Genomic DNA, 138,821 nt, shown 5'->3' on the forward strand with positions numbered 1-138,821 from the left:
TAAGGCTTACTAGAATGACATTCTTTTAAAAAATCCCCACAGTAACTTTCATGGTGACTCGAGATGCTCCTGCTTTAATAAAACACATCTTTTAAAAAGAAGCCCCTGCCACTGCACTCCAAGTTCCCACGGTGAGCCGACTCTGGCCACGCCCATTCTGGGGCCTCGCTCGCAGCTGGTCAGTGCAATAGATGACCCCACTAACCCAGCAGGGGACAGGGGCTGTGGGGGGGAGGGGCCACTGACAAGAGCACAGGTCCAGCCCAGGCTAGTCAACGGAGATCCCCTAGAGCAGGTGACAGGAAAACTGGGGAAGAAGAGGAATAAGGAGACATCCTGGACATAGCCCTGCAAAGGCTCACGTGTACAGAAGTGCTGAGGAGATAGAGCTAGTGCCCAGGTGCCACATGTGTGAGAAGCAAGCTGTGGTTTTAGAGAGGCAGAAGCTAGCTTCTTGTCTGGTGTAGGAGCTGTCTGAGGCCAGGACTGTGTGCTTTCCGGAGCTCCGTCCTGAGTGAATGTGAGTCTCTGGCTGAAAGTGACATTGCAGGACAAGTGACAGAGAATCAGCAATCTAATTGATTGCAGCACTGAAATCAGTGTCTAAAGTCAGCTTAGCACTGATGTTATGAAGCAGTCAGCTTCTAAAAGGTATCGAAAGTTCTAAAACCTAAATGCGTTTCACCTTATTGTTCCAATGGGTCACTTGCTCCCTCTTTAACTCTTTATTTTGTCACCTAGAATGATCCTTCCTGGAAAAAAAGAAGTATGCACAGAGAAGGCCATGTGCAGAGCCGTGTCAGAAACCATTCACCACGTCACGCCATTTTTAACTACTATCTCTGACAACAACCAAACTGCTGTATGCGCTTCAGTCCACTTCAAGACGACTGCTTCTCTCCTGGCCACCCCTTATTTCTTCCCGGCCCTACTGTGATAACTACTGCCCTTCTCAGGCTCTTACAGCACGTTTCTCAAAACATTCTCTCTCCACAGAAGCCACTCTTGCTAAGGGCTGCCTCTTGCCACGCTGGCCCTGGCTCCATGACCGTCCACTCCCTAGGCCCCCTGCAATGATGTCCCTCACGTCCAGTCTCCTGCTTTGCTTGTTCTCTTTCCATTCTTAACTCCCAGCCCCTGCCACATCCCTCCTGAGCAGTCGCCTCAGCACCGTTGCCCTAGGATCGCTCCCCACACCTAGGGGTTCTCATTTGTGACAATCCCCACTGTGTGGTCAATGCTTCCTTTACCTCTTGTACATGCAACCACAGCACATTTCCCAGAATCCCTTGTGGTGTGGTGTGGTCAAATAACTGAGCTCTGGCCAATGGGGTGTGAAAGGAAGAGATGTATCACGTTTGCAGCTCGAGCCGCTCAAACCCCTCCCGCCGTCCTCTCACCTCCGTTCTCTGCCAAGAAGCCCGAGGAGACCTGGGAAGGCCTAGGGGCCTCTGGCACTACTGGACAGAAGCAGCCAGGTCCCTGATGAAGAGCCCAACTCCCACCCCACCCCAGCCTGTGCCGACCTTGAACTATGGCTCAAGTGAAAAGTCATCCTTTACGGAGTCAACTCACTGAGCTCAAGGCTGTCTGGGCAGCCGCTGGCCCCTGAAGACCGAATGAACGGTCGCAGGCTGGGGTGTCTCGTGCCTCAAATTATCGACAGCAGTGCCCAAAATAAGGCACAGGACCCTCTCTCAGGCAGACGTCCATCTTTACTACGAACCTGAGTTCACGTACAAAGTTAGAGTGGCGATCGCACTTAAATTTAACTCTGTTAAAAATTAATCATTTTATAGATAAGCACCATCAGGAATTCCAGAAGGCATTTAAACAGCTAACAGATATTGCCGCTCACCCTCGGCTGACAGAGCCACAACAGCCCATGTGGCGGCGCACGTCAGGAAGGAGAGCAGGTCACGGAAGTCACGGCCAACTGTTCCTTATTAGGCTTGGGTTTGGCCTGCAAGGGAGCTACTGCCCGGGTCCTCCCCTGCCCTCAGGGCACCCCTCCAGGTACACCAAGGTCACTTTACCCATTCATCCCACAGCACCAGGGGTGGCGCCAGAAGTGAGTCTAGAACTGATCCTTAATGATGCCACATCACTTCCTGGATACCTCGTTTCTTGATCTCACAGATAATGCCAGAACAAGCGCCTCAGGACACAAAGCATCCTGGTTGCCGAGCCCCTTCCCCAGGCGTGTGATCGGCAGAGCGCCTTCTTTGCGGCCAGACTACCAGCCAATCAGAACGCACTGAATAACTGTTTGAATCCAGAATTCCAAAAGAACCCCCCCCCAAAAAGGAGAGCCCCTCCGAAGAGCAGAGGCCTGTATTATGCCAGACTCCCAGACAGAACACTCCCCAGGAACAGGAAATGGCCGAGAATGTTTTTTTCTAAGCAAGTCACAGAAATGAACTTCGGCCATCAGCAGATCGATGGGCGCCCTGTGCAGTGGCCGCGCGAGGCTCTGACGCTGCCGTGACAAGCAAGAGGGAGCCAGTCCCCGCTTTGGGGCGCTTAGGCTGAGCTGGATGGCAGCGGGGCACTCCCGCTCTCCTGGTTGCGGTGCACTCGCTGTTTCCCGCAAGCGCAAGTCCATGGCCAGGAGGCCCCCCTCTGCACCCTATGCCCTTCGCCTCTCTGCCAAGGGGCGCAACTGGGTCTAGTAGGATAACACCCCTCTCGAGAATTTTCAGCATGCTTTGCTGTGCTAAAATCGACGTAACCATATTCATTCTTTCAACCATCTGCGGATGTACAATTCGGAGGCATTAAACATATTCAGCGTTGCGTGACCATCGGGACTACCTGTTCTCAAAAACATCTTCGTCAACCCCAGAAAAAACCCCATGCCCACTGAATGATAATTTCCACCTCCCATCCCCCTCCCCACAGCCCCCGTCACCTCGGTCCTCCTCTCTGTGAGCAATACTTTCTTATCCTGGGCGCTTACCTGGAATGGACGCTGAGGTCCTCGTGCGTCAGGCCTTTTCACCGAGCATGCGAGCAGGCTGTGTCCATGTTGTGGCGCATTTCAAACCGAACTCCTCTGGACAAGTGGATCACGTTCCATGTGGGCACGGCCCGCGCTCACCCGTCGTGCACACCAGGGCTTCCATCTCCTGCCGCTGTGAGTAGAGGCCGGGAACGTGCGTGCACGACGGTCTTTTCCAGTCTGTATTTTCAGCTCTTGTGGATGCACGTCTAGGAGCGGAACTTTGGGTCCTGTGCCAGGTCTAACCTTCTCAGAAACCACCAAACTTCTCCAAAGTGTCTGCTCCATCCACATCCCAGCAGCAAAGTGCAGGATCCGCTGTCGCCATACCCGCACCAGCACGTGCCTTTATGCCCCTTCCGCTACAACTACCATCCTGAGTGTGAAGTCTAGGGATATTTTTAAGTATAAAAGTCATACGTGAGCTGCTGGGCCAGCAGGCACGGGGCAGGCTCGCATCGGGCGGGCAGATGGAGAAAGGACAGTCTGGGAGCCCCCGGTGGACTCTTGGGACCTTAGTGGTCTCGGGGAACCAGACACACGGGCGCAGCAGGCAGGGAGCCTGGCGTGCAGGGAGGCAGGCCCCGCCAGGCAGGGCTGCAGGGAGGAAGGCTGGCAATCAAGCCTCCCAGATAGACCCCCACAACTCTACCTCTTTCTCTGGGCTCTCTGGGTGGTCTCGCCTCTGGAGTCAGGCCGCTTGCCCCCCGCAGTCATCTGAGTGACGCCGCCCTTGTGTCCCCGGCTTCTGGCTCAGGTGTGCGTATGTAGGGTAAGGAAACATGTCAGGCTTTCCTGCCCTCCCGCCATCTGGATAGATGATGGATCCTTGCGGTCCTGAGCGCATGCCTGATGGCAGCACCTGGAGTAGGGTGTGGGCCTAGGGAGATGGGATTCACCTGGGCTGAGATTGGGCTTTTAAGGGCGGCGTCACGGGGACGCCAGCAGAAGCCGAAGAGAAGCCAAGAGAGAAGCAAAGAAGCAGAAGCAGAGGACGCTAGAGAGCCCAGAGAGAGTGCGGATTTGCTGGGGGCTGGGAGGCCTGCCAGCCTCCCGGCCCCCCAGCACCCCTGCCTGCCGAGTACCTGGTAATCCCAATAAAAGCCTGCAAAACCACTGAGGACTCCTCCTTTATCCGGTCTGCTGGATCAGAAAACCTGCACAGTGTCCTGTTCCTGACTCTACAGCGTACTTACACACGCCCACACCATGCTCCAGGTGTGCACCGTCAGGCCCACGTACGCCGCGCCCACGCTCCCAGGCGCCTTCTGCGGCCACACGATCAAGGCCGCAGGTGAGGGCCACAGAGGCCAGCGGCACGAAAAGCCTGATTCATTCATTCACCCTATATGAACCCAATCATGTTTTAAAAAATTCAAGGCCAGAACAGAATACAAGGAGGATGGCCTCCTCACGGCAGCCTCTAAGCGCCTTCCGCTGTGCAAGGAAAACCACTGGTAAAAGTCCGGAGCGCTCTGGACCTTGTTCTCCACACTGCTGTTCTCACACAGGTGTGGCTGTCTGCTCATAGCACACACACGCTCACACACATGTCTCACACCAGCGCCCGCCCTTCCATCCCTGCATCCCACTGACACAGCTCCGTGGTGTTCAGGAAGAGTCGACTCTGGATCGCACTGCAGCAGCAGCAGAACCTTCGTGTCCATCCCCCGCAGGGTGCAGAGGGCTGGGCTGGGCTGAGCTACTGTCGCAAATACCAACAACTCACTATATTCCTTTCTCTCTCTTAAATCACCTTCTTTTGTCTGGGAAAAAAAGTCAAAGATTTCTCCCTTTGAAGAAAACTGCCCAACAGTTGCAGCCTGAGACCTGTAGCGGTTGCTGATGGGAGGTGGCCCTCTGCTGGCTGTACTAGTCGCGAATTCTCTGGAGAGACAGACTAGACTGTGTGCGTGCGTGCGTGCGTGTGTGCATCTGAAGACTGGCAGCCTCAAGACCCAGGAAGAAGTGAGAGTCTCGGCTTCCATGTTTCACTTCCTGGAGGCTCAGCTGCTTTATCTGTGAAATGGGGTGATAATCATCCTGTGAAACGCAGTGTAATCATCTGTAGGGGCAGGAAGGGCCAGAGCAGGTTTTCTATGATCCGAGCAGACAGGGTAAGGAAAAGAGAGTCCTGGAGACCTCAGTGGCTTTTCAGGCTTTTATTGGGATTTTACTGGGTACACAGCAGGCAGGGGTGCCCGCGGGCCAGGAGGCTGGCAGGTCTCTCAGCCCCAGCAAGTCTTTACTCTTTCTGGACTCTCCGGCATTCTCTGGTGGTCTCTGCTTCTCTTTCCCTCTCCCTTTCTCTCTGCTTCTCTGCTTTCTGCTCCACTGGCATCCCTGTGACACCGCCTTTGTAAGCCCAGTCTCTGAGCACAGGTGTATCCACGTATGCATGTCCACACCCCACTCCAGGTGCCCGCCATCAGGCATGCAGCCAGGACCGCAAGAATCCATCATCAATCCTAATGGCGGGCGGGCAGAAAAGCCTGATACTTTTTACCTTACCCTACATCATCCCTGCCCAACACCAACGTCGCAAGGCTCAATCCTTTGTAAACCAAAAGCCTTTGCAGAACACAGCACCTGGCAGTTGTCAGCACCGCCCCTGGGGTGAGCTGTTTATGCTGACCAGCAAGAGAGGGAATTGGCGGGCAAGGAAGTAAGCAGAGGAAGCTCATAATCACCACAGGCATGACCTCAGAGCAGCGTCTGAAAAGGCCGACTCTGGGAGGGAAAGGGAAGAGGCAGCGTGGCACACAGCAGGCTTTGTGGTCCCAGCAAAGGAGGCTCTAAGAGGGAAGGTGACTGCTGAAAATGGGGAGTCTACAAAGGGAAAATGTGCCTCTATCGCTTCAAATTCCAGAGCAAAAGTTCACCCAGAAACTTCCCAATGTGCAATCGTGCAAACGGGATGCTGTGCTGGAGACCGTTGTTCAGCGGTCACCTTCTCTTCAGGAATCCACATGGCTGCAGATCTTGGCTTGAAAGTCATGTCCACAGAGTGGCCTTGTCTGAGCAGCCTGTCGTGCTGTTTCCCTCATGGTACGGCCTGTGTAACAGAAAGTGCTCCTAAGGGACTTGCTGCATGGATGAATGAATAAATAAATAAATGCAAAAGACAAAGGGAGAAAATCTAATGACAGATTTTTTTTTTTTTATGATGTGAATCCCAAGGGATAATGTTAGGCAGCTAAAGCTAAAAACGGAGTGACACTTTCAAAATAATGCAGACCCCAGGGTGTGTCCTTGAGGACGTGAACACCAGGTAACCGGCTCGTGCACACACATGCGCGTGCACACACACGCACACACAGCTAAGGGTTTGCATATTTTTCCGCATTCTTTTTTCCATGCCCCAAATGAGTATGTTCAACTCCAGGGCAGTGGGTCTGAATATTTTTGACGTATGGACTCTTCCAACACATCTGACGGTGACTGCGCAGATGCAGAGTGGACTGCAGGGGCCGCTGCGGGCACGTCACTGTGGGAGCGCCACGGTGGCTCCCTGAGGGGGAGATCCCACACTGTCAAACACTGGCAAGAGTGTAAAACAAAGGTACTGCAAAAACAATGTTAAAATATTCAAAAAATAAAATGGCTCACATACCTATGCCCAGAAACTGCGCGCCTCGTTTCAGATCGAAACACCCCCTCAGGATGACTGCTGGACCCCTTAGAGAGTCAATTGGCCTTGGCAGCAACCCCTGTTTTCAAAGTATACTCCCCCGTTGTACCACCAGGGTGGGCGACATTAACTCCCAAACCTTATAGTTGAGCACTTCAGCCAATTGTGAATTTACTCACTTAACAAATATTTTGAGTGCCTGCTACACGCAGGTGGTGCTGCGAGAGCTTCAGGTACATTCACTAATTTCATGGTCACAGGGCAAGCCCTGACAGCCATCCACCTCGGAGAGGGCTGGGCGGTAAGCCCTCCTGGCAGCCTGGCCCCCTCGGCAGACCCCTCTGCTGACCCCTCTGCTTCCACAGATCTCAGTGGGTTTCAAGAAGTTACTGTTTGAGCTACTTGTTCTTTGTATTCCTGTGCTTTAAAACCCCACTCTTCTGGTTTAAACTCTTGGCCCCTACCCTCCACCTAACGAAAGCAGAACCCCAGCTTTTTTCTCCTTTTCTCCCTCCTTCCTCCTCCTCGTCCTCCTCTGTCTCTCTCTCCCTCTAGCTCCCTCCAAATCTCCCTCCTTCCACCCCAACCCCCATAACCTCACTGTGTGGCCCCAGATGTGCTCTGAGCAATGAACCTCTATTTTGTCAGAGCTCCCCATGGCAATGCCAAAGGGCATCTTGCAGCGGGCAGAGCCGCTAGGATCCTCCAGCAGCTCGTAGGCACAGGCTGAGCCGGCACAAACGCCCTGCCCTCGAGGCAGACAGTTCCGGAGCGAAATCCCTGGACCCATAAGGCCCACAATGTACTGAGGCTTTGGTCACCTGCAGGGGTCATGTGGAGACCTTGCACGACACGTCACTGGTGCTGCTCCTTGTGAGGCCGGGATCTGGGGGGTCCCGAAAAGTTTCCTCTTTAAGTGTGTAGAGCAGGTTGGAGACAACGCGGAGGCTGGCACCCTGGCGACTCGCTCACCCTCCCTCCTCCCCACCCCACCCCCAGTTGCCTTTTCTGACTCAGTTTGTAACCAGCTGTTTACTTTCTGGACCTGTTTGTGCCAAGGATGGCACCCGACTTTTCCCCCACAGCACCTGTCACGGGGGCCTGTATCCCCGTGCAAATGTTGACGCCAAATCAGATCAGGCTTGCGCTGGTAATTGTGCACAGCCCCGGGGTCACGGGGTCTCTGGAGGTCACGCCAGGTGTGCGAGCTGCAGCACACCCCGCCCACAGAGCACAGGGCCGGCTTTGCCCCATGCCCCAAGGACTCCCACCCAGCACCCACGGGGCAGACAAGAGACATTACTAAGGAGAGGGCGGTGTGAGCGTCCTGAGGCTACCCGAAGCCCGGACGCCCTATGGCTTCAACAACAGACAAGTATTGTCAGTTCTGGAAGGTAGAAGTGCAAAACCAAGGGCGTGCACCAGGCCTCTCGTTGGCTCACAAGGGACGTCTCCCCTGAACTATGCACATCGTCTTCCTTCTACACACCTGTACGTCCAAATTTCCCCGTTTTATAATGAGCTGGGTCGGGTGGGTTTAGAGCCACCAGACACAGCCACGTTCCAAGGCCCTGGGCTTAGGAATTCAACATATTGCAGGGAACACAATTCAAACCCTCACAAGGGGGCATAGTCAGAAAGAGCCAGAAAATGCTTGGATTTGTCATGTGCTGGTAAACCCTGGCTCGAGGGTCAGCCAAGCCCACGAATGCATGCGTGTGACAGAAACAGAAGGCGGTGGGAGCCCAGAACACTGCAAGGAGGGCCCAAGGCCATGCCTCCAGGGGTACTCACAGTTGGGAGTGTCAACAAGGCCGGGAGGAGGCTGCCAGTTTTCCCTGCTTACACTAAGAAATGCCAGCCTGTCAATCACTGTCGTTTAACGACACGTGATCAGGCGTCCTCCACACAAGCCATCCCTGTATCGGTGTCCACACAGGGGTCTCTCCTGAGGGCTCCCCTCCAGCGTCCTCTCCCCTAAGGCATCCTCCCCTTCGTGAGCCAAGTGCCTAGAAGATTCTGCTTGAGCCACTGGGATTGGGGGCTCGGGCCTCTCTGTCCTGGGGCCCCTCCTAGTGGCAAGGGATGTGCCACTGCAGCTGGCCGGAATTCCAGCGGGAGAGCAGCCCCACAATTCCCCTCCACTCACTCAGAAACACTGAGAAACCAGTGTTCTAGAAGGAGGAAGGGGTGGTAGTTCATAAGAAGACAAAAAACATAGATTTGGGGGAGTGGGCAGCAACGGCAGCGAGCAGGAAGGGCGGTCTGCTCTCCACGAGCGCTGCCCGCGGCACGACCCTAAGCACTCCCATCTGTTAGCTCCTTCTCAGCCAGACCACCTGTTTTCTAGATGAGGAAACAGGCACTGGACCTCCAAGGCCATGGCTGCTCAGTAGGAGGGCTGGCATGGAACCAGGTAGGACTGAGCAAGACATTGCCTTGGGAAGCCAGAACTGCTAGTCCCTTGGGGACAGACAGGACAGTGAGCAGCCAGGAGGACGTCACAGCCCTCCAAATTCGGGCGGGAGTGGCAGCTTCAGAGAGGAAATAGGAGGGGCGGACCAGAATGACAGCTGGAGGGGCCTGTGGGGGCACAGCACATGTTCAGGTAAAGAGGAGGAAGGAAGTGAGCCCATCACAAGGCCTGCAGGCCTGCCCACCAGGAAGGAAGGGGGGGCATGGCTTAGACAGAAGAGCAGGCAGCAGAGGAGAGCGAGCACTCTGCGCCCATCCAGATCCGTCCAGTTCCCAGGGCAATGGCTGTGGGTTTTGGCACCGCCAGAGGAGGTTTCAGTCACTAAATGCGTTTGACATGTCACAAGGTGACAGGCTGGGGTGGCAGCCCTGCTTCACACCTGTGGTCAATGCAGACTGGTTATTTTGGCTGCAGTTGAAGATGGCCACTCTTCCAGCCCCTTCCAGAACACGGTGCCGAGCTGTGCAGCCCGAGACCAGTGTGCAGGCCGGAGTAGCTTCTGTAAGACCCAGCACAATGGCATGGAGGGCATGGAGGGCTCGGACAGGGGCTGCGCTGGGCCCTTCTGTCAAAGTTGCACTATGTGTCCTGTTGGGGTTTGCTAAATCAGACGACTGTGTCCCCCAGAAGCTGGACACCCATCCCCCCTCTAGCCTGCGGGGTGAGCACCCCACCACTGATGTTCTCCACTCCCCCTTTCTCTCCCTCGTGAGACTTCAATGCCACATGCCAGGACCTCTCTGGGGGCATCCCAGGCAGGGCCAGGAGGGGCCTGAACAAGGCCAGTCAGTCCAAGCCAGCATGGCTGCCTCCTCAGCTTGCCTGAGCACCAATGGCTGATGGGACTCTCTTTGGAACTGACACTTCACTGAAACTCTTTTCAGGGTTTCCGCTACTTAGCTGGCATGGAAATTCCACTGGTTTTATGAATCGAAGGGCTCCCCAGGCAAAACGAGGTCCCCAGCAGCAGAGGAGGGTCCTGGGGGGCCTCCACCCACAGGGCAGAAGGCGTGGGGGAGCCACTGGGCTGCCTTCAACACAGTGGTCTGGAAGAGGGCGTGGCAGACCCTGTTCAAAGTAAGAAAGACTTTATTTTTAAGACAAAACAAGTCACACAAATGCACATCCAAGTGCAAGGGAGACCGATTCACGGGGTTTTAGAAAAAGGAAGCCACACTCGGGTGTCAGGGAAAATTGGAACCATGGGAGAGACGCCCGGGGACGTGTGCTTGTCTGGGAAGTCGTTCTGTGGTCGCCCCACCTGGGCGCCGAGGGGGTCAGCAGAGGACCTCCACCATCGAACACTTTCACGAGCCTAGAACACATGGAGGTTGGTGCTAGATACGAAGCGCGGTCGGTGAGGGAACAGTGTGTGCTCCCCGAAGCCGGGTTTACACAGGGCGGGCCCGACAGGCAGGCGCGCGGCTCGCGCAGGGGGACGAGAGCGGCCCTAGTACAGGCTGGTCTTCTTCATGATGCGCAGGAACTCCTGCTCGCTCACTTCCCCGTCTCCGTCGCGGTCCGCCTCGTCGATCATCTCCTGCGCAGCAGCGAGGGCTCACGTTAGAGTAATTCGGCACCGAAGCTGAGCACGATTAAGCTGCAGTTGCCGGGGCAATGTGACCAACGCGGCCCAACCCGGGCGCGTCCACCCCTTTTCAGAGCAGCTTGGTTCCGGGAAGCTCCCTGAAAGCAAGCTGCGGGGGTACACGCGCCGCCGAGAACGGAGGGGCCCTGTCGACCGAGGGGTCCTGCCACCAGTGGCACTACGTAAAACCGCACACTTGCGCTTCTGGGCGCCGGGCCTCAGGCTGGCCGCGCGATCACAGGAAAACGTAAGCGGTCAGCTGAGGGCCAGAGCACCCCAGTTCCAGGGAAGAACCCTGCGCGTCGGTTTAAGTGCCATGCACAAGGCCTGTGCCTCAGCCCATGCCGCTCACCTGCAGCTCCTCGTCAGTGAGGTTCTCCCCCAGCTCCTTGGCCACGCGCTTCAGATTCCTGAAAGAGATCTTCCCAGTCTCATCGTCATCAAAGAGCTTGAAAGCCTTCAGGATTTCTTCTTTGGTATCTTTCTCAGACTTTTACAAGGGGAACAGAAAACACATGAGGAGGAACAGCAGTTACTCCTGCTCAGCAGCCTGCCCCCACCTAAGCCACCCGCCCTGCCCCCAGGCCACTCGTGGCCTCAAGATGGCCTTGGTGACGTGGGTCTGGGTCATAGGAGAGCAGACATCGCCCAGGGGAGAAAAAGAGGCCAAACCAAGAGACTAAGAAGGGAGCACAGAGGCTTGTGCTGGAAACATTCTTTCCCTACACACGAGAGACTAGATGTAACCTCCACATACGGGACCAGAGGGGGAATTAAAATGAAGGCAAATATGCTGCTTAAGTGGGCGGAAGTGGAGTCCCTCTGGGTGGGGAGCAGGAGGAGAGAGGTGCTTCATGTGTCAGATCACAGGGAGCCACAGAACCCCAATTTAGGGTCAGCCCTGACAGCTGGGTTTTCTACTTTGGAACACAAGTGCCAACTTCTGCTGAGTGCAGGGGCGTCCACGCCAGTGAGGGCTGCCCTCAGCAAACACGCTCTGGCCAGGCCAGATGCCCCGCCCCTGCCAAGGCCCCTTTCTTTCATGGATCTTGGTTGATTTCAATCACTGACTACTGTGCTACTTGGTTTTCCCTCTTCCTGTGCTTTGCCGTCTAGCATTTATACTTCAAATTCACCAATAAAGAGTGAACGCAGTGGACTCGTAGGCCCCCGCCCTAGACCGCAATAAAAGTCAGACCCTGGACACCTGGACACACGCTCTTTCTCTCTCCCAGCCACTGAGACTACACTGTGCATGCCCGGGAGAGCTGTGTCATTTCCAGGTGCTCTGAGCAATGAACCTCTATTTTGCCAAAGCTCCCTGGGGCCATGGCGAAGGGCATCTTGCAATCATAGTAACAGCCACAAGTCGGTGCAGCCGCAATGTTGGCTATGGACAGGCTGAGACTGGCATGAAATATGCAAGTACTCTACCAGAGGCTGAGGCTAAACTCGCCGGGAGCTCAACCCCCAAATGCTCCTGAAAGGCAGGGAAGGACAGAGAGCCCCTCCAAAGAGCAAAATGGGAACAAACTCCGGAACGTGGGCAGACTAGGTGGTCACAGAATGGCAAGCTTCTGATCTAGTCCATAAAGAACACACGGGTGACTGATCGTAAAGCAGCAGCGTGACGAGAGCAGGAATGGAGAAGTCTGCCCTGGGCCCCGGAAAACACGCCCGCCACCGGGAGTTACTGCCCTCGTGCCGCGGGAGGCAGAGGTGTCACACTGACAAGGAGCTGGGGGCCAAAGCAATGGCTCGACGGGAACCGACTGCGTTGCAAGGAAGGAATGCTGCTCAGGGGAGTGACGGGGCCTGGGGTGACACCTTATAGCCTCTCCTCGCTCCTCTGGACCCTGGAAAAGGGCACCACCTGTGTCAAGGGAATGGGTGAAATGGAAGCGCAGGAAAGCCAGCCCTGCAGCGCGGGGAGGAGCGCTGATGCACAGGGCGTGCAGCAAAGCAGAGCAAGTACAAGAGCGAAGAACTGCTAACTTCTGAGAATAAGGACTTTGTCTTGTCAAACGCGAGACCGGGGATGTCAGCACCGCCCGCAGGTTTTACTGCCAGCTTGTGGCCATCACGTTGACATATCAGCTGAAGAAAGGGCGGAGAAGTGATGGCAGTGGTGCTTTTGCCACTTTCTAGGGGGTGAAATCTCACTCCCTGCGACTTTGTGGCCATGAAGAAAGTTAAGGAGAACGTAAGGGTTCTAATTCTCAACATAAGTACCGCCTTTGTCAGCTGAAGTGGCTGGTTTTTATCTACTTTTCTTCAGTGAAGACACTTTCATGTCAAGATTCAAATTTGCCCAGCACTGTGGGTGGGAAATACACTGATCACCTTGCCGACTTACCATTTTCTGAGTCATGACAGTCAAAAAGTCACTAAAGTTCATTTTCCCTGTCCCATCCTTATCAATTTCACTTATCATTTTCTTGATTTCTTCTTTCTTGGGTTCAAAGCCCAGCGCCCTCATTGCCACCTACAAGGAAGACAGGAGGGTGTCAGTAGGCACACACAGACGGCAGGAGCAGTGCCAGCCGGCGCAGAGCAGCAGCTGACACAACATGTGTAATGATCGGGAAACTGTCACCCTGACAAAATCGACATTCGTGCCCAATTTTATTTAATAACATGAGGTAAAGAGACCCCAGGGCACCTTGTCCTGTTACTCTTTGTAGTGAGCAGAGGGCAAAAGGGATAAAGCAGGGACAGGGAAAGATGACAAAGATGAGGCAGAGGGACAGCAGGGGCGCAGGGAAGGAATGTCAGGGCTTTACCTTAAGTTCCTTAACATCTATGGTTCCTGTCCCATCAGCATCGAAGAGATCGAAAGCCTCCCGGATCTCCTGCTTCTGCTCCTCAGTCAGCTCTGGCTTAGGACTCATCCTTTTACGCTGGGCAGCTGATGCCATGTTTGCCTTCTTAAAGTTAGAGGCCTTAAGACAGTTTACAAGCACATGAGGACAACATTATATAAATATATTCCATAAGAGTTACAGACAGCCCTAGTTCTAAACTCGCATACACCAACTAAGTGCAAAGATTTCCTTGTCAGCAGGTGACACCAGAAAGAACAGGGAAGCTTCCCGTGCGCCTGCTACCCACCTTCTTCTTTGCTACTGTTTCTAGAAGCAAGGCGATCCCTTGTTCTTTGGGACAGCACTTACTGAAAATCATCCTGAAAAGACGGCTAGTGGAAGGGTTGGCTGTGGATCACTGTAGCCAGTGAGCTCTCCCTGAAACTGCGGTCTTAATTCTAGGAACTCTTGCAATGCCCACTCGCGCTATTGCTCCCCTCTAAGTATTTCGACTTTCTGGAGACTTCCAGCGTCGGCCAAATACAATAAAACTCAATTCACTGGGCACATCAGTGCGTTTTCCAAGAAGCTCAAAGCAAGTCCCGAATGCGTCTACATTTCATTTGCGGCCCGCGTCAGCAGTGGCACAGCACAAACTCGCCCCGCGCGCCTGCAAAGCGGTGGGCAGGGGCGGCGAATTACAGGCCCAGCCGCACGGCCGCGGCCGCACCCCACGTTTTCGGGAAAGCGCTCCGCGCACGGAGGGCGCGCCGGCGGCGAGAGCTGCGCGGCAGAGGCGGCGGGCCGGGCCGAGACCGCGGAAGGGTCCGGCCCGTGCGCGCGGCCCGCACCCGAGCGGCCGGAACTCACCATCGCCATCCGACCGCCCGGCCTGTCGTCACGGCAACCGCCGTATACAGCGACCCGGCGGCGTTCCCAGCGCTCCGCGCGCGCGGCCCCGCTCCCCATTGGCGTGCGCCTGCCGGGGGCGGGGTCGGCAGGGGCGGTGCTTCGGGGCCCACGCGCGCCTCATTGGGCCGCGCTGCGCCGCCTGTGCGGCCGGGCGGCCAATCCCCGCGGCGGAGGCCTCTCGGCCGATCCTCGGCTCACGCGCGGACGGGCGGGGACAAAAGGGAGGTGGCCCGAGCGCGGAGTGCGGGGTGCGGGCGCGCGGAAGCCGGCCGGGGTCGCCTGCGAACGAGTAAGGGCTGCTCCGGGTCCGGAGGCCACCCGCGCCGGGGGTTTGGTGGCCGGGGGCTGCGTGAGGGCGGGGGGCGGGCCCGGGGTGTGCTCACGGGCCCCTGGGACCCGGGCGGCGCAGGGACGTGCCGGGCATCGTCGCGGGGCGCCGGGCGGCTGGAATGGGGAAGCTGGATCTAGCTGAGGCTCTTTCTCTGAGGGTGTCCCTTGGTGAGAACCCCCGCCCGGCCTAGAAGGACAGCGGCCGAGCGCGCATGGCGCCCGCCCGGGTCCTGCAGTGCTCGCGTGGCTCATAGCACCCCCGGAAAGTAGCCCGAGCCCTGGCAACGGCCTTAGAGGGGAGTAAAATATAGGGGCGATCGAGAGAGGGGGAGATCATCAAAATATCTTCTTGGCACCCAGACGCTCAGGGGCGCTGGCGCGAATTCCAGGCTGGGACACCCTGGTGAGCACAGTCGCAGAGCAGCCTTGGAAGCACTTCTGCTTGGACAGTTACAGGCGACGCTTACCAGCGTGTGGGCTGAATCCCCGCTGCGGGTCAGGGTCTGCCCTCCAGGCGGCTGTCGGGGGCAGTGACTGGGGGAGAAGGGAGCCAGAGCAGTAATGTTTCAGACTGACAAACGCCAGAGGTTTCTTGCATCTGTTCAGTGAAACTGTTGGAACCGAACCAGGCCCAGACCTTCCCCTCTCATCCACCTCTTCTGTCCCTTCTACAGCCTCCAAGTACTCTCAGTGCTGCCCCCTAAATACCACCTTCTCCTCTGCCACTCCTCTCCCAGCAGAGGCCTTCTGCAGCACCCTTCCAAGGATTACAAGCCAGAGTCGTGCCTCAGTCATGCCAGGCCTGGTGGGACAGGTGCCCTGCAAACTCGGCCAGCTGTTCTCCTCCAGGCCTGCTCTGGCTCACTGCAGCCCCGGACACTGGCTTCCTTGCCGGGCCTCCCTTGCATACGCAGGCACCAACCTTAGGACTGTTGCTCCAGCTGTCGCTTCCCAGCCCCACACCTTGCTCTGCTTTTCCCCATAGTCCTTGTCACCTACGACCTACATATATCATAGTCAGGGTTCTCATTTGCCCCTGCACTGGGAGGTGAGCTCTGTGAGGGCCAGCATCTGTGCTTTGTTCCCTGCCAGGACACCAACCGTGCCCACAGTTGTGAGGGCCACATATTCCACATATTCAGTGCTTATTCAATCTGGGTTGAACCCCTGGTGAGTAGTTCCTGTTTCCTGCTCTCACCTCCTTAATCCACCCTGTGTCACCCCGTTCATCTTCCCAGTGGACAGTCTGGCCAGCCCATCCCCTGCATTTCAACTTTCAGAGGCTTCCCAAGAGTAGAGGGTAAAGGCTAAACTCCTTAGCCAGACATATCAGCCTCCTGTCCCGTGTAGCCCCACTAGCCTCTCTAATTTCATGTCTCTCCACACCCCACTCTCCACCCTACCTTCAGGGTGACAGCCTGGCTGAATGGAAGGAAGAAACATTAGTTCTGCCTTGGCCCTGTGCTAGCTGTGTGCCCTCAGGCAAGTCACGACCTCTCTGAGCCTCGGTTCCTCATCTCTTGAGTGAGACCGGAACTGTGTGCTCACTGCATGTTGCCTAGGTCCTTAGGAGAGGGTATGCTCATGTGTAAAGCCCTGACATTCAGCAGCTCTTCAGGTGATTTCCTGATCTGTGATGTGCTCTTGTCATCCCCGCTACCTGACATGCAGGACCCCTGGGCATGGCAGAAAGCCGGTGCCCATATTGCAGCCAGTGAGCCTGTGGTCTTAACACTCACCCCTGCTCCCAACTTGCATACCTCCCCCTGCCCACAGGGTAGGTCCTTAGCCTGACACAGAGCCCCCTGCCTGTTGTCGACTCCCTTCCTACTCACAGTGATGCAACTTGTCGCATTTGGGAGAGCACGCTGGCTCAGCACCATCACAGCCTGGCCCTCACACCTTCCCAGGCGCCCGCCCGCTCAGCTTGACTTGAAGAACTCCCTTCAGGGTTGGCTCCTCGGGCTACGCTGCCTGCCCTGGGGTCACCCTCATCTGCACTCAGGCCGTGTGCACGTCCCTGCTGGGAGGGTGGGCTGCGTGGGTGTGCGCAGTGTCTTTGCGGCTCTCAGCAGCAGCTGCGTTCAGTAACGTGGCTCTCAGGACTGGAGGATGCGTGTGTCGACTTCCTGTGGCCACTGTAGCAAACGACTACAAATCTGATGGCTTGAAGCAAGAGACATCACTTGTCTCCCCCTTCTAAGGTCAGAATCTGAATGAAGGTGCCGGCGGGGCTCTGCTCCCTGCAAGGGCTCCGGAGAAGCATCCTTCCTGGCCTCTCCACTTCCAGGCCCTGCACACCCCTTGGCTATGGCTGCATTCCTGCGCGCTGCAGCCCCCTTCACATGTCCCCCCGCCCTGTGTCTTTGAACAGTGCCTGTCCTTGGACAGCGCACACGGATGTCCCAGGACGGTCTCCGCCCTTCAAGATCTGTAACTTAATTACATCTACAAAGACCACTTTTTGCATGTCGGGTCCCTCTCACAGGTCCGCGGAACCAGCATTCAGCCCACAGCTACACACTAGGGTGCCCTACATGTCAAGGCCGAGGGCTGCCCTGTGCGCCTTCCTCGGGAAAGGTGCCAGGCCTCCCTGGAAGGGCAGCTCTATGCCCAGGGACCCTGAGGGCACTCTGCATCAGCTGCAGCGCCGCACCTGCACCTGCGCTTTCCATGTTCTCCTGAATTGAGCCTTTCCCGAGCTGAGTTAGTATTCTCTCTCGATTCTCCGCATCTACCTTTGGGGTATCCGGCTGAAGTAAATTGACCACCGCCAAGAAAAGGGGGGATGCAAGACCAAACACATCTGAACGCCAAGTTAAATGACTTTTGCTCTGTGTAAATCAGTGCCTGGAGGAGAGTGCGGTGTTACTCTTCAAGCTGCTCGTGCTGTCTGTGCTGGGGCCCTGCCAGCCTGTGCTCGCCACTCGTTGGCATGGAGGGCGTCTGGGGCCTGGGCATTTGAGTCCTTCCAGGCGTAGTGAGGGTGGCTTTGCTGTCCCCAAGGAGGACTATGTCTGCTCGACAGCTTGACACTCCCCCTTCCAACCTCGGGGGTGCGCTGAGTCCATTTCGTGGGTGGGGATGAGTTGCAGGGGAGCACGGGAGCAGCTTTCCAGCTGGTGGTGGGGCCCAGACCAGAGGCCAGGACTCCCCAGGTCTCTGCTTTTTACCACCACTCTGCTACATCCGGGTGACGAGCGCCAGGGGAGCCGAGAGTAATGGGCACACATGGTGCCTCACAAGAGGCTGTGATGCCAGAGCTGTTCTCGTAACTGAAGAGTGAGGGTCTTTAACTGGCTTCCTGTCTGGCCTCTGACCTGGGACGCCAGAGCTAACCCAGCTTTGGCCACTATGGGGGAGCAGGCAGTGTCACGGGCTGGCAGCTGGGTGTCCATCCAAGAGGCAGAGCTGCAGGTCAGCCTCGGGGAGGAGACGCGAAACCCTAACCGCCGAAAAGTGTTCTGGTTTCTGCCATCTCCATGTCTGTCTCTAAAGGTCTTTAAGGGGAATCGGGCGCCAGCGTGGCGGTGTTTGGAGCCGAAATGGAACAAGCAGTGGGAGAGCCAGCGAGAGACCAGGTCACGCGGACGCGTGTGACAGAAGCCATCCCAAAAGTGAGTACCCACCCTGAGAAGCTTAGGCCCACGGTGCGCAGGGCAGGTCCAATGCCCAGTGCCAACAAGCCCTCGGCACATATTGGCTGGTTAACACGTCTGGCACACTTAGCGTTGACGACTGAGCTTTAGATCAGAGGTGTCGGGCACTTCCTGCTGTAGACACAGTGATGCTGTGCTGCAGACAGCATGCCCTTCCTCGTGGTAGCATCTGTGCTGGCCCTCGCCTGGCCTCCCAGGGACTCACTTGCTCAGCGGGAGGCAGGGGCCCCGCAGGACTGTGTTGCAGTGAGCTATGGGTGCCCTGCTGCAGGCCAGCCCGGAAGGGTGCTCAGGCCCAGACATCGCTTGTGGAGGTGTGCACAGATGGATGCCATCGGCCGTGGATGGGCACTGACACTCTAGACGTGACCACAGCCGGAAGAAGGTGTGTTTACGTCAATGGCGAGTAAAGTTCACCTCCCAGGAGTTCCCGCGGGTGGGCAGGTTGCACAGGGTCGAGCTTGGAGTTGGGTCTTCCATGGCCTCCAGCTGAAGGTTAGCGTAGAGTCTGTTCAGACAAGCAGGCATCGCGTTGTGTGGCGACTGCTGGGCGTAAAGGATGACGTGGCCGGTGCTCAGGAGCCCAAGACATGGATGCGGCCCCCAGGGGCTATGCCCATGGTTCTCTGTCGCCACTGATTTCACAGAACACAACGCTGAACATTTAAGCCAGTCAGATGAAAGAGCACCTTCGTCTTAACTCACGCCTAAGCCTCTGTGTAACCTTCTGAGGAAAGGGCCTCACCGCTAGAGGGAATGGAATGCGCATGTCGGGAACCTCCAGGGCCTCGACTGCTGTCTTGTCTCAGGGCCTGACTGCCACAGTTGGGTTTTACGTGGAAAGTACACGCGTGGCAAAGCTGACCTGTAAATGCCACGTCTGCGCTGGGATTCGTCCCTTTCCTCGGCACTCAGGTCAATGAGGCCTGGCCCATCACGGCCCCCGTTTCAGATGGCTGTGATGGGTGTGCTGAGGCAGAAGGGGATGGGGACAGCCCCAGGCAGCGTGGGCCAGCCCCTGGGGTCAGGGTGGAAAGTGGCTGACCGCCCCAGCGAGCGGGGGCTGTGCTTGCCACTGCTTAGGCGCCCGCCATGGCGGGGTAAGAAAGTACCACAAGTGTGACACTTGCAGCTCGCCTCAAAAGCAGTTCAAAGAAGCAGGGCTGCCATCTCAGTGGCTCCGTGACAGGAGTGTCCCAGCTCTTTCCAGCCTCCCCTTCTCACCTCACCCCTTCTCCGCAGGCCAAGAGGTGCACGGTGATCGGGGGCTCTGGCTTCCTGGGCCAGCACATGGTGGAGCAGTTGCTGGCCAGAGGTTACGCCGTCAATGTGTTCGACATGCGGCAGAGCTTCGAGGATCCCCGCGTGCACTTCTTTCTGGGGGACCTCTGCAGCCCGCAGGTAACAGGCCGCCCAGCCTCACCTACTTCCCCCAGCCTCTCGTGCTGACGTGGCTGCCTCCATGCAGAGGCAGCTCCGCCACATCTGTGACTCCGTCTTGCGCTCCTGGGGCAACAGGTACCTCCCAGGCCAAGAGCTACCTGCCCAGAGAAAGCCACGTTACTCTCGGGAAAGCAAGAGCAGCTGCAGGTCACGGTGTGCCCCTCAAAGGCAATGGCGCTCCCGGGCAGATGCTTACCGCCCCCCCCCCATTGGTCCCCCAGCTCCTATGCTGCTGTTACTAGTATTTTATTTCCAGATTTTCTTGAACACCCGCACACGTGCTGTCCCCAGCTGCCTCCATCGCCTGGGCCCTGGCAGGGGAGCCTTGCTGCAGGGCTGGGCCGGGCCAGCTGCTTTGATCGGAAGAGGGTGTCAGGCAAAGACCGTGACCGTGATCAGTGCCGGGCAGGAGTCCCTGAAGACAGGGAGGATGAGGCAGGCATGGGCTTTATGGTAGACGCTGATGCGGGCACGGTCATCCTGCTGTGTGCTCGGAGGGCTTTGCCCCTCGGCGCCTCCTTCCTGTTCTTGCCGAGCCACTGCCCTTAGCACCCCACAGAACATCAAGGGCCTGGCGGCCTGACCGTGTCTTGTCTCACTCAGAAGCCCTCGTCTGCACATGACCGTTCCCTCAACACTGGCCCTCACCCGCCCCAGATGGTCAGCTCGGTTTTCCTGCCGGGCTGTTAGGGTTTGCCCTTTCATCCATCTTGGTCCAGAGGGAAGACATCCTAGTCTCGGCCAGCTTTGCCTTTAAATCCTATCCCGCGCCTTCAGAAGACCTCACAGTCTGAGGACTCTTGTCTGTCCTGATTGCAGGAAGTTCCTCACATGCTGACTCTTTCTTTCTGGAAGCCTTGCTGAATGAGCAGCAGAGCCTTTCGCTACATCCTGCGTGTCCCCAAGGCTCTCCTTCACGCGGTCGTGCTCTGGCCCGTGGCCGTTCTCCGTGTCCTTTCCTGTCTGTGCCCACCCCCCCTTCGGCTTATTTTGAAGCCGGATCTGGAGAGCGTGTCACTTTTTATCGTGTTATAACTGTTGGAGTGTGTCTAGAAGATCAGATCCTTGGGAGACACACACAGTTCCATGACTGAAAGCACGTGGAGGTGGCTTCTCAGCCAGCCCGTGCTCCGGCACCCCACGCGCCTCATAAATGTGTCTCTGTGCTTGTTCTTCCAAATAAGGAACCAACCAGGGTGGAGACATAAAAGCTGAGGGAATGTCTGAGTCTCTGTCGATATGTGACGCTTCACACGCTTCAGCTTTGCTTGTCGAACACCTGCAGTTTATTAGAAACCGTGTCTGTTGTTCTGTCGCATCTGTTCCAGCCCGCAGTGGCCAGCGGAGTCCCCGGGGACGCGGTCCCTCTGTCCTCCAGAGTCCCTATAAGTGGCAGGCCTGGCACGGCCCACTCACTGCACGTGGCCGCCAGCCCTGAAGAGGAGCCGGCCTGAATTGAAATGTGCTGGAAATGTAAAAGCCTTGCCGATTGCAAAGGCTGAGCACACAAAAAGTGATTTAAATACCTCCGCAGTTTTTTCCATTTAGATGGAAAAGGTATTTTCCGTCACATTCGTGTTGAGGTGGCGCTGGATTATGCCATCATGTGAGTCTCTGGCCCCGTGTTCTGCAGCGTGTCCGCCACGTCGTGATCGGCTCCTACAGCCCCGTGTCCGCCCCCACAGGACAGCGATCCCCTTACACATCTCACCCACCCTCAGCGCCCCCGCTCTGCTCACCACCTCTCTCGTCTGCACTAGACACTTTATTGTGTTGCTTCCAATTCTTTTTTTGTATCACTGTCTTACCTAGGGGACAGTGGTTTATACCTGTCTGTGATTCAGGGGCCCCAGACCCCGCCTCTCGGGTGTGTGTCTCCACGCTGCACCTGCCTCCGAGGCCCGTGGAGTCATCGGGACCCCCCACTTTGCACCCACCCTGCCACCCTTTCTCTCTGGCAGCCTCAGTTCTGCAGTCGTGTTTCCTGGCTTTGTTTAGATTTACTTTGTCCATTTATTTGTTCTGTGTCTCGGTCCCACATAGGAGTGAAATCATCTGATGTTTGTCTTTCTCCTCCGGACTTTCTTGACTTAGCATCACCCCGTCCGGTTCCATCCACGTTGGTGCAGATGACGAGCTGGCATCGTCTTTACACAGGGCCACCTGCTACATCTACTTTAATGTGTTCACGAACCTCCACAGCCCGCACCCCACCCACCCACCCACCCGCAGTGGACGAGGCCTCCCTTCCCCCGACATCCTCACCAACACCTGCTGTGTCTGCTGTTTCAGTCTGGGCCGTTCTCGGGGGTCTGCAGTGGGGTCTCGCTGTGGTTTGATATGAAAATTGCCCACCCACAGCATTCCCCTTTCATAGTGTAAATCGGTGTGCGCGTGCAGATTAAGTGTTGACTCTCCATTTGTTCACCAGTTTGCAGAAGGGGCTCTTACTCCTGCTGGCGATCAGATTTCCCCCCTTGGGCCAGCGGGGGCCTCTTGTGTTTGCTCCCAAATCCCGTCACGGGAGCCTGTCCCGGCTAGCCTCCTTGCTTTCTGGCGTGTCGAGGTGTTCCTGGCTCCTGTCTCTTTCCTGCTCTGCATCTGTAACCACCTGTTTTAAATTCCTTGTGGGTTGCTGGTTTCTGTCTAGTTTCGCAGGAAGGAACACTCCAGTGTGTTGGCTGTTTGCACTGCCTTTCCTAGTGTAGGGCTTTTCCATGTGGTTTATAGTTGGGATCTATGAGCTCATCTTCCCCAGGAACTTGACCCCCAGTGCCTGAGCCCTGCCCTAACCCTCCTTGTGGGGCACAGAGGCACCGAAGTTACCTCTTAATCCCACAGGATTCTCATGGCCCCGACCACCTTTCATTGGGGAGCAGTTAATGGGGGGTCAGTGACAGGGGCACCACGTTTTCCATCCCCTGTACTTGTGCACAGTTTGAGTCTTCTCAGACAGTGATTTCCATGTTCATTGTAGGGTTAGAGAGGGCCAGGGAAACCCCGCACCCCAGAGCCGCGAGGGGGAACATGAGGAAGCTGTTGATCTGCCTGGAGCAGGGGCGACACTCTGTCTGTTTGCTTCTCCAGGACCTGTGCCCGGCTGTGAAAGGGGTGAGCACGGTCTTCCACTGCGCCTCGCCACCACCGTCCAGTAATGACAGGGAGCTTTTCTACAGAGTCAATTACCTTGGCACCAAGAACATCATTGAAACTTGCAGAGAGGCTGGGGTTCAGGTAAGGGGAGGCTGAAGCACGTGCTAGCAGGGCATGTGGGAGCTGGGTTCTTACTCTCTTGCTGGGCCTAGTGCGCTGCCGTGAAGGTCCTAGGAACGAAGCCTACGTGAGCCGTCATGCTCTGTCTGCAGCAGAAGTGGCCATCTGAGGACCCTTTGGTTAAAAAGCTACAAAAGTTAGTTGTTCGTGGCACAGTGTACAATGCCCAACTACTGTCCCAGCCACTTGTCGGTGTCCCGTTGCTCTGCAGCCCTCACCACTTCCCTCTCCAGAACTTTCCTCCTCCCCAACTAAAACTCTGCCCATTCCACTCTCTCTCCCTCTCCCCCTCCGCCACCTCCGGCCCCCACTGGCCTTCTTCCTTTCTCCATGAAGTTGACAGCTCCAGGCCTGGAGGGGTGGAGCACATGGCCTTTTGCATCTGCTTTGTGTCGCCTCACAGAGCGTCTCCACGGCCCATCCATGTGGTCGCCTGTGTCAGAATTTCCTTCCCTTTCAAGGCTGAGTAAAGCCCTTTGTGTGAACAGACCACACTCTGTCTACCCACCCCCATGTCGATGGACAGTCAGTCGTTTCTGCCTTTCAGCTGTGGGGAATCCTGCGGCTGTGAGCACGCGTGTACACATATGTGGCCTGCTCTCTGCTCTCCATTCTCCTGGGTAAATACCAAAGCGGGATTCCTCGATCATGCAGTCATTCTGGGTTGGGCCTTTCATGGAGTCGCCATGCTGTCTTCCAAACCTTCTTATATTTTCACAGACAAGCCAGCTCTCTTCACCTTTAGGCTAGAAATGTGGCGTAACGGCAGCGTGCAGGATACCAACCTGCCCCCGCTGTGGCTTTGCTGCTTTGCTGCATAGCCACTGTCAGCGTCACCTTTATGGGCGCCAGTCCTTGGCCAAAACCGCTCCCTGTCCACCCGGCAGCCCAGCTCCCAGGGGCGTCTGCCCCATCACTGTGTAACAACAGGAAACACTGAGGTGACCCTGGAGCTGTGGTTGCCTTGAATGTATAGGTGATTTGAGAAAGAACTGACAGCTTCCCCATCTTGAGTCTGGCCGCCCACGAACACAGTGCTCGCCTCTCTCTCTGGTGCCTTCCAAGTGATTTCTATGCTTCCTAAAGGTTTTGCCCATCTGTTGTTGTTCTTATTTCTGTGTACCTCATTTTTGGTTTCTGAAAGAATATTTTTCTTAGCACGTTTTCAAGTGTCACTAGTCCATGTTAGCTGCTGTGCTAATGCAGAGGCGAGTTTTGCATGTTGGTTTTGTACTCAGCAGCCTGCTGTGCTCTCGCGTTCATGGCGTCCGTGTCATCACAGGTCCTGTGTAGACATTTCTAACGTCTGAGAGTGGTGATGGTTTCATTTCTTATCTTCAAGTCACTATACCTTGTGGTCTGTCTCACCTGCCGTGCTGGCTCGGGCTTCCCAGACAGTGTCGAATGCAGTGAGGTCTTTCCCCGACAGGCATCTCCCTGGAAGTCTGGGCTGCCCTTCCCTGTGGAGCGCCCCTGCTGTGGCACGATGCCGCGGGTGCTGGGAGTCCGTTGTAGCCCTCCGCCACTGTTGCTAGGACGTAATTCATGCTGGGCCTGGGATCTGCATCGCTGCAGAAGTTGTGACCTGGGAATTATCTGATCAAGGCCTGCAAAGTAAAGGCGCTGCAGCAAAATCACAGGCCGGGGCCTTGGGTGCCCGTGTGAACAGGCGCGTGTAGCTCTGTTCACCCCAGCGTGCCAAAGTGGTGAGCTTTGCTGACTTGTGTCTTTTAAGTCTCCATTTCTCCTCTGCCAGAAACTCATCTTAACCAGCAGTGCCAGCGTCGTCTTTGAGGGCAGCGATGTCAAGAACGGCAGCGAGGACCTCCCTTACGCCACACGCCCCATCGACTACTACACGGAGACCAAGATCTTGCAGGAGCAAGTAGGTGTCCCGCTTGGAAAGTAAAATGTGTGGATGAAATTCAATTTTAAAAATAATTACAGAATAGCCTAATATAGCAGATACTGGCCCCATAGGGTCAGACCCTTGCCAGAGTATAGTTGAGGACAGGTGTTAGAGAGACTCGGAACCTTCCTGAGGCCCTGCAGCTGGTGGGTGGCTAAACCCAGGCGGTTGAGCTCAAGGCCTACCAGCTTCAATCCAGGCAGGGTTCTCGGTCACCGTGGAAACCAAAAGCAGAGGTGATGGCCGATGACCCAGAGGCACAGGCAGAGCTCAGGCCTGACACGGCACCGGTGTTTTCATTCAGCCCCTCAGCCCCTCCCTTTTGTTTTCACAATGGAAGGATCTGGCTTTACTTTAAGGAAAAGGATTTCTTCCACTTGGCAGACCAGCTTTGCCAGGGCACCGAGGTGTGAGCAGCAGTCTCACTTGAGCAACAGGCACTGGGCCACAGGCTCCAGCGCTCCGGGGGCCTTGACAGCCGTTAGCTGCAACTAGGCCACAACATCAGTCCCAAGAGAGTTACCTGAGAACACCCTGAAGGCCATGGGCGCTCTTCGGCCCTGAAAATCCCTTCGGCTGTGGGCCTGAGCACCCCCATGCCAGGCATTGTGGCATAGCGCCCACGCCGGGGTTTGCCCTCACTCCCAGTGCCTCAGTGCAGAGGCAAGCTCCGAGTCGCTGTGGTGCCCCTTAGCTGCCGGAGAGCCAGGGGCTGCCCAGCTGTGCAGTTGCTCCAGCTCAGACAGTCGCAGAAAAGCTCGCCTGTGGGGAGACAAGAGAGGCCCCCGCTCTGGTGGATGGAGGCCTGTCTCCAGGCTCGGCCACCCGGTCCTCGCCCAGAGAAACTGCCCGGAACTCTAGCGCGCGCAGACTTGCCCCAAGGGGCCCGGTGCTTGCGCTGGGCCCTGTGTGCGCTCCTCCAGGGCGCCAGGCCTCCCACCCTCTGGGCATATGAGCTCTGAGTGCGATCAGTGTGTCCCTTGCTGGACTCTTGGGTGCTCAAGTGGAAATTGCTGCCAGCAGTGACACCCGCGGACCCCTCTCTCATGGTTTAGCCCCATCACTCCCAGAATGAGGTGCTCACATAGACCTCTTTGAGTTCTTTTCTCATTAGTAACGGAAACGAGCCTTGGCAGAGGGCATCGGCAGATGTGTGTGGCCACCACTCCCCTTGTGTGGGGACCGGGACAGCCTTGTCTGTAGCACGCCCATTCGCCGGCTAGTTCCATCAATAAGCAGCTTGAACTTGCAGAGACAAAGACAAGTGTGAAAACTGTGCCAGCACAGAGGAGAAATACCCTGGCCGTAACGACTGCGCTCAGCACACACCCACGGAGCCGCTGCCCAGGCATGGGGCTCTGAACTCCATCAGGCCAGGTCCCAGAGTAGGTCCCAGTTTTAGCCACAACATCATAAATCCTTCAGGAAGTTTTGTTACTTCCCAAGCAAGGCCTGTTTCTTCTTTAAACTCTACCATTTAGCCACACAGAACACAGCTTTCCCATTGTGAGTGCAGGTGGCGGGAATAATGGCAGAAGCACTTCCTGGCTACCCGGCAAGGCCGCAGGACTGACTTAGCGGGCGCAGCTCCTAACTGCCCAGACACTTCACCTCACCGAGTCCCTTCTGGGCCTGCATGTGTCCATTCAAGTCCCTTGCTAGGGTTTGTGCTCAGAACTGGCCAGAGGAGCTGAGGACTGCATACCTCGGTGGTGGCTGCCCCTTGGGGTTCCCTGCTACTTCATTGACTGGAGCCCCCAGGTCTATCCATAAGGTGCTGCCAACACTCTTCTTCCTCTGGCTCATGCATTTCAGTCTGGCCCACTGGTCATGGGTGCAGGTCTTCAGCACGGCTCTGTCCCCTGGGGGGGGGGTGCTGTCGCCCTGTGCAGCGCATCAGCAGTGGACATGCTTCTGCTCCCCCACAGGCCGTCCTGGATGCCAACGACCCTGACGGGAATTTTTTAACCACAGCCATCCGCCCTCACGGCATCTTTGGCCCAAGGGACCCCAACCTGGTCCCCGTCCTCGTCGAGGCAGCCAGGAATGGCAAGATGAAGTTCATGATTGGGTGAGTGGCCCGCACCTGCTCCTTGCCCCCAGGCTGGCTGCAGCTAGCATCAGTCGCGTCCAGAGGGCACAGGCTCGGTCCCTCTCTCCTGGGGCCCCTCTGCGGCCCCATGCCTGCTCCTACCTCTGGGGGCAGCCGCAGCAGGTGAGCACAAGCAGGGGCTAGACGTCCGCAGTGGCTTCTCCTGCTTCTGGAGGCCGGAAGTCTAAAGCCTGAGTGTGGACAGGTCTGCTTCCCTCAGAGGCTCTGGAAGACACTCTGTCCTGTTCTCTCCTAGCTTCTAGGGGCCACCAGCAAGCCGGGATGCTCCTTGGTGTGGACACACGGCTCAAACCTCTCCCCATCTGTCCCCCGTGGCCTTTCCTCAGTGTGTCTGAGTCCCCTCATCGCCCTTCTTAGCGGACAGCGCTCAGCAGATCAGGGCCTCCCTGCCCCCGGGGGCTCTCCCCTCCCCTCCATACCTGCACGGACCCTGTTTGCAAACAGGCTCACAGGCACAGGGCCCAGGGGGCCAGGAATTTGGGGAGACCCTTTCAACCCAGTACACCCTCTCACGTTGGCTGGGAAAATATTTGTGCTCATTTGCAAACTGAGGTAGCAGGCTCAGAGGGGAACAGTTGGTCAGGGCGCAAGCTCCGGTCTCCACACTTCTGGAGCATTAACATTCCTTCTGAAAGAAAGTCCTCATGGTGGGGCCTCTGTGGGCGGCAACCGTCTGGCTGCCTTCCACATGCACTGCCTCTTCCCTTCTCCCCTCTTAACCTGTACCCCACTACCTGGCCCCCGCCACCTGCTCTGTGCCATCCTGCCTTGTTGCTTCGTGCTCAGAGCCCATTGGGAGGAGACATGGAGCCCGGAGCAGACAGCAGCTGTGTTGGCCCCATGCGCGTGGGCCAGCAGACCCCTGGCTTCCACATTCACTCCCTGTTCCTGAGGGCCCTGGCACATCCCTAACTGATGTCCAGATATGCTAGCGGCTGACATTGCCCAGGCCGGCTGTGGCAGTTTCTTTTGAGCTGAGGCCCTGCCTGGGCGCTGTTCCTTCTGTGCCTGCAGAAATGGTGAGAACTTGGTGGACTTCACCTTCGTGGACAACGTGGTCCACGGGCACATCCTGGCCGCGGAGCACCTCTCCCGAGACTCGTCCCTGGGCGGGAAGGTAAGGCACCCCCGTCAGTGACTGCATCCCTGGCCCCACCATCCTGAGTCTGGCAGCACTGCAATAGGACCCTTTGGGGCTGGGGCTGAGCCCCTCCAGCAAGAGTGGGGTGACATGGCTGTGCCACCCGCTGTGGGCAACCCAAATCCAGGGCAGACGCACATTGAACGCATTCAGGACTGCGCTGGATGCCCGCCTGCATGCGTGGCCCCACCCTCGCTCCCACTTACCCTACACCCTGCAGGGGACAGATGTATCTGAGTCTCCTGGTGTTTGGCACCCAGTGGGTAGGGTGTCAGCCCCCATGCAGAGACAGCAAGACTCACTGGCCCTGTGACCCTTCCTCCTGGCCATCCTGTTTGTCACGCCCCCTCACCTCAGCTCTCTGCTATGTGACTTGCAGGATGTGGGGGGCATGAGAATGGCTTTCGGTTTAGACAAAACACAGCATGGTTGAGAAATAATATGACCTATTCATCCTATCTGAGACAGAAGATGAGTTTTACCAGGATAAACGGCGATACTAGATTGAACCACCAAGTGGCCACTCCCCGGCACGGTCTATGCGCCACTTAGCACCCTTGCCCGCAGCTAAAACGCCCGTTGCCTTCCCTCCCTGGACTCAAAAACTGCCAATCCAGCGGTGCCTCTGCCATGGCCGACCTCGGCAGAAGGACCCTGTGAAACGCTGTGATGTGCGGGGACTGATCCACTGTCCTCGCAGCTGGCCCCCGCACGAGTGGCCAGTGGTTCCCCAAATGTTAATCCCGCTGAGCTCCATGTGCCAAGGAGCAGCTTCTGACGCGCTGCTCTCTCCCCAGGCCTTCCACATCACCAATGACGACCCCATCCCCTTCTGGACCTTCCTGTCCTGCATCCTGAGGGGCCTCAATTACGAAGCCCCCAAGTACTACATCCCCTACTGGCTGGCCTACTACCTGGCCTTCCTGCTGTCCCTGCTGGTGGCGGTCCTCAGCCCTCTGATCCGGCTCCAGCCCACGTTCACACCCATGCGGGTCGCGCTGGCTGGCACGTTCCACTATTACAGCTGCGAGAGAGCCAAGCAGGCCATGGGCTACCGGCCACTGGTCACCATGGACGACGCGGTGGCAAGGACTGTGCAGAGCTTTCGCCACCTGCGGAAGGTCGAGTGAGGCGCCGCAGAAACTGGGCCCTCTCGATGGGTCGGTCCCCCACGGATAATTCTCCCCTGTGGACCAATAAACTAATCTCCTTCAAGAGTGTCCTGTCAACTTAGGGCTCCTGCCGCCCCCGTGAGAGCACCCAGCCCCGTGGCCAGGGCGGCCAAAGCAGCAGCCACAGGGGCGCGTGTGGATTTCTTGGAGCCGCTTCCTAGTCAACTGTTTGGGGGTCTGCTCCCTCCCTGTCTCCCACACCCCCACCCCTGCCCCTGCTCTCCTGGGCTCCTGACCGCTCCAGTGGCCTTGTAATAGGGGAGGGAACTTTAGGGAAGAAACAGCCCATTGGCTCCTTGGGGTTGGGGAACTGGATTTATTTCCATGCAAGCCAATAGTCGAGTTTGGGGAGAAACTCCAGGAGATGTTGCAGAAGGAGCTATTTCCCTGCAGCTCACAGTCAGAACCTCTCGGGCCAATTTCAAGAAGTTACCAGGTGAAGCTGCAGGGCGAGTGGGGGGCGGGGGGAGGAGCGCAAATAGGAGCCAGGGTCATCCCTAAGGCCCTGAGAGTAGTGGACTTCAGATGCTTGCGATGGCCCCCGCGACGCCAGATGCAGTGCCTGCTGGGAGTGACACGCACCGGCATCGAGTTGGACCTTGAAGGGAAGGAGGAGAGGCTGCCAGGAGGCATCTCGGGATAAAAAGTCAGGCCCACAGTCCATGGCTTGTCAGTTTCATTAGCAGGGAAGCGGCCGGCCCGGCTTGGGGTGGGGGCGTGGAGAAAGGGGAGGCCGCTGAGGCTGCAGGGGTGAGCAGGGCAGCGTGGCCCACGCAGGGGAGCTAAACGCGACCCTGGAGGCCCAGGACACCACTGACGCGGACACAGAAGTCACACTTGTTCCCAGCGCCTCCGGGGAGTCTGCAAGTCGGGGTAGGAGCAGGTGAAGGGGCGCGGGCCAGGCCTGGACCCTGCTTGGGCTGGGCGTTGCCACCACCAGCAAGCCTGAGGCTGGCTCCTCCGTGACAAGCACAAAGGTTCCCTTGGTGTGGTCCTCATGGTTTTGTTGGGAAAATGCTAGAAGCTGCCTTGGCAAAAGAAGTGCCTTGGAAACGAGATTGTGCCGTCCACGTCTACCACGCACTGCGTCAGGGAACCGCTCCGCTCACCCGTTTTGCTTAGCAGGTCGTCATACACGCCGGTGCCTCCCGGCCTGCGGCCTGGAAGCAACATCCTGTAGGCCGTGCGCCACGCTGCCAGCGGTTCCAGAAGGGAAGAACACTGGGGGCAGTGAGGATGCGGGGCCGCGGAGTCATAGCCGGCTGCTGTGCTGGGATCATTAAGCTGAGGGGCCGTTCACTGGGTTGGGGCTCCCCGAACAGACCTGGCGCCCCAGAGGGCAAAGACCGCCACCTTCCCTGCCGGCCACAGCTTTTGCCAAAGCGCGTTGTTCAGACCCACATTTGTGTCTCCAACCGACAGGAACCCCCAGCCCCTGCACCCACGCAAGCTGGTTAGAAGTAGACTCGGGCCCCACCCCTGGCCCACTGCACCGAGAGTCTGAGGTGCAGGCGGCACCTCGTGTTGGCAAACACTGACGTGGGCCCAGCTAGCACACTGACCACCGCGAGGCCGACCTCACCCCACCACAGGCCTCGGTCCTCCCGGCCATCCCCTCCCTTTCCTGGTGGCTGAGAACCTTGGTGGGGACAAAGTCAGGCCACGGTGGGAGTGATAGACGTCCATGCCCAGCTCCGCGTGGTCGCTGGTGACACCTCTCGGTCCCGTCCCCCTTCCCGCGCAGCTGCGCTGACCGGGATGGGCCACCAGCCTGGATCAGGACACAGGAGCCGTCCACGGGCCTCCTGCACGCTGCGTCTCCTCTGCCAGAAGCGCTGTGGCGCCTCCTGATCGCCCGAGCTTGTCCGCGGCCCTGCCTCTTCCTCGGGTCTTCACACCTGCTGCGCTCCAGCCACACGGCCCTCCCTGTCACAGTCCCTGCTCACCTGGTCCTGCCGCCTCCTCGCCCCCTCTGCCATCTGTCTCCGGCCTAGAAAGGCCAGCTCCCTTCAGGCAAAAGCCTGGTCTGCTTCTTTGTGGCTCTGGAGCTTGGCCCCATTTAGCTCAGCGTGAGCTTCCTCCCTCCACGGGCCGGGAGCTCCTTGAGGGCAGAGCCGCCTGCGTCCCCCCAGCACAGTGGGCGCTCAGGGCCCGCAGACGACGACCTGCCTGGCCCAGGCACTCAGAGGAAATGGCATAGACCCGGGTGCAGCAGGGCTGGTGGCAGCAGGGGTTCCAGACCTGGCATTCAGGTGTGGATTTGGGAGGGTCATGTGAGCCCCACAAATCGGACACTACCTTTGGGGCAGCCGTGAGTGTGTGTCTTCTGGCAGGAGAGGGCACATAGCTGTCATCAGCTTTCCAAAAAGGACTGTGGCCCGATACAAAGTTCAAGCCAGTGGGGTGGTGGCCAGTGGCTTCGGGGAAGCCCTCTTTGGGGTAACCTTTCAGGAGACGCAAGCGGAGGGGGCACAGACCAGAGTGGGGTTCCCAGGCCTCATCAGCGCCCCCACGTGTGTGTTCCTGGATCAGGGGTGCCTGTAGCCAGCTGTTCCCTCTGGGGAGTCTAAGTCCAAGGCAGGGAAGGACTGGAGCCACGCAGAGGCTGACTCGACGGGCAGCGCAGGAGTGGGGTGCGTTTCTATCCGCTGCCCACAACCTCTAGGCTTCCCCTCTCCTTGAAGATTCTTGGCTGGCTGTGTAAGACAGCTCTTGCTGCTAGAAATTTCTCCCTTCAGCCGGACTAAAATACCTTTCCCTGCAACTTCCACAACATTCCCTCCCTCCGTGCCAGCCCAGCAAGTTAGCACACAAGCTCCTGGTGAGGCCTCAGCTGCATTTTCTGTGCAGCTCACCTTGGATTATCTGGTCCTGCTGGGTCCACAGCCTCCCGTTCGTCCAAACCTCTTCTCCAGCAGCATTTCTTCCCCCATTATTGTAAAATGATGAGGACGTTTCCAGGAACAAGCCAGCAACCCCCGCGTTAACCAGCAGGGGGAGCCCCAGAGAGCCGCCAAGGCCAAGGACACTCAGGCAGTGGGCATGCCAGGGGGTGGGATCCCGGGGCAGGGTCACTCCCGTGACCCATCTAGATTCAGGCAGCCCGTGTGGGGGAGGGGGAAGGAGACACAGGCGCTGATCCGAGGTTCTCTAATGCCAAGGGCTCGAAGAGCACAGAGAGATGGGAATGGAGAGAAAGAAAAGAGGCATGTTGGGAGTGGAACCTTCTCTTACCGGTGTGCACCCTGTTTTCACCAGCTCTGCCTAAGTGTTGATCGTGGAAGACTCCCAATGATAGTGCACCCAAAGTGGAGCCTTATCTTTGTCAGGTCTGCCTGTCACCCGCTCAGCCCTGGGTAGTCTGTCCACATTAGTCTTTTATCCCAGAGAATGCCCCAAAGAACTTTCTAGAGTGACTTGTGTCTCCAAAACACTCCCACAAGTATGGGGAACACACACACACACACACACCGTCCTTGCTCTCCAAGCTCATGGTATGGCACAGACCCTGTGGCCCATAAAATACTGTCATCCCCATTGTGAAAAGTTTGCCAATTTCTGCATAAAGTTGACTTAAAAGTGACTGGGAGGCCAACAGGCACGTGAAAAGGTGCTCCACATCACTCGTCACTAAAGAAATGCATCAAAAGCATCGTGACTGACCGCCCACATGGATTAGGATGGCTACTATAAAAAAAAAGTTTTAACAGGAAAGAAGTGTTGGCGACAACATGGAGAGATTGCGCAGTACTGACGGGGATGTATTATAAAATGGAGCCGCTGCTGTGGAGAACAGTGTGGAGGGGCCTCAAGTATTCCACATAGGACTGCCATGGGATCCCGCATCTGGGCACGTACCCAAGAGGATTGCAAACAGCAGCCTGGAAAGCTACCTGCACTGCCATGTTCACACAGCATGATTCACAACATTGAAAAAGCGTGAGCAGCCCGAGACGTGTGAGTGGGTGAATGGCCGACAGAGCATGATGTACACGCACAACAGAAGGTTACCCGGCCTGAAAAATGAAGGAAGTTCTGACACGTGCTATGCCTGGATGACCCTGAGAACAGGACACCAATGAAGATGTGTTGTTCACGTAAGTACAAACAGCGTGATTCCCTCATGAGGGGCCTGAAGGAGTCAAATGGCAGACACAGAGTAGAATGGTGGGGACTAGGGCCGGGGAGTAGGGACTGAAGACTGGGTGCTGAACAGGCACAGAGCTTAGTTCTGGGACACTTGCTCAGCGGGGCTACTGGATTCCCAGGGCCTTCTGGACCTGCCCTGCAGAGTCGCCGTATTCCTCGGCGCCTCTAAGCCAGCCTCTCCCTAACCCAGCAGGACCTCCAGGGAGATGGCCCAAGGCTAAAGGATTCCTCCAGGACTGAAGTTCCATGGGCCCAAGTTGGCTGGGAACTGGCAGGTCCTGCACAGCAGCCTTCTGGAACCAACTTCCCGCACCCCCTCATTTTTCACACAAGGGGTCACCACTCAGGGATGGCCGAGATTTGTCCAATAAGAAAAACCCACTCATGAAAGAAGCGTGATCACAACAGTGAACCCCGCCTAGAGTCTTCTGATCGGTGCCTTCTAGAGGCATTGGGCCTTTTTACTCCCAGGTTTCTTTTGTGCTGAGGAAAGGAATAAGGGAGGGAAAGTCACAAGAAAGAAGCGTTTGTTGGTCACTGGAGACCAACAAATCAGCTGGGCGTGGGCGTGTGTTTCTCGTGTCCTCCCTGAAAACACTGAAGTCCTAAGTCCAGGTTGTGGTGAATGAAAGGCCAGGAAGGATCCCACCCTCGAGGCTGCCGAAGGGGCACAGCCCAGCTGATACTTGGCTTTTCTAAAAGTGTGAACAAAAAATGTTGCCAGCTGCCCAGTGTGGGGCACTTTGTTGTGGTAGCCCAGGTTGCTTGCAGACACCTTGACAAATGTCTCCCAGTCAGTCTGACGTGGCTGTGCTCCTCACCTTGTCTCTCTCAGCTTGCCACTTCCACTGAGGCCATGAAGAAACAGAGCTCCTTAGCTTCAAAGCACTTTGGACATACTAATTAACTCTGGGTTAATTGGATGAAATAATGTGAAGCTCTGGTGACATCATCTCCACTCGGTGCCCAGATTTGGCCACAAGCGGAGTCTGGTGACTACCGGGCTACGGGCCTCGTCTTGTGGTAACTTGTCGTGCCTTTCACAACCAACCCACGAAACACTGGTCAGGGAGGCCCTCTTCCCCTGCGGCTCCACGGGCCTCAGAAAAGAGCCAGCTGTGGGCACTCTTGGCCAACCAAGCTCGCGGGACACAAATGGTTTCCGTGACTGTGTGTGTAAGAACCACATACCCCTGTGCCATCCTACACCCACCAAATTGTCTTCCTTGCACTTGTAACAAAAGCCTGTGAGAACTCAGCAGTACCTTCAAATATTCCCCAGAACAGCCCCGAGGAACTCTGTGACCGTCAGGGCTGTGCGCCCCCGTCTTGCAGAACCAAGGACAGAACGCTCTGCCCTGTGTTCAGAACCCTGAGGGCCAGCGCTCCTCAGCAGGCCAAGTGGCTACTTGCAAGGCCTGCAGGCTGGAGCCTGCTCCAAACAGAGTTGTGAGAAACTGGAGCAAGGTCTATGGGCCCGGCAGGAATGGACAGGCCTGGGCTGTACCACTGCACAGGGCCCTGCTGTGCCGTGCACTCAGAGGGCCGGGATTGGCGTCCTGCCTTCTGCTCTATCATCAATGAGCCTGGACGATGACCACCACCTCCTGGTGTCCCTGGCTCCATCCAGCTCCACTTCGTCCTGTGCCAGAGGTCAGGGGCCCCACACAGCAAGAAGCCGGTCCGCGCTGGCCAGTGCCCGCTGACCCCAGGCAAGGCTGCCTGCTGCCCCCCCTTGTGTGTCCCCAGGGCTGGGCTGGACCCGGGTCGGTGGTACTGAGGCGCCTGCTGTTCAATCCCGAACAAGAGACCGCCCCTGCTCTTCCCATGTTCTCAAAAGGGGGGCAAAACTGCGTTCGGTGCTGTTGTGTTTTATTTTTTTTTTTAATTTTATTTATTTTTTATAGAGGCATGTTTTATTTATTTATTTGTTTGTTTCTTTGTTTATACATGCACTGGGTACAGTCAGAAGCCCAGGAGGGTGAGAGAATTCACTAGAGCCAGAGCGGGGAGCAGAGCAGGCAGAAGGACCGAAGTACACTGCTGAGGGGAGCAGCGGGCTGCAGGAGAGGCCTGCGTGCCATGTGGGACCCTCCTCCGGTGGCCGGGGAGCAGCCGGGGATCGAACCGGCGCCGCAGAGGTCGCCGGCAGCTTCGTAACCCAGCGCTCAACCGCTGCGCCACCGGGGAGGCCCCAATGTTTTAAACTTTGTATTGAAACGTAACAGGCAGCAAAAAGAAGTGCAGCCACGGCTTGATGACGGCTCGCAGAGAGCAGTTGTGAGAGCACCCCGCTCGCGGAGTGCACCGTGGCCGGTGCCTCGGAACTCCTGCCCTGTGCGGCCCAGCCACTTCCTCCCAGGGACAGGCAGCCGCCCTGCCGCCCACAGCAGGGGTCCGCTCTCCCCTGTTACATTCGCTGAGAATGGAGCCGCAGAGCCTGTGGCTGCTTCTCTCCCTCGACGTGATGGTTGAATGCCTCATCCGTCTGGGTGGGCAAGGTTTGTCCTCACTGCCGGGAACATTCCAGAGTAGAGAGACCAGGCTGATGTGTCATCTCCATGGGCTCTGGGCTTGCCCTTGGCCTGCAAGTCGTGCTGCTGTAGGTATTCCCTGTATGTGTCTTTTGTTGCACGTCTACGAGCGGCCACGCCGCGCCTATGCCCGTATTGCCAACACACCGTTATCGCCTCCCAGTTCTGGAGGCTGGACCTCCCGATCACGGTGTTAACAGCTGCGGCTTCCATGATACCGAAGTTTTTCCTGCCCGTCCTCACAGGCATTCCTCACCTCACTGCAGTGGGCCTGTTCCTACCGCCCCTGCTGACTCTGTCTGGCCGAACCCTGACAGGTAACCTTCCCCCCAACGAAACTCCAGGCCCAGATGATCTGGGCAGCAATTTCCACCAACCACCCCAGGAGAAGACCGTCTATCACAGCCTGCGGGCCGGGGCTGGGATGCGGTCGCCAAGCGAGTCTTGCAGGCTGACTCCGCAACGTACTGAGGACGCGCAGTGCGAGACCAGCCGCACCACCAGCGTTCAGAGGAAGTGCCTCTTAAGCCAGTGCCACACCCTGCAAGCGCCTTCACATCCTCCATGTCCCAGGACCCAAAGCTGAGAAACCAGGTGGAGGAAGGTTCCTGAGCCCATGTGCGCTTTGGCTCCACCCCTGCATCCCCCGCCTGAAACTCCCCACCCCGCCCCTACCTCCCTCGGGAGCTCTGAATCTTCGTAGCCCACGTGAGCCTCCAAGGACATTCGTCCAAAAACCGGGACTTGTCCAAGCCCATCTCTAAAGTGGGCGCTGGGGGCCCTGGGATGGAACCAGGGGCTGCATGTGTTTCAGAGGTTGTGCCGGCCGTTCCTGCCCACAAGCGGCCTGACAGAACCCTCTAGACCAGTGTTGACCTCCTGCCTGCCAGGGCAGGGGGAAGTTGTCGGATACAAAGCCCCTGAGCGCTCCGCTGCATGAGTGGGTGGTCTCCTCGTGTGCACGCTGTCCCTTCTGGGACATTCGGAGGCAGAGCTGTGTCCGGGAAGTGCCTGCAGGAGACATTTTCTCCTGCGGAGCTCTGCCGCCTCGGGCAGATGACCCCCTGGCTCCGAGCCTCAGTGTCTTCATCTGAACACAGTGTACTGCCTTAAGGCACAAAAAAAGGCCCAGCTCCCTGCCTTCTGGCAGGTGCCCAATGTGCTGACAGCAGCACCCTGGGGCCTGGAGGTGGGGGCGACGCTTCAGCCAGGGGACTCACGAGGGGCAGAGCTGCATCAGGCTGAGCTACCATCTCTCCCGGCCCTTCGGCATACGCAGATGGCCCTGGGGCTTTCCTACATGCGGACTGGGGCGCCGGAACCCTCGCTCTCCTTGCAAGGTGACCTCTACTGAGGTGTGAGCTCCCCTGAGTGGCCTCTGGGGTCTCTCCACTGCCTGGTGGGGAGAGAAGAGGGTGGAAGGGGGAGAGCTACAGCATTGTGCCCGCCATCGGTCCTGGTGGAGGTGTCTGGTCAAGACTCGGCGGCTGTCTTGCCATCCTCAGCCGAGGGCTAAAATGGTGCCTGGCTCATCGCAGGCACCCAACACCTTGTTTGTGAACGGTCCCTGTGCCAGTAGAGGAGCAAAGCCATGGGCTTCCCATCTGCCCTCCTGTTACCCTTTGCCTGCTCACTTCCTCCCTGCTCAGACTGGCTTGAGTTATCTCCCTCCCGGCAGCCCCATGCCACTGGACAGATGTGCAGGCTGATGCCTGATGTTGACCCCTTCTTTGCAGGCTCCTCCCTCACAGGGGGCCTATTTGGTGTAGCTGACCGAGGCTCATTCTACACCCACTCACCCTTCCCTTCTCGTCTGGGCAATGTCAGGGCCTCTGGCCTCCGCCCCGGCCAGTGCCTCTGAGTCCCGGCCCTGTGGCATCCTCCATTCCGTTGGTCTCACTGTCTCCTAAACCCTTAACGGATTTCATTATGTGCCCCTCAAAATGGCATCGTGAATACCGGTTCTGGCCAGATCCCTGCCCTCCACTCCATCACCCAGCGCCTCTCATTCCCCAGTAAAGATGTGTCGCTCAGGGCCTGAAAGCCTCAGGCCCTGATTCTAACACAGAACACCTGTCCTCCTCTAACCTTTCCAAACCTGGGGAGGGGGTGGGGGGAGCGGCGGGCTCCCTTGTCAAACCTGGGAGTGGAGGCCAGGGCAGAGGAGATGAAAGTGCATGCAGCCACACAGGGAGGGTCCCCTTGTGCAAAAAGCAACATCAAAGCAGTCATGAGATGAGCTCATGGGGGTCACACAGATGGGCCTCCATGCCCACCGCACCTTATGTGGAGTCCTCCCTTCGGAGGGAGGGAACCTGTCGGTGCCCACGTCCTCCTGGGACCTTCCCAGGCTCACGGGGCAGAGCTACCCCCTACCTGCCGCCCCTTTAGGGCAGGTTTGGGGCATATATTCTTATGGCTTCCTTCAAGTATTTTGAAACACATGTCAACCCTCTCTCGCTCCCCTGGTTTTCTCCGGGGAAATAAACACAACAAAGGACTAAAGACGTTCTTGTCTCAAAACAACTGCCTGAGTCCAACTTTTGCATCTAAGGAACGATCTGCAAGAACCTGACCTGCTCTTGGCTTTTACCACAGAGACTTCCTCCCTCGTTCTCTTCGCCCTCTTTTTTGCAAACATTGACAATAGCCTGTGTCCTCAGTGGGAGCCACCAGGGGTTAAGGTCTGTGACCTGAAGAAGCTCTCAGGCACCCCAGGAAGACCTAATGTGGTCGAGGCATGGGCTGCCGGGCCTACTTCCTCAGTTTGCAAATGAGCTCAAATATTTTCCCAGCCGGTGTGAGAAGGTATACTGGGTTGAAAGGGTCTCCCCAAGGTCCTGGCCTCCTGGGCCCCACACCTGTGAGCCTGTTTGCAAACAGGGTCCGTGCAGGTATGGAGGTGAGGGAGGGCCCTGGGGGCAGGGACACCCTGGTCCGCTGAGCGCTGTCTGATAAGGAGGGGAACGAGAGGACTCAGACACACTGAGCAAAGGAGCGGGGACGGGGGCGGGGGGGGGGGCGGTGCGCTGGAGCCAAGTGTCCATAGCAAGGCTTGCCGGGGACAGATGCTGAGACAGGCCAGGACAGATCCTCTCTCTCCCTGACACAATGGCCAGAACGGCCAGATGCGCTCAGCGTACAGATACAGCTAAGGGTGGTGCTGCCTGCTGTTCCGAGTGGCGGGGCTGAGGTCCCGCCACTTCCCTGGGAGGCCTCGCTTGTCCAAGGAGTTTGCCTCGGCTTGGAAGCCAACAAGCTTTCCACAATTTGGAGTGGGGTGGCGCAGGGGGAGCTGAGAGAGTGTCCCCTTCACAGGGAGGCGGGACCCTGGGAGATCGGCCAGTGGAGGCATCTCAGCAGAACCAGCCGCCTTAAGTTTTCAAGTGGGACATCTGTGCTTGCTTTCTAGGCTGGAAGCGTCCCCCATCCTGTTGCCCGGGTTCACAAGCACCAGGCCCCGAACAGCTGTGTTTTCGAGGCCCCGCCGCCTCCCCTGTCAGCGACCCTGGAGTCGCCACAAGTGTAGGCAGTCCTAGTGTCCAGCCAGCTCCGTGTGCTGTCTATCTTAGGCCAAATTAATTCTTTTTTTAAAGATTTATTTATTCATACAAGAGCTGGGGTACAGGCCAGAGATGCGGGGGGTGAGAGGATCCACCAGAGACAGAGTGGGGAACAGAACAGGCGGACTGACTGAAACACACTGCTGAGGGGAGCAGTGGGCAAGTCAGGAGAGGTCTGCCCCTCCATATGGGTTGCTCTCTGGCCGGGGATTGAACTTATGCTGCAGAGGCTGCAGATTGTTTCATAGTGCGGCGCTTCACCCCTTGTGCCACCAGGGAGGCCCCCGAATTAATTCTTGACTCAGGAGACTTCGCAGGCAGCAGGGGGAGCAGGATCCCTTCAGGGACGCCCTACCTTCCTGGTCACCGGCTCTGTCTTTGCAGCGTTCTTCTTTGCAGCGTTCTTCTTCACACAGCTTCATAAGCCACGCAGGGGGTCACCGATGGGGTTTGGATGCCTCTGGCGTTCAGTTGCCTCTTTGTTGTGCTGACCTCTCCTCCCAGCACGGGGTGGGGGCTGCAGCTGCAGGTTTCATGGGGTGATACATCACTCTTGACTTCAGGAAGCAGCCAGAATCTAGAGGAACTCTCTCCTGGCCAGCTCAAAAGAGGTCTCACATGCCTGGAGGGAGTCCCTGGTGAAGTCCTCGGGGCCTCAGTACTGCTAGGTGAGCTGGGCTGGCCAGCAGCGCAAGGGCTGTCGGGGCGGCTTGGATGTTAAGAATAGCTCTCTTCTTTTTTGTTTTTATTGGGGTGTGTGTGTATGTGTGTGTGTGTTTTAATTATGAAAGTAACACACTCTCATAAAATTTCAAAGCATACGGAAAGGAATAAAGAGCAAACTCCAGGTACTGTCCCCCAGAGTTTCCTGGGAAAACTTTCAGACACTTCCTAGCATATACAAACAGAAATAAAAGAAGGGATTCTTTGAAAATCACTTTTTAAATTGTAAATATATGCACACCGAGAAAAATCTAACATCATAGAACATACAAAATACAAAGCTAGGTAAACCCACCTCCTGGAGATAGGGTTGACATTCTCCAGGCGTTTTCCGATTGTATGGAAATGACCTCCTGCGGTACACACTATCGTGTATCTTGCTTTTATGTGCACTGCTTTTCCCCTCTGGTTCACCACACATGTTGTAGGTCACTTCTAGGTCCACAGCCGGAGACCTGTATTAGCATCTTCATCAACACATGGTATCTTGCCAGAAACGTTGGAAGTACCTAGGATGCAAGCCTAGCTTGATGCGGGTTTTTGACGTCATAAACAACGTTGCCTTGAGCACACCTGCACTCGTATTCCCCCACCGCCACCCCACTTATGGCAACCCGAGGATAAGTGCTGAACTGTGACAGTGCCGGTCGCACACCTGCAAGCACAGTGAGCTAATCCAGCCTGTATCCACCCCACAGACAACAACACATCCGACAACATCAAGTGCCGGCAAGGATGCTGGGCACCGTTATACGCTGCTGAGAGGAAGGACAATGGGTCAAACATGCCTGTGCCTGGCGACCCAGCAATTCCACTCCCAGGGATCATCTGCCCTAAGCTGTGGTCACCCCACCAGCGGCAGCTTTAGAAATGCAAGCACCAGATCAACCAGATAGGGAGCTCTGGGCTAGGTCTAGCAATGCCACTTGAACCCTCCTGGAGCTACGGATGGCCCCTGGTGGCTCACCCCAGTGGTCAGGACACATGGACAGAGTGTCCAGAGCGATGTTGTTCTGAAGAGCAGAACAGGTAGAAAGAGATGGAGAGAAGGGTTTGGAGTCAAAGGAGTTCCTGGTGGACTTGGGTGTGGAGCGTGATGTTGGGCACACAGAGAGCAGACCGAGGGTTGTGCAGGAACTGGTTTGGAAGGGCTGATTATGCGTTTGGTTTGGGACGCCTGGCACAGGACCTAATAGGTATGCCACGGAGCCGTCCAGTAGATCTCAGGATACAGGAATCTGCAATTCAGGGCAAAGGCCTGAGGTAGACGTGAGAATTGAGAGTCACCAGCTGTCAGATGGTATTTAAAGACACAAGGTAGCTAGAGATCACCACAGAAACGGCTATTGTGGTGAGGAGAAAGGACTGCGTCCTCCAACCCCCAAAGTTAAGAAGTTGAACTGTTTGGGGCATGAGAAGAGCCCCAAGGAGACAGCGAAGAAGCCAGTGAAGCAGGAGGGAAGCCAGCAGAGTGAGCTCTCCCGGTGCTTCCAGAAGGATGGTGTGAGTTCGTGTGCCAAATGCTGTAGACAAGGCCCAGTAAAACAAGAAGAAAAGACTGGCCACTGGCAGGAGCAGAGATGGTTCTGTCAAGTTACAGCGAAGAGGAAGAGGCAAAATGTGGGGTAGCTGGAGAGGAAGATGCGATCAAGGAGAAGCTTTTCTATGACGGGAAGAGCAAGAGCATGTTTGCTCAGAACAATCCAGGCAGGAGGGACTAGCAACTGGATGACCAGGCACAAGGGAGAAAGGTTAGCGGGCCGCCCTGGGTGGGTGGCGGGAGCTCACACCAAGGGCACAAGCAGAGAAAGTGGCCTCTCATCCTGAGCCAGAAGCGGCCACACGAGCAGCAGGACGAACAGAGGCGCAGCCCACGGCGCCTACCCTGGGGCTGCAGGCGCATGCCCCGCGCCAAGCGTCTAGCGGGTGGTACAGAGAGTGTTTAGAGAGCAGCAGGTTGGTCAAAGGGGGTCCTGATGGCTTGTTTTTTTTGCATGTTTCTAGATTGCCGTCCCGGAAAGTCATGAGAAGCCCTCCCAAGCCAGGTGACTGCCGGCAGGGCCCAGGACGCCAGCCCTGAGGAGGCTCGAAACCCGCGGCCCTGTCTCTTCGGGGTTGTCCCGCCCTTCCTTGCGGGCCCACTTTCCTGCTGCTCGCTTTGGAAGGAGCCCTTTCTTTATTTTAGGAAGATTCAGCCTTCCACTGTCACGTGTGGGGCACATGCCCCCCCCCCCCCGTCATTGGTCTAACAACGGTGACGGTGGGGTTTGCCATACAGAAGTTTTTAATTTCTCTGTCTTTTCTTTTATGGTTTCTGGTTTTCATGACATACTTAGAAAGACTGTCCCCACCCCAGGATTCCTTCTAGTACTTTTATGGTTTCATTTTTTTTACATTAAATTTCGGAGCCATCTGGAGTTGATTCGGCGTGCAGCATGAGGCAGCACGGCCAGCTGGCTTTTCCACAGGCCAGTACTGCAACGTCATCTAGCGAGGGAGATCTTGCCATCCAGTGATGGGAAATGCCACCTGAACGAGACGTTGCCTTTGAAGGAGCCTTCCTCTCCTCGCTGGGCAATGTTGCTCGTGTGCCCACTGAGGCACTGGTCCGGGTCCAGGGGTAAGCAGGTGAGCACGGAAGCTCAGGAGTTTCAGAAGCCAGAGGCCAGGCAGAAGGTGAGCAAGGACACTGGTTTGAGCTAGGAGGGTGACGGCAGGTTCCGGAAGTAGCTGGAAGGTAGAGCTGCAGTCAGGACTTGCCGATGGGTTCGCCATGGGAGATTGGAGAAGAAAAGAACATCAAGTCAGCCCCCCAGGCTTGGAGGCTGCGGAAGGCCTCCTGCGGAGGGCCTGCGGCCGGGAGAGGTGCTGGGGAGAGACGGGGAGGCTGGCCCCCGGGCTTGGAGGACGAGGACAGTGGAGAGAGCGTGCTGTGAACATGCTGACTGTGAGAGGGCCCTCGGGTGGCGTAGGGGAGAGAAAGGCACGCTCAAGCCTCTTACTGCCCCTGGTGGGGTCTGAAAACGACACTGACAAAGACGCATTAACAGGAAAAAGGCATTTTCAATTCTCTAATAGACAGTTCGCCGTGTCATGGGGGTCTTTATAACGAAATCAAAACACAAAGAAATGGTTCAACTTGAGTGTTTTAAAACTCAGTCTGATGAAGAGTGCAAGCTCGCGGCAAGCTGGCGGGACGGAGTCTGAGCCAATTCTGAGCCGGGGAATGAGTCAGGCCTGTTTGTTGGGATTCTTCTTGGCCTCCCCATCTTGAAAGTAAGGGTGCTCTCCCCTGTGACTAGATGGAGGACACCCCTCACGCGCCGGTCTCAGGGCCTGCTTCACAGGAGGATGGGGGGGGGTCAGAAAAGCCTTCTTTCTTCTTTTCTCAAATTCCTTCCTCAGAAAATAGTTAATAGGCCAAAGTGCTATGCTCTGAGGTGGTGAGATGGTGTATCCTGAACTCCATCAACACCCACGGATGGGGTGACTCCACTGAGTGTCCACGTCAGCACGCGGCCAGCACTGCGTGCAGCAGGCCAGAGCCGAGCCGCGCCTGGCCTGCAGCACCGCGTCGGGTGAGGAGCGCTTCAGGGAAGCCAGCAGACGCGCGTTTTCCCCGCGTGAAGGCGCCGTCAAGTGCCGGTGAGACGCTACCTGTGGGCAGAGGCGAGCACAAAGCTGGGGGCATGAGCTGGCTGGGAACATGGACAAGGAGGGTTTCCAGGGAGAGGGAGGGCTGGGATCCCAGCGGGAACAGCTTTCTGAGAGGATGGGAGCAGAAGAGGTGGAGACAGTGTGTCTAGAGGTCTCCTTAAGGGGTTGCTGTTCTGTAGCAGGGCAAAGAAATGGGACAGGGACTGGAGGTGGGTGTGGGGCCAGGGGAGATTGATGGTTTTTTTTAAAAAGATTTATTTATTTATGCACACAAGAACTGGGGTACAGGCCAGAGGTGGGGGGCAGTGAGAGGATTCCCCAGAGACAGAGTGGGGAGCAGAACAGGCGGATCCACTGAAATCCACTGCTGAGGGGAGCAGCGGGGAGACAGGAGCGGTCTGCTGTGCCCTGTGGGTAGCTCCCTGGCTGGGGATCCAACCTGTGCTGCGGTGGCTGCTGATAGCTTCACAGTGCTGATGCTTAAACCCTTGCACCACCGGGAAGGCCCAGGAGTTGTTTTTTTTAAATGTTGATGGGAACAGCGGAAATGCAATGGACATTCTTGGGGTGCAGAAGACAAGGGAACAATTCCAAAGAGGGCAGTCCCGGGGCAGGTGAGAGGGGTGAGGTCTGGGAATTTATACAGCACCTTCTGCAAGAGGTGCGACTTCTGCCAGCATCCCCGTCACCCTGGGCTGGCGTCAGGAGAGCACATGCTCACCTTCTGCAGACTGGACACTGCCGGGCGGAGGTGAAAGAGGGACAGTGCACAAGGGAGACTGATGAGAGGCTGAAGTGACAAAGCCTTAGATCCAAGCCGGATGGGGGGTGATGTGAAGAGAGGAAAGTGCTAACGGATGGGAAGACAGTAGAGCCCATATGTGGGGGGTCTCTAGACAGGAAGGGAGGGGAAAACAGGGGAGGAGAGGGGAGGGGAGGGGAGAGAGAGAAGGGATGAGGGGAGGGGAGGAGGGAGGGCTGGAGAGGGCTGCCCCGGATGGCAGATGGTGGCAAGGGCAGGTGCTGGTCACAAACTCATGGCTACCCGCCCCGTCGCCCCACTCGCCTTTTCCCGTGCGCCGCGGCCTTGGTGGAGCAGCACAAGCCTGACACGAGCACGTGCCTGGGTGGCGGTGGGCTCCTCAGGGTGTGAGCCTCCAAGGAGGAGAGGCTTGCGTCCGGGGCAGGCTGGTCTGGGCCAGGAGCAGGCAGGACGGGCTGCAGGGGCCCCTGGTTCAGAGAGGCGGAAGAGTTGAGCCCCCCGAGGAGAAGCGAGCAGTGGGAGTGACCCCCACAGCAGCCAGGGGCGCGAGCCCGCGCCCTAGAAGGTGACTGACCTCATTCTGAGGAGCCGAGTTTTTGATCTCACTGAAGAGCGATGAATTTAAATGCCACCCGCCACACGTGGCCAGTTGAGGCGCCCAGTGGCCTGTAGAGACCAGCGCTGGCTGGGGACCAGCGGTACCGAGACCGCGACGACATTCGGACGAGGAAAGGGCGGGGTGATGGCTGGACCCCAGAGAACCCAGAGCCACCTGGTCAAGTTTGGAGCCCTCAGGAGAGGTTGCTGGGGCCAAGCGTACCTGCCCCGGCCAGGTGCAGGCTGGGCTGCGCCGCCCCTTTGTCCGTGCACGCTGACAAGACTCGAGGTTGTGCTGAGCTGGAGGAGGAGGCAGCTTCTGGACCCCGCGGCCCTTGCAAAGGCTGCTCCCCTTCAAGAACTGAAGACAGCTAAGCAGTGAAAGCGACAAGAGAAGCACACAGCCCTTGAAGGGCACTGTGGCCGTGCTGACTGAAGGGACCCACAGCTTCTCCTTTCCCCAGTGGGCATTTCCCAAGCGCAAGGGTGATGCTTAACTGAAAGGAACAGACCTGCAGCTTCCACAGCTGGACAGACCCCCGGTCACTGTGGCCTCAGCCTTCCCAGCCAGTGCGTTAGCCAAGCCAGGCTCAGCTGCCCCTGAGTGGCGTGAGGCTCCCTCCCTCCATCCCTCTCCCACAGATCCCAGGAAGCTGTTCAGAAGTCGGCTTTCCCTCACAGCCTGCATCCCCCTGCCAGGTCTTGCAGCCGCAGCCCCAGTTAGGTCTGCGGACCCCACACAGACCCCAACACTGACTCTGGCTTTCCCGCTTGCTCACAAGACCCAGTGGGCAGCAGTCCTGCCAGAGGGTCCCCAAGCCTGGCCCCGCAGGGGGAGGGGCCCTGGCAGGGCCAGAGCGCCTCCTGACTCCCCAGTCTGCTGACAGGCCAGGGCCCTGGGCTCTCCCTGCCGCCAGCGGGAGTGGAGCTGGGGGATGAGGGGGCGCTGGGCAGGGAGCCCGCTGTCTTCTCCTCATGACTTCCCTTCCCCTCATCCCAGGAGCCTTCCTGCCGGCCAACTGTACTAAAACTCCGGAAAACCATGGCGGGGAGGTTTTCCAATTAGAACATTCTTTTTCCGATCTGTGGATGATTCTTAAAGCAGCACAAAGCCATTCTTCAGGGCATGTGGGGATTATCTGCCAGCAAGGCCTTGGCTCGCCTTGTGCCCTCGTGCTCTGGAGGCCTGGCCCAGGGCTGCTTCAGAGCAGACACAAAAGACAGTCTGCATTCTGGGGCATCAGGTCACACAGGCCGAGACTAATGGTAAGGTGTTTCCTTGGGTGATTCACAGCAGTGGGATCCGGCCTCCCTGGTGGCGCGAGGGGTTCAGACACTACCTATGAAGCTGTCCACCGCCTCCACAGCATGCGTTCGATCCCTGGTCAGCCAGGGAGCTACCCACATGGCGCAGCAGCCCTCTCCTGACTTGCCCGCTGCTCCCCTCAGCAGTGTACTTCAGTCAGTCTGCTTGTTCTGCTCCCCGCTCTGGCTCTCACCCCCCGCATCTCTGGCCTGTACCCCAGTTCTTGTATGCATAAATAAATATATCTTAAAAAAAAACAAAACAAAGCAGCGGGATCAAAAGGCGGTGGGGAACCCAGAACACAGGCGCAGGCCGGCACACAACCTCCTGCTCCCACGCGGCCACTGACCGCAAAGCAAAAAGCCCCTGGCACAGATTTGCCCTGTGGAGCTGGGCTGGTCTATCTTCTGCACCACACTGGGGCAGCTCCAAGCCAGGACTGGGTGGGCTGGCAGTGCCGCAGGGGAAGGAGACCCAAAGGGGCCATTTGGTGAGTGGGAGTACATGTAAGCCCAGTACAGGCTGAGGGCGTGGAGCAGGGCTGCCCAAAGGCAAGACCTGGTGGGTGGGGTCTCACCCCCTCTGTTGAGCATTCAAACCAGCTCCCAGCAACCTGGAGAGCGGGTTACAGACTCAGAGACCTAGCCCTGCAGGTGGGAACCCCGCAGCCCCAGTGGGTGCCAACACGCCTGCAGACCCCAGCCCCAGGGGATGCACCCTGCTAGGAGCCAGCGAAGTCACCCAGCAAGTGGAAACTGGTCGAAGAGCTTAGGATGAGGCGGCAGGGCGGGCCCTGGAAGGAGGGAGGGGGGAGGGGATTAGGGTGCAAATAGGAGCCCAGCCCTTCTGCGTGTGAACCTAAGCACCCCAGCTGGGTGGGGTCCTACCTCTTGGCCTCTGTCTCCCCAAGTGTACAATACGGTTCGGGTCACTGGGTGGCCTCCAATCCCCTCTGCGGTGGGGACATTCTGCCTGGGTCAGACTTGGGGCCTGAGAGCTTTCAGGGCCCAACCCATGGCCGCCTTCCTAACCTGGGAGCACTTCAGCTAAGACAGCTCGTGTTCTGCCCCCAGCCCAGAGATCAGCATGGGGCTCCCTTGGAACTTCAGAGGGACCCCCCCCGGCCCCGCCCCCTTGCTTCGGCCCGGCCTCCCAGAGAACGGGTCTCCATTGCCTGCTTGTGCTCTGCCTTCCACACCATGCACAGGCAGCACAATTCCCCACCCAGGCCCTCTTCTGGTGGAGACACAGGCCAAGCCAGGGGACTTCAGGAGGAGAGGCCCGAGCTCAGGTCCAATGGGAAGTGGTTGGAGGCACCGATGTTGGGGCCTAGAGCAAGTGGGAGGTCAGCTGGTGTTTTGGGCAGGAAATGCCACTCCAGACCAAGGGGGTCCCCCGGGAAGGGGCCTGGTGGGCGGGGTGTACTCGGGGCAGCTGAGTCCAGGTGCCTTAGGGCAAGGCGTCAGGGAGTAGACTGATGGAGTCAGCAGGGACTGTGCAGCCTGACTAAGGCGGCTGGAGCGACCTGGCAGGGGGCGGGGGGATTCTATCAGGACAGTGAACAGGTGGGCAGGGCCAGGCAGGGTAGGGCAGGGCAGTGACCATTCGAGTCAAACCCGTTTGTAGACAAGATCCGCTGCAGGGCCTGGCAGCCTGGCAGGAGGGAGGAGTCTAGGAAGGCTGGGCGCTTTGGCTGGCGCTGTCGTGGCGGATCTGGCTGGGCAGGGGCTGAATCACTTGGGACATGGGAAGAGCTCAGGCCCTGGGGCAACCCAGCCCAGGGCAGCACTCGCTGACTGGCTTCTGGTGGCTTTGGGCTCTATTCCTATTCATCTCTCCCTCTGGCCCACCCCTGCTTCGTGCTCTGCAGCGAGCAGGCCTTTCCCCACAGCCATGTTGAGAGGGAAGACATACCCCTTCCTCAGCCGTGCATCTGACCTATGATGGCATGCTCTCCCTTCAGTCTCTTTAAGCTCAGGGGTTCTGAGGTACTGGGGAGTGAGAGGGGGTATGACACTCCCTAGGGAATGTAGTGAGTATGTTTAGGAGCTAGGAAACTGGGCCAAATCGGTGGCTGTCAGCAGCTGGGGGTGTGGGCATGGAAGGCTCACCACTGGCTACCAGACTGGCAGCAGCAAAACACTTATTGGCAAGACAGAGATGGGCTGACATGATTTTATATACAGCTCCCTCAGCCCCTCCATGTCACACGGCCACACAAAGTGTCAGCTCGTCTTTCCCTGACAAGGCCCAGGAAGGAAAGGAACAGCTTCCAGAGCGTCCACCAAGCCTCAGGCCCCTCCGACCCCCCTAGGTCTCTGTGCCACAGGGTGGCTCAGCCCTGACCAGCCCGCCAGCTAGCGCAGTGCAGGTGCCATTAAGCAAGCTGGAAGTCAAGGGGGCAGTGGGAGAGGACACAGAAGGAAGGGGTCAAGGCCACAGTGGCCTGTGCCTTCAGGAGGAGTCATGACCACTGAGTAGCATCTTGAAGGATGGGTGAGAGTTCACTGGCCAAAGGAAGAGCAAAGGACATTCTGGAGAGTCAGCACCAGGAGCAAAGGTCCCAAACAGGGAGGACTTGGGAAGGCAGGAAGCCACAGTGGCTGGGAGTTTGTGATCCAGGGGAGGAGGGGTAGGCCCTACAGAGAGTGGGGGGGGGGGGGCTGCAGCCTCAACCTGGGCCTGGGCCTGAGAAAGCTGGGAAACCAGCAAAGAACTGCAAGTGGGGCGGCTGCAGTGTGAAAGCACCTGCAAACTGGTCCAGCGACTTCCTTCTGGGGAGACAGGCGCCCAGGGCGGTGGCGATGAGGGCCTTGGAGGGGAGTGGATGGACGGGAGGACCATTTAGGACAGAGACTTGGCAGGACTTTTGATCCGTCAGCCTGATAGGCCATCTCTTGGACCGCCTTAACTGTTCCCCTTGCAGGTGACCTTCTCTGGCCCTGCAGGGAGCGGGCTTGGAGGCTTGGCTGGAGGCCTAGGAAGCCTGAGTGAGTGAGTGAGTGAGTGAGTGAGTGAGTGAGTGAGTGAGCGAGCGAGTGAGTGACACAAGGGCTGGAAAGGCAAGAGTGAACAGCACAGCAAAGCGCTCTGTAAGGTGGCAGGCCGAGTGGCTGCTGTGCCTTGGGAACCCCCCAGGATGGCCTTCCGGGGTGAGCGCTGCCCAGCGCCAAAGGGGAGTGGGCTCCCTCACTTTTCTCGCCCTCTTCCCAGCCTCGGAACTTCCTGCATGATCTCAGCCGCCAGCCCCCTCCCGCCCCTGTCTGGGAGCTCCGTCTGTAAAATGGATCTAGGAACAGTAGTTCTCCACAGAATTAGCGGCGCAGCTGTGGAAGTCATTGGCCGGGGCAGGGGCAGAGCGCGGGCCGGGGCGCGACGAGGCGGCCGAGGCCCTTCACGTGGCGGAGCCGGGGGCCGGGGCCGCGAGCCCGGAGGAATGCGCCTGGACGCCTTCCACGGCGGCGCAGCCTGCGGGAGCTCGCTCTGGGCTCGGCGCGGGGAGACCGGCCTTGATTTCTCCAGCAGCCCCGCGGGGCGGGGCCGGGAGGGGGCGGGCGGGCCGCGGACACTGGCGGGAGAATGTGCGGAATGTGCCAGGCGCATCTACCTACCCCAGGAGAGGGCAGAGGAAGGGGCCGGCCGAGGGGAGGGGCGAGGGGCGAGGCTCCGGGCGCCGGAGAAAACCTGTTTGTTCTCCTGCGGGCGGAGCCCAGTCCGAGCCTCCTCGGCCGCCCTGCGCGCTCCCCGCCGCGCCCCGCGCCCGCCGTCCGGCCCGCCCGCCTCCTCGGCCCGGCCCGGCTGGGCGCTGCCCACCCGACGGAGCCCGCGCCCCGCGCCCCGCGCCCGCCCCGCGAGCCGGCCACCTGTGCCAGGTAGGGCTGTCCAGTGGCCGCCGTCGGCGCGGTCCGGTGTAGAGGCAGTGGGGGTGGGGGGGCACCTGAGCCCTGCCCGACTCCGTGACAGGGACCTCTCCGGGCCTTAGTTTCCCCATTCGCACTCCTCACCAGCCCCAAGCATCCCTCGTGGGCTCCCCCCACGCCCAGGCGGTGCTCTTGGGCTTCTGGCGCACAGTGAGACTAACAGGCGGAGAACTCCGGCCTGGCCCCTCTGTCTTCTCTCTTTCTGGAAGAGATGCTTTGATTGCAAGTACATGGCCCCAGGCGCGGGTGAGAGTTGATGCGGAGCCATAAGAGTCAGGGGGTGTCAGTGCAGCAACCTCACCCCGTGTCCGTTTTATAGGTAAGAAAACTGAGACCCAGAGGCTGGCTCTCCCTGGCGTCTGCGCATGGGCTCCACACCTCGCTTGTGGGGAGCATATGCTGGGCACAGTAGGGTGACCTGCAGGAGGGGAGGGCCACCCACCGGGAAGGTAACTGCTCAGACAGAAGGCGCCGAATCAAGTGTCACTGGGTGTTATCCACGGGATCTGCAGAGAGCAGGCTCTGTGGCTGGATTGTTCTGACACGGACGGGGAGCCAAGAGCCTTGTCCTCTTTGGAAAGGCACAATGGTGCCTCCACTTAGAGGGACGGAAAGCTCGGCTCCTCCTGTCCACTCTGCTACTTCCGAGCTAGGGGCCCCTGGGCTGCTCTGTGGGTCCAAAGGGGTGACACACCTTTCTGCCTCCCACCCGGGGCTGCTGGGGAGCAGAGGAGGTCCGTGGTGGGTGTGCCCTGGCTTCGGGACATTTGCGCTGTGGTTGGAATTGTGTTCTCACTGAGCTGTTTGAGCTTAGCCTTGACATTCTGGAAGGCTGTGCAGCCACATCTCAAGTCCACTGTCTGGGAACCCTGAAAGTGGTGATTGGGTGATGGCAAGGAGCAGGGCCCCACAGGCTCCCAGCCTGGACCCTGGGAAGGGGCTCCAGGCTCCTGCTGCCTCCTCTGGCAACTCCAGGGCAGGTCAGAGGCCCTGGCCATGGTGCAGATGCACAGACATGGGCCAGCTAGCCGGCTGGCCTGGGTGCTGGTGCTGTTCTCCTCATCACCCCAGGCCAGCTCACCTGCCTGAGCACCTGCTCCTGTCCATATCCAGCCCAGCCTTGCGCTTCCTGGGCCTGACCTTTAGAGGCTGGACCTGGCTGAGGGTCTAGACTCAGCCACAGGAGCTGATGGAGGGCACCCAGGGCAAGGCAAGCACACACCAGGGCATTTCCTGGTTCTGTTCATTTCCTCCTTCTGGACACTTACACATCAGTGACAGAGGTGACCCATGACCACATGGGGCCCCTGAGGCTTTGACTGCATAAGCAGAAGGGGCTGTGAAAGCCTGGAGCAGGGGAGTAACCCAGGCTGGGAGTATCCAGGAAGGCTTCCTGTAGGAGGGAGCCTCGGAAATAGAAGGAAGAACCCAGTAGTGGCCAGGTCAAAGCCTGAACCTCCTTTGAGGATGTTCAAGTCTTGCCTCCTCCTTATTCATGAAAGACTAAAGTCAGTTCTTCCTAAAATCTTCTATGTGCCACCCAGAGCCGGGAAGTAGGGTCCTGGAGGAAAACCACATTTGGACCTTGCCCCAAGGAGTGACAGGCTTGTTGGGGAGACAGGCTACTCAGTAAGGAGCTATTACTTGAATCACAATTGTGATCTTGCTTCCTTCTCAGAGTCCATATTCCATGTTCTTCTCTCTGCCTCAGGGCAGTGGCCCAGGGACAGCCCCACTTCTCTGCCTGCGCCCCTGGAGTGTCATGAGATCTAACAGGCAGAGATCCAGGGCACCAGCCCCCAAGCTCTCCTCAGTCACATAAATGGCAAGAAAAGTGCCCACGTCCTGCTCGGTGCCCTCTGGAAGCTGGAAGCCCACCTCCTCCCTTCCTCACCCTCCTCCACCAGTGACTCAACTCTTTGATCTGGATCTTGCTTCAAACCCCAGCCCATAAGGTGCCAGCTCCTATGCTTTCGCCTTGTTGAGCCTCATGGCTGCCCCACTGCCAGGCCCTTGTGGCAGGGGACAGCCCCAGCTGGGCAGCAGCCCACGTGGCCCCTAGGCCTTTGGGACCTAGGGTGGGGCTCCATCCATGAACTCCATGCCAAGGACACGGCTGATGGCAGGACCAACGCAGTGCCCCTGGGGGGGCCCGCCCACCTAGGAATGGCGCTCAGGAGAGGTTGGCATCCTAGTTGCTGAGGGTCAGGGAGGTGGCAGGGGACTCATGAAGGGGAACAAGATGGGCAGTAGGGGTGCGCGGCAGACCAGGTTCACAACCAGCCCAGCCATCATCTGCTTGTGCAAAGCCGAGCATGTCACGCAGCCTCCAGAGGCCTCAAGTTGTCACCTATGTGGAGGGAGGCAGCAGTGGCGCACCTGCTGCGTGGCCACAAGCCACTGGCGTCTGGCCAAGGCAGCGCTGGCAGAAGTGGCCGTTGAGTCTGGAGCACAGGCCTTCCTTCAGGGCCCTGGCGGTGAGGGGAGAAGCAGGTTGGGGGGGTATAAAATCGCTGCCAGTCTGTATGCATGGGGCATGTGGCATCTGCCCACAGAAAGTGACTTGCTGCTGAACACCGCACTCTAAGGCTGCTGCTGGAGGCCCCAAAGCCTGATTCCCTGACTTGGAAAAATTATCACCGTTTTTACTTTTCATTTTGTATCATGGCTTAATTTAAAAGATTGTGGAAAGATTGTGGGAAGAACATCCTGAAAGCTTTGTCTGGATTCCACACTGTGGGCATTTCCGATAGGCATCTTCAGGAGGGGGATGTGGGCATGGGCACACATATGAGTGTCACGGCCAGGGGACGGGCAGGACTGGTGTCTGCTCATTTTTCTCGAGGGAAGCTGAGGCACAGAGACCTTCCATGGCCCATTTCGGGACTGAGCATGAAGCCAGGCGACCTCCTCTCTCTGTCTCTGTCTCTCTGCCCCCCACCCCACCCACACACACACCTGTATTTGGTGAGTGTTCTCACATCACTTGCCCCAGCTGGGTGCCAGGGCACGGAGATGACAGGACTGAGAAAGTGGGGGTGGGGAAGCAGGAGGGCTGGAGAAGAGGCTGGAAAATGGAAGGCTGGGTGGCCCTATGGGAATCATTCCCAGACTATCGTGGAGACACAAGAATCGGCAGCTCACACACATCCCAGGGGCTTTGCATGCCAGAGGGACCCAAGGCCACTTTCAGAGGCCCTGGTGAGGCTTTCCCCATGGGGAGCAGGCTCATTTCCCATTTCGAGAGGCAGCAGGAAACTGGGGCGCCGATGGTAAGGGAGATCCCTGTAGCCATGCCCTGGCCCAGCCAGGCGAGCTGGCCTCTGAGGCCAGTGGTGGCTGTCGCTGGTGGTCCCTGGCCTTGGCCCCCTCTGCAGACACGCCTGCCATGCTCAGTCTGTCCCCCCCCCCATCTGCCCCCATAATTGTTGGCTCAGAACAGCACTTTCTGACTCCAGGTCAGTTCCCCAGAGAGCTTGCTGGGGCGAAGGCCTGCTGTCGGAAACTGCTTCCACCGGGCAGCGCCTGCTTTACACAGAAAGGTAAAAAACCAAAACAAAACAAGAACCCCCAGCAAACCCTGGGCTTGCCTCGGGAGCACGTCTGCTCCGTGGACGCCATCATTTGGGGGTGGGGGCTCAGCCGAGGGCCCTGTGGCAGGACCCGCTAAGCCCCTGTGCGTGAGTCTGTCTCCCGGGAGCCCGTCAGTCCGTCAGCGCGTGCTGACGAGAATGGCCTGGCAGTGTCCCCTCTGGGTCTCCACAGACCCTTCCCCACATGGGGCAGGGGTGAAGGTCAGGCGAGCACTCGGGGGCTCTGGGTCTGGGGTGGACAAGAAAGTGAGAAAGGACGGGCCGGAGGGCCCAGGAAGGGGAGCAGCCAGGAGGCGACCTGCTGGACTCAGAGCTGGGGCGAGGGGCCTGTGCGGCTCCTGTCTCTTGAGTCACACTGTGCCCTCCAGTAACCGATGACAGGAATTGGCTCTGGCCACGCGTGGGGGGCAGGAGGGGGTGCTGGCAGTGGCTCAAGGGGTGGCAGCAGTGAGGCTCACGGGTATTGCTGGCAAGGGACAGTGGGTTAGGGTAGGGGCGGGTTCTCTGACCCTCAAGGGGTCCTTTCCAAGCCCGCATTGTGTTGTGTGCACATGGGGATCGTGTCTGTCCCCCGAGACTGGCTCCCAGGCTGCAGCTCAGGCCCCGCAGGAGGGTTCACAACGTTCCTCTGGCCCCTTCCTTTGGTACAGGAGGCGGGGCAGGAGAGGGGGGTCCTGGGAATCACAGAAATACGTGACTCTGGCCTGGGGTCTGTTTGGGTTGAGGGCTCTTGGGAGACCGGGGGTCTCCACAGAAGCCTCAGAGGGCACTGCCCAGAAGCCGCCCTGGGCCTTTGAGGCCAAACGCCGTCTGAAATGGCCCAGTTGCCTAACCCATTACTTGTAGGAGAGCGGGCGTATCTGCAGCCCTCAGGGAGGGCCGGGGTCGTGGCCTCTGCGTCCCCTCAGGGCTCGGGCTCCCCCGCGCCTTGGCAGGGAGCTGGCCTCCTTCAGACATCTATTTCCCAGGGCCCCTCCTGCACTGACGCCGAGAAGTCTAGATTCTGGGGTGTTGAGGGTGGAGGGAGGAGGTGAAATTCCAGACTTTCATGCAGAAGTCATTTACCTGTAAAGCACATTTACAAATACCGCCCCCCGCATGCCCTCTTTTTCCATATTACATTTTTTCCCTCTGCAACCCAAGTCTCCTCCAGCTCTTTTTTCCATTCGCTGCGCCTCTTTCCTGCCGCCCAGTTGGCCTCCAGGAGGAAGCCCCCGGGAAGAGAGCATCATGGGCAGGCCACGGCTTTTTCTTAGCGGCTCCAGCCAGTGAGAGGGGCCTCAGGGGCTCCTGGGAGCTGTGCATTGAGTAGCAGACGAAGGGGCCCGGATGTGACCCAGCTGCTCGGCCTTCACTCTGGTGGGCCTCTGAAGGCCCCTTCCCCCTGGACCGGGGCCCAGACCTTCTGGATCTCAGGCACAGCCATGGTACCTGCTCTGTCCTCTCCCCAGAGGAAAGCAACCTGCCTGCCGCTTGCCCTTGCCAGCTGCTGAGGCCCTGGTGCAGGATGTCCTCATTCACGAGACCCGGCCACAGAAGCTGCTTCGAGAATTGGTACATTTGATCAGTTCAGCCCTTTTGGCTCCGCAAATCAGGTCGACCGACCGCCTGAGAGCTGCTGGCTTAGGTCTGCCTGTGCCCTCAGTTAGACAGTGGGCCTTGAGAAGGGCCCGGATAACGGTGCCCAAGCAGGTGGAGGTCGCACTCCCTGACTTTAGAGTCCCCAGCTGCCTCACACTCTACCATGTCTTGCCCGGGGCCTGGCGCCTTTAATCTGTGTCCAGCCCTTTCCCAGCCAGCCCTGTGAGGGCTGGTCCCCTCATCCTGCACCTCCCTCTGCAGCCTCCTGGGGGAGCTGCCCCCTCAGCCCCGACTCTCCCTACAGCAACAGGTCTTTGACCTCCAGGAGTATTACAGAAGGAGGACAGGGCGGGAAGGGAGACTGTGTGGTCCTACAATACATAGCGGGGCCTACCAAAGGCTGCGCCTTCCCATGTTCAGGGGCCTTCCTTGAGGCCCACCCCTCCCAGGGACACAGAGCGCCATCTTCAGTCCGAGAGGGGACTTGACCTGCCATGGGGTTGGAGAGAGATAGGTGAGTTGGCAGATTAGGGGCCCAGCTGGCTTCTCAGCTTCTGTTTCTGGTCAGGGGCTGCCAGGCCGGCCACAGGGAGTTGCTCTCCAAGGAAGGACAGGCTGGGTGAAGGCACTGGTTGGCTGCCCGTTGGGTGGCAGGAAGGTTCTCCAGCAGGCAGGCTTTGACTACCTTAGTGTCACTGTGCCTGGAGCTTGTGTGGGGCCTCTTAAGAGGCGCTTACTCACAAGGGGGTCACCCACAATGAAGCTCAAAGGCATTTGCCTGAAACAAAACTGGAGAGGATGTGGGTGCTGATTCTGGAAGGGGGCCTAAGGCACGGGACTCTCCTGGAACCCTCTCCCCGGAATTGGAGGGCATTCTTCGTCCAAGGGCAACTTTTACAGTGAGAATGAACAGGAACCCCACAGCACAGCAGACCCCCAAGCACCAGGGCAGGGTTTCCAGCGAGGCACACTGTCAAGCGAGGAAGGGCTGAGCAGGAGCAGGTAGGTACATTCGCTGCCACCCCACTCACTGCCACTGGCGGCCCTAGGTGGACTTGAGCTGCAAGGACCCCAGCAAGGGAAACTACGTGGGCTCTGGCAGCCCAGAACCTCAAGGTTACAGGGCCGAACTCAGCCTATATTGGTAGGCCCAAAGGGGCAGGCATGACAGCTGGGGTTCCCCTCACAGGCCTTGTTTTCCATGGTTTAGTCATCCATGCCCTTATCCAGTGGCGAGGAACTAAGGGCCTGTGGGAGACAGGAGTCTCCTTCCGCACTGTCCAGCCTTCTTTGCGGCCCCATGTGGCATCCAGGTGAAGGACAGGAACCAGCCGGTCTATGCATCTTAGCAACCAGCTGCTCGGAGACACGGGACTGTCATCGCAAACTCGCCCCTCCTGACCCACAGGGGAACACAGAGGTTTCTGCTGAAATAATGAGGCTTCTGCTGAATCCATGTTTGGGGGCTCTGCCTGTATTGGGGTTCCCTAGCTCAGAGCCACGTGAAAACACTCGTGGGTGGAGAGTTACTAAAAAGTGACCCGAGGTTGGCTCAGCAGCTACCTCCTGCACGGGCACCCCAAGGTCTCGATGGTTTCACGCAAACATCACTTGCCACATCTGTGTCTGTCACTGGGCTTGCGGCACGGCCGGTGCTCTGGGCTGTAACTGTCAGCCTGTCCCGCCGCCTCCTCACTCCACTCCTGAGCCACACCTGAGGGGACCATCTAGACCTTGCCAGGGGCTGTGGTTTCAGGGGGCAGACCTGGATGCACTCCCCGCCAGCCTTGGGCTGGACCGGCCCGCGATGGTGCCCTATGAGCATGCAGGGAAACGCAGCTTCTGGGCACAGGAGTCACCACTCAGCTCTGGGAAGAAGCCCTGCCCCGGCTCTTCTGCCCACAGCATGCCCTCTCCTGCTTGCTCACGGTGGCCAGCGGCCAGCACACACCACCCACACCTTCAAACACGCTCCGACACCCATGCCCTCTGGCCGGGGCTCCTTCCCCCTGAAGGCCGGGCGTAAAGGTGTGTGTTATTCGTCCTCCCTCCTGGTTTACCTTGGAGGTCCTTGCCTGGCATCCGACACGCTCCCCGGACCCCTGCCACCCAGGGTGGGATGAAGGTAGTCACCCAGCCCCTCTTTCCTTTCACTTGTCACAAAGGCCCCTGTTGGAGGCCTGAGGGCGCTCACGGGCCCAGCTCCCTGGCTGCCCCTCCATGCCCCGGTCGCCTGGAAGAAGCCAGTCCGTCCCCGCTGTGTGGGGAGCCAGCAAGGGCTTCTCCATCCTGGGGTGGCCTGCTTGGTGGGGGCAGCAGAGTCAGAGTGAGCGCCCCAGAATGGTGCTCTGTGCCACCCCAGGCCATCTGTGCCCGAGTTGGACGCCATACCTGCCTCCTGCCAGCTAGTGAGAAATGAAGGCTCGGTTAGCCTCCCGGCCTGAGGCTCAAGGCCAGTCAGTGAGCTGGTAGCTGGAAGGGCAGAGACACAGAGGTCTCCTTGGCAAACCAGGTGTACACTGTGGGGAGTCAAGCAGGGTGGCGACTGTACGAAAGTTCCTCTGAGCCAGTCCCTGTGGGGTGACAGGGCACCCCATCCCCCTGCCGCTCCTCTGTCCACCTCTGCCTCCTCACAGGGCAGTCAAGCGTTTGCATGCCGTCTGCCTCTCTGGCCGGCTCCCTCCCGCCGCTGACCTGCCTGTATGGGCTCCTGCCTCCACAGGAAGATGGGCTCCCTGCACCCCACACTGGCTTTGGGCTTCTCTCTATCCAGTCAGGGCCAAGGGTCCCTTCCCCTGTGCATTGCCGGGCAGCCTAGAAAGGAAGGTGTGAGGGGGTGTCCCTTTGGCATTGGGAGGCCAAGGGCAGCTGGGAGGGACTGTCCCCCCTTGCCCTCACCCCGCCCTGCAGGGACACCCCCCCCCCCGCCGCTGCCTGCCCCTACAGCCCTCTGCAGGCTAATGGAAGAGGTAGGAGGCAGTGAGGGCTAAGAGTGTGGGTGGGTGCCCGCCTGCTGCGCTGGGAGAGGCTGGCATGGGGCGAGTGCCACTGCCGTCAAGACCATGCCAAGAGAGTGTTCGGGGGTCTACCCCCAGGGGTGGCTGGTGAGGAAGGCCAGGTCCCTGCAGGGCTGCAGGGCAGTTCCTAAAGCAGCAGCGGACTTCCCCCAGCATGGGAGCGGGGGTCACGGCCCTGCAAGGTGGTACAGAGTGGGGCACTGGCAGAATCACACCTGCCTGGGCCACCGGGCAGCTAAGCACACCCACAAGTACCAAGACATCATGGGATGGAAAAGAACTGGCACCTAATTCCAGGGGACAGCACATGCACTGGCTTGGGGTGTCCTGTGGAGAAGGCCCGGCGAGCACGTCCGCAGGCTTGGGGGCTGAGCACCACCTCACAGATTCGAAGACCGAGTCCAGAGCATCGGACAGAAGCACAGGCACGTGGGGCTGCGTAGGGCCTGCCAGCAGAGACAGCAGCAGAGGTCCCCCTTCTTGGTGGGCTGAGCAGGAGACACGGTGCCTCACTGCCAGCAGCTTCTCGAGATTTCCATTTGCATCTGAGTCTCAGGGGCCCACTGGGCAGGAGGGAGACAGACGTGTGGGATGCAGAAAGGTCCAGGTCGGGCTGCTGGGTCGGAACTGCCCTCCTCAGGGGATCTGTGGTCTGGGGCTTGGACCAGGCTGACCACGGCCCTGAGTCCCTTCCCTCCAGCAGGTGCAGGTCAGCTGCTGGGACCCGTGCCACCGGTGCTGGCAGCAGGTGCTCGAGGGAGCCCTCCACATACCGTGTGCGGGGCCCACAGGGGTGCCAGGTGGGGGACGAGGCTCCTATTCCCACGGCCCGGGTCACCCTGGAGGTGTGGCCCGGGGCGCCCACCCGTTTCGCCCCGGGGAGGCGGGACTTAGGCCCAAGGTCCCCCGCTGTGCCTCCAGCCTCAGGGAACGGCCTGGGCGTGGGCGGAGGGCGAGTCCTCAGCTGAGCCGGGGCCACGGCGACGGCATCCGGTCCCTGTCATGGTGCCCCCCGCGCTTTGCGTGGCCGTGGAAGCCTGCCCGCCGGTCGTCACTGCGGCCGCTGCCACCACCTCTGGAGGTCAGGCCCAAATGTGCCGCCGCCCGCCAACCCTCCCACCCGGAGCGTGCAAGGGAAGAGGGCGAGTCTGCTGGAGAAGGCTGTGGGCACCTGCTTTCCAGGGTATGGCAGGCCTCGAGGCCCAGGTGTACCCTGCGCCTTGGGGTGTCCCTGCCTGGGAAGGGACAGAATTCCTCGGGGGTGAGGCTACTGCATTGGTGCGCCCCTCACTCAGTGTTCCAAGGCACTGCTCAGCTGGCACCAGTTCTTCAGGCCCAATGTTAACTGTCCAAGCAGCTCCAGCCGCGGTGGCGTGTGAGCCACGCAGCCGAGTCTTCACCCGCTGAGCAGCGCACCGGCTCGAGGAGCGGGTTCTGGCGCGCCCTTCCGCTTGTCTCTTTCCCTTTGCGCTTGTTTGCAAATATGTTTTCAAGTGAGTGGCACCATCCCACACGCTGTATGTTACACCCTGCCTCTTCCTTAGTGATACACAGAAGCCAGGACTGGGAGACATTATCACCGGATGGGAGGGGCAGGGCCGTTCTGGGTTGGAGCTGGGCCCACACAAGGGCACAGGATTGCCCGACAGGGACACCTTCCAGGGACACTGAGGCGCACGCTCTGTTTGCAGCAGAGCGTGGACGTGGGGGAGGCTGCTGAGGAAAGCAGCTGCATCAGGGCCTGGGGGTGCCGGGGGAGCAGACGCAGCCGAGCGAGGGGCAGGCTATTGCGGGCCAGGGGCCCTCGGGGCTGGTGCATGTTGGCGAATGAGGCAGATGGACCAGGGAGGAGGTCGGAGGTGGGCATCCTGGGGGTGGGGATGTGAAATGGAGGGAAAAGCCAGCTCTCCAGCCAGGGTATGGATTCAAACCTCTGCCCATCGCCTACAGCTTTGGCTGGGCCTCCCTAAAAGCTGCCCCGCTGTTCATTCCCATGGGAAGGCTCTACTTTCTGATTCTTTCAGCTTTGTTATTCTGAAATGAAGCCTGCCCCCGCCTTTGCCCAGAGAGCCGAGGTCTTAGCTGTGAAATAGGGACCCCACCACGGCTCTGCCCCCCTTGCTGTGGGCATGTCCTTGCACCTTTGGCCCAAGAGTGCCCGTGCCCCTCTGCCCGTCGTACTGTGCGTGTGTGAGTCTGTCCTGATTTTTCAAGTGGCCTGTATGATTCTGATTTGGGGAAAACTTTCCAGGCAATGTTGGGAACAGGTCTGTCCGGGGGCACTGGGAACGCCCCGCAGGAACCCTAAAAAGCAGTGCGAGGAGGTTGCCGTTCGAGGCCAGAGGCTCACAGTCAGCCAGGAGCCGGGCAGACCAGGGTCTCAAGCAGCGACACTGCCTGCGCACCCCGCCCAAGTGGAGGTGCTCCGGGGCTGCCGGGATGCGCCAGCGAGGTCTGTGTGGTCTGGGGGTCCTGTGCAGTGAGCCCCACTCACTGGAATTCTAATGTGGCCACCTTGGGCGGGGCTGGGCACATGGATTCCCACGCGACGTGATGAGGTGCCGTTCCTGGCACGCCGCAGGCTCCGGCCTCCTGGGCGGCCCGCGCAGTGCCGTTTATGGGCACTCCAGCTCTTGCTGATGTGGCAAATTTGGTTTTCTCTTGGCCCACTGCCCTGCTGGTTTCAGTGAGCCCCTGACCTCCACGGAAACATGTCCAGGCCTTGCCAGCTGGCAGGCCCCAGAGGATCCCTAAGGGTAGCAGCCCCTTTAAAAGGGAGGCTGCTCTGCCTCGGGAGTGCGTGGCTGCTGGGGGCCTGCTCCCCGGTATGCCCGCTGGCCCGAGACTCCAGCCCCTCGCTCGAAGCCCACGGGGCCAGCTGTGCTGGTCAAGGCTGGCTGCTCACAGCCCCTCCTGGGTGTTCAGCCTTCCTGGGGCTGTGGGGGGCCTCAGAGCCTACTGCGACCACCCCTCCCTGAGCACAGGACGGCAGAGCCTGACTTGAGGTCAGAGAGCAGGAGGGAGGAGGAGAGTGGGTGAGAGGAGAGAGCCGGGCACCAGGCGGCATGAGCCTAGAGGTCACGACGCCTCCTGCTTCCCAGACACTGTGACAAGCCCTCACCACACCCACCCTTGCCTGGCGCCCAAGGGTCAGTAACAGTTGACAGCAAAGCCCCAGGGCTTTCCTCAGCAGAGATGGAGCCAGGCCCTGAACCACCAGGACTGCTTGCCCAGGGCCGTGAGCCAACCAATTGGGGACCACCGACAGGTCCCTCTCCCAGCCAGGACAGTTGCTGTCCTGTGCCCTTCACCATGCCTGGTGGCACTGGGCACTGGCAGAATATTGGTGTGTTCTGGCCCCGCAGCCATCTTGAAAGGTAGACTTTTTAAAACTCCCTTTTTACAAACAAGGAAATGGAGGTGGCCCGAGAGGTAAGTGCCCAGGGTCTACCAGACGGGTCTAAGGAGTGGAGCTGCACCCCCCCATCTGGCAGCCCCGAAGGCTGTGCACGTCCATCCCTCAAGTCCCCAGGCTTCCCCAGGGATCCTGCCACCGTGACACTCCCTGATGCCACCGTCTCCCCGTACCTGCCATCTGGCCACCAGGGCGCTCTAGGAGGGTTCTCCCAGAGGCAGAACAAGCCCTGCTCCCCAGGTCCACAGACAGGTGGGTGTGTCGCCCGGCCATGGCCGATCAGCAAGTACACCACCCTTGGCCGGTGCCCATAGTCCAGGACTCCGCCAGCTCCTGCTGCCCGATGCCCAAAGGACAGCCTGGGTATGCCAGGGACCGCATGGTGACCGCAAGCTGTGACAGGCATGAGGTGAAAGTCGTGTGCTGGCCTTTGCCCCCAGGTGCCCTGTGGAATCCAGTGAGACGGGAGGCACGGAGCAGACGCCATGAGTATCTCAGCCCTGGGGAGCAGCGGCAAAGGTGAGGCCTGCGCTCCCTGTGTCCCGGGCTCCGAGTTCCAGGCCGGGCCTCTCAGGGTCGGCAGGCGCAGTGACGGGACATAGCCGGAGGGCCGGAAGGGGGCCCCGGGGTCGTGGGCTGGGCTCCCCTCCGACTGTGCCCGCCCGGCTCGCACCAGGGAAGGCGCTCCTGCCTGGCGAGGAGGAGCGCAATAACGTCCTCAAGCAGATGAAGGTGCGGACCACGCTGAAGGGGGACAAGAGCTGGATCACCAAGCAGGATGAATCGGAGGGGCGCACCCTGTAAGCACAGGCGGCGGGGGAGCCGGCAGGGACCGGGAGGGGTCGTGATCCGCCGGGCCTGCCCAAACCCAGCCCCGTGCCCTGCGGACGGGCTTCCTCCCTTCGGAGCCGGGCGCGTGGCCACCACAGACCGCGCGGGCTGGGGCGTGGGAAAGCAGTGGGCCGAGACTCTGCTGGCGGAAGTCACAGGGCGGATGGTGGGCCGGGAAGGGGCGCGGGTGCAGTGGCAGTGGTGGGCCAGCTGGCCTGGGACTCCAGCCGCGGCACCTTGGGGCCCAGGCGGCTCTCAGGTGGCTGATGGCAGGGAGCCTGGAAGCCACTCTTGGGGCCCCTCTTTCCCCAGAGAGCTGCCCCCTGCCCGGTCTCGTGCCACATCCTTCTCATCAACTGCGGAGGTCTTGAAGGCCAGGTAAGAGGTGGTGTCCAGATGGCTGCTGGCCGTGCCCATTTGCAGTCCTGGGGGCCAGGGAGGAAACCCCAGCTGAGAAGTGAGGCATTTGAAATGCACAGGAGCGGCCTTTTCTCTGCCCTCTCGTTGCGCAACCTTGGGACCGGCTGCCCCCCCCCCCTCCGCTGGGCTTCCAGGGCTCCAGGTGTCAACAGGATGGAAATCATCCTGAGACCCCCTGCAGAGAGCGAGCCGTGCCCCTGACATGCTTTTGGCACTCACACATAACCCTGATGGCTGGGGGCACTTGGCAGTCACATGTGCTCCAACCGTCTCCCCAATTCAGGGTGACATGTTTCGATAGTTGGCCTAAGGGAACAGCCTGTCCACTTTCTGTCCCGAGGCCTTTTACGTAGCAGTGACTCGGTGTTCTGAACTGTGGACATCCAGGGGGAACTGGCAGGTTGGCAGGGGCCCGAGGGTGGTTCAAAGATAGTCTACATGCTGGGTGCTTGTGCTCACTGGAAACGCAGCTCCTATCCTGGGCTTCGGTTTGCGGGATACTTGGAAAGCGTGCCCTGAGGTGCTGTGGCTTGGGGCCCAAAGCAGGGGAGCCCTGAGGCCTACAGGAGACTGGCTCTCGGGGGCCGGGGCCACGGTCTCACCTCCCTGACACTTGTGCGGCTAAACGGGTAATGAGCTTTCTTTCTCAGCTCACCTTAGGGGCTGCCCCCAGTAAGGACAGGGTCTGGGCACAGGGAGCACTGGGGCTCTCTGTTGCCCTTCCCTGCCCCCACCACACACAGGGTCCCCTTTAACCTGCCCCACGGGTCCAACTCCAAGCCTCCTGCTCCTGGATGGATGCCCATCTGCCGAGTCCTTCGCTCCTGCCTCAAGCTCAGAATTGACAGGCCTGGCTGGCCACCCTGCACTGTCAGCTCCTGGCTCCCCACTCAAGTGTTTTGAACCCCCTTAGTGGCTCCCAAGCATGGGACACCCAGCCCATGGAGCCAAATATTCTATAGCCGATGCCCAAGCCCTGGCCATACCCTCTGGTGCTCACTTCCATTAAGACTTGTGAGACAGGTAGCCTGGGCCTGGAGGAGGGGCGCCCCCAGAGGAGTAAGAAGTGAGGGGCAGCGGGGCTCATCTGGCCCGTATCTGGGCACTGCCTATGAGTCCTCGTGAGACTTCCCGGAGGAGGCCATGCTGGGGTCAGGCCAGGGGGCCTGGCCTCTGCCTGCCAAGGTCTCCAGCTCAGGCCTCTGACAACAGCAGGGCGCGGGCTGTGCAAGCCCTGAGAGCTCTTCTAGGGGAGGGGGTTCCGGAGGCCAGGAGAGCCAGACCAGGGCGAGGGCCTGCCTTCTTGGCGCTGGCTTTGAGCCAGGCTGGGTGGCTGGGAGAGTCAGGCAGACACTGCAGGCCTCGGGTTCCTTCCTTCTGACCTCTGTGGAACATGCACCAGCACGTGCTTTGCTGTCACGGGGGAGCCGCCCCCAGCGAGGCCTCCCCTCACACCATCCCTTCCTTTGGCAGGCCTCCGAGTGCCAGGGCCCCCACTGGCTACATCATCCGGTAGGTGACCCCAGGCCCCTGCCCGCCCCCCCCCCGTGCCCTCCAGCTTCTCCTGGGTGCTTACTTGCTTCTTCGGGGCTCTCTTTCAGGGGAGTGTTCACAAAGCCCATAGACAGCTCATCGCAGCCCCAGCAGCACCTCCCCAAGGCCAATGGAGCTCCAAAGAGGTGTGTCTATGGCATGCAAAGCTGCAGGGAAGCGTGCGGGCCTGGGCCAACCATATGGCTGAGAGCACACCCTGTGTCGGGGCCCTGGGGGTCAGTGCAGGGGTGACAAGAAGATTTGGGTCGGGGTTGACGCCCACAGGTGGGGGCATGGGCTGGCTTCAGGCACTCTGGGAGTCCCAGGGCCACTCACAGTGATTATGCTGGCGGCTGGGAGGGACCTGTGCCCTGCTGTGAGTTTCAGTCCAGCCTCCTCCAGTCTGAACCTGGGGCGCTGTCAGACAGCGGGGGACAAGGGGTTGGGTCTGCCTGTGAGGGGAGGTCAAAGACATTCTGGGTATCAGGCGAGGTGGTGAGCAAGAGGAGAGGCTGTCCACTTGCCACGTGCCTGCTGGGCTTTGTAGTCAAGTCTGGAGGACCCAGGGTCCTTTGGGGCTGGGGCACACAAAGGGGGCCTGCAGAGGGAGGGGGCACATGCAAACTTGTTCCCCCTGCAGTACCACAGGTCTGGTGAGAGCAGCTCCCGCTGGGCCTCCTCGCCTCTCCTCCTCTGGCTACAAGATGACCACGGAGGACTACAAGAAGCTGTGAGTACACCCCCCCACACTCAGCGCCACTCTCGCCAAGGCCGCTCAGCACTGCTGGCCCTTGCCTCTGAGCTGGGCCTGCCTCGGAGGGCTGGTCTGGCAGCTGACAGCTCCTGCCGGCCACCACTGCAGCCCGGAGCCCAGCAGAGGGCGACAGCCCTGACGGTGGGACAGCTGTGCTCTCTCTGATCGGAGGGAAGCTGGTAGAAGGGGCTGGCCGGTCTGGAGACAGCATCGCGGGCCATGGTGGCGAGGGTGCTGGCTGGCTCTGCTTCCTGGGCATGCCTCTGCACCTGTGTGGGCTGGGCTCTCAATGTGGGTTGAGGGGTGGGGGACACTGATGACGCTAAGCGTGCCACTGGCCCTGGCAGCCTACCAGCTGTGGGCATTTGTGCTGATCTGTGTTCCTTTCTGGATAGCAATCCCTAACATTCTCTGGGGCTCCCCTTGTGGCCCTCCTGCATGTCGGGGCGGGGGGGATCTGCACAGAGGCGGCTGAGTCCCAGGGCCTCTCATCTTTCTATTGTGTATTCCTCTTCCCTTTTGTCCAGTGACGCGGAGCAGCCAGGGAGTCTTTGTGGAGAAGGCTAAAGATTTGAGCTGGGTGTTGGAGGCAGTTAGGGTTGGCACAGCGAGAGGAAGTGACTTGAGTGGCAATACTGATGTCGTTTTTGGAGTTAGTGCAGGGTCCTTGGGTTCCCTCTGGGAAAGGTGTCTGTCCCCAGAGCTGCCCTTTCAGCGGCACGCGGCGAGTTTCCCGGCGAGTTTCTCCACGAGACAGAGATGGTCGTTATATTTAAAGGGCAGGCTTATTAGGGAAAGGGATGGAAGAGTAAAAGACACTTGCATGGACACAAGCGGGCAGGAAGGGCTGCCCCGAAAGGGACCGGTTGCTGAGAGAGGCCTGCGTGGTTGCAGGCGGGGGCCTTGAGGAGAGCGGCCTCCGCTGAGGGAGGTCAGTGAGGAAAAGCCCCAGCAGGTGCAGGTCACAGGCAGGCAGGAGGCTGCTGCCCTGCAGGACAGCAGCTGCCCCGTTGTGAGGGCTGCGTTAGGTTTTATCCTCTTCAGGGAGGCGCATCTTGGTGGGTGGATGGTCTGTGCCCCTGACACTCCCTGCAGCAGGCTGATAGTTTCTGGGTGTGGCGCCTCCTGATCTGGGGTTGTTGCCTCAGGGTCTTGGTTTCTACAACTGGGTTAATGGGTTACGCCAACCCCTTCTACCCCCACCTCCTTGTGTGAGTCAGGTTCTTGGTCTTGTATCTCCTTTCCTCCATCATGCCCAGCATGCGTGTGGCTCTTGTTTTTGGAAGTCAGGAAGCAGGCTGCTGAGGGAGGCAGCCTGTGGCGGGTCGGCACCCTCAAGTCCCCCCCACTCCTTCTCCCAGGGCACCCTACAACATCCGACGCAGCTCATCATCAGGGGACCCTGAGGAGGAGGAGGTGCCCTTCTCCTCTGATGAGCAGAAGCGCAGGTAACAATGCCCGCACGGCGAGGGCCCAGGTCTCTCAGACAGCGCAAGGCGGACAGGGCCTGTGAGTGGTGGTGTCCTGCAGTCCCAGAGCCTCCCGCTCAGCGCCGGGCCAGCTCCGGGGACCCTCCCGTGCAGCTTCCATGGGGCAGCAGCTAGGTAATGAGGGTGTGGGGAAGCCCCACTTGTGCACAGAGGGGCGCTGCCTCTGCACTTTGTAGCAGTTTGTTAAAAGGGCCCTGAACACATTTTGGGACCAAAATGCACAGTGCCTGGGAGGAGCGCTCAGAGTGAGGTTGGGCGGGGCCTGAGTGCCAGGCTCCAGAGGTCCCAGTGCCCTTGCCCCAAAGCGAGGCCTAAATGTTTGGGCAGCAGCTTGGCTGGAGCCCTCCCCCCCGGGGGCTGGGCCTGCCTTCAGTCTCTCCTGCTGGCCGCGCTGCAGCTCGAACACAGAAATACCCCCTCGCTCAAGGCGCTGGCTCAGGGGCAAGCCCGAGGGCAGTGTCCACAGCCGGTGGCTCCGGCCCAAAGGGAGTGGGGGAGAAGCCAGGCACTCGGGAGCCAGGCTGCCGGGCATTGACTGCTCACTCTGCCACTGGTGACATTGTCTTGGCCAAGTCGTGAAGCTCCCCGTGCCGCAGTTTCCTCACCTGTAACTGGTGGGTGAGCGGTTGGAGGGCTCTGTGAGCCAGGATGCACGGGCAGCATATCCAGGCTTCTGTGACTAGTCCTCAGAGCAGGCACGCGTCTGCCTTCTTCCGCTTGCCCCTGGGGCCTGAGCCAGGCTGAGCGCCTGGGCCGGCTGGCAGAGCGGTCCCACCGTACGCCCATGCCGCCCCAGGTCCGAGGCCGCAAGCAGCGTGCTGAGGAAGACGGCTGCGCGGGAGCACTCCTACGTCCTGTCGGCGGCCAAGAAGAGCTCAGGGTGAGTTGCAGTGCAGGACATGCCACCTTCTGCCTGGCATCCTCCCCTTCTGCCTGCCAAGGAGTAGGTTCAGAGGGCCCTCCAGGCTGGACCTTCTGGGTTTCTCAGATGCACTTTCTGGAAAACGAAGATCTGGCTCTGCCATCAGGGCCAGGAACAAGAGAGAGTCTGTGGCGCTGCCCACATGTCACCTTCTGTCTCTTTTCCAGCAGCCTTTCCCAGGAGCCGCAGGCGCCATTCATCGCCAAGAGGCAAGTGTCCCTGGGAGGCCTCAACAGCCTGCTGCCGCCCACTGGGAAGGGCTCCTGTTGGCAGGGGTGGAGTGGGGCCCTGGGGAGAAGGGTGTGGGATGGGGGTGCTGTCCCTGAGCAGGGGCTGATGTGGGGCTGGCACCTTCTGTCTCACAACCAGGCAAGCTCCTGGGTGACCATGATGGTACACGAGGCCCCGACAGCCAATGTTGTGTAGTCGGGAGCCTGACTTTGAGAACACAGTTTATGGCCAGAAACTTCCACTTGCCCATGGCTAACAGGACTAGGCCACTGCCCTGAGGTAGAGCCCTGAGTTCCCAAAGGCCTCTGGGTTTTGAAGCGGAAGTAGTGACAGGAATCTGAAGTTGTTCCCTGGCCCTCCCTCCCAACCTAGCAGGCACGGGCTGTACAGTGTCCTGGAAGAGGGTCACTGGCCTAGGATCCAGACACTTGTCATTGGGAGCCCTTGCCTGGCCAGGCTCTTGGAGGTGACCATGACATTGGAGACAAAGGGTGAATGATCAGGACATGAGGATACTCTGGTTGGGGGAGGAGGGAGGTGTCACCATTAGGTGAGACAGGAGATCTGGAGGAGGAAACTACTTGGAAAAGGCAAGGAAGAAAGAGGTGAAGTTAGATTTCAGGAACATTCCATTGTGTGGGCAGCGAAGCCTCCATGACGAGGCATCAGTGAGCCCAGTACTGAAAAACGAGAAGGCGCGGCCTGCCAAGGAGGTTCAGCGAGGTCTCACATGCGCAGTTATCTGCTCTCCCCCCGTGCTGCCAGCACCCACTGTTACCTTCCTGGTCCCGCCTCTGGGCTTTGCACCGGCTGGGCCCTCTGCCTGGAACCCGTGGCAGGCCGGGGCCTTCTTGTTTTTCAGCCATGCTGTCCCGGGTTCTGCTTCCGTCCAGAGGCTCTGGGGCAGAATCTGCCCGGGCCTGTCTCAACATCTGGTGTTACCAGCAAGCTTGGTGTGGACATGCGGCTCCAGCACCCCCCGCCCCCACCCCGTGGCCTTTCCTCAGTGTGTCTCCATCCCGCATCCTCCTTCTTGTCAGACACCGCTTAGTGCCCCCAGGGGCCCTCCCCTCACCTCTGTACCTGCACGGATCCTGTTTGCAAACGGGCTCACAGGCACGGGGCCCAAGGGCCAGGAATTTGGGGAGACCCCTTCAACCCAGGATGCTGTCCTAACCAAACTGTAGTCACTGAGCCCCTACCCTGGGTCACAGGCAGGGAGCAACCTTCAGGCAGCTAAGCAGGCTGAGGGTGCCCTGGGGCATGTTTTTCTTCTTACCCAAAGGGTCGAGGTGTTGGATGAGGATGGGCCTTCTGAGAAGAAGCAGGACCCACCCACTGTGACGACATCCAGCCCTGGCTCGAGCAGGTAATCGCCTGCTCATCTCTGCCCCGGGCGGGGACCGCTAGCTCTGCTGCCTGCCACTCACTCGCTGTGAGCCTCTGCGGGGTCCGAGTCCCCAGGCCCTGTGACAGGCGGGGCGCAGCAGTCAGGAAAGCCTGTCTGGCTGGATGTTGTGGAGCTGAAAGGAGCAAAACGGCCTGGCTTTGGGGAGAGAGCACCTCACCCTTGTCTGCTCGGTGCTCATCTGTGGCATCTCAACCCTTGTGCCGCTGAGCCCAGTGGTGGCCGACACAGAAAAGGTGCCCGCCGTGCAGTATGGCGGGCCTGCCCCCGGGGCGTGGGTCCTGCTGTTCACAGGCTAGTTTGGGGCTCTCCCATCTGTTGGCCCAATTCACCGCGCCAAGGCTGTTCTCCAGTGCGGGGAGGGAGGCTCCATGCCCGTGCCGCTCACAGCTGCCTTCTTCGCCAGTGTGGACGGAGGCAGAGCCAAGGTGTCTCGGGCGATTTGGATTGAGCGCGTGCCGAGTCTGCCCAGCCCCTCCGGGAGCCGGGAGCCCAGGTGGGTGCTGTGAGCTGGCTCCAGGGGAGGGACTGGCAACTGGGAGATGGGGCAGCAGTGGCCCGATTTGCCCTGATTTCTGAGCCCTGAGTGTCTGGGCAGGTGGCAGTGCTCTCGTGTGTGGGCGAAGAGCCAATGACACCCCCTTGTACTCTGCACCGAACCAAGCTCGTGCCAGTGACCAGGACCGGGAGCTTTGTGGGAATCCAGGGCTGCTGAGAGCCGTCCCCCCCGCCCCCCCACCGGGCACGTTGGAAGATTCCAAGGCCAGAGGGACAGCACGTTTGTCCCTACAGGTCACTTTCAGGGGCCCCGGGGACTGCTCCGCTCTCCTCAAGCCACTGCCAGCTCTCATTGCTCTCCCCAACTCAACTGTTTGTGGCCACGTGGCCTTGGGCCTCAGGGCCACCTGCTCTGTGCCAGGAGGGCGACAGGACCACCCACGAGCATAGACCACCCCGGACTGCTGGGCTGGGCCGGAGGCGCCTGGGCAGGAGGCCACAAGGTTCTCTCCTCTTATGCCCTCCCTCTCTTGATTCTTGTCGTCTGCGCTCCTGTCCGGAGGCCGTCTGAAGGGACGGACAGATTTGCACGTCCTTCGCCAGGGCGGATGGGTGGGACTCGGTCAGCAGGAGGGTCTCGGGTTAGAGTGCTGGAACCGCCGCTGCAGACACCTCAAACTGGGGGGCTCAAGGGACAGAAAGGGATGGACACACAGACCTGAAGGCTTCCAAGGTGAAGGCGGGGCTGGCTCCCGCTGAGGAGTCCTGGCCTGGGGCCCTGTGTCCTGGCGTGGCCATCCTCTGCGCCACATGCCCCCTTCCTGCCCTCTGGTAACGACACCGGCTGTTGTCCGGCTTCCCCCTTCCCCACTGTGACCCCATTTGAGCTAATGACCTCAGCAGTGCCCCATTTCCAGAGAAGGTCTCCTTTTCAGGGCCTGGGGGTTAGGCCTTCAATGTAACAATTCTGGAGGGGCCCAATCCAGCCCAGAACAGTGGACAGTTCTCACTTTTTTCCTGATTTCTCTTTCGGAAAAAAAGAAAAAGCAAGGAATGGTTTCCTAAGCTTTTTAAAAAGAGAAGATAGGACAGGAGTTAGATTGTGCTGTATTATGGATTTGAGAGGCATTTGAACATTTGTTCCAGAAGATTCCTTTGGATGTTTAATATCCATCATCTGGCTGTCACGGCAAGGTAGCCCACCTCTGAACTCCCGTCTTTCGGCAGCTCCTCCCGCCCCCAGGCCTGGATGCTGCCCCGACATGACCTTGGTCAAGCTTCCCCAGCGGTGCCTGTGTGCTGTCCCTCCCAGGCTGCCTGGCAAAGTAGCTGGGGGCCGTGAGAAAGAGCACAGCTCTGGCACAAGGCAAAGCTTGGCCTTGTCCTATAGGTGCTGGCTGTGTGACTTTCAGTCCCTGTACTGCACTGTGCCTCAGTTTCCCCATGTGTAAAATAAGGAGCAGTGATACCTCCTGAATGGTCCCCACGACTAAATGGGATAATGTGGGTTTGGTCCTGCGGGCAGTGCCTGGTGCCCGTCCCTTTGTGAGAAGCCGGGGCAGGGCCCGTCTCCACAGGCAGAAGAAGGAGCCACCTGCTGGCCTCGGAGGGAAATGTGACCCTCCACCCACCCCCACACCCCCAAGCCCCAAGCAGGATGAGGTCTGTACTCTCTGGCAGAGGCCACCCTCACTGTGGTTCCCACCGTGGGGACCGCGCTGGCTGAGCACCAGCGGCCTGGCCGAGCAGAGGACTTCAGGCTGCAGTGGGGCTGTTTGGGCTCGAGTCTGGGAAGTGGGGTATTGGGGTGGGGGCTGCAAGGGAGAGGCCAGTAGGCCCCTGTAAGAGTTTCCTGGGGCTCCCATAGCCAAGACACCAGAAACTGGGGGGTTAGAACAACAGTAACTCTGGAGGCCAGAGTCCCACGTCACAGTGCAGACAGGGCTGTGTGCCCTGCGACCACGGCACGCAGAGAATGTTCCGGTCGGCTGTTGCCAGCCATCGGCATTGCTTGCCTTGTAGATATATCACTTGGGTGTCTGCCTCTGTCTTCACCGGACTTCTCCCTGTCCTGTGTGTCTGTGTCCAAAATCCCCTCTTCTCCTAAGAATGCTCGTCAGATCGGAGCAGGGCCGCCCCCGTTGCAGTGCGTCCCCACTCTCTGGCGCCATGTGCTTACTCAGGGCAGAGCAGGGCACCCAGTGGCCAGGGAGCCCACACTGCAGTCACCACCACCCACCACCGCGGGGTGGGAGCATCAGAGCTCCCAGCTGCTGTGGGCACAGCCCCCCAGCTTTCCCATGGTGCGATGCCCTGTCCCTGGCCGCCCCTTCCACTTCCTTCTGCCTGTTTCCATCCTCCAGGTCCCAGGCAGGTCGTGGCAGGGACGGAGATGGGCAGCCAGTGGCCTGGCCTTCGTGGGCTCTTGGCCTCCGTTGAAGTGAAACACCCCAGGCCCTTCCGGAGCAGGGCCTGTGTGCCTTCGTGCTGGCCTTTGGGTGCCTCACGCTCTTGGGACCCCTGGCGCCTTTCTGAAGAGCCAGCCTGATGGGGTCAATCTCCTCACCCCGCTTCAAGCCTATCTCATATCTTTGTTTTGCCATACCAGACCTGGTGCTGGCACTTGAGACCTCTGCCCACCTCCCACCAGCTGCCCTGCACCAGGCTGAGTCTGCACAAAGCTTTTCAGCTGCCCTTGGGGTGGGATCTGTGAAGGGCTGCAGCTCAGCTGTCGGTGCTCAGGCCACTCTGGCCCTGCCACCTCCTCTCCCACCTGCTCTAGCAGCAGCCCGGTGTCCAGGGGCAACTGAAGGAGGGACTGCATGACTGTGCTGAGGCCTCTCTCTGTGTGGGGGTGGTGGCTTTGATGAAGGATGCTGCAAAGCAGGGGGCTCTAGAGTCTCTCCAGCCCCGGGCCATCAGCACACCCCAAGACTACTGGGGGCCAGGCCTGCTGTGTGGCCTCTGGAGACATGGGGCTCTGAGCATGGAGCTCTCAGAGGGCCCTTGAGTGCGGACAGGGTCTGCTCCTCGAGGGGCTCTGGCCCTGGGCACCTGGTCACCCGCCTTCCTCCGCTGAGTCCCCGACGCCCCCATCCCACCAGCTCTTAGGCCCAACCTGGGCTGTCAGTTTCCTGGGCACGTTGAGCCCATGCCCACTGGCTGACAATAGCCACTTTGGCGCGCCATTGGGGCCACGGGCTGGCTGAGCCCCTCAAGGGGTCACCAGCAGCGCAGCAGCAGCCACAGGCAGGGGCGCCGGGGCTGGGCACTGGCCACTTCCACTCAGAAGGCCTCCGGCTGTGGCCAAAGCCAACGGGGCTCTGGGCGGGAGACTGGGGAAGGCCTCTGGTGCTCCCTCTCCCGGGCCTCAGCTCCAGGCCAAAGAGGAGACAAGAGCAAAAGAAAGGCGCTGGGTGCAGGTCCAGTGTCCTGAAGAGACTGGGGAGGGGGACGCTTCTCTCATCAGCTGCTCTGGCTCTCTCCTTTGGCGACAGCACAAGAGGTGAGGAGATTGTCCGCCTGCAGATCGTGACGCCTGGGGCGGGGCTCCGCCTGCTGGCCCCAGACCCGGGGGCAATGAGGTATGGGGCGCTGCCGCCTTCCGGGCTCCTCCCACGCCATGCTGGGGGTGGGGGCTGCGGGCCAGGATGCCGGGGCTGCTGTGTAAGGGACGTGGTGTGCATGGGCTCTCTGCTCCCATGTCACCTGTCATTCAGTGCCTCTTAGGGGGCAACCCTTGGTCTGTGGGAGGCCAGGAGGGCCCTGGGGACCCAGTGGGGACCGCCCCCTGGCCAGAGTAGCTGACCGTCTGCCTGGCTGGGGAGGCCGCGGCGCGCACAGGAGCTGTGTGGGCCCAGCCCGTCTGAGCCCTGAGGCGGACCGGCCAGCCGTGCCGGGTGGGGGCCCTGGGTGCGCTGCGTGCCCCTTCCCTGCCCGTGTGAGGGGCCGCCAGGGCCGGGGCCGGGCCTCGGGACCCACCTCCACAGCTCAGGATGACCCCGTGCCCCCTGCGGAGGAGGGAGAGGGAGGGCTAGGGCCACCGCCGGCAGGGGGCTTGGCAGGCCCGGCTCCTGACCGGGAGTGGGTAGCAGACAACCAGGAACAGGGAAGATTAGGGGCGCTGTGAGCTGGGCCCAAGGGAAACTGCGGCACAGGCAAGGCGAGATGTGCGCAGGGAAGGCCGCTGCTGAACGCCTGCTTCCCTGCGCCCTGTGTCAGGGCTAAGGCAGCAGTGAGGTGCCCAGCCTGGGGCTCACCCTCATGAAGCTCGGCCTGTGAGGTCATCTCAGGGCAGCGGAAGCTCCCAGCAGCGCCTCTCCCCACGATGGTGGGCGTGGTTAGGGAAGGCTTCCCGGAGGAAGTGGTGGTGAACATGAGTCCTGAGGGATTGCTAGGTCCCTTAACTCTCCTGGGCTCCTCCCTCTCTACCTCCAAGTGGGTGGTGAGTCCTGTTCACCGTGTTTTTCGAGGGTCCTGCCCCTTCTGCCCTCCCCCAGGTGTGGGCTGCACCTGTGTCCTCCCTCCCCCACGTCTCTGCCCAGCGACTTTTTAAAAAGGCAAAAGTAGTCATGTCAGCCCCCCCCCCCATACACACACACACAGGGGAAGCCCTGCAGTGGGGTTCCTCGTTGAGTCTCTGAATTTGCTGCCTTGCCTGGCCAGGCTCTGCCCCTGGATCCTTCCCTGTAGCTCCACTCCTGGGCCTCCGCGGCCGCCGCAGGCTGCAGCCTCTGCTGGGCTACCCTTTCCCTTCGCATTTTTCAGTCCATCGTGAAAATCTCCGCACCAGGGCTCCTGCCTCCCTCTGTCTAAGGCAGCATCTAGAGGCTTCCCCGCTCAGCTCCACCAGAGGATCTTGCACAGAGGTCACAGTTGTCCACTCTGAGATTGCTCCTCCCCACATATTCTGAGCACCTGGGGGGCCAGGGCTGTGGTCAAGTGTTTCCTACACTCCCTTTGGGCCCCAAGGCCTGGCCCACAACTGTGCTGTGCAGGAGCATTTCTTGGCATGATTGAGAATCATCCAGTGTGACACTGTCTTTCATGAGGCAACATTGGAAGCTGCTTCATCGGTTCCGTGAAGGTGACCAGTCTCTGAGAAACGTGGGTGATCTGAAGAAGGTCCCCACCGTGTCCTCTGCCTCTGGAGCCCATAAGGCCTCTGCCACTGCGACCCTGAGAGCGCGCCCTCCCACCTTCCAGCGGGAGAAGCCAGTTGGGGAGGAGAGGCGGGGAAGCTCCAATTCACCAAGCCCTGGCCTGCCCGCCCCGACGGCCCAGCAGGTGTCCCCATACAGACTGTGCCTGCGGCCACACGTGCCCATGGGTAAGCGCCTCGCTCAAGGTCACAGATCCAGGACTCCCTGCCAGCCGGCCTGCCTCCCCCCTGCACCTTTTGCTCATAAGTCACTGCACTGTGATGGCGTCACTGGGCATGGGGTTCTCCCTGACGAGTCAGATAATAACAGCGGGTTTTTGAGAAGAAAAATCAGCTTTACTGCAAATTGATGGGCTAAGAGGTAGGAGGAAGACTCAAACCTGCCTCGCTGATTAAGAAAGGGAATGAGGTTCTATAGCTTTGGGGGACCAGCATTGACAACAAAGAAGTTACATCTTGTTGGCTAAGGAGTGGGTTAGGGCAAAAAAAAAAAAATACAGACTTGACTAAAGTTCGCTGGCCACAGCGCTTCAGCCGTGAGGGAGCATGAAGAGGCTTTGCTGCAGGCAAAAGCACTTTGAGACATCTGTGGGGGGAGGGGGTGCTCTCCCCTCTGGGTAGACTCCCACCCCATTACATTTGCTCTAATGATGGAAGTGGCTCCCCTGGGCGGGACCCCATGGCGCTACCTGATGACCCCACAGCGAACAGCGAGATCGGAGTAGGCAGGGGTGGTCCTGCGCCTCGCTGCCGGGCAGGTCACTCGGGTGCTCTGTGTGTCGCTTTACTCCTCTGGCAGGTGGGCAGGGCCAGCAGTGCCCAATTTCTGGGGTTGATGTGGGCAGTTGGTCCAAGTCCCACCTGCATGCCCGTGGGGGCAGTTACTGCAGCCCCAAATGCCGGCTGCCTCCAAGGAGCTCAACGCCTGATACTGCAGGGCTGGCAGCTCCTCAGCATGTCATCACTGACAGTTCCTGCAGCCTGAGGGTCGGACCCTGGCATGCAGGTGGCTGTGGGTTAGTGGGTATCTCCTTCCTTCATAGGTCTCCCCCGGGCCCCAAAGACCAGGAAGTTTCCAGTCCCAGAGAGCCCACGAGAGACTCGGCTGGCGAGGAGGCCTTCAAGGTCATGGGCCCAGACTCTGCAAGGTAACTCACTGCAGGACACAGATCCTGCCAGGTCCCCAGGCCAGGGTCAGTGGTGGAGCTGGGACCAGGACTGCCCTGCCCCATGTGTCCCGTGGGTAGTGCGGGTCTCCGATGAATAACGACTATTGCAAGAATGAAGGGAGGCACGCCCGAGGCCTCGAGGGCCCTGCCCAGATCCCTCACACGGCCAGCTGCAGAAGAGGACAGAAGGCAGGCCAGGCGGGGCCCCTCCCACCCCAGCCCTTGGCCCAGCTTCGCTGTCCTGCCCATGCTGGCAGCTTGGGGGAGTCAGGGAGCAACAGATGCTTGGGGGAGTCTGGGAGCAACAGATGCGTGGGTCCCGGCAGAGCACCTGGCAGGATGACTGGTGGACTTGGGGAGACGGGCAAGGCGGGCCACTTTCTCAGGTGAATTTGGGAGTGCTGAGGTCCTACCTGTCCCCAAGTGCTTCCACATTAAATGGGGGGCATTCTAGGGAATGAAAGCAGATAGCCAGAGAGGAGCAGCAAAGCTGGTGCATGCAGCCAGCCACAGGCCTGCTGCCAACCCCCCCTGCCAGCCCCTGCCGCCAGCCCCACCGCCCTCCAGCAGTCTGTCCGGGGGAGTCCCAAGGAGGACCCCTGCTTCCCCAGGTCCACCAGGTGCGCAGCTGGGCGGTGGCGACGCTGTGATTGGATGCGGCTGTGTGCCCGCAGGGGTGCTCAGCGCCTGGGCCACACTGCCCTGGGCGCCAGGCTGCTGTGCGCTGAGTAGCCACGCGAGCAGTGCCTCACGAAGCCCCTGCATCTGTCGGGTGCAGCCCCCTCTCCGGGGGGGGGGGGCGGACACGCAGGCCCGAGGTCCCGAACCCACCTGGGCTTGACTTCTTCCCACAGGCTGTGCTTAGCGGAGGGCCCCGTCCCTCTCCCGGATGATGAGGCCATGCACGGTGCCGACTCTCAGCCCTGCAAGCCTGGACCAGAGGTCGCCAGGTAAGTGGAGCGGGGACAACTGCCCAGTGAACCTTTGTGTTTCACCTTCAACTCCTGCACCCCAGGATCCCTCTTGAGCATCTCAGCTCCATGTCACTGTCACATCAGGCGATCACAACCGAACAGGGAAGGCTGGGAGGTCCCTGACCTGGAGCTAGAGCCTCCCACCAGAGGCAGTGGAGGGGAGGGGGCCCAGATAGCCCAGCACCAACTCCCAGGGGCCCACTGAGGTGGCAGAGGGGAGGGTATTGGAGACTGAGTGTGGGAGGAGAGCCTGTTACCAGGTCCCTGGACTCCCTCCTCTGGGGACCACAGCCCGCCGGACCACAGCAGAGGGGGCAGTGACTCGAGGGCCTCGAAGGTGTGATGGGGGGGGCTTCAGGCTTCCGCTCTTTCTCTGCAGCCCACCAGTGGGCATGGCCATTTTACTGGGTGTGGGTGCAACATTAGGGAGGAATGATCTCTCTGGACTCCCACAGAACCTTGGGGGGCAGAGGTCAGGCAAGGGCACAGGAACCCAAAACCCAGAGGAGAGTTCCCCAGGGGCTGCAACTCAACAAGGGCAGTGCTTGGGAAGACCACAGCGGGGTTCGCAGGATGCTACCACATAAATGGTGGGTCAGAGAGCAGCCTTCATTGATGGTGCCCCCTCTTCTCTGTGAGAAAGCAGCTGGGCCACTGGGCTCCTTCGGTCTGAGGCCTCAGTAGGCCTGTGTGCTTCTTCCCTTAGCTCTGGTGCCACCTTGGCCTCTGCCATCCTGACTGACAGGAAGAGCGACAGCCTAGCAGACCTGGAGGAAGCAAAGGCAGATCAGAAGGGGTAAGGCATCAGCCGGCGGTGCTGAGCTTCTGGAGTAGAGAGAGGTGGCCCAGGGTACATTAGCCTTTGGCTAGAAGGTGAAGCCAGCAGGACCCATGACCTGGCCTGAGCATGTAGTGAGGCTGAAGCCTCAGCTGAGACTCCGGGGCCCCAGAGCTTTCCACTACACCTTGTTACCTCCAGCAAGGAAGTACTCCATAATGAGTCACCCACTCTATCAGTCACTGACTACTCTGATGGCACCTGTCCTGTACTGGAAGCTGGAGCACACAGACAGATCAGACGAAGCTGATGGGGAGCAACCCTGGTCCAGACTGGAATAATACATCAGGCTAGAGCACGGGAGTGGGGGTGGGCAGGAGGGCTTCATGGGGGAGGTGACTTTTGAGCCAAATTTTGAAAGGTAAATAGGAGTTCTCCAAGCAAAAGGAATGGAATATACACAGGAGCCCAAAGAACCTGATGTTTTCTAGGCATAATAAAGATCTGTGCAGGGCTGGTGCTCAGGGAATGCTGGAACAGGAGCCTTGTCTAAGTAGGAAGGTGCTGACTGGCCTTTCATAGCAGAAATTGTGAATGATCACAGTAGCACTTAGCATATTCCAAAGCACATTGTGGCTGGAGTCTAGCTGGTGAAGAGCTGGAACAGGCCTTGTTAAGCCATGATAAAGAGGTTGGATCTTACTTCACATTTTAAGGTAAAGAGGAGGTCTGATTTAGGTATTTAAAAGGTGGGTTCAGTTTTGTACTTTCACACCACACTGCAGTTACTTTTTTACATTTGTCATCCCACTTAAACTAAGCTGTTGGAGGGCAGGGTGGACAATGACTCACTAACTTATGTGACCCTATTTTGTGACTTTGTTTCAAATTTCATTGAATTAACAAAGCAGTAAGAGACATCCATAGTGTGCTCGGCTAAGTGCTTTACAATCTTCCCTACAATCTTTCCAACAATCTTCCCTGTGAAATCCATGATGGGAAACTAAAGTTAAGTGATTTGTCCAAGGTCTTACAAGTGCCATAACTGAGGCCCAAGGCAGAAAGCTCTAAGAATAACCTCAAGACCCAGAAACAGCAATTAGTTGGTTAACGTGTGAAGCACTGTCTATACCATCTTATCCACTATTCCCCAAACCTGGGGAGGATCTGGCTTCATATGCTGTTTGACGGTGAAGACAATTGGCTGACACTCCTGTGTGAAGCAGAGGTAGCAAAAGAGCCCAGATTTTGCCAGCTCTAGCACCTGGGGTCAGATTTCCTTTCTCAATGTTTAAAAGTTTACAAGAACACCAGACTTTATTGGTCAGTGTTTCAGAGCTCTGCCTGCACTTGAGGATCACACAGTAAGTGTTAAAGAAAACAGGTTGCTGAACCCCACCCGGAAACCTACATTTAATTGTTCTGGGTGGACCTCCACCATCAAAGTTTTTTAAAGTTCTCAGCTTATTTTCATATCCAGTCTAGGCCGAGAATCACTCCTCCAGGGCAGTGGGTCCAAACCAAGAGCATCTCCCCCGCCTCCCAGAGGTGCCTTGCCAATGTTCCCCGACACTGCTGATTGTCACAAGTGGGAGGCGGTGCTATTGGCATCTAGTGGTGTAATGGGGGGGGGAGAGGGAGAGTGCTGCACAATATCGTATAGTGCACAGTTATCCAGTCCAAACTGTTACGATAATGCCGGCCTTGACAAGCCCTATTGTAGAACTTTCATAACGTCTGTATGAAGCCAAGAGATTGCAGAATGGGAAGAAAGACCTCGCGGCCCAGAGAGGTGGGCGGGCGCAAACAAGTGCGCCTGCGCGCGCGCGTGCGCTCAGCTGAGCGGGAGCCCTTCGAGTCTCCGCATGCGCAAAGGGGGCTCCCGCACTTGGAGAGTAGCGTGCGTCCAGCGTGTGTGCGCCTGCGCGCACCGCCATTTCCTGCAGCCCGAGCGCGGGTCGCGGTGCTTGCCGGGAAAAGCGACGCCTCCAAGCAAAATGGCAGTCGGGGCCAAGAGCATCCCGCGCCTCCTGGTCCTGCGGCCGTTCCGGCGCCGGCCGGCAGGTGGCGCGCGAGGATCACAGATGCGACGCCGCGCCCATCCCCCACGGCGGCCTCTGGGCCCTGGGCGGGCGGCGGCCCGTCGGGGCGGGCGGCGGGGACGGGGCGCTGCGAGCCCGACCCTCGCAGCCGGAGGGGCCCTCGGCGCGCCTGCTGGCCTGCCTGGCGGGCCCCGGGCTCCGTGCGGGCAGGGCCCGTCCCGGGAGTTGGGAGAGGGGGGGACCTCCAGCAGAGCAGTGACACTGGCCCAAATTGGCAAGTCGGTCCTGGCCTCCCTGCCCCACCGAGCAACACAGGCAGGGGGTGCAGGGTCGGGGCTTGGGCGCCTGGCCTGGCGACACTTCCGGCTGTGTTCACATGTAGATTCCATCACTGGCATCTCCCCTGGGCCTGGTTTCCGCCCCAGGGAGATGGCTGCGGTGATCGTTGCCACCCTGGGGTGCTCGTGAGGGCCACGTGGGCTTGTGCGTGTAAAGCATATAGCCGGTTCCTGACTGCCGCCCCTCCCGGGGCCCCTCGCCAACCTCCCTGCCCAGTGTCTCTAATAGGACGCAAGTAGCTCCCCAGCCCGCCGCAGCGCTGCTGCCGGTCATCACGTCCACACGCGCCCTTGTCCTCTGTTGTGCTTTAAGTCTGGGCCTTTCAGGTTTGTGTTCTTTCCGCATGAAAAACTGCTGAAATGTAAGCTCATTTGTTCAGCTGTCAGCCCCGGTCGGGCATCGGAGATGCGGCACAGCCGAGGGGGGCCTTCTCTTGCAAGTAGATGGTGTGTTAGTGCCCTGCGTTGGCCCCGCCTCTACGGAGCTTGTGGGTTTTCTATCTAGGCACAGCCGGAAGTGTCGCCTCGCCTGTTCTCCAGGCGCCTCTGTGGGGCCCCGCGACCCCACCGGGTGTTCGATCCCCCCAGCAGGCCTCCTGCAGCTGTTTCACTGAGCCTCCCTTCTCAGGGGTTCAGGAATAACACCTCTACCGGTAGCCTCGCTGCCCTGGGTCTAGGGCCACAAACCCTTATTCAACCATTTGTTTCAGACCCTCAAAGTGCTCTTTGCAGAGAATCTGGGCTTTATCCAAACTGGGCGAGAAACTATTGATTATTGTGGTTCTTTGAAGAACGGGGTACGACGTCCATGCTGGCTCAGGCTCCCGTAGGCACACACGCTCTGGGTTTGCCTTTGGCTCAAAGTTGTGTGTACCAGGCCGGCTCAAGGGGGGCTGTGTCGGGGTGTCCTGCTAGCCGGAGAGTGTCATCCCCTCAGCATAGCAGTTATGGTGTCTGGCGGTGGCAACAGACCTATGGGATAGAAGGTACACACAGGGGGTGATGTGCTTGCCCCTGTGGGGGCACTTCCAGCCCCTGGGAGACCTCATCATCACATTGCTTTCAGGGCCACTGCGCCCCTTTTTATTCCAGATTGAAGGCAGGGTGTGCCCTGCTAGGGGCCTACTTATGTAAGCAGAGTCCAGGCTGGAGCGGCCGGGGGCACGATCTGATTTCGGGCCAGCGCCTGCCAAGGGGGGCAAATGGCTTCTGTTGCAGGGTGTTTGGGTCAAGCCCGGCTCAAGGGTTCCCTGCTGAGGTTGTCCTCTCCTGCAATGCTGAGCTTGTGCTCTCGGAAGCTCAGCTCAGCCGTTGCCCCTGGCGTGGTGGCCTTGACATCTCTGGTGCCTGAGGCTGCCAGGCAGCATCACCAACACGCAGGCCGGAGGCTCTGGAGGAGGCACCAGGGCTGAGAACAACCCTCAGGGGCATCTCAGGGACATGGCCGTGATGGGAGGTGTGACATGAAGCCACAAGGTGAGGAAGACTCCCAAATGGCTTGGGGCCCACAGAGGCAGGAAGCCGCTTCCCAGGGGGATTCGAGACTGGCAGGCGCGTTGGTGGCTCAGCTTAGCCAGGCCACCAGAGCACTGTCTCTGTGGGTGTCAATGGGGCAGGTGCCAGGTCCCCCAAGGGGAGGCAGACTGGCCCCCAGGCAGGCCCAGGCCGGGTCCCCTCGGCCCCACTCGGGGTCAGCAGCCACTGGGCATGCTGGAGCTGGACACAGATGAGCAGGGCCCACTCCCATGGCCTCGCCCACGAGCGTGCTCCTTCCCCTGCAGCGCGTTGTCTGCTTCTGAAGAGAACGCGGATCTTGAGGCGCAAGAGACCTGGCAGGAGAGGCCCGCAGCCCCAAGAGGCAGCCTGGGACGCCCGGCAGCGCCCACCCAGCAGCCTGAGGACCCCAGCGCCCCTGAGAGGGAGAGGCAGCACGGCCCTGGGGGCCCTGAGCCACTCGTGCAGCTGGACAACTGGGCCGGCAGGTAAGGGCCGCTGGGCTGGGCTCTCCCTGCTCCAGCGGGGTGGGGCGGGGGTGTCAGGCCACAACCCAGGTGGGCCGCTTCCAACCCACATCCAACCAGTGCTCAGTACGTGACATACCTGAGGGCTCAGGTGCCTGCCCTCGAGTGTGGTCAGCGCAGTGACCCCTGAGCAGGGAGCAGTGTCGGGGGGCTTCCTGGGAGGGCCGCCCAAGTCTGGCTCTGGATCGGGAAGGCAGCCTGGGGGCCTGGGCAGGGGGGCAGGGCTTGCTGTGCACAAAGAGGTGTTGGCGGGGACAGAGCAAAAGCAAATGAGAGCAAGACGGGGAGAGGCGGAGGGAAGTTCCAAGCGAGGGGGGCGTGCGAGTGATGGGCACGGGAGGTGGGTCTCCCGGCACGCGGTGCTGTTTCGGGGGTGGGCAGCGACACCCTGGCAGGCCCTCCATTCTTCCGCCTAGTGCCTGGTCACTGTCTCTGGGTTCTCACCTGCACACGCAGTTGCAAGATTGCTCAGGCTCAGGGAGCAACGGGAATGGGGTTAACAGACAGGGAACAAAGGGTTTCTAAGGCTACCAGTGGCTGGCAAGCTCACCCCAGATAGTGTCCACTGTGGCCAGGAGTCCCAAACAAAAGGCTGCTTGTTCAAGATGGCGCTGTCCCATCAGTGAGGGCCTGGAGCTCATGGCACACCAGCAAGCAGTGGGCCAGGGTCCAACTCGTGGTGGCAGCTGGCAGTGCTCACAGGTGAGGCCACTGAGGCGACACTGCAGCAGCCACAGCTACAATCTGAAGGTCAGGCTGGACAGTGCCAGGTGCTGAGCTGGCAGCGATGGAGGCAGCAGCAACTGGAAGTGGTGCTGAATGATCAGAAGTGGTGGACAGCTCTCAGAGGTGACTGGGACACAGAGTGCTGGACAGCACTGGCCAGTAGTGCCGGTCACCACCAGTACTCAGGAGGCAGTGTCAGACAAACTACCGTTAACTGTTTTGTGAGTTGCTGGCCCACACCAACAGCACACCTGAGACACCACGCCTGTGGCCCTTGGTACTCCTTTCAGGCGATGTTGGATACAGGATGGGAGGCATGGGTAGGGGCCTGGTCTCTGCAAAGGTATTTAGCGTCTTTCTTTGGAGGTCAACTGATGGATGCTTCGTCTTTCTTCTTAGAGGCCAGGAACAGAGTGCCCTAAGCTGGCTCTTGCCTTATATCCTCTTCTAGGGTCCCCTACCCTCCCTGCCTGATTAGACCATTTTCAATTCTAAGTGACCAATTGGAACATTTTAGTTAGCCCATTTTAGTTAGCTAGTTAGCCCATTCTTGATTTTAGATCTGGATAATTAATGAGCTGATTGAACATGATTGGTTTGTTTAGCTTGTACCCGGTTGGCCCATTCTGTGATCAGGAGCCAAATAGAAAGAGGAAAACTTGGTTCTTGCACAGACTGAACCTGCCCTGACCTCAGGCAAGCACAGGGGCTGGTGGACTCCGAGGAGCCACACCCAGAGCCGGCCTCAGTGGGGCCAGATGCTCTGCGCCAGGTACCCTTCAGCAGGGCCAGGTGTACCAAAATAGCAGAGGGAGGGTGGTGCTGCGGCAACTGGGGGCCTACCATGTTAGCCCAGGACTCCATGGGCCACTGTGCTGCCCACTGCCGGCCCAGGAGGGCCCCACGCTGCTCCCTGCAGCCCTGAACCAGGGGCTGTGGGGCTTGCTGTTCCCTCCTCTGCCAGAGCTTGCTGTGGCACAGGGCAACCTTGCCACTGCAGCCCATCGGAGCTGCATGCCCCGGGGCAGGGTAGTAGGAAGACCACTGCTGCCCACCATCACTGCTGGCCTCTGCCTGCAGCCTGAGCCCCAGTGGGGCCACCGGTGGCAGATAGTAAAATGTCTGCCAGCCACTGCCACTTGCACTGCCCACAAGCACCTTCTGGGGTGCTGTGTCAGTGTGGCTCTGGTGCTCAAACTGGGCTCCCTCTGGGAGGGCCATCAAGCCTGGCCCACTGTGGTGGGCCTACAAGTAGCTGTCCTGCAGCTGCAGGATCGCCTGGGTGCTGGGTGTGCTCAAACCTGGCTGGCATCTGTGTGGGCAGGGGGCCGGGTTGCCCACAGGCAGCAACACTGATGGCAGGGCAGGAACTCTGAGCTCATGCCAACACTGTTGCTGTTGAAGCGGAGTGTGACTGAAGTGGAGATAGGACTGGCCACTGGAGCAGTGGGGCAGGAAACTGCCACTCAACTTCCAGGCCACTGGCCAGGCCATGGGTTGCAGAAAGCCAGCCATGCCCTGAGGCATGTGCTGCAGGGCTCCGGTTTCAGCTGTTTTTTTTTTAAAGATTTATTTATTTTTGTTTGTTTATTTACACAAGCACTGGGTACAGTCAGAATGTGGGAGGGTGAGAGAGTTCACCAGAGCCAGAGCGGGGAGCAGAGCAGGCAGAAGGACCGAAGGACACCGCCGAGGGGAGCAGCGGGCGGCAGGAGAGGTCTGCGCGCCCTGTGGGACCCTCCCCCGGTGGCCGGGGAGCAGCCGGGGATCGAACCGGCACTGCAGAGGCTGCGGGCAGCTTCGCAACGCGGCGCTCAACCGCTGCGCCACCGGGGAGGCCCTCAGCTGGTTTTATATGAGAGCTGGCTCTTCATTTCCCCACAGATACATGTTTTTTTATATACTTTTTTTGGGTAAAATAACCTGGGTGTAGGCCAGAGGTGTGGGGGGCGAGAGCCCACTTTGTAACAGAATTCTGTTTCCAGCAAATGAGAAAATTTGAAATCCTCTTCTAGTGCCAGCAGTCTCTGATGGTGGTTTTTTTTTTTTGGTCACTGAGAGCCTGCAGACCCCAGTGGCGGGCAGGGGTCTAAGGAACCACACGTTGGACCTAGACACATGGGCTGCAGGAGCTCCTTCAGCACAGGTAGTTCGGGAAATTGGAAAGCAAGGGTAGTTTCCATAAAGAGTAGGTGGGGAATGAAAGGGTTGGCGCGGTAAAGGAAAGGAAAGCCAGACTAAGTTTCTCACAGGCAAGAAATTTATTGCGCTCACGGGTGAGGTTCGCTGACCCCTGCGGGGGACAGAGAAGTTGCACCTGTTGGGAGACAAGGGCAACCTTTTATAGGGCAGGGTCTGGCCTTGGAGGGAGGTGGAGCATGCAGAGTCGAAGTTGATTTTCAAAGAAGTTTTTTTCTCTCAGAACTGGTTGTTCTTTCAACGCTGCTTATCAGGGCCCATGCAAACCGGGCAGAGCCGGCTCCCGGGATGCAGGTGGCAGCAGTTTCAACTTCCCACTCCTCTACCCCATCTCTGCCCCCGCCTGGACCTTACAGGGAAGAAGGGCTGGACATGAAAAGAGTGAACACAGACAGCTCTTCTAAGAAGTGTGCCTGTTGGAAGAGGAAGGAGAAGTGGCCTAGGGGCGGTAGTGCAAGGCCTTCTGTACTAAAGGGGACCTTTAGTTGATGAGCCCTAGCTTCTGCTTCCCCCACCCCCCACCGCCCTCTCCAGACGCAGTGAGGGGGAGCGTCCAGGTTAGCCACGTGAGCAGACTGACCTCGGGGAGGGGATGGGCGGTCCATCCCACCATTTAAGAGAGGCAAGCCAACCCTCAGCCCAGCTTTTTCATGTGTAAGAAAGGGGTGAAAGTGCTGCTGCCTCCTAATTATGACTGTGACTACTTCATAATAAGGACTAGAAGGAGGCGCTAGAGCAAAAATATGGACACATCAATGGGCACGCCTGCAGGTGTGGCGTCGGAGTCGCAGGCACCTTGGCCAGTGTGCGGCGGGTGTGCGCGCGCGCGCATGCGCCGCGTGCCGCCATTTCCTGCAGCCTGAGCTCCGCAGTGCCCTCTGGGAAGTACGGGGCCGCCGTCAATGGACAAAATGGCCACCCTGGGTCAGAAGCGCGTCGGCCGGGCTCGCTCCGCGGCCTTACCCGCACGAGCCGCTAGGTGGCGGGCGAGGATCACAAATGAGCGGGCTTGGCCCTGCGTCCCCGTCCCTGCCCCACCCCCTCTTGCGCGCGGCCCGCCGCCGTCTGGCACGCGCTGTGGCCTGTGCCCCCTCCGTGGCTACCATCTCGCCCGGGCTGGCCTGGGGAGAAGCCCCTTCCCAGAGCAGCTGAGCCCGGCAGCGCTGCCTGCTCACAGGGGCGCGCCCCTGGGGTCTGGGCAAGGTGCGATGGGCTCTCGGGCCAGCAGGCTTGTCACGGGGTGGCGGCACAGAGAGGGTGGGGGGTGGGGGGTGGGGGGAGGACTTGCGGAAAGGGGTGCTGGCGCTGGAGAACCGGGACGGGAGAGCCGCGCCTCCCGCTCTCCCTGCCTGCGGGCCTCGCCGCCCGCGCTGCTCAGGCACTCCGGCCACCAGCTGGTTTTCTCCAAGGAAGGGCACATCCGGGAGAGGCACTGACCGCTCTAAAAAGACCAGCCCTTGGCCGAAGCGTCACGGAAGCCTGTGTCACACGGACGGAGGGGCGGCGCGGACGCCAGGGCTGTAGCGGCGTCCCCCTCTCGGGCGGGAAAGGCGCTGGCGGCTGGGCTGGGAGTCACGGGACGGCCCATGGGCTTCCCGGAGTACCCGCTGCCTCCGTGGTACCAGCGAACGGGGGCCACGGGTGTCCCGGAGGCTGTGACTCCAGCGATGTCCTCGGGACTGTGAAGCTTCCCGGCAGAGTGCCAGGGCCCTGGTGCAGGGGCTGCACACATGGCTGCAGGGAAGGCTCAGGTGGTTGCGCCGGGGAGCTGGCCGGCCCACCCTGCTGAACACCGGAGCCTGGTGATCATCGGCTGTGCTTGGGAAAGGTGGGTGGGAGGGGGGCAGCGTGCTGCAGTCCCCCAAGGGGAGGCGGGCCGCCCCCAAGGAGGTGCCATGTACAGGTGAGCAGGGCCCACTCCCGCAGCCTCGCCCACGAGCGTGCTCCTTCCCCTGCAGCGCCTTGTCTGCTTCTGAGGAGAACACGGACCCTGAGGTGCAAGAGACCTGGCAGGAGAGGCCCACAGCCCCGAGAGGCTGCCTGGGATGCCCGGCAGCGCCCACCCAGCAGCCTGAGGACCCCAGCGCCCCTGAGAGGGAGAGGCAGCACGGCCCTGGGGGCCCTGAGCCACTCGTGCAGCTGGACAACTGGGCCGGCAGGTAAGGGCCGCTGGGCTGGGCTTTCGCTGCTTCAGTGCGCTTTAGGCAAGGGCCAGTGCTACAACTCAGGGGAGCCCCAGGCCAGCAGGCAAGCCCAGTGCCCTCCGCGGGATGTTAGTGAGCAGGACGGGCACACCTTCACCAGGGGGGGCTCCCTCAGGCCCCAGCTCTCGGCCCCAGCACACTCCCCAGAAGGGGCAGTGCACTCTGCTGTCTGACGGGCAGCTGGAGCGTGAGGCCTCATTGGGGGCATGTGGGCACCCCACCCGTCTCGGCACTGGAAGTCTCTGAGGAAGGTGGCCCTGGTGGGGAGGGCACGCACCGCTGGAGGCAGAGGGTACTGGTCGCATCAACCCTTCCACTGTCCACACCGCCAGGACGCCCTCGGTGGTAGCCTTGGGGCAACAGCCCTGCTGTGCGCCGGGACCCGGGCTGCGCGCTCCCAGGACGGGCGGCCGTTCCCTAAGCAAACAGGCCGTGAATTTTCTCAAGCTGGGAGGCCCCAGACCCAGGCCGAGCAGGGTGGTGGGTTAGAGACGCCCCCCTCCACCATGGCCATGCTTCCTGGGAGCAGCTCCCCAACTCGACAGTTGACTTGCCTGCCGCCTGCTTGGGGCAGCGCCTGTCCACGCCATGCTGGTTGCAGTGGCTGTGGCACTTTCCATCTTGGAAATCTGGGTGACTCGTAGGGTTTTCTGCACACTTGGAACGATTCTGAACGTTAAAAATACGTGTTTTTACAAGAGTCCGTAAGTGGCGTGGGCCGTCCTGAGCCATCCCGCCCACTCTCGTTCCGAAGAGCCGTAGACAGCTGGAGTTGTTGTGTAGAAGCCGTGGGAGCTCGGGACGCTGCAGCGTGACGGCAGGTCCACGAGAGGAAGCAGGGACAGTGTCAGCTTTGACACCGCCGCCCCGCTCCCGCCGCACAGACGCCATCGCCGCCTCCGACCTCGCTGCGGCCTTGGCCCCGGGACGCCGGTTGCCCGGCAGAGCACGTCCGCACTCGCCAGCCCCGTGGAGCTCTGCCTGTTGCCCGCGTTCCCTCCTTTCGGTGCTTTGTGCTTCTTCCTGTCGCCTCACTGATGGTGGCCTACCGCTGCCTCTGCCCTCTGGCTTCTCTGTATCTCTGAGTGCTAGCTCGCTCCCTTGGCCCACGCCCAGTCTCCTGGCCTTGGCTGTGCCTTTCACGTATTCGAGTGACAGCACGGCAGCCTAGCTCTTGGCCTCTGAGGTGTGCCCACAGGCCCGTCCGAGGCCTGTGCCCCCGCTTACTTCTCACAGCAGCCCGGTGAGGAGGCCCTGTTATTATTTCTGCCCTTCGGCGGAGAACCTGAGGCAGAGCAGGGGTGTGACAGCGCCAGGGCCCAGATGGCCGGAGCCCAGAGGCCTCCCCTTCCACTGCGGGGCTGTCTCTCGCCCAGGAGAGAAGGGGGCTCTGTGGAGAGCGGCCCCGGCAGCGCGTGCTAGCCGGGACGACGGGGCTCTCCGCGCTCGGGGTTGCGGTTCTAGACCCGCAGCACGAGGAGGAGCTGGACTAGGCAGAGGTGGGCACGCCCGGAGGCCGTGAGGGGAGACAGCGTGTGGGAGAAGGGACTGGAAGAAGGTGCCTGTGGTTGGAGAGTAGGAAGTGGGGCTGAGGGGACAGGACACCAGGTGGGCGGGCCGGGGCCAGGAGGCTGGGGAGGCTACAGAAGAGAGGGGTCCCCCACGGCCCCTTGGGCTGGCTGTGACTGCTGTCGTGGCGGGGTCTCCCCTCAGCTCTGCCCTCCCCTCCACCATCACGCCCGGTGTGGGGCAGAGACGCCGAAACTCTTGCCGGGTGCTCAGTTGCAGGAGGCTGCTGTTCCTTCCTCTTGGAGTCAGGCATCTTGGCGTCTCTCTGGCTCTGTGTTTCATCGTCTGTCTGTCTTTCTAGACTCCTGTGGGGCTTTCCCTCCCAGCCAGTCCACCTCTTCCAGGCTTCATGGCACATCCCAGGGTGACTGGGGGCATTGATGTGGGGTGGCAGGGAAGGTCCTCTGGAGGGCTTCCTGGAGGAGAAGGTGGCGGCACGAGAGGTCAGCCAGTGTGCTGGAGCTGCATGCGCGTGGGACACCCTTTCGGAAGATGAGGCCATGCTGGCCAGGTGATGGGCCCTGGTTGTCCACCTCCTTCCCTCTCCTAAAGCAGTTCAGGACCCGGGAGTGTGGGTCAGGCAGAAGCAGCAGCACCAGGACAGAGGCCAAATAGCCCGCAGCAGATGCACGTAGACCTGGACCAAGGTGGATGGCACAAGTTGGGGTGGCTGCTCGTTGGTGTGGGACTGGCAACTTGGCAGCGGGCACACTGACAGCAAGTCAGGGCTTGACCAAAGAGAGACTTGGCGAGTGGGCCCAGAGGGGGGTTCCAGGCCGAGGGCTGCATTGCACAAAGGGTGGAGGCTCAGAGAAGCCATTGTACCCGGCACCGTCCTGCCTCTGCTCGTGGCAATGCTCCTCCAGAGTGAGGGGCATCAGACGCTGCCTTGGCAGTGCTGAACTCCATGTGTCCTTCTCTGCCTTGGCCTTGTGTTCTCCAGAAAATTCTCTGCAGGCTGGGGGACAGGCTCCTGGTCCTAGCAAGGGACAGTGTCTGTCAAGTCCCAGGTGGCCCCATGGCTCTCCCTAACCAGGTGAGTCACAGACACCCTGGGAAGTTACAGGGAGTGTGACTGGGTCAGCAGACGCTGTGACGTGAGCGGCTACACCCCCCCCCCCCCCAATCAGCGAGGAGACTTCAGGAGCAAAAGCTCAGTGATTCACAAGAATTGTTTTGAGAACATCGGCATGCTTTTAACCCCTTGAAGTGGCGGTCTCAGGAGCAGACCCCAAAACCCTACTTGCCCCTGGAAGATGCCAGCTATCGATGCTGACGCTCCCCCCACCCCTGCTTCTTCCAGGGGGAGACCCTCGAGCTGTATGGTCACTGTGACTGTCACCGCCACTGCTGAGCAGCCTCAGGTGTCCGCCCCGGCCTCCCCGAGGGAGCTGGACTGCAGCTCTGCCAGGTGAGAAGGGGCCGTGTGGGGTGCTTGGCATGGGCTAGGGACTTGCCTTTCATCTGTCTCTTCGCCGACTCTAGCTCCGGTGCCTTCCCCAGCCCCCAGCAGCCCATTGGCCGTGGGGTGGCGTAGTGCAGCCTAGTCCCCGCAGCATTGACTCCTGCTGGTGGGTTTAGAAGGTCCCCTTGTGCCTCTTGTCCCTGTGGCAGCTGGCCAAGCTGTGGGGTACATGCGGGCAGTGAGTGTGCACAGGGCCTGGCGGGCGGCACCGCCTGCAGGGCACATTTAAAGGCAGGCCCGGGGCTGGCCCTTGCCTGTTGCCTGGGCTCTTAGGCAGAAAGTGGCACCATTGCAGGGAGGCTGAGACGGGGGATAGGAGGCCTCTCTGCTGACATCACGCCAGCAGGCTAGAGGGTACAGGCTGGAGAGGGAGCCTAGTCCAGGGCGTGGCAGGCCAGCGCAGGGCACGCCTTGATTCCAACAAGATGGGAATTTTGCAGTAGCTGAGTGTGCCCAGGAAAGACACAGAGCTGGGGGCACTCACAGCACAGGATTGAGGTTTGGAGGCTCTCCTGGCCCCAGGTGGACGGGACAGAGAACAAACGGGGTGATGGCAAGCCCACTGTGCTGAAATATGAGGGTGCCTTGCTGAGTGTCGGGGCCTGCATGAAGGAGGATGCCATGTTGCCATTGGCCGCAGGGAGCTGCTTTCCCGGGCTCTGAAGTGCACGTGCAGACTTCGCTGTCAGCCTGAGCGCACGTGCACGCCGGCTCCTGTGCCCCCAGGCCTCCCCACGAGCGCCTTCACATCCTTGCCACCAGGAGAGGGTCCTCCCATTCCCAGACACTGAACCCAGGACCACTCCTTTGGGCCAGGGCCCTCAAACTTGCCACTCTCTCTCTCTCTGTTCCGCTGTGCTTCTCCAGCAAGGGCGTTCTCTTCGTGAAGGAATACACCAATGCCAGCGAGGTGTCTTCTGGGAAGCCGCCGTTTTCATGCTACAGCAGGTAAGAGCAAAGCCCAGCTCCTTCTTCTTCCTGGCCTCCTCCCACCCAGCCCTGTGTCATCTTCATCCCTGCGCTGCGGGACTCGGCCCGGAGTAGCTCCTAGGGCATCGCTCCTTGAATTGAAGGATGGCGATTGATGCCCTTACAGCTTCCTACCTAAGTCGGTGCCTTCAAGCCCCCCTGTATAGGTAATTCCTACACCCCACTTCTAGCGTCATCCCTGCTGCTAGTCTTTGTTTCTGGGTAGATGACGAGCTTGCTTTTTTCTTTCTTTTTTTTTTTTGGTTTTTTTTTTTGTTTGTTTGTTTTTGTTTTTTATAGAGGCATGTTTTATTTATTTATTTGTTTGTTTGTTTTGTTTATACAAGCACTGGGTACAGTCAGAAGCGCGGGAGGGTGAGAGAATTCACCAGAGCCAGAGCGGGGAGCAGAGCAGGCAGAAGGACCGAAGGACACTGCTGAGGGGAGCAGCGGGCGGCAGGAGAGGTCTGCGCGCCATGTGGGACCCTCCTCCGGTGGCCGGGCAGCAGCTGGGGATTGAACCGGCGCCGCAGAGGCCACGGGCAGCTTCGCCACCCAGCGCTCAACCGCTGCGCCACTGGGGAGGCCCGAGCTTGCTTTTTTCAATCCTGAAAGCAAGCATCGCTCTTCACAGAGCTGGTGGGGCTCTTGGGGACCATCTAGTCAGTTCCATCCTGTTGCAGAACTCAGGGCTCCTTTCTTCAGCCTCCACGCTGGAGTCCTGACACAAGCGCTGCTTCTGTCGGCTCCTTGCGCGCTTCCTGATGCCACGTGGAAGGGAGGGGACCTCTGTGCCACCCAGTTAAAAGCTAAGCCACACCGAGACAGTGCGCCCTTGGGAATGCTTGTGTGGCACTCATCCCAGTGCCAGGGTGAGGTGCTCGCAGCCTCCCTTCAGGGTCGGACCTCTGAGGGCTCTGCGCTGGCCTGCACTGGTGCTGTGGGGTGCTGCGCACGGGGGTCATTTCACGGCCCAGCCTGGTCCCCACCGGTGGGGTCGTTTTGAGCAAGGGACTCTTCCTTTCCCGGTGTCACTCTCCTCTCTGGTGACTCCCAGGGCAGCCCTGTCAGCGCCGCCACTGTGATAGAATTCACGCGTCACGGAAGTCTTTTAAGCATATAGTCCAGTTGCAAAGTTGTGCAGTCATCGCCAGTCTCCAATTCCAGAACTTTTCCATTACCGCAAAGAGACCTCCCAGAGCTGTGCTTCTGGGAACAGAAGTTCCTTTCCTGGGGCCAAGGAAGTAGGGTCCCCTCGGCATGCCCTGGCCACCGAGCCTTGCATCTCCCTCGCCGCGGGGGGGGGGGGGGCTTCTTTCCCTGCTCGGACTCTCGGTGAGAACTGTGCCTCCTCGGTAGCAAGCTCAGCGCTGCCGCCCTCGGGCATGACAAACGGGCTGCCTGTGCACGGCCTGGCCCAGCTTGTGGTGCGGGGCTGGTGGCCCGTGCTCGCCCCCACAATGGTGGTGTGAGCTGGCGCCTGCCACCTAACCTTCTCCCCCGTCTTTCTGCAGTGTCAGCGGCATGGAGGACTCCCTTGGCTCGGAGAAGAGGGTGCCCTGCGGTGGTACCCTGTGCCCTGAGAGGTACGTCTGCTGCCCGACCAGGGAGCACACAGGGCCGCGTAGGAGGAAGAGCTGAGGGAGACGGCCCGGCTCAGTGGGCCTTGTCTGCTGCTTTACTGATCCGCTCCTCCTGCACCATGTAGGGGAGCGCTTCACTGACTAGGGAGTCACCCCTCTTCTCTGCAAGGAAGCCGTGGAGCCCAGGACCAGGGGCGCACCAAGGGCTACTGCAGAGGGGACAGTGGTGTGCAATGGCCCAGGGGCTCGTGCCGCTGCAGAGGCCTGAGGATTAGAATTCTTGGAAAGGGGGAGAGAGGTGAGGGGCCTTTGAGATTGAACAACTCAGGTCACAGTGAAGAAAACAGGAAGGAAATAACACAGCTTAGGTCACATGGCGAATGAGCAGCAGGGCCAGGGCCGAGCCCCGTGTTTCTGCTCCGCTGTCTGACTTCTCACCTGTGAAGAGACGGGAACCCCCGCGGGTGCCTGTTACTTTCCACCTAGGCCTGTTGCCACGATGCTGTCAGCTCGGAATGACTGGGCGCGCTCTCCTGGGCCTGAGGTGAGCCCAGACGGTCCCTGCGGGAGCCGGTGTTATAGTAGGACCAGCCCTCTCTGGAGTGAGCATCACCCCAGGGCGTCCGCACAGTGCAGCAAGTAGGTGAAGGTGCCCGGCTGGTCTCTCAAGACGACTGGAAGGACTACAGTGGGCGGTCTGGTTAAGCACACAGCAAATAAAAGATGGCGAAGAGCTTGGCCTAGCCGGACCTGGTCAGCAGGCTGCGCCCAGCCTGACTGCCGGGTTCTTGTTTCCCGTCTCACAGAACGACTGCGGGGCTGTGTACTTACTGCAGCCGGGAGATCCGAGATGGCCCAAAGATCACCCTAGACCACCTTGGCATCTGCTGCCACGACTATTGCTTTAAGGTGAGGAGGGGGCGTGCGGCTGCAGGCCTCGTCCCGAGCTCGGGAGCTCCAAGGTTTGGAGAAACTGGTCTCTGTGGTCACACTTGTTCTTAGAGGCTTCACAGAAGCGAGAGCTTGAGTAGGGAGCTGGCTGTGGCCGCTGGGTTGCGGACAGTACTTGAAAGTAGAGCTGAGCGTTTGTGGGGTGTGAGGCAATGACAAGGGTCAAGGGAGATTCCAAGGTTTGAGGCCCAGGGCACTCCCTGAAAGGATGGTGATGCCGTTGGCGCTGATGGGAGGTGCTGACGGGGAGCAGCGCTGGGCATATGTCCCAGAGGGAAGGTGGACACGGACAGAATCGAAGATGCCTCAGAGAGGCCTGTGGGAGGCTGCACAGTCACGTGGACGTGTGGGTTTGCGTTCCCAGGAAAGGCCGGGGCCGGAGCCTCAGGACTATGATTCCCCTGGCCACGGACTGGATGTGCTCAGCAGGCCAGGAGCAGGCGGCGAGACTCTGTCACGCTGAGGGCATGGGAAGGGCTGGGGAGCGGGTGGAGGAGGCTGAGGGTGCGGGGGGCGTCTCCAAGGGTGCGGCGCCCACCCAGCGGGGACTGTTGAGCACTCGCGCATGGTGACCGTGAACATGGCCGGGGTGTTTTGCAACTTGGTGGCTGGTGCAGCGCTCAGTAGGTGAAGTCTTGGTGGAGTGATGGGGATTGAAACCTGACTGACGGGGCTCCCTAGGGAATGGGACACGTGGGAGTGGGCAGCGCCAGTCCAGAAGACGGGAGTCTTGGCTTTGTGGGGTGCAGAGCCAGCAGCCCTGGCTTTGGGGCCACGGGAGTGATACGGCAGAGACCAGCTGATGGCGTGGGAGAAAGAGCGGCTGCCAGTGCGTGGTGCACTTCACGGGAGAGAGGGGGGCAGTTCGCACATGGCAGCCTGGCGAAGGCCGAGCATGTGGGCAACAACCAAGGCGGCTCCCGGGTTGGGCGGTGCGGTGCGCGGGTGCGGAACTCCCTCCGCCGCGCGTGTCTGAGGAGGAAAAGCAGGTGTGGTCCTCGGGAGCAGGGGGCGGGCCTGGGCGCGGCGGGGCTCAGCCCAGCTGGGCTGCCCTGTTTTTCGGCCACTAAAAGGCCTAGTTGTATGGCGCGAGGAGGAAGACTGTTGGACGTTTGAGGGGAGAGGGGAGGACGTGCCGCGCTGCCCCGGAGAGGGCGCGGGTGGGTGGACCCAAGAGAAGTGCGGGCCGGTGGGCCCCAGGAGGCAGGTGTGGAGGCAGGAGTGAAGCAGGCCCTTGCTCGTAGTGGGTGCAGATTTTGCCAGCGGACTTGGCAAGACTGAGGCTTAGTTGGCGTTTTGTCCGTTTTCTGCCATTTTTTATTGTCTGCTTCCACGTCTGGGACGCACCTTGCCGGGCCCCGCCCACGCCTCCCTTGCCGTGGCCTCTGACCTGCCCTCTCTTTCAGTGCGGGATCTGCAGCAAGCCGATGGGTGAGCTCCTGGACCAGATCTTCATCCACCGCGACACCATCCACTGCGGGAGGTGCTATGAGAAGCTCTTCTAGGTGGGTACCGGCCCCAGGGGCTGAGCAGCAGGAAACGCAAGGGGACGCCCTGTGACCTCGTGTCTCCCGGAGCCTGGATCCAGGACACTGTCTGTCTTAGCCTTAATATTCAGCGCCTCCAACTCCTTGCTCCCCCAAGCCAGTGGGGATTTGAGGACCTGGGTGAGGAGGATCAGCGCCCTACCCAGGACTACGTGAAGCTTCAGGCTCACAGTCTCTCCCTCCCCAGCAGCACTTAGACAGGAAAGGGCCTGGAGAAAAAGACTCCAGACCTGGACTCAGGGACGCGGGCCAGGGTCTCCGCCGTTGCTAGCAGTGGGTCGGGACTCGGCAGCCGGGTGTCGAGGGAAGCAAGATGCAGCTGGGCCAGCAGCGGGCGAAGGCCGGGCTAAGGGGGCTGCTGCCGTCCAGCTGGGGTTCAGGGGCTGGTCCAACCAGCAGGGGCTACCAGGGCAGCCTCTGGGCCCCGTGGTCAACACTGAGAGCAGACAGGTTTGGGGGCAAAAGCCAGTTCAAGCACTGGGGGACCCACTGTCCCTAGGACACCACCTTTCCAGGTCCTGGCGGACGCTCCGCCCTCACACCCCCTCAGCCAGCAGCGCTGAGCGGAGTATCCCCCTGGAAGGCAGTGGGAATGGGGAGCAGCCGGGCTCTCCAACACATGCCTGTTCCGCTTCCTCTCGGAAAGACACTGTTGCTGCTGCTGCCTGGCGCGGCGCTGCCCCACGGCCTCCGGCCGCCTGTGGCTGTTCCCAGTCTCAGGGCTTTCTCTTTTCTTTTAGCAACCCCTGGCCAGGAAGCCGCTGAGGACTCCCAGACAAGCTTGGCCGCCCCAGCTCCCCAGGTTGCTGGTTCTCCTTCCCTCATGTCCTCCCTCCCCATCTGATTTCTTCATGCTTTTGCCTTGTCAAGTTGAACTCGCTGACGCCCAGTAGCGCATCTTCGCGACGGCTACCCGTGTAGCTCTTCTAGCTTAGAAAGCACTTCACAGCCACCAGCTGAGTCGCGGCTGAGTAAAGGGGACTGAACGAGAATTCCAGCCAGGCTGCTCGAGGGCAGACTTCCCCGTCAGTTGAGGTGGCCTATACTATGTTTGGCGTGGGAAGGAACTTGGGGTTCATTGTGCCCTGAATCAGAAGGGAGAACACCCCACTTTCTTTTTTGGATCTCTCAGCGCATGTTTGGGATTTGAGGGGAGACCTGTAGCTTCGGAGGGGCCAGGCGGGGAGCTGTCGACGATGCCTGCTGGGTAGATGTAGGTGCTAGGTGCTCAGCACCGCCGGAAGCTCGTGTCACTTACCTACTTCCCACGTGCATGGTTAGACTCTCCACGGCGTCATAAGCTGATTGTGATTGGCTTAGAAAGCAGTCTCTCACCTGCTGGCAGCACCTTCACTGTCGCTGGCGCCGGCCTGTACTGGAAAGTTCACGCAAGTGGGCTTCAGTTCTCGCCGCGTGATTCTTAGGTGGGTACTGACCGAAGGGTCATCTGTGTCTGCATTTTGATAGCCGGTTAATATGTTTGCCCTCAATTCCCGATCCCTGAGCCTGATGTGGAAATCCCCTCGAGCAGGTTTTAGGGTAGACAGACTCCAGCCGGACGGAGGAGGGAAGCAGCTAATGTTTGCGACCTTACCACACGCCGGGCCTTGTCACTGGCGGGCGGCGCTGACCCTCACATTGGTCCTGTGTGGAGGGTGTTCTCGTCCCCACTTTACAGATGAGGGCTCTCGGGCTCAGAGAGGTGGTCAGGGTCTCTGGGGAGCCATTGCTGTCTCTCCACAGCCCATGTGTGCTCCAGTACCAGCGACTGAGATAGCGAGCCCTGGCTTAGCACCGGACGCGTGCGAAGCAGTGTGCAGACGTGAGCCATTCCTTCCAGGTGGTACCAACCCCTCAGGCCTCCCCTGAGGCAAGCTCTTCCAGGGAGGGTAGGGTATGAAATCCCATAAATTACCACAAGGGGCATTTCGCCCCGTCCCTCTCCCCTCCTCGTGAAACTGCTCTGACCTGTACTGCTTGTGGCTTGAAACAGGTTTCACTCAGGCCTTCCCAGAAGGGCGCTTCTTGTCCACAGGGCCAGGGCCAGTGCACTAGCCCATCCCAGCACAGGCACTTCCGAAGCTGGTGGCAGCCACTAGGGCCCCAGGTCCTTGGAAGGCAGAAAGCCGATGGCCACCTGGGCTAGTCCGAGCTGTCAGGTGGTGCTGCTCATGTTCCAGCCCCTGTGCTCTCGGGCCCAGCATCACCTCAGGAGGAGGAACAGCCCTGAGAGGTTTTCTGATGCAAACCCCAGGCCTCCTCTTTTGATTTCATTGGGACCTTTCTGTCCCTTTCCAGTTTCTGAGCCTGAGCGCTTGGCTGGGATCCCAGAACAGCGTTCCACATATGTGCAAAATGTGCAAAGGGTTTTTTCTGGAGGGGAAGTGGTACCACAGCCGTGTGCTGACACTGAAGGTGAGCTGGTCTTCCTCAAGTCCAGCCCACACATGTGGCTTGGCCGGTGGTGGGCACCAAGGCACAGGGCACTGAGCGCATGGATGAAGGAATGGGAAGGAAAGTCTCCACGGTGGGAGCTACCATCGGAGTCTCACACCGGCCCAGCTGATGGAGTGTGGGGGAGAAAGCCCAAGACACACTGGCTTCCCTCCCGGCGGCACCACCTACTCTGCCATTCAGGGAGTTCTCGAGCAGCCGTGCGAGACACTGAGAGATTGCAAGCTCAGCATCGATTTTGATCCAAAACAGCCTCCTTCAAGTTTTAAAGGGCACAGAATTCTGCAGACATAAGAGTGGTGGTTGCATTATACTTTTGCTTCTTCTTCATTGCCTAGTATTTTAACCATGACTTGTTTAGCCACATGAAAGTATACAACTCTAATAAATGTCAAGATATCCCATGTGCACGTGTCGATGTTAAGATTTCCTTTTGTAACTGTGATAACTTGGGCTATTTGGCGGTGTGGTTTGTTTTCTCCTTTAACCTGAAGCTATTCTCTACAAAAGCAGATACATATTAAGTCTGAAGGGAAAAATTAGCACGACCTGTAAAGGACGCATGCGCGAGAGGCTGGGCTTCCAGGCTCGTCACCTATGAATGAATATTGGATTCTTTTGGGTTACAGCCTCCCCTTCATACAGACACATGCCACCTAGTCAGTCCTGGATGTTTACAGTGACAAGGCCCTTGGTCCCTCACCAGCCTGTTCCAGTTGTGGACAGACCTAGTTTCAGAGAGGGCATGCTCAGTCGACGCATGCTCAGTTCTCCTGAACTATCACCCACTGCTAATCTCTCTCCCCTCCCCCATAGGCCAGCCCCTCAAACAGATGACGATGCTTCTCGGGTTCACTCTCAGTCACATCCAAACACCCCAACTACCAACTTGTCTTTGACGGCAATTTTGAATTGTCTCAACCACCCTCCTCATAGTTGCCCCCCGCCATGCGCACCCAGACCCACAACTCCAGATGTGTGCCAGCACGCACCACTGTCTCATGGTGCTCATCAAGGCCAGTAGGCCAGGCTGTCCGAGTCCTGTTGGATCGTGGCACTCAGTGTGAGGCAGAAGTGATCCACGCTGCCAAGTTCTGGATCCAGAAATGTGCTCTGTGGGCTGGCTCACCGCGGTCTGCATCCCATCAGGGGACAAAACAACGGGTGACCAAGTCCGTCCCCGCAGCGAAGACCTGCCCGTCAGAATCCCCTGCACTACAGGGACCTGTGCGCCATTAGGTATTGAACTGGTGTCCCTCTATTTTCCCACCCCAACCCCTGCCCCGTCTTGGTCACCGGGCACAGCCGGGCAAGGAGGAAGAGCTGCTGCTGCTTCGGAGAAAAGGCACACGGTCCCCCGCGCGGCCTTCCTGGGGCTCCTTGGCTGATGCTGAGTGGCACGAGACCCAGAAGGGCAACGGGGCGGGCACCAGACCCGGCTCAGCCATCCCAGTGGCGGGGCGGCGGCTTGGAGTGTGGCGGGAGGTAGGCTCGGCTGCGGGGGTACAGCAGACCAGCGCACTGGGGCTGCCATCCAAGGCCCCCTCAGCCCCCTGGACCCACTTTTCTGGGTTTCTGAAGTTTTGGGCGCAGGGCAGACGCTCTGACTCGGGGTGGGGAGTGTGGGCGGGCAGCCTCTTGGAGCTCAGGCTGCCGTGCTGGTGCCGCCTGGGAGCCCGGGCTGCTGGCCCACCGGCCCGGCTTCCCTTCCCTCCTTGCCATGTCGCGGGGCTCTGCAAGCCGGGAGCTCAGCCGGCTGTGGATGTGCCACGGTCAGGAACCTTGCCAGGGGCAGCGAGGTGCTGCGGGGCGCCCTCGGGGACCTCCAGAAAGTGCTTGTCTCTCCCCAGCTCTGCCCCAGCTGGGTCTGGGGGTGGGGTACGGGTGCTGGGGAGCGGCTGAGCATGAAGGAGGCTTTCCGAGTCTCTTGGCCACAGAGACCGCATTCCTGAGGCCCCCACCCACCCTTTGCCCGTGCAGGCCCAGCCCTTGAAAGTCAGCAGCGCGGTACAGGCTGGCGCTCGCCGAAGCCTGCTCAGGACCGCAGAGCCGAGGAACAGCTGCCATCCAAACTCGGGGACCAGGGCCCGCGTGGGAGTAGACGCTGCACCGAGTGCCCTACCCCACAGGGAAGGCCAGGGTGGCGTAAGCCGGGAGGGCTCCTGGGCACCTGCTCCTTTGCTGGCCAGCCACGCTTAGCCCCAGGCTGGTGCCGGCGGGGGTGGGGGACACAAGGAGGGGAGGAGAGGAGCGGTGGCTGGGGGCACCCAGCCCCCCACTTAAACTCGGGTCTGTCCACTCCAAGTGACCCCAACTTGGCAGCCCAGCGAGAGCCTGGAGGTGGAAGGAAGCTTAGGGGAATCATTTCAGGCAGACTTGTTTTCATAGACGGCGCGGGTGATTTAAATGCATCCAGCAATTTGTTCTTATAAGATGTGTAGGTTTATTTTCTCACAGACATTTCAGGAGTGGCTGTCCTCCCATGCATTGGCCTCCATGGCTGCTACTAGGTATTCTCGTCCTGTTATATGCTCTTGCAAGGGGAAAATGCAGTGTTTCGCATTAGCTCAGGTCACTGTTGAGCACTTGCAGCCGGCCCCCCGCACCCGCGTTCACAAGACGACCAGTTTTCTTTCACAATTCCCAGCTTAGTGAAATCAGTCAGAAGGATGGTTTCACTTACAGGAGGAATATGGGGGAACCAACTAAGGCATTCGGGGGGAAATAAGAAGAAGAAGAAGAAGAAATAAGCAGAGCACTGTATATGTCAGAGACCTTGTGCGGGAGCGGGAGGGCGGGAAGAGCGCCGGGGACTGTGGCGACGGGCACCGGGACCTGGTGGTGGGAACTCGACGGGGACGACCCCTGAGAAAAGAAAGCAAAGGTAAAAAAAAATGAAGCGTGATGTCAAACATATATAAATAAAAACTGAGATTTGAAAAAGAAAATCCCGGCTTGTTTCATCTTTATAAACACTTTAACATTTCATTATGGTCTCTACAGTCAAGTAAATTAGCACTTTGGATAGATGAAAAGATTGAAATTTGGCTTTACTTTAGCACCTTAGTAGTAAAGCTTCCGGTCTCGTTGGCTCTTATCCGGCGCGGGCACGTAGGAAGCTTTCCTTAAGCGTTTCTCTTCCACAAACCTTTTATACGTTTTCTGACATTCCCTTTTTTTTTATATTACCCCATTTTAAAAACGATCCGTTTCAGCCTGAGGGCAATTTTTTCTTCAACAAAAACATTATTTTTGGTGCCTCCCTTTTCCTGAGCGCGCGTCCCGCTTCCTCAACCTCAGTTCGCAAACGGGTGCCGTCGCCGCGGCCTCCGGCTTGCCCTGTCCAGGCAGCTGTTGGTCCCGTCCTTTGTTCACTCCGAAGCAATCACGGAAATCGCGTTCCTTTCCCTTCCTTCAGCGAAGAACGCCGAGGCCTGGCTAGTCCGTCCGCGTCCAGAAAGCACGCCGCGGCCCCCTCCGCTCCCCCGGGCCCCCTCGCCCGCTGTCCACGGCCGTTTCTTTTGCTTTGAATTCGTGTCCTGTACGTTCCCTCGTCTCGAAGGACAGTCGAAGCAATCCCGGGAGATTCGAGCAGCGGGAACTGGACGACTGACTCTGTTTTCAATCTACCTTTTCTTCAGTCCTTCACGGCCGCGCCTGGTGTCCCTCCCGCGCCCCCATTTTCATCTTTCAAAACCAGATTTGATTTATGACTTCCATGGGCAGAGGACAAGTGCCGACGCCCCCTGGGCGTTTCGGGGTGTGCTTCTCTAGTATCAGAAGTCCCGGGTAGTGGCGCTTTAAAATCTCCCTCTTTTTCTGAGACTTTGCCTCTCACTAGTCCCGCGAGCTCGGACCCCCGGGTCTGCGCCCGGGAGCCTCTCAGCTTGTCAGGGGCCAAGGACATTCGGACTGCTTTTTTTATTCTCGAGCCCCGGGTCTAGTCTCTGCGCGGGCATTGTGTTCAGTGAACCTGCTCATAGGAGAGGCCAGTCAACAGCAGCAGGCCTTCGGGGGTCCCCTGTCAGGACGTGCCATGCAACATTTTTTTCAAAACAAGTAGGTTCATTATTATTATTACCGTTTAAGTGAAAAGGCATGGAGGGGGCTGGAGCGCTGGACTGGGGCCGGGCAGGAACGCAGGTGTCAAGCCTCTGGACAAACCTGCCTAGGTGGTCACTCAGACTAGGCGGTGGGGTGTCTGCTCCCCCACGGGCAATCTCCCTGAGGTTGCCAGCTCGAGAAGCAGCAGCCTAACCAGCTGCGATTGACTAAGACTTGCCATGACAGAAGGAATCTGCAGAGAACAAAACTCACACAAATACCCAAACGCCCAAGGTCAAAACAAAAGGGGGAGTCCCACAATTCTTTCTGACTCCCCCAATAACGGTCCCTCCAAGCTTCACAAATGTCTCCCAGAGACCTATGAGACCAAAACAAACGGGGAGAAGGGCACTTGCGCGGCTGCGCTGCGGAGACCCCTCGGCCGCTGATGTGAAACTGAAGGCGGCCAGAGTCCGGGGTTTGTCCGTCCCAGGCTCCCGGCACGAGGGTCGCCAGCGCCGTGGGGGACACAGTCAAGGCCTGTCCCCTGGGCGGATGTCGCCCTGCAGCCGCGGATTCCCATTGTCTGACCCAAACCGGGGCTGGCCCAAGCCGGTGCCAGTCCAACCTGGGCACAGAATTCCCAGTGGACTCGCCAAACGGTAACTGAACGACAAACTCAGGTCGCTGTGTCTGGCGGCCACGGAGATCCCAGCACCGAAGCAGGGTGCTGGGAGCCGGGGTGCTTATTGCAGGTCAGCGAGCAAGGAGGCAGGAGATAACAAATATCCAAATCTTCCTCCTTGTCTACGGGGGGGGGGGGGGGGGGTTAGGGTTTGTGTTGATTTGGGGAGCGAAGAAAAGATTTTAAAATGTGAGATGGGAGCGGCCGGCGCCTCCCTGCGGAGATGGAGTGACGCCCGGCTGGGTCCAGAACCGCGATGAAAAGGGGCGCCCGCCCCGCCGGGGACTGTTGTCTGAGTCTAGCCATGAGCTGGGCGTCTTGGGTCCATCTTCTATGGCTGTTTTCCAGGCGGGGCAATGACAGGTTGCCCAAGGCCAGTGGACACCCCTCTGGGCCTGCACTCTGAAACACACCTAGCAACCTATGAAAAATGGGTTTGTTCCTCATTTCACGTCGGTAGCCACATTTCCCCGCCTGCGGCACTCAGAAGGCTGCCCTGCTGTTCTCGCAAGACAAGCAGAAACCAGAAAATATCACCGCAGTTTCACTAATTCTAAACCTGTTTGATGTGTTACCTGAAAATAAAGTCTCCATGAAAAAGATTTTATTAGATAATCACAGTAAGGATTGAAACCTTGGAAGCAGTCCAGCAGCTCTCTCCAGTGCCAGCTGGCCCGGTAAACGCCGGCGTGAACTGCTGATACGGGTAGAAACAGTGAGGCGTCCACAGGCAGGATGCATCACTCTCCGTCAGAGGGGCTTCTAGTTTTCAGGTGCCCTGATGTAATTGTTAGGGGGAAAAGGATGTCCCAAAGCAAATTCCATATAGGCTTTGTGGACTCCACCCCCACCCCAGGTCAAAGCCAAAGACACCGGGAACTCCAAATCCCATCACCACCCAAGGGAAGGTGGCTGGGACCGGAGGGTGGGGTTCAGCAGCCAGGTGGATACAAAAGGCAGACACGTGGGCTTTGGGGATTCCCCCATTTTTGGCTCTCGGAGTGACTTTGGGTTTCCAGGTCGGCGGATCGGGTAGGACGCATGAAAGACTTTATTTCCCTATTTTCTCCCTGAGTTGTACACTTTCCTTATTTCCTTTTCCCTTGTAAATAAACCTTTTATGAACCTTCTGTGTGTGCCTGCCGTGGAGTATTCATAAGTCCCTTGTAAGCGCGGGTGAGGACCCACAGCCAGGAACCCGTTTAATATCGGGGTTGCTCTATAACATAAAGATAGGCCGAGGCTAGAGAAAGAAAAACATGATTGAGTCTCTTCCATTCTAGGGACCACAGAGAGGCAAAGGCGGGGTGTCCCGGGTTAGGCCGTTTTGTCTTCGCAGGCCGTCTTTACACCTCGGGCAGCACGTTCCTGCCCGAGCTGGAGCTGCAAAGATGGCTGTGCTAGTTTGCTGACTAGATGGTGTGTGTGTGTGTGGGGGGGGGAGGGGTCCAGAAAAATTTACATTATGTTTACAATGTCAGGCAAGGCAGCACCGGGACATGCCATGGACACCCAGGATAGTGACAAACCTCCGGGCACTTCATACAATTTCTGTGTTGTTTGTGTTATTAACATGTTGCCCACGTGAATTCAACCCAGGGAAGGTTAAACATCTCATCTGCTTTGACAGAGCCTCCCAGGCAACTTGATATGTCAAATAACCCTCATTATTTCCAGCACCTCTGTGTTTACAAGGTGAAAGATCCTCTGTGACTTTCCAGGGGCCTCTCTGAAAAATAAGGTCTGAGATAAAAAAATATGACACCTAGGATTTGAGTTTAGGAAGGCAAAAGATAGCAACGTTCTCAGGAGATTTACTTGGTTAAGTAAGATCATGGGTCAGTGCAAAATACTGTTTGACTATTTAAATCAAAGTGGCAAAATATTTTTACAAATATAGGTAGTAACATAGTTTTTGTCAAAAGTGAAAAGAGTTGGTTCTCTTCAGTAATTGAGGACTTGATAAAATCAATACTAAGCAAAAAGAATTTCTGATAACTCTGGAGAGTATAGTCTCCGGAACGCGGGCAGGGTCCACGTCTCCTGCCCCACTGCTGCAGTGTGGCGCTGAGCAGGAAGCAGGCGCTGAAACAGATGGAGGAAGAGTCCTGGGGGAGACTCTCAGGAGGCCTGTGGAACGAGACACGCGGAGAAGCCTGCTTGCTTCGTGGCTTTGGATGGGGGACATGGAAGGGACCCCGGAAGGGGACACATGGAGTGAAAACATGTAGAGACACTTGGAAGAGACGTGGGCGACAGGCCAGGGGGAGGCTGACAGTGCAGCCTTTACCTTGATTTGTACCATGATTTTATTCCCGGGCCCAGACTCTCCTGCCCCTTCTACCCCTTTCCTCTGGGTCCCCACCAGAAGGTGCCTTAGATTTGTGGCAAGCTTTGGGAGCTCAGTGCCACGCCCCCGGGGCCCACCCTGTTTGACTGGGCCTTTACCCACTGTGCGATGGGTTACTTACGGTGTTTTATCGGAAAAGTATTATCCTTCCTTCTCCATGCATACGAATCCTAGTAAAGATCTTTCACAGTAAGAGTGCTTCTGTCTTCTCGTGGCAGATGGCAGAACCTATTTAGAGCATGCACATTTGGGAGTCCCGGGGTAAACCTCACTCTTCACATTAACAATAAGACACAGAATCTTTACTTCAAAAAGTGAGGGAAAACCGTTTTCTATTTATTAAGACTGCACCAATAACCTAAGAATTTTTGTTTCATTTTAACAGAGAAAATCAAATTCTAGTTTTGCACCAGTGTACTATTTGATATTGCAAGTCATTTTAAGAAATCTCAATAATAAACTCATTGAACCTTAGGCAGTTTTGACCACAAGAAATAAAATTCCTTTTCCGTGGAGCTTCTGCAACTTTCCATATCCATTGAGGTCTAGTCCTGCCTTTCTATCTCTCTCAAGCTGAAACGGAATCATTTCATGTTTGGATGAAATTCCTCTTCTTCCTTAACAAAAACACATGCTGCATAACTTGCATGCTTCATTTAGTATAAATGCAAGATTAGGAAGGCTCACCAAAAGGTCTTGGAAGCTACTTTTCAGGCTAACATGCTACAGATGGACAAAATAGTGAAATACAATTTTGTCAAAATAAGCTCAATTTCATTATTTCTGGGAACTTTAAGAGTGCTCAATTTATAAAAGCATGTAATGATATTTAAGTCGATAATAATGAAACTGCTTGAAGGGATTTTGTATTGTAAACTGGTAGGAAATATTATATACACGTATTACTGCGGTAGGAAATATTATATACATGTATGTAGTTACAAAAGGAAATATATCACACACATAAGCCCCGGGAGGAGAGGATCAGCGAGGCTGGAGAGCACTGGTGGGGAACTGCAAGCTGCTGAGTCCAGCTTAAAAGTTCTCATCACAAGAAAGCATTTCGCGGTGTGTCTGGTGGCCGACATTCAGGAGATCGCGCGGTGATCATTGCACAGCACACAGGAAGATGGAATCATCATTATGCTGTGCAAGTCAAAGTAATAAAATGTAACCTGGTTTCAGGGGTATTTTTTTTCTTAAAGGTTTATTTATGCATGTATGCAAGGGCTGGGGTGCAGGCCAGAGGTGAGGGAGGGGTACGTGAGAGGATTCCCCAGAGACAGAGCGGGGAGCAGAACAGGAGGAGCCACTGAAATCCAGTGCTGAGGGGAGCCGCGGGCAGACGGGAGGGGTCTGCTGTGTCCTGCGGGTCAGCGCCCTGGCCGGGCATGGAAGTTGCGCTGCATGGGTGCCCATAGCTATAGTGCTGCGTCTTAGCCCCTTGCGCCACCAGGGAGGCCCCTTCAGGGACTATTTCTTAACGTTGACTGGTCAGGACTCACGCTCCATCTAGCTTTGCCAGTATCCTTAATAACTTTCATGTTTGAAAGGAAGGAGCAGCGGTGAGAGCAGTCGTCCCGGTCTCGGGCAAAGTGAGACGGAAGCAAAGAGGAGGAAGCTGAGGGTGACGCGCGGAGCTGCGGAGTCCGAGGGGTGAGCAGAAGCAGTCGTCGACCTGCCAGGGCGTCGCCGCTGGGATGCGCGCGGGGCCGGTGGCTCCCGTGGCTGGACGGTGACTTCACGGGACAGCGGCTGACTTTAGAAGAGCCCTTGGGTGTGACGGCCCGGCCCGGCAGAGAGCTCTGACAGCAGCAGGCGACTGTCTTTTCATAGCATGGAAAGGCCCCTGAGTTAGCGGACCGTGCCAGTGTGTACTCACTGAGTAACGTACCCCGAGTTCTCTGCTTGACTTCTTCTTTTTTTTTTTAAAGATTCATTCATTTATGCATACAAGAACTAGGGCGTAGGCCAGAGGTGCAGAGGGTAAGAGGATTCACTAGAGACAGAGCGGAGAGAAGAACGGCAGAAGGACCGAGGGACACTGCTGAGGGGAGCAGCGGGCGGCAGGAGAGGTCTGCGCGCCATGTGGGACCCTCCTCCGGTGGCCGGGGATCGAACTGGTGCTGCAGAGGCTGTGGGCAGCTTCATATTGCGGCGCTTAACCCCTTGCCACCCCAGAGGGAGGAAACACGTAGGTCGAGACGTGCGTTTTTCACGGTGAGCTATCGGATTTGTTTGCGTCTCGTGTCCCACCCACGGACCGTCCCGAACCGGTTGAAGCATCGGTGGACCCCACACCATATGTCGGGGGTCTACCCTCCGGGGAAGAAACCTGCTTTGGAAAAGGATGGGAGGCAGTCTGGGTGGTCAGTGTGTGATCCTGGCTCGTGGAGTTAAAATAATGGCAGAAGAGGATCCCTTGCGTAGGCTTGTATCTCTTGGTGAACGCAACGTTCCATGCCCTGGAGAGCTGCTGCAGTCCCTGCAGAGGGCCACATTTTGATACAAGATACAGGTTGGGGAGGGGGTTGGAGCCGTGGGGGGGATTTTGCGCACGGCTCTGTGCTGACTACGCGGGATTTTCAAACGAAAGCGAACAAGTGTCGCGCCATAGCTCACATCCAATGGGGGATTGACACGTGCAACCACAGCCCCGCAGGCTGCTGGGTACGGGTGCACGTGGCGGGCTGGGCAGGAGGAGGGGTGAGGAGACGCTCATCTGTGAGAGCGGGGGGAGGGGGAAGTGCCACGCGAAGCATCCAGGGCGCAGCCGCGAACAGGCCGTGTGCAGCTTCGTGGGGGGCCTCAACCGCAACCACCTCTTCCCGACAGCCTCTTCGAGCCCCAGCTCCCGCCCAGTCTGCACCGTGGCATCAGCGGCGACAGACGTCTGGTGGTCGAGAAGCTTGGCGTTCTGGCCTAGCAGCTTTTCCAGCAGGTACAGCATGGGGCCCGGGGCACACACAACATCCCTGACCACGGGGGATCCCCACAGTGACCTTTGCGTCCAAGGGTCTGGCGGCTATAGGGTTCGCCTCACAGTGTGACCCCACTGGCTTGGGCCTGGCACCCCACTGGCCCCTTACTGACCGGGAAACTGCAGGGGACCCCATGCTGAGTCAGGACAGAGGTTGTGGGCCTTCTCAGAGAGAGAACGTGGCATCGGCCTTGCCTCTCCGGACCTCGGCCACTCATTTCTGCGTCTTAATAGGGAGTATGAGATAGAGGGTGTGGACACAGGTGGGGGACTGAGGGTGCTTAGTGTGTGGGTGACCGTCACCGCGGAACTCGTTGGGAGACACCAAGGACTTGGGCATGGGTGGGAGCAGGGCAACTCCAGTGGGGGCAGGGCCTGGCTGGCCATGAGGCTTGAGTGGGGGGATGGGATTGGAGAAGGGGTAGGGCTTGGGTGGGGGCAGGGTTGGTTGAGCTGGTGTGGAGGCGGGGCTGGGTAGGGGCAGGGACGCAGAAATGCAGTAGAGCTGCAGCTTACTGAGGGGCGGGGCGTACGTGAGGTGGAGCTTCGCAAGGAGGGGACTGGGTATGGGCGGGGCTTCCCGAGGTGGAGCTTCGGAAGGCGGGGACTGAGTGTGGGCGTGGCTTTGTGAGGAGGAGGCGGGGCTGCGTGAGGTGCACTTTCGGAAGGCGGGGACTGAGTGTGGGCGAGCCCTTGGGAGGCAGGGGCGGGGCTTGCAGTGGGTGGGGCTTTGAGAGCAGGTGGCTGGGTAGGGGCGGGGCCTGGAAAGGGTGTGGCTAGGAGCAGAGCGTGAGCTTTCTTGAGGATTGCGCTTGACATTGACGGGCGGTTTCTTTTCACGTTCTTTTATTTTTTAACTTTTTGAAATTGTATTATTTCTCATTGAGGTTCAACTTTTAAAATAATTTTTCCAATCTTATTGAGAAATAATGTCCACACAATACTGTACATTGAACGAGTTCTCTTTTCATGAGAACTCTCAGGTTTTACTCATGAATTGTTCTGCTCTCCCAGGGAGGTCCAGTTGAGCACCTTCTTGGATCCCAGCACCAGGGCACTTGTGGACCCCTGTGCACAGCCTGAGCAGGAGTAGGGCTAGAACTATAGCAAAATACCTCTGCCTTGCCCTGGACAGATACAGTAATGCACTATGGGCCACTCCAGGGTCAGGCCTGCCTGACTGTGAACAGAGCTAGGGTTTTGGGTTCCAGTGGTACTCTGTTCTGTGTGGTGACCAGCAGTGAGGTGGGCCTATCTTAGGAGGGGCCTTTTGCCCTGGCAAACAGCAGGAGGTGAGGGGCTGCTTGCCAAAGTTTACAGACTCTTCTGGCTACTGCACGGTAGTTACTCTTAGCTCCAGACCAGAGTGGCCTGTCCCCTGCAGTGCGGCACTGCAGATCCTTTGGGAATTCCTTTGCTGTCCTTTATGCCAGCATCCACTTAATTTGAAAGTACAAACTCTGGGTTTTCAGCACTGGATCCTTGCTGCCCACCCCCCCTCCTTTTTGTTGCTAGGAAGCCTCATTGGTTAGAGGGCAGTGACATCACCTGTTGCTCCTTGAGGGCCTTAACCTTACCACATGACACCCCTCTGCTATAGAAACCCATGGTCCATGCTGTTCTTGGTATCCATGGCAACACTGCAGCTTGTCACAAGCTCTCCACACCCACTTTGCACTGCGCAGCGCTCCAGCCATCTTTCTTATCTGTCAGGCATTTTCTGAGGAAAGGGACCGCACATCTCCTTCCTTCGATCTTTGTCCCATCTAAGCCGCGTCCAGTGCCCTGGGCCTGCGGGCCCTGAGCTGGGGAGTGGGACCTGCCCCCTCCTCTCCGGCCTGGAGGACTTTGTCAGTGTCCCCAGACGCCAGACCTTGCACCTGACACAGGCCTTCCCCACCCACCCCCCACAGGCATTCGCAGCTCACAGTAGAGCCCTCGGACTTTGAGGAGGAAGCCCTGCCACAGAAGGTCAGCAGGGATGGGGTCAGGTTGGGAAGCGTGGCCGGGGGGGGGAGATGGGTCCATGCTCTAACTTCCACCAAATGATTGGGAGCCCTGGGAGGCAGGAACTGGGAGCAGAGATGGGGACAGAGGAGGGGCTCTTGGTGGGGTTGGGGGACAGGCATTCATGATGCTCTCACCCCATTTGCATTACAGGCTGTGGAAACCCGGGGCGCTTCTGCCTTTGTCCTTGGCATTGACTCAGAATTCTTTGAGTCCTGCTCAAACTCTGAGCTGATCCCCCCCCCAGTGTTAGATCATATTCTGAAAAGTGGGAGCTATGGCTGTGTTACTACTAGAGGATTGGTGCAAAGGGATGGACCTGGACCCCAGGAAAGCCCTGCTGATTGTGGGGGTCCCGGTGGAGTGTAGCGAGGCTGAAATCAAAGAGACGGTGAAGGCAGGCTTGCACCCCCTTTGCACCTACAGGGTGCTGGGCAGGATATTCAGGAGGGAAGACAACGCTAAGGCGGTCTTCATCGAATTGGCCGACACGGTCAATTACGCGACCATGCCCAATCAGATACCGGGCAAGGGAGGCCCCTGGGAAGTGGTAGTGAAGCCCCGTAACCCAGATGACGAGTTTATCAATAGGCTAAACTACTTCCTGAAAGATGAGGGCCGCAGGATGGCAGACGTGGCCATCACACTGGGCTTCGGCGCGCTGGGGGAGGGCGCAGAGCCTGGGGGCTTGGGCCTGCTCGGGCCCCCGGCGCTGCCGCTGCTGAAGGAGAGCATGTGGTACCGGAAACTGAAAGTGTTTTCGGGAAATGCTGAGCCGGCGTCAGAGGACGAGAACTTTGAGGTGTGGCTGGAGCAGGTCACCGAGATAATGGCGCTGTGGCAAGTGTCTGAGGCCGAGAAGAGGCGGCGTCTGCTGGAGAGCCTGCGCGGCCCGGCCCTGGCCATCATGCGCGTGCTCCGGGCCAACGACGCGGCCCTCACCACAGAGCAGTGCCTGGACGCCCTCAAGCAGATCTTCGGGAGCAAGGAGGACTGCAGAACCTCGCAGTTTAAGTTTCTCCAGACCTTCCCCAAGGCTGGAGAGAAAAATTCGGCTTTCCTGCTCCGGCTGGAGCCCCTGCTGCAAAAGGCTGTGCAGAACAGCCCCTTGTCGGTGCGCAGCAGCGACACCATCCGCCTGAAACACATGCTGGCTCGTGCCGCCCCGACCCCCACGCTCAGGGGCAAGCTCGAGCTGCTGGATCAGAGAGAGTGTCCCCCCACTTTCCTGGAGTTAATGAAGCTCGTTCGCGATGAGGAGGAGTGGGAGACCACCATGGCGGTGACGAGGGAGAAGCAGCGGCAGGTGGGCAGGGCCCGCAGGGCCTCTGACAGACAGGCCGGGGCGGAGAGCAGCGGCCCACCCCCGCAGGCGGTCTTGCAGGAGGGGCTGTTCCAGGACAGCAGCACCCAGACCATCCAGAGAGGGTTGGGGCTGTCGCTCAAGCGCAGGCAGCCGTCCTGCTCCCACAGCAGCGGGGAGGAGGACCAGGGCCAGGCGGTGTGCCCCGGGGCGGAGCGCCCACCTCCGGCCAAGCAGATGCCTCAGCCTGCAGTAGAGCAGTCGGGAAACGAGTTGGGGGCTGGGGCCATGAGCCACCCCGAGCCCTAGAAAGCACAGGCTCACAACACTCAGAAACCCCTTCTCCCAGTGGGTTGCTGAGAGAGATTAAGGAGGAGAGGGCGCAGTCCCCACCGACAGCAGGGGACTGGGGGGGGGCAGAGGTGGGGCAGGGAAACCAGGCCCCGCTGGTTGAGCCCCCACGCCCCCCGCTAGCTGGAAGGGACTCCATCCCCCAAGCCCTACATGTCTCAATGAGGGGCCAGCACTCTGCTCCTAGGAGGGGCCGGCCCCGCAAGCGAGCGGCCACCACCTTTACAACATGGGGAGCCCAAGCCTCAGGCGGGGCCCCCAGCATGGCAGAGGGTGCAGCTGGGAACTCTGGCCTGGGCATGAGCCCGGTCTTCTGGCCACCCCTAGAAGCCCACCCAGTGGGATCTGACCTAAGGATGCCGCTGGGCCCAGAGGCCGCCTGGGGCCCTGAGGGTCCTTTTCTAGGGATGCCTCTGCCCGAAAGGGCCAGCACCAGCCAGGCAGGGTGGCAGGGCAGGGAGGTCACACCCCGGAGGGGGGACCGCAGGATTCAGCCTGTCTTCAGGATCATCTATACCGCTCTAGGGGAGCCCCAGGAAGGCAGCACCCTCGAGCCCCTGCGCGAGTAAGAGCAGGAGACCCCAAGGCCTTGGGAGCCGGGAGAGGCTAGGGGGCAAGGGGAGCAACCGTTGGTGTGAGGGGAAGACCCTTGGGCCAGGGCCCTGGCTCGGCCTGAGTAAGCAGGGAACCTTGTTTTGGAGGAGGGGGAGGAGGCTGAGGAGGGAGGATGGGGGTTTCGTTCTGCCAGATCACGCAGAGCACGACACCTGGGGAGAGCAGGCGGGGGCCCGGGCCTGGCCGGCACAGCACACTCAGCAGCCGCCAAGCCACAGGCATCCCCAAGCTTCCCCAGCGACTGGCTGGGGAGCACCGCTGAGCAGCTGCCCGGGGCTCTGCAGGCAGGGACCCCCATGTTCCATCCTCCGGGGCAGACTGCTCCCTGTTAGGGAAGCCCACCTGTGTCTCTGGGGCCCCATCGAGACCGCGGCTTGTCCTTGGGGAGGGGCGTGTGCGCTTCCCGGCAGTTCCCGGCCCACGCCGCCCCAGAAGGGGCCTGTGCTCTGCCGCGCCGCCCTCTTGTCATTGCTATCAGCGCGCCCTGACTGTCCCGCGGGGGCCCAGGGCACGGTCCCGCCCCGGCGTGGCGGCAGGACGGGCGGGGGGCAGCCTCAGGGTGGGGGCAACCGAGCCACCTCCTCGGGGACCCCAGGACGACATGGGGCCGCACCTGTGGACTTCCCGGCCCTTAGAAGCTCTCTGTGTGTCATTCCTCCCTAGTTTCTAATGTTTCTGATAAATGTTCAGTAACTGGTTCTACTAAATGTTTCTCTTCAATAAATTCATTGAATGTTTGGCCGGATGGTGTCTGCTGCGGGCGACTGGGGAGGGGCCGGGAAGAGGATTCCTGCTCGGCAGCCATGGGGGCCATCTCCAGGGGCCCGTGGGCACCGACGGCAGACGTGGACCCCATTTCAGAGGTGAACGTTCAAATTCCCAGCTTCCATTGCTGCCCAGCTCGGACGGCCAGTCTCCTTGGCCACTGGGGAATGGGCGAGGGCGTTCGTTTTGCCAGGGCCCGGGCTGTGGGCGCTGGTCTGGCCTAGAATGGCTGCGCCTTCACCAGGGGGCTGTGGGGCATTGGGCATGTCCCTGACCCTGCCTGTGCCTGGGGGCCTCATGCTCGGGGTGTGGGTTGGGTGGGGAACAGTGGCCCGGTTCCTGACCTCGAGCAGGCGTTGGCATGTGACGGGTTCAGGATCAACATGAAACCAGATCCCGGTGGCACGATCTAGGAGGTGAGACCTACTGTTTTCTGCCGACTGCAGCAACCCCTTCCCCAGGGCAGCTTGGGTCTGAGCGCTGGAGCCACTGGAGCTCCAGCAGCAGCGGTGGGGGGGGGGTTCCCTGCTCGCTACCCATAGGTGCTGCATCTGGCAGCAGCCAGGCCACTGTGCAGCAGGAGGCTGCAGGATGGCGACACGGGGCCATCAGTGGGCCAGGCTTGACGGGTGCCCAGGTGCTAGCCTGGTTTGCATGCCAGAGCCCACCCCCTCCTGTTATAGAACAGGGAGAGGGGCTCCCCTTTTCCTGGGGACCAACCTGCACACTGGGGCTCCAGTGCCACGTCCCGGAGTAGATACTTGCGGGCGCGCGGCACAACCAGCAGCGGCAGCAGCTAGTAGAGGGCAGTTGCTGCCGCCACTAGGGCCTCCCTGGGGCTCAGGCAGCAGGCAGAGGCTGGCAGTGACGGCAGGTGACCATGGTGCCTCTGCTGCTCACCCTCAGGGCAGCAGCTCCCCGGGGGCTGCAGAGGTAAGGTTGCCCTGTGCCAGAGGAGACCATAGTTTGCTATGGCAGAGGAGACCATAGCAAACCCATAGCCCCTGGTTTAGGGAATTATTATTTTTTTAAAGCTTTTTATTTATTTTTATTTATTTATACAAGCACTGGGCACAGTCAGAAGCGAGGGAGGGTGAGAGAATTCACCAGAGCCAGAGCGGGGAGCAGAGCAGGCAGAAGGACCGAAGGACACTGCTGAGGGGAGCAGCGGGCGGCAGGAGAGGTCTGTGTGCCATGTGGGACCCTCCTCCGGTGGCCGGGGAGCAGCCGGGGATCAAACCGGTGCTGCAGAGGCTGCGGGCAGCTTCGCAACCCAGCGCTCAACTGCTGCGCCACCGGGGAGGCCCTGGTTTAGGGAATTCTGCTCCTGGTCTCAGAAGAAAAAAGAAGGATCAGCAGCTGTTGAGCAGCCATCCCAGGCTGGGTAGGTTCGTTATCGGGCAGACAGGTAAAGGAATCTTGGAGCCCTCGGTGGATTTTACAGTTCTTTTAATACTGAACAAGGGGACCAGGTACATAGGCACACTAGGCATCAGGCCCCCAGCCCCCCTCGAATATCCTCTCTCTGCTCTCTCGCCTCTCTCTGGAGTTCTCCCTCTCAGTCTCTCATCCTTTCATGGTCTTGCAAACGCGTGGGAGCGACGCTGCCCTTTTAGCCCCTCCCTTCCAGACCCAGATGTGCACACCTGCATCTGTGCATGCCCATGCTCCCTGGGCCCAGGTGTCCATAATCATGGGAGGCGTGCAAGACTACAGGTGCCAGTTATAGAGACTGGTGGCAGGAGGGCATAAAAATTAACTCAGTTACTAGTAGCCAACCTCCAAAGAATGAAGAGGCATTCAGGGGCCTCCATGGTGGCACAAGGGGTTAAGACACAACCTATAAAGCTACCCACAGCCACTGCAGCATGAGCTTGATCCTGGGCGAGGGAGCTACCCACATGACACAGCAGACCTCTCCTGTCATCCCGCTGCTCCCCTCGGCAGTGTATTTCAGTCAATCTGCCTATTTTGTTCCCACTCTGCCTCTGGTTAATCGTCTCACCCCCCACACCTCTGGCCTGTACCCCAGTTCTTGTATGCATAAATAAATAAATCTTAAAAAAAAAAAAAGGAAAGAAGAAGCGTTCAGCAGCCCATATCCGAAGAAAGATGTGAAGCCTGGGTCTTATACAGGGCAGCAAGGGGCACTAAATCAGGTGCTGTTGCTGCTGCTGCTAGTGTCCTTGTTGGGTGCTGTGCTGGGGCATCTCTGCAGCTCTGGGGAGCATCGCCTCGGAGCATCTCCTCTTGTGTCTTCTGTTGTCTTTGTGTGTTGGATCCCGGCGGATAATCTGGCTGCCACTTGCACCAGGTCCACAGTGGTGGGAAGACGCTATCTTGGGAGCCTTTGTGTTTAGGACTTTAAAACACTAGACACTGCGTCAGGTAAGGTAAGCAGCTGTTTTGACCTCAGTAACTTTGCTTTTCCCTGGTTTTTAAAATAAATCCTATTATTCTTCTCTGAACCCGAGTAGTCTTGCAATCATACACGTAGGTGAAGAACTCAATGACCAGTAAACTAATAGGGCAGTGCCCCTTGCTGCCCTGTATCAGACCCAGATAAAGGAACTGACTTTAGTAAGCAGGATGGTGCCAATCAGGAGGACTCTAGTGGGTGTGGACAGTCACTTATGCAGTCTCCAGGGCTTTCCCCGAACTCTCCATAAACTGCTGGATTTATGATCTTTTAGTTGCGCCCCAGTTAACACATCTATTCAGTGTCTGGAATTATTGTGTTACAACTTTCATGACGTCTGTGTGACCACGGAAGATTGCAGAATGAGAAGAAACAGGACCCCAGCGAAATTCCCCCGCCGCCCAGATGAGCAAAGAAGTGCGCCTGCGCGCGCCCAACCTAGCGGAAACCCGGCGAGTCTGCGCATGCGCACCGTGGGCTCCCGAACCCGGAGGCTAGCGCGCGTTCGGCGTGTGTGCGCCTGCGCGCACCGCCATTTCCTGCAGCCCGAGCACGGGTCGCGGTGCTTGCCGGGAAAAGCGACGCCTCCAAGCAAAATGGCAGCCGGCGCCAAGAGCATCCGGCGCCTCCTAGTCCTGCGGCCGTGCCGGTGCCGGCCGGCAGGTGGCGCGCGAGGATCACAGATGCGACGCCGCGCCCATCCCCCACGGCGGCCTCTGGGCCCTGGGCGTGCGGCGGCCCGTCGGGGCGGGCGGCAGGGACGGGGCGCTGCGAGTCCGACCCTCACAGCCGGAGGGGCCCTCGGCGCGCCTGCTGGCCTGCCTGGCGGGCCCCGGGCTCCGTGCGGGCAGGGCCCGTCCCGGAAGTTGGGAGAGGGGGGGACCTCCAGCAGAGTACTGGCGCCCTACCTCTCTGGTCCCCAGAGATCTTGGGAGCTTGCCCTGTGGGACAGGAACAGAAGAGCACAGCACTGTGAAGCTGTCCACAGCCACTGCAGCACGAGTTCCATCCCCCGCCAGGGAGCTGCCCACATGGCGAGCAGACCTCTCGTATCTCCCTCCGCCCGCTGCTCCCCTCAGCAGTGCATTTCAGTCAGTCTGCCTGTTCTGTTCCCCACCCCCCCACACACACACCTCTGGCCTGTACCCCAGTTCTTGTATGCATAAATAAATAAATCTTTTTTTTTTTTTTACAAAAAAAGAAACAGAAGAGGAGGAGGTCCTCAAGAGCTTTGGTCCTCCACGTGTGGGGCCAGCCTAAAAGTCAGGCCTCAACGCCATCTCCTGCACCACGTTGCTCCAGGCTTGTGGGTGCATTAGAGGGACCTACATGAATAGGTCAGGGGAGCCAGATGGTGTACCCTGGTGAAAGGGCGAGGACGCTGACACCGGAGGGGTGAGGGCATTAGCCAAGCAAAGAAAAGGGAGGCCATGATCAGGCAAAAGGAACAGAGCACACACAGGAGCCGCCCCTTCCTCAGCCAGCGCTGCCCCCTGGGCTTTGCCACTGTGTAGCTGCCTCACTTGCGAGTCAGCAGCCTGTGCACCCCTTCTCCTGAGCGCAGACAGCCCACCACGAGCACTTTCCACCCTTGTGGTGGTCCGCCCACATCAGCCCTTCTGTTTCTCTCCCAGCTGCCTGCCTCCCTAATGGCTAAGTGATTCTCCTCAGGCCTGATGATGCGTGCCAAAGCCTCCACTTGCCTAAAACCCACGATCGCCGCATGCACCCATGGAAGCATCAGGATCATGATGAAGGGCGCACCTGAGCTTCCCTGTCTCCCTTCCTGCGCCCTACAACTCTGCAAACTTTCTGCTTCCAGCAGCTATTCTTGTCTCTGAGAGGTTTTCCAAAGAGCAAATGTTCCACAGTTGTTTGGTCCAGCCAGCTGCTCTGACCTCAGAGCACCAAGGGAGGGCGACTTGGAAGGTGCTGTCCACAGCTGTGTTCCTTGCTGATGCCCAGATTCCCGGGCTCCCGAGGCCAAGGCAGGTCTGTATTTCTTTTTCGCTTTTCAGGACATAAATTCAGGTATTTCCAATGAAGCTTGTTTTTCTTAGTTTTCTTCCCATTTTGGCTACTGCAGTGCTTCGTTTCACACTTGATTTGCCAAAGTTACATACATATATTCCCAAGGTGCCATTTCATCACTCTGACTGCAGCGTGTCCTGTTGCTGCTAATATGTTCCTGTCAGATTGCCACACTCTCAACTGAAACGCAATTGTTTCCTTAGAAACAATTAAAAATGTTTGAGGCATTGGGCTTATGCTTCATTGGCATAGATGAACACAGCGAGACACGGGGTTTCCCATTCAACACTTAGTCTGTACAGCGTCATTCTGGCCACAGTGTGTACACTATGAGTGAGCACGTGCAGGCATTAAACTATTAAACCATTAAACCAACTTACTGTTGGTTAAATGCAAATGGTCACATCTCATTTCTCTTTCACTGTGTTGAATAAAGACAGCTCTTCTGCTGCTTCACAGAAGTTCAGCACTTACTTTGCAAAATGAGCAAGCAAGCACTGAAAGTGAAGTCTCTTGGAAGCCAACAGGGTCTGGCATTTCCAGACCTGTGCCAGGAAATATTGTTTCTGTCAGGGGCTGTCCTGCGGGATTCCTGACCATGTCCAGTCACCCAGGACATGCCACATATGTTTCTTTGGCCCACATCCTCGGGGCTGAAGTTTTAGATGTATCAATGCATGTTCCTTGTTAAGAAACGGATGCTCCTTTTAAGGGACGTGGCTCACAAAAGCTATTTTCGTATTCTTTACGTGGTACTGATTTCAGTCTGAGCTGTCACTGAAGTGTGGAGCTTAACTTTTGTGTTCATTTCTTTATGGGAATAAGGAGACTTTTCGTAGACTCAAGGTTGCATGGGGACGTACAAGAGGCTGCACGCCCATGAGCTATGAGGCGACAAAAACTCTCATCCTTGCTGGGGGGACTACAGTGTGGTGCAGCCACTTTGGAAGACACTGGTGTTTCTCACAACAGTAGGCATATGCTTACCGTACAATCCAGTTGCTGTGTGCCATGGTATCTATCCAAAGAAGCTGACAACTTATGTCCATACAAAAACCTGTACCTGGATGCACGAAACATTTTCATTCACAAGTTCCAAAAATATGCAACCTAGATGACTTTCAGTGGACCAACAGCTGAATAAACGGTGGTATATTCAGACATTGGAATATTATTTGGCACTGTAAAAGATGAGCTATCTTATCACGAATGCCACAGTGACGTGGAGGTGCAGAGATCTTTTTGAGCTGGTGCTTTCATTTTCTTCTAAATGCCCAGAAGTGGGATTTCTGGGTCACATGGTAATTCTATTTTTAATTTTGTGAGGAATCTCCATGCGTTTGCCACAGTGAATGGTCATTTGCATTCCCACCAATAGTGCACAAAGGTTCCCTTTTCTCCGCATCCTCATAAGCACTTTTATTTCATGTCTTTTTGTTCATACCATTTTGACAGGTATGAGGTCATACCTCATCGTGGTTCTTGATACCTCATAGCGTGTGATTCCAACTCCATCACACTTCTGTTATGATTAGTAATGATCAACAGCTTTTCATGTACCTCTTGGTTAACTGTGTATCTCTCTTTGGAAAAATGTCCATTCATATCTTCTACCCATTTTTTAATGTTAACTCATACCACTGAGTCATATGAGTTCCTTATGTGTCAGGCTGCCCCTTCTCAGGTACATGATTTGCACACATGTTCTCCCATGTAGCAGGCAGCCTGTACATTTTGTTGATGGTTTCCTTTGCTCTTGTAGGAGCTTCTGAGTCTCTTATACTCTGGCTTATTTTTGACTTTGTTGACTTTGCTTTTGGTGTCAGATAAAAAACACGCTAAGACTACAGTGACTATAGTTAATAACACAGTATTGTGTATTAAAGTTGCTAAGAGAGGAGATCTTAAAAGTTTTCATGACAGGAAAACATTTTAGTAACATTGACGGTGTTAGTGTTAACTAGACTTAGTGTAGTGGGCATTTCTCAAAGTAGACCAATAACAAATCTTTGTGTTGTACACACCTGAAAACTAGCATAATTTTAAATGCCCATCACACCTCCATTTAAAAAATAAAATTATGCGAGCTAAACATCAAATATCAAACCACAAAAAGACATGGAGAAACATAAAAGCTTGTTGCTAAATGAATGAAGTCAATCTGGAAAGGCTACCTCCTGTGTGTTTCCAAATCTATGACGTCCTAAAAATAGCAAAACTTTGGAGACAATAAAAGGAGCAACACTGGGCAGGGATGGGAGCTTCATGGGACAGGAGGGATGAATCCGCCCAGCGCCCAGGGTTGCAGGGCAGTGACACTACTCTGCACCACACTGTGATGGGTACATGTCGTTGGACCCTTGTCCAAGCCCAGAGACTGTACAATGGCAAGTAAATCCTAGTGGACACCCTGCGCTTTGTTCTCGGCTCTCCCCTTGACGCCCCATGACTGCCATGATCCGCTGTGCGGCCTTGGGCAGGTTGCGACCTTTCTCTGGGCCTCACCCTCTGCCTCTATAAGCAGAGCAGATAGTTGGGCCCTCAGAGGGGCAAAGCTGAGCCCAGGTGCAGGCCTCCGATCACACGTCATTATGGCATTTATCTTTCTAGGGTCACAGAAAGCTGATTTGAACGAAAGTCAGCAACTGAGTATTTTATGAGATGGATTCTGAGTAAATGCTTAGCTATTTTGTGATAAAAGACACACCCCAGGCACTCCTGACAAGGTGACATTCCATATGTCATGGAAGGTGAATCACTGCTTTTAGAGGAGACCATTTTGCTATTTTCCTACAGGACCAAGTGGAAGGAAACCTACAACTCGGAAGTAACCAGCTCCCTAGTTAGTAAACGTGAGGAGACCCTCACAGGGGTGGTGAGCAGATAGAGGATGCGAAGCAAACAATAGTGGAGAGACAGCAACCTAGAACTGTCCCCGGGACCACACAGTGGACTCTAGGGACCAGTTTAGATCTGATTTCAGCTCTGCCTGAATAAAGTGTGTGACCGTGGACATGCCCCTTAGCCTCTGAGAGCTCAGGAGCACACTGGACGCTACTGCTTACCTCCCAGGGCTCTTCAGTTACCCCCAGGAGAGGTAACTGAAAGAACTCCTATGAAGATGCTGTGGAATGACTATCCAGTGTGACTGAGAAGCCCTTGGGGGTCGTTGCTACCTGGTCCCTTGTGCTGAGGGTGAGTATGGGGAGCGGCTGCTGCAAAATGGCCAGAGCCAGGGGACTGACTACACGGGATGGGGCTCTTCCTGAAAGGGGCAGGAAAAGCAGGTCCTGCTGGACCCACACACACAGCTCAGCAGTCATCCTGAGGAGAGTGACCGCACGTGTCCCCACATAATGTTCCGATAGGCCTGTGGGGGGTGGAGGGGAGCCTCAGCTCCTCAAGGCCCTCACCTTAGCATAGGCCCATTTCCTCTAGGGAAGGAATTTACTGAGTGGTGGTTATGCTGTGGAAGGGGACTGTGGGAGGCAGAGCCTTGGTACCCAAAGTGAGCATTAGAGTTTGGTGTGGCAAGCTTGAGGAGAGGTGGTTTGGTTCCTGTGCTAGACAGGAGATGGGTGAGCCCATCACAAGTTGAGGGCAGCTGCCCACCCCGCCCCCTCATCTTTCTGATGATCTGTTTGGTACAGCAAGGATTGACCAGGCCCCTCCAATGTTATGAGGTGGAGAGGACGGTCCCTTGTCCCAGAAATGTTGTGGGGCCTGGGTGCTCATTCAGTGAGTCCCAACAGGTGTCCTTTAGCCATTCTGAAGGGGCAAAACCTCCCTCTACCACAAGGTATGGATGATGACACAGTCCTCAAAGCATCTGACATGCCAGCTTGAGTTGGTCTAGCTCAAAGAAGTTTCGCGTCAGTGGGATGAGTTGTCCTGATTCCTCTTTGAGCAGCTGGACTAAATCACGCACTGGTAACTGCTGTCCAAACATTTTGGGCCTCCCCACTGGCTATGAGGCAATGTGCTAGACAAAAAGTGTTGGATTCTGACTAATTATTGCCTCACAATTTCCTAGAGGGAAAAGGCCAAGATCTCACATGTACAATTGGAACGTTCCTGTCTGCACATGCCGGGGCATAGCCCAAGCCTGAGCAAGCTTTTCCCCCAACCCACTCCCTCCGGCTCGTGGACCTACCTTTTAAATCTCTCTTGCTAACTCCCGTTGAGGAAACAGGCTAAATTTCTCTTTCCGGCACTGGTTCCCTCATGCATGAGCCACTAATAAAGCCTTGCTTTGTTCAGCTACACCTAGTGCTCTCTGCTGACCTTTCTCTGGGGAGACAGGCCAAAGGTGAAGCTTCACACCGAGGGCCCACACAGTACAAATGGACCTGCAGAGGTGCTGCAGTTGAGCCATGCAGTAGGGTGAACTGTGTGTGTGGAGAAGCAGACGCGAGACTCAGAGAAACATTCCATGAATGTATTGAAGAGAAACGCCCGCTGCAAGCGCTGCAGGGAGGAATGACACACAGAAGCTCCTAAGGGCCAGGACGGCCAAAGGTGCGGCCCCGTGTCGTCTTGGGGTCCCCGAGGAGGTGGCTCGGCTGCCCCCACCCTGCGGGCCTCCGCCACAGCCTCCCTTCCCGGGGCCCAGGACCAGCCTCCTGCCGGGACGGCCCATCGCTGGCCGCCGGCCGCCCCCAACCCGTCCGGCCGCCATGCCGGGGCGGGACCGTGCCCTGGGCCCCCGCGGGACAGTCAGGGCGCGCTGGAGAGGAAGCACAGGGGGGACCCCCGGCCCGGGAAACCGAGGGACAAGCAAGAAGAGGGCGGCGCGGCAGAGCCCAGGCCCCTTCCGGGGCAGCGTGGGCGCCGGCCACCCCCGGCCCGCCTTCCTTCCCGCCGTCTCCCGCGGCCGGGCCGGGCCGGGCCAGCTGGCAGCGCACACGCCTCTGCGCAAGGACAGGCAGCCGTCAGCCCGAGCCTACAGCGGGAAAGCGGGGGTCGCCCTCGGGACGCTGGGCGGAGGGGGAGCCCGGCTGGCACGAGCCCGGCCCGGGGGGCGGCTGCCCCGGCGGGCGGACACCCGCCGGGGTCCCCAGCCGCGCCGGGCCCTGCACAGGAGCCATGTGTGCACGGGGGCGGGTTCACTTAGCACGCCCGGGTCTCCGTGGGGCCCCAGAGACACAGGTGGGCTTGCCCAACACCGAGCGGCTGCCCCCGGGGCGAGCGGGGGGTGCCCGCCCCGCCTCCAGAGCCCCAGGTGGCTCGCAGCCTCGAGAGGGCCCACTCGTCCCCCAGACAAGCGGGGCGGCCGAGGTCCTCGGGTGCTCCCGGGCCAGCTGCCCCGGTGGCGGGGTTGGGGGCTGGGCTGGGGGCTGGGCTGGGCGCGGAGCCGCTGGGGCGGGCCTGGAGCGGGAGGGCGAGAGGCCCCTCTGGCCGCCCCGCTGGCATCAAACGCCGTCATCTCATCACCAGGGAGGGCTGGCGGCTGTGGCCAGGGCCCCCGGGGAGGTGAGGGTCCCCTGGGCTCGGTGGGGGCTGGGCCCTGCTCCCCAGAAAGGGGGGGACTCTGCTGCCCCAGAGGACAGGAGGCCCCACCCAGACCCCCTGAGCCTATTTTCCCGAGGAGGACTCGGGATGGCTGGGCCCCCAGCCCCAGCCCCGGCCCCCCACTCCTCCGGGGTGGGCTTGAGACCCTCCTCTGGGGGCTCCTCGGCCTCCTGGGCCCCTGCCTGGGCGAGACCCGCTGGCTCGCAGCCAGGGCCTATGGGCCCTCCTGGGCCCTCCTGGGCTACCTATCTGGCCCGGCGTGGGGCCCCCGGGGGCCTCCGAGGGTGCTGCCCCACCCAGGCTGGCAGGCGTGGGGCCATGGTCATGACCGACATCCTCCCCCTGCTCCTGTACCCCTTGCTCCTGCTCTTTCACCTCGTCGTCCTCTGCCTTCGCACTGGCTGTGGCACCTGCCTGGGCGCTGGCCGGGGCGCCGCCCCCTCCCTCTGCCTGCACTCTCCCGCTCCCGGCCAGACTGGCCTCCCATGCTTCAGACTCCCGAACGAGCCCCAGCATCTCCGGAAAACTCGGAGGCCTCCCCACCATCCTCAGCTTCCTCAGCGCTGCCTCAGGTGGCTCGATGAGGTTGGCCCCGGTAAGCACCTGCCTCAGGCGCACTCGGTCCACCGAGGCACTGGCCAGGGCCCCCTTCTCGATGCCTTTCCGCAGGAGGACTTCCAGGCGCAGCACGAAGGCAGAGAGGCATTCGCCCGGCTGCTGCCGCGCTGTCAGACACCTCACCCGGAGGGCAGCCTGCGACTCGTCTCCACACACCTGGGCCAGGGCGGCCAGGCAGTCCCGCGCAGTCCTGGCAGGGTTCTCCGCCCGGAGCCCGCGCACCAGCTGCAGGGCGGTCCCGCGAAGGCCTCCGTCAGCCTCCTCCTCCGCTCCCTCTCCGAGACCCCCTGCCACACGTGCAGCATGTTGGCCGTGTGGGCCAGCCAGGCCTCGAAGGGCCCCTCCCCGGGGGCAGGCTGGTCCCTCCCAGAAAACAGGCCCAGGCGCTGGCAGCGCAAGATCTCCACCCAGGGCTGGACCGCCTGGCCGACCGCCCACAGCCGGCACTTGCGCCCTAGCCCCAGGGTGCCTGCCGCGCTCTCCGCCGTCTGCCCCTGTTGCTCCAGGAAGTGGAGCAGGTGACCGAGGGACTCCTCGCCTGAGCAACGGGGCACGAAGACCATGTTCCAGGGACCTCTGGTGCCCAGGATTTCCCTGGGGACCAGGGCACAGTTGACTTCCCGGTCGAGCTCAACCAGGGCCGCAGTGCTGTCGTCCTCCGCCCGAAATACTTTGCCCAGCACGGTCAAGTGGCCCAAGGGCCCCAGGCGGCCTCCAGGGAGTCTTGGAGCTCAGCTTCATCGCAGTCCTCCGGGATGCCCAGGACGAGCAGCCCCCCGCGAGCGCTGACGCCCATCCACCCGCACCAGGCCCGCAGCATCGCCACCGCCATGGTGCTCCCCTACCTCCCCAGCCAGCTCCCGCAAGGGTTGGGGACTGGACGGCTCCCGGGTCCTGGCGCACCCCCGAGTAGCAGCGAGGCGGGGAGCGGAGGAGGACAGTTGGGGTGGGAGCCTAGGACTCCGGAGAAGGGCCGGGGTCTGCACAGCCTGTGAATCCCAAGAGGACAAGAGCGGGTTCATCGCCACCAGCCCCGCCCCGCAACCGTCCCACGCCCAGCACTGCTGGCTGGCTGCCCCTGCACCCACAGCCGAGTCTCTGAGCCCAGCCTTGCCCCCACCTGCAGGCCCTGCAGCCCCCCAGCCTGCGCCGCCCGCCCCCCTCCCCTCTCCACCCCCTCCCCTCCCCCTCCAGGCGGCCGCAGTCCTGCTGGGACGTGCTGTGGCAGGGTCCCCTGGACTGAGCGCACCCCGTCCAGCCGGCACCTGCTCCCGGGCGGGGGACCTACCTGGACGAGGGTCCAGCAGGAGGGTTGGGGGCGGCGCAGGGCGCCCCAGTCCCCTGCTCTGGCTAGGTGTCCCAGGTGGCGCGGCACGTGGGCTGGCGCCTGCGCGCCCCGCTCTCTGCAGTGCGGACCCTGGGCGGGGCCGGAGACCGCAGCGTGGACCCTCCGCGTCGCCCCGGGGACCACCGGGCCACTGGCGCAAGTGGGTCACGCGGCCCGGCTGCCGCCAGTGATGTCGCCTGCTCGGCCCCCGCGCCTGAGGTCTGAGAGCAGCAGTCCTGGTCCGGGACCCACCATGCCGTAGCCTCCCTGTGGTGTAGCCCAGGACTCGGAGCCTCCCCTTACTTACCATCCCCCAGACAGTGGGCAGCACAGACCTGGGCAGTGGCTGATGATTCAGCAAGACACCCTTCCTGAGAACGGCCACTGGGGAGAGGCTGAGACAGCGTGCAGGGACAGGTGCGTTGCGCACCCAGGGCACTCTTGTCGGGGAAAGGAGCAGCCCACAGCAGCATGAGGGGCCTCCGAACTAGCGGCTCACTCAGGACAACGGCTGAAGAAAGGGCTGTCTAGGAGGCCCCCAGAGGCCACAGCAGGCCCTTGTGCCATGTGAGATGAGGACAGAGGGGGTGTGCCAACCCCGTGGTGCAAAGTAACTGGCTGTTGGCATCCCCACGGCCTCAGCGCTGGCCAGTGGGGAGCAACAGGCTTGTGTGGTCAGAGAGACCACCCTCCTCCGTGAAGGGCTGTATGTGGATGTGGGACAGGGACGTGGCCCTGAGTGCCCCTGTGGCCCGGAAGAGCGCTGGGTGGCAATGGCATTGGAGAGAATGAGGACGGTGGTGCTCGGGTGTGAGGAGGGCCTCCCTCCAGTCAGACTCAGGCCACATCCCCTGGGCCAGAGCCCCAGAGCAGAGCATCTTGGCAGGGGAGAGGGCACAGCGTGGAGGCTGGCAGAGGCCAGGGTCGTTGAACCAACTGTTGGAGGTAGGTAGGTGCCCTGATGGCCCAAAGCGCAACTGTTTGGAGCACAAGGGCTCTGACTTCCTCGAGGGAAGATCTGAAGGGCCTGCCTCAGAACTTGGGACGTTTCTCTCTCAGACCTCTCTACGTGTCAGCATAGAGACCCATCCACGCCGGGTATGCCGTCTTGGCACAACTGCCAACCCGCAGGACCAGACTGAGTGTGTACCCATCTGCCTCATGGCTGGGGGCGTGGGCTTCCCCTCAGCTGAGGGGGGTGGCCCGGGGCCAGGCAGGCCGTCACATCAGATCTGCAGACCCGTGTTCAAGAAGCAGCCCAGGGCCAGCTCAGGGTCGCCTACCGCTTGGGCTCAGGTGAGAAGACACCTCGGGGGGCGCGCGCACAGCCACACATACAGCTCCACAGCCCAGCCTGGCCGCGGCTCACCCAGAAAGACAGGCACGCCACAAGCACAGCGGCCTCTCTTCAGGGAGTGGCCCAGGTTAAAAAAGGGCAGCAGGGGCAGCAGCACTTCTGCCCACGCGGGCCCTGCAGGAAAGTCTTTCTGAACAAATCTGTCCCTCTTGGGGAGCTTGCTGAGCACCTGGGTCTCTGCAGGCATTGTTCACCCTTCTCGCACGGTCATCATGGACCTGCCCTTTTGGAATAAAAAAAAAATGACAACTGGAGAGGGACCGGGCCCAAGCATCCCCTTGTCTCTCCTCAGGGACACTGTGGGCTCCGGGAGCACCGGCATTGACCCCCTTCCTGTCTAGAGGCTGAAGATGGGGCAGGGGCTGCCCCACCCAAACACACCGACCTGGCCGTGGGAGGGCAGCGCCGAGGCCAAGAAGGCCCGCCCGCAGGCGCGCAACCGCGGGGTGTGCTGAGCACAAGCTGAGGCGAAGGGCACCGGGCGGCCCGGGAAATCCCGAGCTAGCGTGTGCAGGATGTGGCCCCCGACCTGCCGCGGCCACGTCGGGGCAAGGGGGATGCGGAGACACCAAGACAGGCTCAGCCCCGCGGGAGCTCAACCCAGCCCTCGAGAGCTGCCCAGGGAGCGGGGGCGTGGGAGCCAAGGAGGACGCGGGGGGCGAGGAGGAGGAGTGGGGGGAGAGGAGGAAGGAGGAGGAGGGAGGGGGCGAGCAGGGAGCACGCGGTGCAGCCCCGCGGGTGCTTGGGGGGCAGGAGGGCTCTGGTCAGCACGCCCGGGGCGGGGGGGGGGGGGGGGCCTGCCTGTCAGGCTCGTAGCCCGAGGGCAGACGACGGCCCTTCCCGCAGGCCCGGCAGACAAACCCACGCGCAGCCAGAAGTGAAGCGTCTGGTGTTTATTTTCGGGCGGGGCCTCTGACACGGGTGCCAACACTCCAAGGCCACGGGCTCGCAGCCCTCCTGGAGACGCGCGGCCCTCGCGCCGGGAGGACGGCGGACCCGGCCCAGCGAGGCCCGTCACCCGCGGCCCGACGGGACGGCGGCTCCCCGGGCGGCCTCGACGCCGACAGAGCCCGCGGGAGCTGCCCGCGGACGAGCGCCGCACCGAGGGGCTTGCTTGGAGGGCGACGGCTGCTTCTTGGGGGGCAGATGCGTGCCAGGCTGCCCGCTCCCCGCGCGAAAGGATGGGACTGGCGGGGAGGGGCGGGGGGCAGGGGGGGCGGGGGGGGGGCCCGGGGCCCGGGGCCCGGGCCGGGCGGGGTCACTGGGCGAGCTCGGGCCGCGCGGCTGCCCTCTTCCTCACTTGCTTCAGGATGTCCTTGTCGAACAGCTCCTTCTCCCGGCGCCGCACGGGCGGCCCCCGCAGGTACTTCTCCTCCGCCGCCTTGTAGTCGAGCCCGTCGAGGGCGGCGATGGCGCAGATGACGGCCTCCGGCAGCAGGACCTCCAGCACGAAGCTCACCCGGTCGTCCCTCAGCGCCAGCACCCGCCTGTCCACGTGCGGGTAGATGTCTTGCAGGTGCCCGACCACGGCGTCCAGCTGGTCCTCGTCCTCCAGGTAGGTCTCCACGCAGATGACGTACCTGGTGGAGCTCAGGAAGGACTCCAGCCAGCGGGACGGCCTCCTGCCCGTGACGACGTCCAGGAGGTGGCGGTCGGCCCCCTTGCGCCTCACGATGAAGTCCACCAGCTTCTGGTTGGCCCGGTCCCGGGCGGCCTTCATGCGGTCGGGCAGCAGCTTCTTGCGGGCCGTCTTGGCGCCGGGGGCGGCGGCGGCTCCGCCGTCGTCGTCGTCGTCGTCGTCGTCGGAGTCCTCCAGGTCGGCGTAGTCCACCTTGGGGAAGTCCACCCGCAGCTCGCCCTCCTGGACGGCTCTCCTCACCGGGTAGCTGGCGTCGGCCGCGTAGTAGTCCAGGAAGGAGCCCGCGAAGGCCCTGCGGCCCAGCCCCTCCCTGTAGTGGGCGATCAGCGCGAGGCACCAGTCCAGGCTGAGCGGGTAGCCCTTCCTGGCTCTGCGCACCAGCGTGTCTTTCTCGCCGCACTCCAGGTGCCGGAGCCTGCGGAGGGGCACGGGGATGCCGCTCTTGCCGCGGCGCATGTCCGCCTGGATCAGGAGCACCCTGGCCGTCTGCTTGGCCTCGTCGACGCTCTGCACCACCGCGGGCCAGAACGGGTGGTGCTGAAATTTGAACCAGACCATGGTCCCTCTTTCGATGGGCCGCGGCTGCGGCGGGGAGGCCGGGCGCGGGGGGCCACGGCCGTGGCCGCCCGGGGCGCGGGTGCGGGTGGGGCGCGCGGCCGCTGAGGCCCCCGGAGGCGGCAGTCCCGGGGGAGCGGCGCCCAGCCCTGGGCCTCGCAGCCTCCGCCTTCTGTTTGCCAGGCGCAGGGACCGGCGCGGCGCGGGGCCGGGCGGCGTGCCCGGGGAGGAGGCGGCGGCGTGGCCCTGCTGGGCGGCCCCGGCCCCGGGGTCCTCCGAGGAGCTGGGGCCTCCGGAGGGGCCGGCCGGCGCCTTGGCCTCTTCTTCCAGAGCCGGGGGCGCAGCGGCCAGACGCCCCGGACGCGGGCACTGGAGGCCGCCCGGGCTTTTCTGCTTGGCTGTGCGATGCAGGGGCAGAGCTCCCGGGGGGTGCCCCTGCCCGCTGGCCCCTGGGCGGGGCCGGGCGCCCGCCAGCGAAGCGACGCCTGGGCGCACGCCCGACCTCTGCGAGGGCCGCGTGCGCCCCTCCCTGGGCCCCGGACCGGCCTTCCTGCGCACCGGGGGGGCTTTGTGGCCTCCGCCCCTGACCTCCTTGCCGCCAGAACGCCGCCCCGACGGCCCCCTGGGCTCTTGCCTGGCCCCTGCCCTCCGCGGCCGGTCCCCGGGCCGCTGGCGAGGCTGTCTGCGGGCTGGCCGCGCTGGTCCCTTTGGAGGCAGCCCCCCGGCCTCCGGGCTCTGCCTGGCTCCCGCCGGACCCCCGGGCAGCGCCTCCTTCAGGATGTCCTGGGCCACCGCGAGGGCGCCGCAGTAGGCCCCGTCCTCGCCTGCTGGGACACCCTGCTGGCACTGGGCCAGCAGCAAGTTGGTGACGGAAGCCATTTGAGAGGCGCTGAGGATCTGGACGTCGCGGCTGTCCGCCCGAATTCTCTCATCCACCGACAGGATCTGCACTTGGAGAGAAGGCGCCGCGGCCCTGTTCCTCCTGGGCGCCGCGGCCCCGCCTCCGGACAAAACCCTTGCTGGCCAGTAGCGGCCTCTCCAGGGGCACAGGACATACTGGGCCTGCGCGGTCGCCTGACTGGGCTCTGGCGGGGCCGGGCCCTCCGCGGCGGTGGCCGCGGGGCGCTCCCGAGGCAGCGTTCTGGCCGACGCCCTCCTCGGCCGGGCCCGCCGGGCTGGGCTGCAGCTTGAGCGGCCGGTCCTCCCCGCCCGGCTCCTCCGGCGACGCTGGACCCCGAGTCTCCAAGCGACAGAACCGGAGGGCGGTTCTGAGGGCAGGAAAGGACAGGACGAAAGACTCAGGGACCCGCCCCCCCGTGCGAGGAGACGACAGTCGGGGTCTGGGAACCGTGAGGCGGGGGACAGACAACGAGGGGAGGCGCCGAGCAGGCTGGGCAGACCCGTTCTCGGGGGCCGGGCGTGGGCGCCCCTTTGAGAGCTGGCTCCCACCTCTGCACGGCCCCCCACGCCCTCCCCCCCCCCCGCCCGCCCGTGCCCTCTGGCGCCCGGGGGCTCCACCGAGGGGACCGCATCGGCGTCTCTCTTCTGGGGTGCTCTGTGCCATCCCGTCAGCCTGGCAGCCAGCGGGTCTGGGCCCGGGGGTGCCGGCGGTCGGCTCGGGTCGGGCTCCAGAGCCTGAAGAGGAGGCGGAGGCGCGGGAAGCTCGTGCCCGGGCTGCAGGCCTCAGCCTCCCAGGGCTCGCGGGCGCGGCTCACGGCCGCCGCTGCCACCGCCCACGTCCCCGCCTGTGGTGGTCGCGAGGTTTCTCCCCCCGCCCACATCTGCAAAGCCCTGGCAAGGAGAGGGAGCCAGACCGCCCCACCCCAAATGTCGGCCCCGCGGGACTGCGGGCGCCGGGGGAGCCTCACCTGACGGCCCGGGGCTCCTGGGACGGGCGTGTGCTTCTGGCAGCCGGAGGCCTGGCCTCTCCGCCCGCCACCGCCTGGCGGGCGCACCCCTCATCTCGCTCCACGCTTCTGGGGCGTCCGGGCCCCGCCGGGGTCCAGGGGTGCCAATGCTGACCCCGCACCGGTGCGCCCCGAAGGAGAATCTGGAAACCCAAGAGCAGAGGGGAGATTACTGAGCCAGTGATCTGCGGCCCGCGTTCTCATCTCCTGCCCCCGCCCCCCGCCACTCCAGAACGCGCCCCGTCCGCGCCCAGCAAGGCCGGCAACCTCCTCCCCGCGTGGGAGTCCTCTCTGCCTCCTCCCGCCCGTTCCAGGGCTCTCCACGCTGCCCGGACACCTGTTCTGGCGCGCATGCGGCGTGTCGCGGGCAAGGTGTTGTTTCACCTGGCGTCTGAGACGCGCCTCCCTGGCCGCACCGTGGAACACCTGCTGGGAGCCTGTCCGGGAGCCGGGAGCCGGGAGCCGGGAGCCGGCTACCCAGCCGGTCAGCGCCTTCGCCGGCTGCTGGGGGAGCGGGCCGACGCGCTCGGGAGCTGGGCCGCCAGCAAGCGAGAGAGCGCGCGCGCCGGCTAGTCGGCCAGCTGGTCCGCCTCGCCACTGCAGTCACGGGCCCCTGGCGCGGCCCCACGGACGGCTGTTGTTGGGGTGACCCCGAGGCGCGGGCAACAAACGGAGAAGGAGGAACGGCGCGGAAGGGAGGGGAGGACGCGGCAGTTCTCTCCCTCCCAGACCCCTCGGCCTCTGCCGGCCCCGCACACCCTCCCTCCGGGGAGCCAGAGGACAGGCGGCAGGCGGGGTGGGGAGCCGGGGGAGCCCGCAGCACAGGGCAGCACACGGGGCTGAGCCCAGAGGCGCGGGGACCCTTGACCTCCGCCCCGCCTCTTCTGGAAGCACGTCTCGGGGGACGAGGCCGGGGTGTCCTCCAGGGGCCCCGCTTCTCTTCAGAGCCACGGTCACCAGAAACCCGCAGGGCGGCGGCGTCCGCGGCTAACGCGCCCCCCCACCCCCGGCCCGGCCACCAGCGGGTCCCTGCGCTCAGAGGTGGCCCACCCCCTGCCCTCGGCGGTGCCCCCAGGAAGGCGGTCCGCGAGAGCCGCCTTCCTCCTCCAGCCGCGTCGGCTGCCCCGGGTAGCGCAGTCTCCCCGCCTGGCCACACGGCGAGCCCGGGCGTCTTCCCGCCGGGCCCGCCGCCTCTCCCCCGCGGCGCACGCAAGAGCGGCTCCCTCTGAGGCGGTGGGAGCCGGCCAGCGGCCCGGGGCTGCCGTCGTCGACGGAGGGGAACGTGGGCAATGCTTGGGGACCCCCGCTGTAAGGGACTCGGGCCACGATGGCCTCGCAACAGGTGTCGCCTTCGGACACTGACGGGGCCGGCGGGCCGGCGGGCCGGTCCCCTCTGCCGCCCCCGGGAGGAGCCGCTGGCCCCCTTCAGAAAAGGCCCACCTTTTGGCCAACCAAGCTCCTCGGGCCGGCGGGAGTCCCGCGCGCTCGCATACTCACACACACACACACACACACACACACGCGCGCACGCACGCACCCACGCACGCACGCACACGGCGGCAGACACCTACTATTCTCGATGTTTCTACAGTTACTCCATCTCTCCAGTCTGTCAAGATCCCTGTGCAGTGTTTCTGCTGCCAGGGAGAACGGCTTACCCCCGTTGTCGTGGAAACCAGAATGTCATCAAAACGCTCTCCCTGGTGTTAGCTTTCTATGGAAACCAGGAAGCACTAATGCATCCTCAGACGAGCGCGCCGCTCCCCACCTCAGCACCCGCCCCGCCCCGCCCAGGAGGGAGTGAGGCGGCCGCGTGCACACCTCACGTGCCTTGCACTAGGCTGGGCCCAGGCGCTTTGCGCGGAATGTTATGGGGCAGTGAAGGAGGCCAGCTCTGTTCCCCACACACACGCACACACACGCACACACGCGTGCAGGCGCGCGCCCCTCGGGGCCAGGTCCTCCCCCGGGGCTCCTTTCCACCGGACGGGTGCCGAGTCAGGCACTCCGCACCGGCTGACCTCCCTCAAGGGCAACCTGGACGCGCCTCACATGCTCTCGGGCCCCGCCGCAGGGGCCCGGACCCTGCGCGGCGCGGCCTGTCCCCGGGCTCTCAGGTGGCCGGGTGCGGGTTGAAAGGCACCCGCTCCGCTTCCCCGTTAGGCCCGACCCAGCCCGGCTCCCTGTGGGCTCAGGAAACCCCAAGGTGTGCCAGTCGGTCTTGGTTCTCGGCAGCAGGAGCGCCCCCCACGCCCTTTGCTCCTCATTCCTTGCTGCTTTTCCCGTTTGCAGCGTTTCCCGGGTCCCTGCTCCGCGCGTGTCCAAGCGTGCCCGCCGGCCGGGAGGCCAGCAGGTGGAGACGTCGCGCTGCCGGCGCTCTGGCCAGCCGGGCCTCTGACACACACGCAGGCCCAGCCCCAGGGCACAGGGGACGTGCAGGTGCCCAGCTCCCGGGCAGCTCCCTCGGTAGGCCCGCGCCAGGGCCCAGGACTCTGCAGGGGGACGCCGGTTTAGTCTCCTACCGTCAGCAGCGCTCAAAGCGTAACGTTTTGGCCTCACGGGGCTGCATGCGTCGAGCTCAGACGCACGTCTCCTTAGCCACTTGTCTGTCCTTGGGCGGCTGGGGTGATGCCAGGTCTTGGCTCTCGCGACGCACGCTGCTGGGAACACACTTCTTACGCGTGTCTTCACTTTCTCGGGGCCAATCCCTCGCCGGGCTGTGGCTGGGTCACGCGGCGTTTCCAGATCCACGACGTTCAGGAAGCTCCAAACGCTCTCCCCGGGGCTGGACCCAGGCGCCTTGCCTCCACCCGCGCTCGCGCTCAGTGAAGCTCACCCGCCTGCCACCGCACGGGCGCAGCGGAGGCTCCGCTTGCTTCAGGAGCACCTGCCCTTGGTAGCGGGCGTTCGGGTGTCCTGTTGGCGAAGAGGGGACAGTGGCGTGTTTGAGAAATAAAACCGCATCAGCGCTTGGCACTTTACACAATGCGTCTCTCGGCAAAGTAGATTTAAAAAATGCGCGCGGAGGATCCGCCACAGCAACTTCAAGTGCAAGGTTTTCATTCGTTGTGCTAAGGGAGGAGGCTCAGTGTGATCGCGGGCTAAAGCGCTGCGCTCCTGAAGCTTACAGAATGAGCCAGCGGTAGACTGGGAAGGCTTTATGGGCAACTCTGGATGGAGTTGCCTCGGCCTGCTGAGGTGACCCCTTTGCGGTACATGAATTCGTGCAATCAGCACGTCGCGCCCGAAACTACGCTCATGGGCACTCTGCGAACAAAATAGTAAGTTCTTCTCCATGCCTTGACATTTTGTGCATTTTAATTCGGGGGGTACGCTTTTGCCCTCATCACGTGCCCAAGTTCCACTCGCCTTCCACCCAACCGCCCGAGCCAAACCCCTTCTGCCTCCCTGCCCACTGCTCCCTCTGGCAGTCGTTACGTTCTTCCACGGAAGTCAAGATTCGTGGCTCCTGCAGCGGGCCGCTCAGGGTTGGCGTCCATATCCCCCAGCTGAGCGACCCATGCCCTAGCTCTCTTTCACTGACTTGTTGGCCTCAGATAATCACCTCGCGGTCCACCCTTTTTGCCCCAAACGCCACCCCCAGAAGTCTATGCAGATGGCGGGAGCACTCAGCGGGAACCTTGGAGGACATGTCCAGGCGGGCTGACTGATTCAACTTTGGCAAACCGAGGAGCACATGCCCAGAGCACTCGGGCGGGCAGCTAGGCCCCGGTCCAGGGTCGGGTGGGTGCACAGGAGCCAGGTGGCCAAGGAGGGGACTTGGCAGCTCTCCCTCACCAGGTGGGGAGGCCTTACCCCTCAGGCCCGTGTCCTTTTGAGATTCCCAGGGGAGGAGGCAGGGAAGCCCCTGCCAGACAGAAGCCCAGACTCCTTCCCCCCCCTTGTCGGTCCCTCTCCGTCCCCTCCCTGCCCCCCTCCTCTTCCTCTGTGCCCCTTCCCTGTCCCTCCCCGCCCCCCCCCCCGTTCCCTCAGTGTGCAGGCGCAGGTGCTGTAGGTCCCCCGTGGGGGCGTGGCCAGTCAGAGCCCCACCCACCCCGCCCCCAAGCTGCGCAGGCGCACCACACCAGCCAATCGGCGCGGCTCCCGCCCGTTTCGCCCCAGTCTCGGGCTGAGCTGCCGCAGAGCCTCACGGGAGCTCGGCGGAGTCCCGGGAAGGTCGCGGTGCGGGCCGTGGGCCGGAGGTTTGGACGGAGGGCGGGGTGGAGGGAGGGAGGACGGGCGGAGGGAGGACGGGCGGACGGAGGGCAGAAGCATGGACGGCCGGAGGAGGGACGGAGGCCAGAGGGAGGCGCAGACCAAGGGCCGCGGAGGCCCTCAGGGGCTGGGGGTGCGCTGGGCGTCTCAGGGGTCACGTGGCCCTGGGCGTCTCCTCAGCCCTGAGGGGGCGGGAGCGGCGCGGGCAACCTCTGGCCTCTGACGCGCGCGGTCCCTGGACTTCCCGGCCCCGACGCGACGGTTGCGGTCGCGGCCCCGGGACCTGGGCGGGCGGGGGCCTCAGCGCCCATCAGGCCTGCTGCTCCCTGTCCGTTGGCGGCGCGGGAGGCTCGTTGCCGGCAGAGGGCGGGCGCGGCGTCTGAGGCAGGTGCCCCCGCTCAGGCCACGCGGGTGAGGCGCGCGGTCGCCGGCTCTTTCCCGCCCGCTGGGCCCCGGAGCGCGCGGGACGGCGCCGCCTCTGGCCGACGCGCACCCCTGCAGGCTCCGGCCGGCCGCGCTCAGGGCCTGGCCCTTCCCTCGAGGTAGGAAGCAGAGCTGCGAGGACCTGGCCGCCGCCTGCCCATGGCGCCCGCCGGGAGGAAACGCAAGGCGAGATCTAAGAAGCCGCAGGCGCCCCCTGACCCCATGGCCGTCTATGACTTTGAGAGTGACGATCCGGAGGAGCCGAGTGGGCCACAGGCGGTTCAGCCAGGTACTGTCTTGGCACCTTCGCAGCGTCCCCAACACCAGCTCAAGTGGTCCTCTTGCTAAGCCAGGACCGCAGAAGCTGGAGCGGCAGCTCCTCCCCAGCGCTCAGTGATTTTTCCACCAGTGCGCTCCCTGCTTATGTTGACATTGAGCCAGAAAGGCTTGGAAAGTGTCCCGGTAAAATGGGCCTGTTTCTTGATCTATTTTCACCTCGCTTGCACATAGGTGATGGCTCCATACGTGGGCTTTTTTAAGCCTTTCCTTGGCAGAAAGCCTCTAGAACTCATAGTGGGATGGTCCTTTGTGAAGATGTATCAAAAGAAGATACTTGGCTCTAAAAGATTGTCCTTTTTCATTTCAATGCAGAGCTGAAACCCATACCTGATAAGCAGGAGCAGAAATGGTCTTCTGCAGAAACAGTCGACGATGAACTGGGGTAATACGTTTTTTACTCATTTCCTGTCCCCTGCTCTGGCAACTCACCTGGGTGATGTAATGTGTGTTCTTTTCTCAGGCCCTTGGCATGAGACCTTTCCTACCCAGCAATTGTGGTCTATTTTATATCCTTATTTTACAATGTTTGATGTCCCTTCTTCACAGGAATGAAATACAGAAGGTTATGGAAGGATTCGGAGGTATATTTTCAGTGATATTTGTTGAAAAAGATTGCTTTATACGTTGCCACATTTGTGAATGGAGATGTTAATTAGTGGGACAGGAGACTGTTGACATTGATTGTATTTATAGGAGTGTTTAGTGTGATTTGCCTTCATTACTTTCCTTTTCTTACCATTTGAATTGGTGTGGAAACTGAAAATTGAGGAGGTAAAAATGATGCATCTTGTAAATGCATGTGTACACTTACGGTGCTTCCCACGAAAATGGATGACAAAGCTTTGTGCCTCCTTTTGTGTGCACAGATTACATGGCATGGCTTTTTTTTTTTTTAGTATCGAGCTTCTGGGAAATTCAGTGAGTTTTCCCGAATTCCCAGTGTAGTCTTTTCTTTGGAGGGAGTAGCAGTAAGAATTGATTATTCTGATGTTTAGTTTTGTCTTTATATTACCGATCCGTGTAGTGGAAAACTTATGATAACTCGCTTAGCTTGTGAGCGGTATAAAATCAGACCCCGTACTCCCAAATTTTAGATTGTTCGGTCTGATGTCATTCACACTGTCTGTTAGTGGAAGTTTCTGTTGACCAAGGCTCAGTCAGTTTGTGTTTCACGGACAGACAGCACCCTTACAAGCAAGCCGGTTTTGAAAGCATCGCTCTATTTGGTGGTGACTGTGTGCTTGTTTTGTGAGCTAGCCAACAAATCATGTATTATAGGTGGAATCTGGGTGTATGGCATATTTTCATTATTATACAGTTCCTTTGTGATTACTGAAAAATACCTATTCATTGTAGGCTCTTGCTTGAGCTTTGTGCTACCTGCTTTGCAGAGTTCTGTTTAAAGTCTTAGAACTTTGTGAAATGCAGCAGAGTGTATACAAATATTCTTACAAAGAGCTCCATGAAAATATTTTAAATGTTCTTGAATTTATTTAATCTAGAATTCTCACTCTAATCATTTTTGTCTCTTTTAGTAGACTACAGTTAATCCATTCACTAGATGGCGTGAAAAAATAACTTAATGTGTTATGTGATTGTTTTTATTCTTTTGAGGGAGTTTTTGAAAATGTTTTTTAGCATTTTATATAGTGGGTTCTAGTAGGATTGTTTCTAAATGTACCACCTGAATTGGCGAAGGCTTTATAAATGTTGAAAATTTTGTCCTTTAACTGTATTTTTTCCCTTAAGGAAAATCTGCCTTTAATACCCTTATACACATTTTGAAGCGTGGAAAATAATTTTATTAGTAGCCCTACTTCACTACACCCAATTCAAGAGCTATCAGCAGCTAGAAAAAGTAGAATTGGCATGACAGTACTGGAATGACTCTACAGAAAGTAGAGAGCATATCTTGCTCTTTGAAATGATCCCTTACTGTAAATTTCAAATGTCTTGGCATACCGCTGAGTCAGTATTTACCCATATTGATTTCAATATATACGAACGAATAATTGTCAATATTTATTTTTGGTGAACATCTGTCTTCTGTAGCTGAATTTAGAGAGGTTCTTCTTGCAAAACGAAAAAAATTTGACATGAATACAAAAGCTTCCATCAAAACCACTAATGAAAAAATCGAGCATATTTGGAAAAGCCAACAAGAAAAGAGGTAAAAAGTGGTTGGATTTTTTGAGCCATGAAGACATTGGTATCATGTCTTGGTGCTTATTGGTACAGGTGATGTCTTACTTCCGGGGACACTACTTTTTCTTGGTTGCTCTATGTGTGTTCTTTAGTGTTCTAACTTCACTCCCTGGCATGATTCAGATATATCTCCTCGCTTCAAGAAGGATCACCTTTTCCCCTTTCAAATAAGCATTGAGTTTTTTTTTTTTTATCCTGTAAAGTTATTTCACATAGTGCTAGCTGAACATAAAGGAATGTCCTCAGCTGTTGTTCTTGTGATAGCTAACCATGCTGAGTTGTGTAGAAATGGTTACTCTTAGAGTGTAAATAACTTGTGTATTTAGCAATTGAATTGTGTTCTCTCTTCTGTTTTTAAAAATCACCTCTGTGGCCAAGTAGGAGCTATTTCAGTGAAATAATCAGTTTGGAAACATTTTACAATAGGTGGATACAATATCCATGTTGAATGTACCCATCCTGTCAGAACCTATTATGTTGTTTAGTGAGAAGAAATGAAAAGTAAACTGCTTTCAGATGAAATGATTGCTTTTTGAGAAATGTCAAAGACATTGACTCTTCATTAGTTTTCCAGAGGTAAAGCACATGAGATAGCTTTTGTAATAGTTAGGAACAGTATCTAGGGTTAAGAGTCATTTAGCCTTTCTGTTTCCCAAGAGATTATTTCA

General features: G+C 59.3%; 4 protein-coding genes across 4 annotated transcripts; 3 read left to right on the forward strand and 1 right to left on the reverse strand.

Moving 5' to 3' along the window:
* Positions 1 to 10,264: 10,264 nt before the first annotated feature.
* On the reverse strand, positions 10,265 to 14,469 carry CETN2 (centrin 2; the record flags this gene model as incomplete). Its single annotated transcript, XM_084259231.1, has 5 exons — positions 10,265 to 10,648; positions 11,049 to 11,186; positions 13,053 to 13,181; positions 13,480 to 13,638; positions 14,371 to 14,469. 5 exons carry the CDS (start codon positions 14,467 to 14,469, stop codon positions 10,559 to 10,561), a joined length of 615 nt encoding a protein of 204 aa, XP_084115357.1. The 3' UTR covers positions 10,265 to 10,558.
* Positions 14,470 to 18,284: 3,815 nt separating this feature from the next.
* On the forward strand, positions 18,285 to 29,410 carry NSDHL (NAD(P) dependent 3-beta-hydroxysteroid dehydrogenase NSDHL; the record flags this gene model as incomplete). The annotated part of the gene is made up of 7 exons (XM_084258259.1): positions 18,285 to 18,359; positions 19,644 to 19,802; positions 22,932 to 23,078; positions 24,874 to 25,002; positions 26,955 to 27,097; positions 28,154 to 28,256; positions 29,078 to 29,410. The coding sequence occupies exons 1-7, from the start codon at positions 18,288 to 18,290 to the stop codon at positions 29,408 to 29,410; spliced, it is 1,086 nt and encodes a 361-aa protein (XP_084114385.1). The 5' UTR covers positions 18,285 to 18,287.
* Positions 29,411 to 62,755: 33,345 nt separating this feature from the next.
* Positions 62,756 to 96,011, forward strand: ZNF185 (zinc finger protein 185 with LIM domain; the record flags this gene model as incomplete). The annotated part of the gene is made up of 24 exons (XM_084259056.1): positions 62,756 to 62,789; positions 62,947 to 63,070; positions 63,414 to 63,479; positions 64,995 to 65,033; positions 65,123 to 65,200; positions 65,695 to 65,784; positions 67,170 to 67,256; positions 68,095 to 68,178; positions 68,388 to 68,433; positions 69,744 to 69,820; positions 70,266 to 70,355; positions 73,855 to 73,941; positions 76,562 to 76,666; positions 77,239 to 77,307; positions 77,542 to 77,637; positions 78,368 to 78,457; positions 80,386 to 80,681; positions 80,864 to 80,945; positions 82,601 to 82,801; positions 87,724 to 87,924; positions 90,842 to 90,949; positions 91,871 to 91,951; positions 94,362 to 94,464; positions 95,913 to 96,011. 24 exons carry the CDS (start codon positions 62,756 to 62,758, stop codon positions 96,009 to 96,011), a joined length of 2,433 nt encoding a protein of 810 aa, XP_084115182.1.
* Positions 96,012 to 110,850: 14,839 nt separating this feature from the next.
* Positions 110,851 to 112,185, forward strand: LOC311187733 (paraneoplastic antigen-like protein 5; the record flags this gene model as incomplete). Its single annotated transcript, XM_084259057.1, has 1 exon — positions 110,851 to 112,185. The coding sequence occupies one exon, from the start codon at positions 110,851 to 110,853 to the stop codon at positions 112,183 to 112,185; it is 1,335 nt and encodes a 444-aa protein (XP_084115183.1).
* Positions 112,186 to 138,821: the final 26,636 nt, after the last annotated feature.

This window comes from Talpa europaea (assembly GCF_964194135.1).
Source record: "Talpa europaea genome assembly, chromosome: X".
NCBI classification, from domain to species: domain Eukaryota; kingdom Metazoa; phylum Chordata; class Mammalia; order Eulipotyphla; family Talpidae; genus Talpa; species Talpa europaea.